General features: G+C 39.8%; 15 protein-coding genes and 1 non-coding gene across 30 annotated transcripts; 10 read left to right on the forward strand and 6 right to left on the reverse strand.

Moving 5' to 3' along the window:
* Positions 1–1044: 1044 nt before the first annotated feature.
* Positions 1045–18869, forward strand: myrf (myelin regulatory factor). Of its 5 annotated transcripts, none has more exons than XM_026312550.1 (27): positions 1045–1424; positions 8485–8575; positions 8712–8993; positions 9497–9558; positions 10237–10459; positions 10582–10682; positions 10852–10966; positions 11791–11986; positions 12085–12161; positions 12504–12614; positions 12707–12812; positions 13456–13656; positions 13937–14045; positions 14250–14359; positions 14441–14601; positions 14726–14798; positions 14897–14979; positions 15085–15153; positions 15247–15330; positions 15532–15599; positions 15763–15837; positions 15912–16139; positions 16267–16360; positions 16747–16809; positions 17039–17144; positions 17287–17361; positions 17504–18869. In XM_026312550.1, the coding sequence occupies exons 1-27, from the start codon at positions 1379–1381 to the stop codon at positions 17579–17581; spliced, it is 3087 nt and encodes a 1028-aa protein (XP_026168335.1). In that variant the 5' UTR covers positions 1045–1378; the 3' UTR covers positions 17582–18869. The 5 variants fall into 5 exon arrangements, with proteins under 5 accessions (XP_026168335.1, XP_026168336.1, XP_026168337.1 ...); XM_026312551.1 differs by having other exon boundaries at positions 12707–12797; XM_026312552.1 differs by having other exon boundaries at positions 10582–10661.
* A 1249-nt stretch (positions 18870–20118) lies between these two features.
* Positions 20119–21982, forward strand: LOC113133448 (transmembrane protein 258). The gene is made up of 4 exons (XM_026312265.1): positions 20119–20208; positions 20970–21079; positions 21606–21734; positions 21821–21982. Exons 1-3 carry the CDS (start codon positions 20206–20208, stop codon positions 21730–21732), a joined length of 240 nt encoding a protein of 79 aa, XP_026168050.1. The 5' UTR covers positions 20119–20205; the 3' UTR covers positions 21733–21734; positions 21821–21982.
* Positions 21983–22649: 667 nt separating this feature from the next.
* Positions 22650–24080, forward strand: LOC113132807 (transmembrane protein 258-like). The gene is made up of 4 exons (XM_026311149.2): positions 22650–22670; positions 23050–23177; positions 23704–23832; positions 23919–24080. Exons 1-3 carry the CDS (start codon positions 22650–22652, stop codon positions 23828–23830), a joined length of 276 nt encoding a protein of 91 aa, XP_026166934.1. The 3' UTR covers positions 23831–23832; positions 23919–24080.
* Positions 24081–24127: 47 nt separating this feature from the next.
* On the reverse strand, positions 24128–27192 carry tmem138 (transmembrane protein 138). Its single transcript, XM_026312264.2, has 5 exons — positions 27091–27192; positions 26110–26573; positions 25434–25605; positions 25195–25270; positions 24128–25109 (listed from the first exon to the last, which is right to left on the reverse strand). The coding sequence occupies exons 2-5, from the start codon at positions 26235–26237 to the stop codon at positions 24997–24999; spliced, it is 489 nt and encodes a 162-aa protein (XP_026168049.1). The 5' UTR covers positions 26238–26573; positions 27091–27192; the 3' UTR covers positions 24128–24996.
* Positions 27193–27814: 622 nt separating this feature from the next.
* On the forward strand, positions 27815–36044 carry cracr2b (calcium release activated channel regulator 2B). Of its 3 annotated transcripts, XM_026310496.1 has the most exons (18): positions 27815–27872; positions 29745–29989; positions 30068–30179; positions 30314–30461; positions 31135–31299; positions 31399–31489; positions 31572–31667; positions 31750–31937; positions 32788–32859; positions 33054–33108; positions 33980–34059; positions 34167–34287; positions 34453–34579; positions 34681–34762; positions 34871–34985; positions 35246–35353; positions 35455–35531; positions 35717–36044. In XM_026310496.1, the coding sequence occupies exons 2-18, from the start codon at positions 29747–29749 to the stop codon at positions 35799–35801; spliced, it is 1965 nt and encodes a 654-aa protein (XP_026166281.1). In that variant the 5' UTR covers positions 27815–27872; positions 29745–29746; the 3' UTR covers positions 35802–36044. The 3 variants fall into 3 exon arrangements, with proteins under 3 accessions (XP_026166281.1, XP_026166280.1, XP_026166282.1); XM_026310495.1 differs by having other exon boundaries at positions 35455–36044; XM_026310497.1 differs by having other exon boundaries at positions 31153–31299; positions 35455–36044.
* Positions 36045–36168: 124 nt separating this feature from the next.
* On the forward strand, positions 36169–40589 carry cd151 (CD151 molecule). 3 transcript variants are annotated; one of them, XM_026310501.1, is made up of 9 exons: positions 36177–36375; positions 37281–37365; positions 37835–38026; positions 38598–38672; positions 39044–39064; positions 39374–39478; positions 39653–39808; positions 39892–39978; positions 40083–40589. In XM_026310501.1, the coding sequence occupies exons 2-9, from the start codon at positions 37282–37284 to the stop codon at positions 40140–40142; spliced, it is 780 nt and encodes a 259-aa protein (XP_026166286.1). In that variant the 5' UTR covers positions 36177–36375; position 37281; the 3' UTR covers positions 40143–40589. The 3 variants fall into 3 exon arrangements, with proteins under 3 accessions (XP_026166288.1, XP_026166286.1, XP_026166287.1); XM_026310502.1 differs by lacking the exon at positions 39044–39064; XM_026310503.1 differs by lacking the exons at positions 38598–38672; positions 39044–39064 and having other exon boundaries at positions 36169–36375.
* A 105-nt stretch (positions 40590–40694) lies between these two features.
* Positions 40695–45954, forward strand: gatd1 (glutamine amidotransferase class 1 domain containing 1). Of its 2 annotated transcripts, XR_003295898.2 has the most exons (8): positions 40695–40833; positions 40952–41028; positions 42886–42991; positions 43088–43195; positions 43285–43376; positions 43463–43556; positions 45594–45709; positions 45806–45954. XR_003295898.2 is itself a non-coding variant. In XM_026310504.1 (7 exons), the coding sequence occupies exons 1-7, from the start codon at positions 40785–40787 to the stop codon at positions 43778–43780; spliced, it is 642 nt and encodes a 213-aa protein (XP_026166289.1). In that variant the 5' UTR covers positions 40695–40784; the 3' UTR covers positions 43781–44116. The 2 variants fall into 2 exon arrangements, 1 of the variants encoding a protein (XP_026166289.1); XM_026310504.1 differs by lacking the exons at positions 45594–45709; positions 45806–45954 and adding an exon at positions 43665–44116.
* Positions 43965–47402, reverse strand: chid1 (chitinase domain containing 1). Its single transcript, XM_026310499.2, has 12 exons — positions 47267–47402; positions 47025–47168; positions 46788–46920; positions 46637–46681; positions 46408–46514; positions 46275–46336; positions 46069–46158; positions 45880–45981; positions 45583–45732; positions 44723–44803; positions 44592–44634; positions 43965–44503 (listed from the first exon to the last, which is right to left on the reverse strand). The coding sequence occupies exons 1-12, from the start codon at positions 47369–47371 to the stop codon at positions 44405–44407; spliced, it is 1161 nt and encodes a 386-aa protein (XP_026166284.1). The 5' UTR covers positions 47372–47402; the 3' UTR covers positions 43965–44404.
* Positions 47403–48178: 776 nt separating this feature from the next.
* ighmbp2 (immunoglobulin mu DNA binding protein 2) lies at positions 48179–54065 on the forward strand. The gene is made up of 16 exons (XM_026310494.1): positions 48179–48315; positions 48890–48972; positions 49291–49460; positions 49551–49746; positions 49843–49940; positions 50116–50279; positions 50387–50587; positions 50674–50809; positions 50899–51073; positions 51389–51571; positions 51673–51791; positions 51879–51973; positions 52151–52274; positions 52404–53237; positions 53332–53531; positions 53796–54065. Exons 2-16 carry the CDS (start codon positions 48896–48898, stop codon positions 53991–53993), a joined length of 2970 nt encoding a protein of 989 aa, XP_026166279.1. The 5' UTR covers positions 48179–48315; positions 48890–48895; the 3' UTR covers positions 53994–54065.
* On the reverse strand, positions 53770–56677 carry LOC113132443 (zinc-binding protein A33-like). The gene is made up of 6 exons (XM_026310498.2): positions 56139–56677; positions 55816–55911; positions 55480–55710; positions 55125–55147; positions 54914–55032; positions 53770–54821 (listed from the first exon to the last, which is right to left on the reverse strand). Exons 1-6 carry the CDS (start codon positions 56532–56534, stop codon positions 54238–54240), a joined length of 1449 nt encoding a protein of 482 aa, XP_026166283.1. The 5' UTR covers positions 56535–56677; the 3' UTR covers positions 53770–54237.
* A 267-nt stretch (positions 56678–56944) lies between these two features.
* On the reverse strand, positions 56945–63851 carry rapsn (receptor-associated protein of the synapse, 43kD). Its single transcript, XM_026310611.1, has 8 exons — positions 62534–63851; positions 61401–61739; positions 60628–60786; positions 59827–59925; positions 59547–59669; positions 59273–59326; positions 58986–59185; positions 56945–58722 (listed from the first exon to the last, which is right to left on the reverse strand). The coding sequence occupies exons 1-8, from the start codon at positions 62756–62758 to the stop codon at positions 58650–58652; spliced, it is 1272 nt and encodes a 423-aa protein (XP_026166396.1). The 5' UTR covers positions 62759–63851; the 3' UTR covers positions 56945–58649.
* A 143-nt stretch (positions 63852–63994) lies between these two features.
* kbtbd4 (kelch repeat and BTB (POZ) domain containing 4) lies at positions 63995–67389 on the reverse strand. Its single transcript, XM_026310607.1, has 5 exons — positions 67294–67389; positions 66209–66683; positions 65974–66115; positions 65538–65644; positions 63995–65419 (listed from the first exon to the last, which is right to left on the reverse strand). Exons 2-5 carry the CDS (start codon positions 66668–66670, stop codon positions 64559–64561), a joined length of 1572 nt encoding a protein of 523 aa, XP_026166392.1. The 5' UTR covers positions 66671–66683; positions 67294–67389; the 3' UTR covers positions 63995–64558.
* A 1577-nt stretch (positions 67390–68966) lies between these two features.
* Positions 68967–70212, forward strand: LOC113132500 (protein FAM180A). 2 transcript variants are annotated; one of them, XM_026310614.1, is made up of 4 exons: positions 68967–69106; positions 69392–69439; positions 69640–69713; positions 69813–70212. In XM_026310614.1, the coding sequence occupies exons 1-4, from the start codon at positions 69085–69087 to the stop codon at positions 70155–70157; spliced, it is 489 nt and encodes a 162-aa protein (XP_026166399.1). In that variant the 5' UTR covers positions 68967–69084; the 3' UTR covers positions 70158–70212. The 2 variants fall into 2 exon arrangements, with proteins under 2 accessions (XP_026166399.1, XP_026166398.1); XM_026310613.2 differs by lacking the exon at positions 68967–69106 and having other exon boundaries at positions 69133–69439.
* On the reverse strand, positions 70189–75404 carry ddb2 (damage-specific DNA binding protein 2). Of its 3 annotated transcripts, none has more exons than XM_026310608.2 (11): positions 75264–75404; positions 75038–75178; positions 74857–74960; positions 73870–74061; positions 73169–73335; positions 72669–72768; positions 72300–72477; positions 71799–71944; positions 70942–71097; positions 70806–70851; positions 70189–70688 (listed from the first exon to the last, which is right to left on the reverse strand). In XM_026310608.2, the coding sequence occupies exons 2-11, from the start codon at positions 75168–75170 to the stop codon at positions 70444–70446; spliced, it is 1467 nt and encodes a 488-aa protein (XP_026166393.1). In that variant the 5' UTR covers positions 75171–75178; positions 75264–75404; the 3' UTR covers positions 70189–70443. The 3 variants fall into 3 exon arrangements, with proteins under 3 accessions (XP_026166393.1, XP_026166395.1, XP_026166394.1); XM_026310610.2 differs by lacking the exon at positions 73169–73335 and adding an exon at positions 73534–73679; XM_026310609.2 differs by having other exon boundaries at positions 75271–75359.
* On the forward strand, positions 75381–86393 carry kif23 (kinesin family member 23). Of its 3 annotated transcripts, XM_033325242.1 has the most exons (25): positions 75381–75438; positions 75864–76078; positions 77029–77095; positions 77288–77416; positions 78027–78132; positions 78363–78499; positions 78581–78693; positions 78776–78946; positions 79125–79169; positions 80566–80678; positions 81135–81256; positions 81344–81446; positions 81533–81612; positions 81695–81814; positions 81899–82058; positions 82260–82421; positions 82516–82682; positions 82770–82943; positions 83119–83376; positions 83559–83945; positions 84212–84445; positions 84975–85063; positions 85149–85227; positions 85812–85882; positions 85982–86393. In XM_033325242.1, the coding sequence occupies exons 2-25, from the start codon at positions 76065–76067 to the stop codon at positions 85995–85997; spliced, it is 3117 nt and encodes a 1038-aa protein (XP_033181133.1). In that variant the 5' UTR covers positions 75381–75438; positions 75864–76064; the 3' UTR covers positions 85998–86393. The 3 variants fall into 3 exon arrangements, with proteins under 3 accessions (XP_033181133.1, XP_026166388.1, XP_026166390.1); XM_026310603.2 differs by lacking the exon at positions 83559–83945 and having other exon boundaries at positions 75387–75438; positions 85982–86390; XM_026310605.2 differs by lacking the exons at positions 79125–79169; positions 83559–83945 and having other exon boundaries at positions 75387–75438; positions 85982–86390.
* LOC113133625 (Z30 small nucleolar RNA) lies at positions 80736–80832 on the forward strand. Its single transcript, XR_003295997.1, has one exon. It is a non-coding gene; the product is annotated as a Z30 small nucleolar RNA (small nucleolar RNA).
* Positions 86394–138216: the final 51823 nt, after the last annotated feature.

Raw genomic sequence — 138216 nt, forward strand, 5'->3', positions numbered from 1 at the left:
AATTCATAAAGGTCTCAGAGAAGACGCAAGACTTTACAAATATTTCTGTAGTTCAGGAGAAAGAAAGTGTTTATTATAGGTATCAGAGGGCTTTACAGTCAGTTAAGTGCTTTATATCCCCAGACCCTCTATCAGACAAAAAGATAAAAAAGCCAATATTTAAGATAATACAGGGGAAAACTGAGGGGGTGCAGTGAGGGGGTCACTGTTCCTACATGTATGTGTCATATAGTTATAACATTACAGTAGGCACAGTCTGTTTAAATGTTGTCCTCAGTGTATTTGAGCTTATATTGTTATTGTGCCAAACCATACGTGTCATAGAAGTAAGGCTACAGCTGAGAATTATTCTAATTACCTGTTGTTGTTTTTTTTCTATTGAGCAGTGAATATTTATGTATGTGAAATATCAAAAGGTTGTGAAAAAAAACCCCATCACCACTTCTCAAGAACCCAAAGTGATATTTTCATATTGCCTGACAGAGCAACAGGTATTTCATTTAGTGTATATGACAAAGAAAAGCACCAGATGCTCATGTTTAAGAAACTGGAGCCAAGTTGATTTTTTTTGTTTGTTTGTTTATTTTTCATGGACTAATTTTTGCAGCTTTTTATATGAAGTGACGCAGACTGTTAAAAGAATCAATATAAGTTTAAACGAACCACACTTACATGCGCTTTGACACTAATTTATTTATTTAGTCCGGGGATATTTTCAGCAGCCTGGCGCACATCCCTCACCTGCCTCCTCTCCTCTCCTCCGACTCTGCACACGTCCTGTTAGGGAGGGAGAGGCCAAAGAGGAAGAGAATCAACTTGAGGGACTCGGGAGTCAAGTTTAAACAACTTTTACGCACTGAGTTCGCACTATTTGTTTTATACAAATCCATATTTTTTCTCGTCGGTTTTTATGGGGTTTTTTTTTGGTTGTTTTTTTTTGTTTTGTTTAGTTTTTTCCTGCGGGAGGTGAAACTTTAGAGAAAGTAAATGACAGTTTATGATGTGGCTTATAGGAGGTGAAGTGAAGGTGCGCCCAATGGGAGTTTTTTTACCGCTGCTGTTTCATGGATATTTGCAGGCACCTTAATTAAAAAAAAAAGAACAAAAAAAAAAACTTTAGTTTTTAAAGTTATAGCCCAAACCGTAGCGTCACTGGAGGCGTTTGGCCATAAGGCAAGTATACCCAGTGCCAAGCCGCTGAATAGGAGAGAGGAGATCTCCGCATGAAGCGCTGGATTTATATGATCTAAAACAAGCAGAAGTCACAACAAACACCATCTGGTTAACGTGATGTTTGTGTGAAAGTTTCCCCGATCCGAATCGCTTTAGTTCGGACGAGGGGAGACTTTGATGGATTTTTTATGCGGGACCCGCTAGGATGGACGTGGTAGATGAAACAGAAGCATTACAGAGATTTTTCGAAGGTAAGAATGTCTGGATGTTACATGTGCTGACAAGGATCACTAGGCTGTTATATGGGAAATTCAAAAAATGGGCTTGTAAAATATGAGATTTGGTTGTTTTTGTTTGTTACACTTTTAAATAACAAGTGGAAGAAAAAAATCTGAATGAAACTTATTAAGTATCGACTCATCTATTACAATTTTAGCTGGTGTATTTCTGTACAGTGTGTAGGCTCTGTGTCCAAGGGCTTTGTTTTAACGGCACTGATGCACCACACATGACAGGTGGTCAACAAAGGACTTTTGGATTTTTTGGGGTGAAAGTTTCCCAAACAGAACCTACACTGCATTGTTTTGTTTTTCACTTTGCCCAAGTTTCCTCCAGAGTGTTCAGCTTATAAACTAGACATGCAAGAAGACAGGGGTTAACGGGTGCAAGGGACAAAAGTGCTGGTGATGGGTAACAGATCAGGTTAAAGTGGGAATCCTAAGGGGAAAAAACACGAGGTGGAGGAGGGTGGGGTTGAGGGTTGGAAGGGTGTAGGAATTCAAGTCAAGATAAATGGTGTGTTTTGCAAGGGTACTGCGGCACAATGTGTGTGTTAGAGTCAGACATGAGCAATGTGATTTCCACCAGTGATGTTGTGTTGATGACCATGAGGGGAATACCAGAAATAGGCCCAAACTCTTTTTTTAACTGAACTGAATGAAATTAGTCAGAATTTGAGAGTAGTCTTGACTTTGTGAGCACTTTTCTGTCCTTCTGTTCGATTTCACATTTCATAGGCCAGACTGTCACGTTTTGTCACATCCGTTTACCACAGAATTCACATCTTACAAAACCTGAATCTTTTTTTTTTTTTCCCCAGAAGTCACATCCACATTTATGAAAAACATACTGTGGCTTATGAACAGTGAGTTATCTGCAGAGAGAGTTAACACTTTATTAGAGTGTACACATAGTGTTGACTTAAATATACACAGCCATTCATGACTGTCAGAGGTTCCTTGCCATTCTGACAAGAATTTAGTATGTTTACATTCTTGCTTTGGGAGTAGGAGATGTTCTTACTTTGGCTTTATTTCAGCCACTCTTGCTTGGATTAAAATGTCGACTTGTTTATGAGAATGAAGCAGTAGGCGCAGCTAAGATGTTTGTTTTCTACTTCAGTTTTTGTGTCTTATGATTATCAAACAGTTGTAGGCAATCAATGTTTATTTTTAATTTAAAAAGGAAAGTAATAGATAGATAGATAGATCGATAGATACTTTATAATATCAATAACCCTTGAATTTTATATATTAGATCATTAGTCCATGTTTATCTTGCCCCCTACCTGAAAGACATCCGCACACACTCAGAAACACACATGACACTATAATGGATTTCATAATAGGATTAGAGAAATATGTATACATTCACACTAATGCACAGTGTACATTCCTGGCATAGCCTCGGTGTCTGTTAAAACACAATGAGGTGAGACTGGTGTTTCTCCTTGGCTATTTGGCCTTCCCCAGGCTTTCGCTCGCTCAGACTCCATTAGGGTGACAATGAGCAGACAGGGTGAGGAGGTGAGATAGCACAGACTTAGGGTGGAGAGAGACTTTGGCCTCTTAAAAGAGAAACCCAGCTAAACCACCAACCCCCTCAAAACTTGACCTTCTCCTCTCTGACTCACTCAGACAACAAACAGCGGCGATAATCCTCCACATACAAAGGATAATCATGTTATTTTCTGTTATGTAGTTATTCCAAGTAATGCCCACTTGATTTAAATGTAACCTGCACTGCCCATGTTGCATTTTCAGCAGGTTGTCAAGACATGATGTGTTGGGACATACAGTACAGTGTTTCAGAGATTATGAGGGAAAACAAAACTCAGACTCAGAGTAAAAGCTTTTGTCACTAAACTGAATGTCTGTACAGCAGAGTTTAGATTTCACATATGGCATATAATAAAACTAAAAGTATAAAGTCATGGCAGAGGTTCTGCCACTAACAGTTATTTTCATTAACAGTGAGTCTGCCAGTAATTGTCTTGGAGTTGTTTGGACTGGAACTAGGGTATTTATGGTCATTTCACAACAAAAGTCAATAATTATTAAAACTAGTGATTGATATGACAATCAATTGATTGTTTCCTGTAACATGCAACATGCTACTAGTGACAATGTTGATGTTTACCAGGTATAGTGTTTACCATCCTCACCATTTTAGTTGATCATGCTAACATGACCATTTAGCACAAAACAAAGTGTTAGCCCTATGAGTATTTGATGATAAACAGGTATTGGAAAAATGTCATTTTGGCCTGCTGGTGGAGCTATATATCAGGGGATCACCAGAGTGACAACACCCTGTCATCCTGAGTGGGACATAAATGTCTTTTTTCTTTACTGAAAACCACAAAAGTTCACCATACACTAGTACCAGAAGAAAGTGAGGGGATCAGCAGTATCAGTAGGACTGAGCGTCTGAGAACCATGAATCGCAGAATCTGTACAAAATGTCATGACAATCCACCAAACAATTGCTGCGATATTTCTCTCCAGTCAATTCAATTTGAAATAAACTTTTGTAAATGGATGGTAGTGCTATTTACTTGACGTCGTAAAGATCTGAGTCTGAAAGTGAATGAATCACTTTCTTAATCCTGTGCCTTTAAAAGATGAATGGCTCATTGGTCATGATACTATATCAAAATTCCTATTATGTCCCACTGCACTCCCACAGTAGCTGTAAATCATGGATGGGTAGGACACTGACCATGTTAAAAAGGGTGTATGAATCAGACCAAATATTTGGATGGTTCTTCTGATTTATGGTGTTAGCAGAGAATTGCAGTTAGAGGAATGTATTGTTTTTGAGCAGTGAGGCTTATGGTGCTTACAGGTAGGTTTTATTTTTCAACCTTGTGCCTCACTCCCATTAGTGCTGACTGCCAAATGAGTAATCCTCAGCCAGTGAGTTGTTTATGTTTGACCTGGACCCTTTACAACTGATCGCTTTTTCTGTTCACATTTGTATATAATGATTTAAAAGGGCCTTTATAAAAAATGTACAGAACCATGTACAGCTTTATGTGGATTTTTACTGAAATCCTCAATACACCGTTATTAGTTATTGCCACAGATGACTTTATATAACCCAAACACAGGCATGACAACTGTGTGTTATCAGAATTGCTCTGAATTTTAATAGTTTAAAATAACAATTCATTATGGTCATCAGGTTTACTCTTGAGTTTTCTATCAAATCTAGATTCTGTTTTTTTTAAATTGATCCTCTATGTGTTGCGCTACATCACACATCTTTTATCCTTCCTTGTAGTCCTCTTTTGCTTCTTCTTCCTCTGTACCTTCCTTTTCTGTTTCTTCCACAGTTTCGTCATCTTCTTGCTTTGTCTCCAGCATTTCTCTTATATTCAGCCTCACTCCATAACCTGAGCTCAGCCTTGTCACTCCTGTAATCTCCTGAGCCAGGTCCACTGGTGCGACCAGTGCTTGTGTGCGACAAGGGCTGTGTGTGGTAGCCTGGTACAGCCCTTTCTCATGACTGGGGAATAATCCTCATTATAACACTCCTTGGGCTTTTCTCACACTCGCACATATACACAATATGCTTTTCCACATAGGTAGACCTATGCACGCGCAGACACACACACCCACACACACACATTTGTTACTCTGATCTGCAACTCTCAGGTCTGCAGAAGAAAGTATTTCGCCTTGTGTAGGGAAACATGTGAAAAATAGAGAGGAATTGTTCTTCTCATCTTCTGTTTCAGGTGCTTTCATCTCAAGGACATCAACATGCTTTGGCTACGCGCAGGTACTCTGCTGCTCTGTCCACTCTGCTTCTTTCTGAATGTGATTTGTCCCTCTCTGATGGGGAATATTTGTGTCAGACAGAAGTGATGCTCTTCACTCTTTGACCAATAACCCTGTCTAGTAAACAAATGGAAAAAGATCTATAACGCTAGGTCTATTTGTCAGAGCTGTCTAACACGTTCCTCTTTAGATTTGACAGATTTCCTTTCACAATTTACCATTTGTGTCTTTCTGTGTCTAAATGTACACTGCAGGCACAATCCCTGTGTTTGTAGACTGTCCAGCAACTTCTAGAACAGCTGTGACATTGTTTGCTGTTGTACATTGATTATACTGACATAACTAAGCTCCATCAAGTTATTCTTTGTTAACTTTTGTGTCAGGGTCAGATATAAATCAGATATAAGTATCGCTAACTTACAAGCAGATTAATGATTTGGAAAATAATCTCCAAAGATCACTTGATTCGAAATATCTTTGAAAGTGTATAGTGGTCGATGTATACTGTACTTCCTAGGCAGAATGTGTGGTGGGTGTGAGGCCAAATTCATTCTGGTCTAACAGTTTGATAATGAGATGGACTTTGTTCCTCCTTATTCTGAAAGTGTTAATTATTAACACACACATGTAAGCGCATACAAATCCAGTTTGGAGGCAAAAAATGTAAAACCTTAAGGGTTAAGAAATCCCAGAAAACTCATCTTTTATGTTCCTTCAGAGGTGTTTTCTTGCCTGTTGGTAGATTTTTGAATATGTCATAAACTTTAAAAGAATACGATTACATTATATATTATTAGATTTTAAAACATGGGGGGAAAAAAAGGAAAAGCTGTGCATTTGATTGAATGATACAAGTCAAACCATGCTTAATGGGCAGTCACACACTGAGCCTCTGTTTGTGTTCATGTAAGATTATTAGTTTGCTGACAACCCAAGCATTCAAATGGTGGCGTGACACACACACACACACACACACACACACACACACACGTGCATGCGTATGCTCACACACACACACAGGCCTTCAAAAGGCCAGTCTGTATCGAAGTTGGACTGACAATCATTTCACTGTTGCTTGTTGAACACAGCTGGACAGAGAGAAACATAGAGGACAAATTTACACATCCCACTTACAGCAGTTTAAACTTAAATGATTAATTTATTTATATTTCCGTTGTTACAAGAATAACATTTGATGACGGCCTTAAATAAAATACATTCTTTTGATAGTTACAAATAAGACATGAAACTATAACTGCAACTGTAGATTGTTAAAAGAGGTGGAGAAATTCCAGAGAGGAGGCAACAAAATCATTTGTTCACGGTAAAGATGCTCATAAACCACAAACAACAAATGTAATATAAGTTTTAACTTTTACTATCTGTTATTTCCTGTCAAGCCAATTTGTTTTTATAGCCCCAAAATTACAAAAGGGCTTTGCCTGATTACAGGCACATCTCTATTTTGAGCTGCATGATTTGTTTCCAGTTATTATCTATACACAAATTATTATTTTTGCTTCAACCTAGTTTTTGAATAGCTATATAATGCCACCAAAAAAATGGATGCAACTTGATCTTGGGAGAGGACTTGATTTTCATTCTAGGCCTTGAACTTCTGCCACGCTTCACTTGACCTCGACTGTATCTCAGGCTAAGACTTTTCTTGGAGACAAAGTTTTGAGCACAGTCCCATTTCATATTTTCTCCTGAGGTTTTTGTGGGTTCTTTCTAAGGTTCCTGTAGGTTCCTCCGTCTATCATTCTATCCTTGGTCATCAAACTTGTATTGCGTCTTTCTTACCTTCGCTCTCTCTACCCTCCCCCCACCTCTCCATCTTTCTATTTTTCGTTATCAGGCCTGCCAGCTTAAATTTACAGCCTTTTTGGGTGGAGTGCACATCTGGATCCTATTTATGGGGCAACCATTCTGCCTTTCTCCCCATGTACTGGCAGGTATTAAGAGACATTAACCATCTGTGTCTCCAGTGAAGAAAGTCAATGTAAACGTGCAATATATGTGTATGATGGCATGGAGTATATAATGTTGAACATTCAAATTTGGATTGTTTGTAATCTGATTGGTTAAACACAGGTGGGCTTATTAGATGAATACTGAAAGATATTGATTATGCTGCTGTATGCTTTCAACTCTGTGGGTTTAAATGAGACAAAACACATACACAGTATTTACAAGATGATAAAAAATTTCAGTAAATCTTTTGTGGTTGAACGGTAGCAATTGGAGAGAGTTAGGAGAATACCATTGTCATTTTATAGTGATATTTCTGATTGTTCTGAGGAGGTAAAAAAGTATTTTTTCTAATGGCAACTGAGAAATTCTTGGCATTCCATACTGAATAGATGCTTAATCTATCAGAAAACGTGTGTGTGTGCGCGCGTCCTCGTGTGCAATAGAGCTAGGGGGAGAAAGACTGGGGTTGCCTGCCCACCCACTATATACCAGATTTCTGCTTTACCCCATCTGTCCTGCTCCCCCCACTCAGTCTGTTTCCATTATCTGCAGTTTGGGCAATCAGTGATCACTTTAAAAAAAATTATTACTTGCAACATTTAATTTGAATGTTTTATGTGTAACAGGAAACATTGGTTTATATACAATGATTTACTTTTTTTCTAAATATATGCAAGTGCTTGTTCTACATGTTGGTCTTTTAAAGCTTAAGTGGGGTCATGTGTTTTGGATTTGTGTGGCTTTGGCAATCAAAGGGTGAAAATGACCCTGGGGTGAGGTAAGGGGAGGATTTGGAAATTATAAAATGACTGATTGATATGCACCATCATCAAAAATATTTTAAATCATGCCAAACACATTTAGCTCACCTTTATGATTGACGTAAATCGCAATGACTTTACATTAACTGTGTTTTTTTTTAAAGGGGAATGGAAAAATTCCAGTCGAATTAGAGGACTATCAGTACGTTATCTGTAATGTTGACTACTAACATACTTAGACTGTTGGTCATCTTTGAAACTGTAACCTTTAAATTGACATTTTCTGATATAAAAATACAACATAAACAAGTTCTTTGTAATATAGAGTAAAAGCAATGAGTAATAAACAAATTGAGCTCAAAAGATATTATTAGATAAGTTCTCCAGGGAATTGTTACAACACAAGCTTGTGTTGAAACTAAAGCTGTGTGGAGTTGCTGAAAGATTCCTGTTACTAATTCCCAGATGCTCTCCATCTCCCTCCTGTGTTCCCAACACTCCCTTCATCACAGGTCATGATATTACCAGTTCTCTGGAGCCAGCCAACATCGACACCAGTATCCTGGAAGAGTACATCACCAAGGAGGACGATAGTGCTGACATGTCAGTAGGGACTCCAGACCAACCTAGCAACGTCAAAACAACATGCACTAACTGAATCAGATCATGTCGTTACAAAGGAATTTGTTTTTTCTGATAACGCTAATCCCCTTTTTCTTCTTCTCATTCTATTCCCCAGCTGTTTCTCAGAGGTCCACAGCACCGCAGGACCAAATTACTCATCTCCCCAGGCAGGAGCGTCCTCCTCTGGGGGTCTGGTGTGTGGTGTGAGCCCCCCCATTCCCCTACGCCAAGGAGCCCCTCCGCCTGGGCCCCCTAACTGTCAGAACGCCTACCCCCCAGGTCCACCCCTGGGCCTCCGACACAACTACCCCTGCCTTGGACAGCAGCAGCAGCACCAACAACACCAGCAGCAACAGGCTCACGTCAAGCCTGAGCACAGGGGCCATTATACTCCAGGGTAAGCACAATAACACAGAGGTAGATGGATGGAGGCACAAGAAGGAAAAAATAGCATGAGGTGGAATGAGGAGTGTTATCCGAGATGCTGCTGGCAACTCACCTTTAAACGTGAAATCAGACATAAGTTGCAGCAGATGATGCAGTCATTTTTTAAAGCATGTACACACCCTTCTATAAGTCCATTCTGCAATCAATACTCAATTAAGTTTCACTTGTACAAATAAAGCATTAGCTAGTCAAGAGGGGGAGGGAGACTGATAACAGGCAGAGAGAGAGAGTCAAATTACATTCTGCAAAAAAAAAAAAAAAAAAATCCTGACGCACAATCTTTTGCAAAGCCAGTCTCCACTAACTATGATCCCAAGGGAGAGTTTCTCATTGAAATATGGAAAATAAAATAACAACTTTCAAGCATGGTACAATTTGAACGATTTTTATAGATTTGAAAGTCTGACGTTGTTGTGTTTGTGAATGTAACATCTGTTTTGTTTTTTTTTTTAGGACATTACCCGAGTCCCCCCCAGACTCCAGCTCAGAGCCATACTCTCCTCAGCAAGTGAATGGTAAGTAACACGTCTTTTTCCTGTAAAAATTCCACAGAGAGGGAGAAAGTACAAAAAAATTGTGCCTTAATCCATAGATTGTACTCAGACAGTGAGTCAGAGGAAATCCCTTGAGTTTTATGTAGGTCACACCAGCTTCTATACTTAAGTCAATATCTATAACCGATCACTTCACCCTATTTGAACAAAGCATAAAGGTGAGGAGACGATGAAGTTAATGGCCAAACAACTCAATATATGAAGACACTAAAAGGCAGATTGTGTCTGTCACTTATTAATCTACAGTTTACAGACCTTGTCAGGAAAGTTCTGTCATTTTTATTTCATTTTCTGTCAGTCTGTATCATTTGAAGTGCGTCCATAAAGCATTAACCAGTGTATGTTTGACTTGTTTCAACATTCAAGTTGAACAGCAACAGTACGCAAAGTCATTATGTATGTCATTGCTGCTCACACACCTGTGTTGGTCTTGCCCATTAGTAAAAAGGTGTGGGATAGTGTTATCTGATGGGCATCCCTCCAGTTGAAAACTGTGGAAAATACCTTGAGACAAGGTTGGAGGAAGGAAGAATAAACTGGCAAGATGAAATGTAAAACAGTTTACGCCAAAAGAGGAAAAGCTCTGTGGTTAAATACGTTTTAAAAAATAGCATGCGTGAACACTGCTGTGTCTTATAGATACTCACATGATCAGAACCATGACACCAGAGAACATGTGTCACATGACTCCAACGCCACCGCTACCACCACACGGACACTATCCCAACATGCATCGAGACATGTACTTGAAGCCTGAGCCCATGATATCACAGTATCCTATGGGACCAGCCACAAGTGGAAATGGAGACATGCAGCAGACACAGATGCTCCATCAGCTACTGCAGCATCCTCAGGGTCAAGAGTAAGTTATGAAGACATAAAGAGGGAGGAAAGAAGGGAGGGAGGGTTATGCTGTACAATTTGGATCGAACAGAAGGAATGATGGGAAGGAGTAGTAATATGTCCAACTTTTTCCTCACACAGCGGCATCCCTGTCCACCAAGCCAAGAAGAGGAAGCACTCTGACTCTCCCAACAGCACCCTCAATTCCCAAATCCTCACAGGTATCATCAAACAAGAACCAGGTAGGCAGGCATCTTTCTTCTCTTCCTCACCTCCTCTACTTTGAGCTCACCAGCTCTTACCTAACCTTTAGCTCTCAAACAGATCAAGGCTTTCAAAGAAGAGTTGTGAACATTCCTAACGTACTTCGGCCTTACCTTAACTGCAGCTATTTCAAACTGTTTGTCACAGGTTTAATGCAGGATGCAGACAACACCTACTTGGACCCAAACTATCAGTGCATTAAATGGCAACCTCATCAGCAGAACAAGTGGACACCACTGTATGATGCAAACTGCAAAGAGCTGTGGGTGGAATTTATTTTGGCATATTTGTACATTTTGAGATCTTTAATCTGGGACAAAAAGAGCTGAAAGCACTGTGCAGAGCCAAAAAAAAAAAAAAAGAAAGAACTTATAATTGCTTAAATGCATAATTCAACCAAGTATACAGTGGGAGTGGCAAAGGAATAGAAAGGTTGCAGAGGTCTACAAATTCCTCAGAGGTGAGCTGTGTGGGGGAGTGAAGAAGTGCAGGGTTTCGGCTTAGAAAGTCAATGTGAGGAGGGAGGTTGGGAGAAATTGGTGTACACCTACTTGTGCTTTTGCAATGCTAAAATAGTAAGTATAGATAGGGAGGAAGGTTAAATTGAACTCACATGGCCTTTCAGATATGTTATCAAAACTGCCTGGTTGGCCATCACAACCTTTACCACACCTACATAAAAAGAAGGTTATTTGTCCTGAACTGGATTGAATTCTTCTTCAGGGCAATAAAGTAATAGTACCAAAACTGAGACCCTAGGGCCCTGAAAGGATCTATGCACAGTTTTTTAAGTGTTGCAAATAATATCAGGTTTATTTAACTATAATGTAACCGATTTAAAGTTAGCAAAGCCAAATAATAATAGAAGAAACATAAACATAACATTTCAAAATGCCTATTTCTTTATTAAACTGCATATATTACATATGCTTTATCCATATTTTGTATGTCTCTGGTGACTTGGATCCTGTAATAAAGCATCTTCTACCAGTGATAAAAATGAAAAACTTTTTTCTTACAACATAAGTTTACATGTGATTCCTTGTCACATTTTTTTATATGTCACAATCCTTTTTTCCTGTGTAGTCCGATGCCAACCTACCGTGTTGATGCTGACAAAGGCTTCAACTTCTCCTTGGCTGATGATGCTTTTGTTTGCCAGAAGAAGAATCATTTCCAGGTCACAGTATACATAGGCATGCTGGGCGACCCTAAGTATATCAAGACAAGTGAAGGCCTGCAGCCCATCGAGTGCTTTTATCTGAAGCTCAACGGAGTAAAGGTGACTGAAGGCAAAATGGTGAACGTGACTTTAGACTCACACATAATTGTTAGTTGTATGGTATGTAGTGTTTATGATATCTGTCTTTTCATTGCTAGGTGGAGGCCATGAACCAGTCCATCAGTGTGGAGCAGTCGCAATCTGACCGCAGCAAAAGACCCTTCAAGCCAGTGCTGTCAGTCTGAACAATTTAAAATCAGCTTTAAAACAATAGCCAGCACTGAAACCGTTTTTGCTTGATATAATCACTATTTTTTTCATACTGACTTTAGAAGATCCATTCATAATGCTTACAATGTAAATGAAAGGGTATAAAATCTACTCCTTACAGTATTTTTGTTTCCCTGGTCTGTGTTTCTTTGTTGAGCTGCAGTGGAAGGACACTTCCAATAGACTCTAAAAATATCTTGATGATTATATGGGCAACTGACCACTGTTTTAAGTCACACTTGCCACATTATAAAGCTGTATCAGGGGATGTTTTTGCCTAATATCCTTGTGGTTTTGTTTCTCCCAGTGTCACCCTGCCTCCAGAACAGGTCACAAAGGTCACAGTGGGGCGGCTTCACTTCAGCGAGACCACAGCAAATAACATGAGGAAGAAGGGCAAACCAAACCCCGACCAGAGGTGAAAGACATCGCATATAAACCCATGATTCAGTTAGGATACATAGCTCCAACAGCCACAATTTTCTCTGACTTTTTTTCTCCCCATTGCAGGTATTTCATGCTGGTGGTGGCACTGCATGCCCAGTCCCACAGTCAGAGTTACACTGTGGCTGCTCACGTGTCTGAGAGGATCATCGTCAGGGTAACGTCTGGCCATGTCTGTCTGCCTCCTACAACAGTCATATCCCTTGTGAATGTGACACCTTTCTCTTAGTCTGCTGTACACATGTATCTGCAGTTCAAAGTCACAGTGTAGATTTTAACATCTTTGGCAGGGATGCCCAAGACACTTACACTTCAAAATACATAGTTTAGGAAAGTTCATACAATGAAACAAAGTGTATTGTCACTGTCTTGTAAAAAACATGTTTCTTCTGAATATCAGTTTTTTTTTATCTTGCTTCATAGCAATGAGATAATTTGTTTTTTTACAATGTTTATTTAATGTAGAATTCAAATAATAAATAATAATAAACAAATAATAATTTAAAAAAGAAATATTTGGTCCTCCAGATTTTTAAATCCCCAAATTTGCAGATATGTTTTTTTCACTCGACAGTGATGGTGCATTACTTACCCCACAAGTGTAAAGCATGGAAGTATAAAGTAATACTAGCTGCATGAGCTTAATAAATATTTAGTATTTAGAATCAGTGTTTAAATCTAAATCTCAGCAATTAAAACTATTCACAAAACTATTCCTAAATTAAAAGTAATTGTAATCATTGATCTTTTTAGAAAATCTTTTAGAAATATCTGAACCACTGTTTCTCTGTGCATCTTCTGTCTCTCTCTGTCAGGCATCCAACCCAGGTCAGTTTGAAAGTGACAATGAGGTGCTGTGGCAGCGTGGCCAACTGCCCGACTCAGTATACCACCACGGGAGAGTCGGCATCAACACTGACCGTCCTGATGAGGCCCTTGTCGTCCACGGCAACGTGAAGGTCATGGGCTCCCTGGTACACCCGTCTGACATCAGGGCTAAAGAAAATGTCCAGGAGGTCAGTATGACACTCAGTGTGTGTATGTGTGGGTGTGTGTTTGTTATGTGTGTATGCTTGTGTTACCAAACTGTCAGTGGGTTTTTGTGTGCCTCATGTGCTTGTCATCATAAATCATGTCATACAAACATCCCTACTCAGCACAGTGCCCTGACTGTGCAGTTTAACTCTGTGTTTTTGTCTTGCCATTATACTTGATCCAAGCATTTGCATCCGCAACATGAACATGGTGTTTTCATACCATCTTCATGGATGTCATTGTCATTTTGCCTATGTGTAGGTCGACACCACAGACAATTTGAAACGGATTTCTCAGATGAGGCTCGTCCATTATCAGTACAAGCCTGAGTTTGCTGCCACCGTGGGCATAGAGAACACTGCAGAGACTGGTAACAACCTCAGACATAACCTGTGTTCAAATTTTAATGTTTAGTTTCATCACCTCATTACTTAGTACGTCATCTTATCATCTTAATGTCCTAATATTTGAACTGTCTTTTGCTATATGTGCATCACTGCATGTGTCGTGTATCTGTGCATGCTGTCACACTTTGGCTTCTCTTTTTCACTTTGGCACTTATGTCTGCCTGCAGGGGTGATCGCTCAAGAGGTTCAGCAAATCCTGCCTGAAGCAGTGAGAGAAGGGGGTGACGTGGTGTGCTCCAATGGAGAAACTATTCCTAACCTGTTAGTTGTCAACAAGGTAATGAACACACAGACATACGTACGTTGCAGCCAGACATTATTTCCATACACACTAACAGCTCTTTCTCTAATTTCAAAGGAACGTATCTTCATGGAGAATGTGGGCGCAGTCAAGGAGCTGTGTAAACTGACAGACAACCTGGAGACTCGAATAGACGAACTGGAGCGCTGGAGCCGCAAACTGGCCAAGCTGCGTCGTCTTGACAGCATGAAGAGCACCGTGAGTGGAGGCACTGTCAGGTGAGAGCAATGACCGTAAATTTAATTTTCAGACTGAGTATTACACGTATTCAAGAGATCATCTTGAATGAGCAGATAATTCATTAACAAATTACCCTTCCTATTCTTGTCATTCTTCATATAGCCAATCAGGGAGTTATTTTAGTCGGACAGGAAGTGGCCCACTCAAGAAGAAGACAGTCAAATCTGGGAGCAAGGTCTGCGGTGATGTCTGGTGTATTTAAAAATATCTAACAAGTTGGTGAACAGCAGATTTAACATTTTTATTGTATGTAAAATGTTTTTTTTATTGCAGAATTCAGCTCCAGATCAGGGCTGTATCAGTCAGAGGTTCATGCAGGGAACCATCTTGGCACTTGTCATTGTCATGGCCTTCAGGTTAGAAAAAATGAAATGTGTTTGTAGGACAGCAAAGGAAACTTGTTACATCTGTGCACACAAATGAGATGATGATCTATTGGGTCTTTATGTGTCTCCCTGCAGTGTCATTTCCATGTCTGTCCTTTATGTGCTGACCCTTCACCACAGAGGAGACGTCACAGAGAAAGATGGGTAAATGCTTTTTATCAAAACAGATACTTTAATTTTTTACTTTTCTTCTTTAATTTCTACCAGTATAATGATGTGTGTCCCTGCTTTCTGTAGCTATGTTCCTCCCTGTGTTCTCTACATTTCTTGGATGCCCATCTTCACTGCCACTGTAACTTTCTGTCCACCTGTCTGCCAATGGTACGCTTTCAACATCTGTCTTTCTTACTTCTTTCCTTTTCTGATCTGCTATTTCAGCCTCATCTTTTATTGATTAGTTGGGTGTTTTTTGTTTTTTCTGAAAGGACATCATGAGTCATGTAGATAAACACCCTAAAAACCATTATTGTTATTTTAACTGCAGCATGCTGTTGACCAGCTGTGCTCTGTCATCTGATCTAGGTCCAGAGCTGCACTGGAATCCTCACGCAAAGCTTCATATGCACCACTGTCCACCACATCTGCACCTGGTGAGTGGTGTTCCCAATAATGTGGCCTGTAGGATCAAACTTTTATGTTGGGCATTTGTGAAAATCAGGGCTATTAACATGTTTGCTCAGAATATAAAAGGAAATGTAAAAATATTCTACAAAGATTTGATCATTTTCTCTTTTTCTCTCACAAATCTTGCAGCATGCTGTTCAACCACACCTATGAACAACCAATCAGCTACAGTTTTAACACTGAGTAATAACCAATCCATCTCAGGTAGGTAAGCAAATATGAGACATTTGACTGTTTTATGTATTTGTTGTTAATGTGAATTGATTATCTTTCTCTAGATTTAGACAGTGTGGTTCCCACACAAGGCACTATTAATAAGAAGGCCAAGTCCAGACCAATGGACAAGGATGGCCACAATAGAAATCGACTGAGTCACACCTCAGCACCTTTGTACTTTGCTAAGTCCAAAAAGTCAGCACCTACAGACCAGGATGGAGTGGGAGCTACCAATCGTCTGCCTGGCAATCAGCCAGTGCCACGTAGACAACGCAGCCTACACGCAAAAGGTAAATCCACAGCACTTGTGCCACACACGTAATATGCAAACACAAGAAAAACCATTTGTTTGGCAACAGCAAATAAAGCTTGTCTACATTACTGAACAAAGGAATGTAGCTTTTCTTACTGTTGCAGGAACAAGGTCCTCTCCTTCTCTAAGTAGGCTACATATTCTGGAGACAAACGAAGAGATCACAGTACAAAGCTGTGCAACACCAGAGATCTGCAGGTACACACCCTTGGTGAAAATTAAAAATGAAATAAGAGAAACTGTCTCAATAACAAAAAGTCATCAGAAAAACTACACTGTACATTGGCTGTAAAGTCTACTTGAGGGTCAAACCCCTATCTTTCACAATAAATTCTCAAATTTTATGTTTTGATGATGATGGTGGAGAAAGCTGTGTGGAATCTCCCATAGGTGTTCAGTTCTGTTGTGATCTGGTCACTGTGAAGGTCATAGCATATGATTCACATCATTTTCATACTCATCAAGCTAGTCACTGCTATGTCATACAGTTTTTCCTCTTACTTTTCTGCACCTTTTGCACAAATATATTTTGAATTTGTGTCTGTGCATGCTGATGATGATGCTTTTATTTTTGTCAACTCTAGCTACACAGTATCACTCCATGGAATAAGAAATTCCTCTATCTCACAAATTACTTTGCACATGATGTAAGTATACAAAGATCACGCTATCTACAAAGCAGCTCATATGCATGGTGACACTTTATTTTGAAGGTGTATAACTTCCTGATAACTCTTGGGAGGTTAGAATAAAATTTACAGTAACAAATGGATGAATTAACTTGTGTTTAAACAGTTATTCCAACTAATTATCAAGACATTTTTAGAAGATTGTTAGGAAATAACATTATCATAAAATGTGACTAACTCATTTCAGGTCCACACACAGTGTGTGGGTACGACAGTGCAAGGCCACCAAGGGACATTTATGCCCCAACCACACTGAAGTAGAGCTCTATGAAGGACAGAGCACATTGACCAAGGTACGTAATGATATAGTTAACCAAAACATATTTCTTTCTTTAGTCATTTTCTTCCACTACTAAGATTTATCAAAGCCTTTAGGTCACTTGCTGTTAATTACTTGTCAGCTGATTCATTATGTTCTTCATTCTTTTCCCTAAGGGGACTCATCATCTGTGGTCAGTGCCCGTGCTGTCGTACCAGGACATCACCTATCATTTCCGTGTCTCCCTGTCTGTGAGTAAACTTGCCCTCAAAAAAAATGAATGAATGTTTTTTGTTTTTTTTTTTGGTTTATTTATTAAAGCACGTCATTTGAGTGAAGCCAGTGGTTGGAACTGATTAATGACTGTTATCTCCACATGTTTTTCACTGACAGAATGAAGTGAGTTGCGCCACAGGAGAAACATCATCATATTCTGACTACCATTTTCTCATTCAAAGCAGCTGTGTGTGAGGAGGAAGACGATGTGTCTCGGTGTCTTTACAATACACCACATTTCTACTTTGTGGTTCTATTTGTACGTTTTTGTGATGGGATAGGGTTTAGTCTCATTCTTGTACATTATTTTTAAAGAGATTTAATACAGAACAAATTATATGCCACTATCCTCACTGTAATCCCCTTCATATGTACATGCATTAAGACATCTCTTTTTACTGTGATCACTGGAGTTTGAAACATTGTTAAAGTTTTGTTTTGTCACTGAAAATGTTGTAGCTCACTGTTACTGATAACTGTGTGTTAACTACTATTGTGAAAGTAACACCCATGCATATAATACTGATCACTTTGTCTTCCCTACTTAAAACAGTATAAGCCATAGTTACTTTTTTTTTTTTTAGCAGAATTCAAGTTATTAAAGGAAATTCAGGCTAAGATACTGTGTATATAACACTGCATACATTTCTATTTAGTTTTGTATTACCTTGTATGTACACTGAAGCCAATGTCAACTAAAAACAATAGTCCTTTCATAAGTTACATACACTGGAGAGCAGATCATTGGTTGCAATTCACATCCAAAATATACCTCAGTAGTGCACACTGGCAAATCCTGGGTCTCTACAGTGGAGCTTTGTGTTTGACACTGCTGCAGCCGACTAGACTGTCCACTGTCTCCCCATGCATCATCTGACTATACACTGTAAAGAACTAGAAATACTGCACAGTACTTCTGCCTCCATTGAAACATCAACTTGTGACATAAGAAATGTAGATATAAGAGGTGTATGTAGGTACAAGACTACATATAAACATTTATTATCATTCCCTAAATTAATGAAATAAGACTGGATAAGTAACAAAATAACTGAAAATTTTACATGTCCAAACACTGACCGCTTGTAAAATCTGATAATGATAATGATCCATGTCCAGCACTGAAAATATTTCAAGAAACACTGGAATAGCTCACACTGTACTATGCTAACTGGACAGAATGCTGGTAAGGCAATAAATGGCATATATTGTTTGAGGTGCATGTCCAATCATTTCTCTAAAATGATACATCTCAGCTCAGAAGAACAAACATAAATGCTGCTTCAGCATTAGAAATTGCATTTTGCAGGAATAAAACTGGATAGTATGCACTGGAGCCTTTCATTGTTTCCTCTAGATGTGTTGAATACCTTGCCTATAAAATTAGAAATATTCCTAATTGTAACAATAACACTTTATATAACTGAAGTGTATGTTTTCCTTCTTTTATCATTTGTTTTAAAGGTGTTCTCCATATACAGTACTCTCTGCCTAACATGTTGTTTTTTATCAAAATTTGTCTTTCAATCCATGTCCCATAAGTGTCTGTATTCAAAAACACAAAAGTGTATCACAAAAGGAAAATAGCTATTAGAGGAATATAGGAAAAACAGCCATCAAACAAAGGTTTATCATAATATATAGACACTTGTATAATGTTTTCTGACTTAAGTGGGTATAGTGTACCATTTTGGCTTATTTATAATGCACCAGCTAGCATAATAAAAACACTGTAGCACTTTTTTTGCACTGTATATATATAAGAACTGCTTTGGCTCTATCTGGATTTGTTTTTAACACTATGGTAGAACTGCATTACATGTAACTGTATAGCTTCATTTTGTTCCAACCACTGCTCATTTTTATTTGATATGTTTTATCATATTGTTTTTATAGCTGGCATTTTGTGGCTGTTAACCTTTATCTGCTTGAGCCAGGAATGATTGATAAGCATTAAAAATAAACGCAAACTCATTTCTAATTTTAGCACTAGCACTGAGTACTATAATATCACTACTTTTTCTTTTTATCCCATTTTATCATTACATTTTCAAAGCATTTTTTCAAGAATATCCTGTAATACTATGAATGCATGCCATAAATAAATCTGTGATTGGCATTTCTGGTGTGTTTGATGGCCAAAGCTGGTGTGTTGAATATCAGTTGTTTATTTTGTCCACTAGATGGCAGACAAAGATTTTGTAATGTTTAAGTAAGATCTAGATTTAGTTCAATAACTATTCAGTAGTCTTCATATTAAATGCATTATAATCCCTGGTTTTGGTCTAACAGGCAAAGAATACTTCACCATCACCAAAGAGCAAGCTTTAATAAGCAAATAATTATAACAAGGGAAACGGGAGTTTGGTCGTGTTACAATAATAATTGTACAGTCTGGGTTTTGATCATCGTCTTAATCATAATTCATGTTGAACATTTTATGTTTCCACTCCGTCTCAAAAGTGATAATAAGCTGTGTTTATTTACAAATATTTTACTAAGTTATAAAGAAGACATTTGAAGGCATCACTTCTGGGTCCGTTTGTACTTCATATATATATATATATATATATATATATATATATATATATATATATATATATATATACTTTGTAGGAAATAATCAGAATCTGCAGATAAATCCATAATGAAAATAGTAAGTACTTACAAACTTACTGAGCCCTGACAGACAATACTGGGGGTATGTTAACCGTCGTTGAACCACGCATGCCCTACGTCACGAAACACCAGGAAGAGATAGTCAGTACGTGGCCTTTTCATCTTGGACCATAGAGGCAGGAGCTTCACATCAGTACAAAATGGTACAATTACTTATTTTTATCTTGTTGTATAACTATAATGTACAGTGCCGTGCAGTTTATGTGTGCACCTTATTTTTAATTTCATTTATATCTGTGTGAAATCGTGCGGATACTCAGACTAGCAGAGGATCGTTAGCTGCTCGTGTCACACTCACTGCTTCAGTCGCTGTGAACTAAATAAACTGTCTCTAGTCATTCTGCAACACTTATCAGCAGCTTTTGACTTGGTACTTTATGGGAGGAGGTCCAACCGAGGGGCGATCTTAGGATCAGACTTTTAGGGGTGCTCAGCCCCCGAGGAGAATGTGCATTTATACGGGCCTTATGCCCAGTGGTCCATCTGGGGAATAAATCCTGCTCCTCTCCCCTTGTCTCTCCCTCTGTCCTCCTCTCTTCCTGTTTGTGCTGTCAACCAAATAGCAAACTTAGCATTCAACCATAGAATCTAGAATCTAATAAGAGGATTAAATTGATCTATATCGATTCATAACATTATTCTAATTTAATATTAGGTTGATATGAGCAATGGTGTCAAGTAATGTCATTTTGACCTCACTTTCTCACCTGAACCTGGTTCTTTTCTTTAAAAAAACAAAAAAAGTGTATACATGCTTTTAATAATAATAGGCCTAATGATGAATTATTAGAATTTTAAAGGGTGCTGAGATTAAATTTAGGTGTGCTTAATCACCTATAAAAGGGTCTAAAATCACCCTTGGTCTAACCAGCTTCTGTCTCTTTTGTCTTTGCTGCTGTGGCAGGAACTTGAGGCCATGACCAGATACACCAGCCCGGTGAACCCGGCTGTGTTCCCCCATCTCACTGTGGTCCTGCTGGCCATCGGCATGTTCTTCACCGCCTGGTTCTTTGTGTATCCTTTCAGTGTTTGCTCACCGCAACATTGCGTGAGATCAACACCAAAGAACTGGCTTTAGCATATACCATTATATTACTGTAAAACAAGAACCTGAAATAAGACTTTACAAAACCAGAACCACAAAGACACTAATGCCTACAGTTCTTTCCATTATAGATCAATGCGTTGATTGTTTTTATTAGTTTATCACTGATCTGTCTGTAAAATACCAGAAAATAGTGGGAAATGTTGCTTACGTTTTCCCACAGTCTACAATGGGGTCAGAGATGTTTTGTCCAACTAACAGATTGAAACCAAAGATATTCAATTAACTAGGATGTAACAGACAAGCAGCATATTGTAGAAGCTGAAATGAAACTGTCATTTTTTGTCTATAATGTTACTTAATGTATAATGTTTGGGTAAACAAATTTTTCATGTTTTTTTTCTTTTCAGTACTGATTTATGAACTGTAAGTGTCATGAAAGAGTACATAGTGACAGTACACTAATATTATAAGACTGCCTTAACTTTTCATCAGCTATGAGGTGACTTCAACAAAATACACCAGGGATGTCTACAAGGAGCTACTGATATCCCTTGTGGCTTCACTTTTCATGGGATTTGGTGTGTTGTTCTTACTACTCTGGGTTGGCATCTATGTTTGAAGGTAAATTTAAAGTTTTTATTTTATTTTTAATCACTGAAAAACATTTGTGGTGATAAACTTTTTTTCCTCTCCTTGGTTTCCTGCAGTTTTGGGTGGCTGATTTAAATGAATATGACACATTCCAGTGGAACGAAGGACATCATACACAACACGAACTGGATTTTGGATTTAATTGGAGTGCACTGACAATATTTTGGGACATATGGACTGTGGTTTTCTTTTCACAAGTAAAGGGGATTTGTACAATTTTTGGTGTCTTTCTTTGATTAGCCAGATAGCTTTGATGGTTGCAATAATCCAGGGACCCCATAGATTTTACAATACATAAAATATTGTTTGTTTTATAGAGACCAGACCTGAAGTACACAGCCACTTAAACTGTTGGGTGACTAGCAATAGGTTATTTTGAGCACTAAAAACTATTTATGGTGTGTTTCACTTGTGGCGCCTAAAACCTCAATCCCTGATTAATCTTTGTGGTAAAAATAGAGCAGTCTGTTTCACCTTGTCTCCAGGATAATACTGGCTACCTTACTGATAAAGGATTAGACTGGGATTAGAGAAGCATTATTTAATAAAAACAGGGAGAACAAAGATCCCCATTCAAACACAGCAGGATGCACATTAAAAATTGGCTTATTAAAACCTGACTCATGTAAACAGCACATATTTACCTCACATAAGGCAAAATATCCAACTTCTTTGAAAGGGAGTTGAACTTTACCAAAAAACTATTAATGAATGTAGCTGTACAAATAATTCTATTAAAATGATAAAGATTCCATTGGAGGCAGTACCTGCAGCTTCCTAAACCTTATTTCATTGTGTTACATTGTGTCTGCAACTCAAATTGATTTACAAAGGCCACACAGATTAAACAGACTCAATCCTGATTAATGCAATGCTACGCATGCCATGGTTGGCTTACCTACCACTGTAAACCATTTGACTGGCTGCCCATTTGGCAGTCAACAAGACTGTGGATGAGACATCTACAAGTCAATGAGTTCCATGAGTGTGTTCAGCATCAGGCCAGTGCTTAATAGTGTTGGGCATTTTAAGTGTTCAATATATTAAAAAAATAGAAAGCAGTCTAAAATTCAATATAGGTCACGTGAAAGCTTCGTTCTTCAGATCCTTCTAATTCGACCTCAAAATTGTCCATCACTGACGACTTCTGGCAAAAACATCTCGCATCCACGCAGAGTCCTCATAAAACCTTGGGTCCCCCATGCACTCTGCTGTGCGTTTGTAGTAGTAGTAATACAACACTGCCGCTGTTAACAGAAAAAATACAATTACCTAGTGACAACAGACTACAGAAAAGTTAGAGAAAAATTTACCTCGGAATTCTCCAAATACCTGTTCTCTGGAAAACAAAAAGTGCTTGAAGACTGTGGTCCTGCTGGCCATCGGCATGTTCTTCACCGCCTGGTTCTTTGTGTATCCTTTCAGTGTTTGCTCACCGCAACATTGCGTGAGATGAACACCAAAGAACTGGCTTTAGCATATACCATTATGTTACTGTAAAACAAGAACCTGAAATAAGACTTTACAAAACCAGAACCACAAAGACACTAATGCCTACAGTTCTTTCCATTATAGATCAATGCGTTGATTGTTTTTATTAGTTTATCACTGATCTGTCTGTAAAATACCAGAAAATAGTGGGAAATGTTGCTTACGTTTTCCCACAGTCTACAATGGGGTCAGAGATGTTTTGTCCAACTAACAGATTGAAACCAAAGATATTCAATTAACTAGGATGTAACAGACAAGCAGCATATTGTAGAAGCTGAAATGAAACTGTCATTTTTTGTCTATAATGTTACTTAATGTATAATGTTTGGGTAAACAAATTTTTCATGTTTTTTTTCTTTTCAGTACTGATTTATGAACTGTAAGTGTCATGAAAGAGTACATAGTGACAGTACACTAATATTATAAGACTGCCTTAACTTTTCATCAGCTATGAGGTGACTTCAACAAAATACACCAGGGATGTCTACAAGGAGCTACTGATATCCCTTGTGGCTTCACTTTTCATGGGATTTGGTGTGTTGTTCTTACTACTCTGGGTTGGCATCTATGTTTGAAGGTAAATTTAAAGTTTTTATTTTATTTTTAATCACTGAAAAACATTTGTGGTGATAAACTTTTTTTCCTCTCCTTGGTTTCCTGCAGTTTTGGGTGGCTGATTTAAATGAATATGACACATTCCAGTGGAACGAAGGACATCATACACAACACGAACTGGATTTTGGATTTAATTGGAGTGCACTGACAATATTTTGGGACATATGGACTGTGGTTTTCTTTTCACAAGTAAAGGGGATTTGTACAATTTTTGGTGTCTTTCTTTGATTAGCCAGATAGCTTTGATGGTTGCAATAATCCAGGGACCCCATAGATTTTACAATACATAAAATATTGTTTGTTTTATAGAGACCAGACCTGAAGTACACAGCCACTTAAACTGTTGGGTGACTAGCAATAGGTTATTTTGAGCACTAAAAACTATTTATGGTGTGTTTCACTTGTGGCGCCTAAAACCTCAATCCCTGATTAATCTTTGTGGTAAAAATAGAGCAGTCTGTTTCACCTTGTCTCCAGGATAATACTGGCTACCTTACTGATAAAGGATTAGACTGGGATTAGAGAAGCATTATTTAATAAAAACAGGGAGAACAAAGATCCCCATTCAAACACAGCAGGATGCACATTAAAAATTGGCTTATTAAAACCTGACTCATGTAAACAGCACATATTTACCTCACATAAGGCAAAATATCCAACTTCTTTGAAAGGGAGTTGAACTTTACCAAAAAACTATTAATGAATGTAGCTGTACAAATAATTCTATTAAAATGATAAAGATTCCATTGGAGGCAGTACCTGCAGCTTCCTAAACCTTATTTCATTGTGTTACATTGTGTCTGCAACTCAAATTGATTTACAAAGGCCACACAGATTAAACAGACTCAATCCTGATTAATGCAATGCTACGCATGCCATGGTTGGCTTACCTACCACTGTAAACCATTTGACTGGCTGCCCATTTGGCAGTCAACAAGACTGTGGATGAGACATCTACAAGTCAATGAGTTCCATGAGTGTGTTCAGCATCAGGCCAGTGCTTAATAGTGTTGGGCATTTTAAGTGTTCAATATATTAAAAAAATAGAAAGCAGTCTAAAATTCAATATAGGTCACGTGAAAGCTTCGTTCTTCAGATCCTTCTAATTCGACCTCAAAATTGTCCATCACTGACGACTTCTGGCAAAAACATCTCGCATCCACGCAGAGTCCTCATAAAACCTTGGGTCCCCCATGCACTCTGCTGTGCGTTTGTAGTAGTAGTAATACAACACTGCCGCTGTTAACAGAAAAAATACAATTACCTAGTGACAACAGACTACAGAAAAGTTAGAGAAAAATTTACCTCTGAATTCTCCAAATACCTGTTCTCTGGAAAACAAAAAGTGCTTGAAGACCATCTGTCCAAACAAAACGGTTTGACTCAAGCCATCTAAGGTTCTAGAGAAAAAGAAATGCTTATTAGGCACAATTTATTTGGATCAAGACTAGGAGCTTGGATGCCACTGATTTAATCAATATTTCACTTAAAAGTACTTGATATTTTTCAGTGTCTTTTTCAGTGTTCATATGCAGGTGCCTGTGATGTTGCAACGTAGCGTACCAAAACCCAGCAGTGGAAGCAGATGCTGAGAATCAGGTAAAGAATGGAAAAGAACAGCAGATCCTTGAATCTGCTCAGCAGCGTAGACACCAGGCCAACCTGGAACATGTAAGTGTTGAACATCATCAGCATGATGATGATGATGCTGAACAAGATGGCAATGTCCTGTATGCTGCAAGAAAAGACAGTTTTGTTATTACTTTGTAAAGGAATGAGCTGTGAATTTCTTACTAACAACATTCAAAGACTTTCTGTAAGTATAGTGACACTGTAAGCATCTAATAATGTAGGTCTCAATCTGGCAACTTCTGAAATGTCTGATTGGCTTCTATTTGACTGAATTAGGAAATTAGTTTATGAAGTCTGCTATTTCAAGCATTATCCTTTAATGGTGATGCTCCTTTAACATATTTATTTATATTGTATCTTAACGTATCTATTGGATTTTAATCAATCTGCTGCTAATATAAATTATAACATATTTAGAAAAAAAATCAAATACAGCAAGTCTGCACATTTTTGAACCAGTGTAGTAACCAATGCAGTATTTTTACTTGATAATAGCTTGAATAAACTTTTTAAATAAAATCCGTCAGCTGGAATCAATTTACTTCCAATTGATGGATTAATAATGGATTGACTGATAATGTTTTCAGCATGTACCTCGTTGACTTACATGAAAAGCACAAGCTGGATGACAGGTGCTCCCCTCAGGAGTTCACTGAAGGAGTTGACAAAGAGGTCATAGGCCAACAGTGTGAGCTGGATCAGCAACACCAGTGAGTAGTTACCAGTCTGCAGCATCTTCAGGTGCTGATCCCACAGACCACCAAGCTTCACGGTTTGTTCTCTTCCCCTCTGCGGGCAACTGAATCAAAACACGGGCACTTGGTGGCGGCACAAGCCTAACAGGTCAACAACAGAACAAGGTGGTGTTTCCAAAAATGTCCTATTGTCTTGTGTATCATTAACTCCAGGCGCTTCCTATATTAAGAAAGATGTTGTTTGCTGTCTTCGGGGATAATGTATCTAGGTGATGACTGCAGGCAGCCCAAACTATCAGATGGAAGGTTTCTGAACTTTTTAAATGCTGCATATCGACATCCTTGGTCTGAAAAGTCTCCTCATTTGCTGCATTACCTGCGAGAAAAAACAGAAGACTTGCTATAATTATTCATTTACACAACACACAACAGTAATTCATAGCCACCTATCTGCAGTGTGGACAGGGGGGATGTAACTTGCCGTGTGTCTCTAAATTAGCAGGTAACACATCTATATAAGGTCAACATGCTCAGGCTGTTATACAGGCAGGCATGGAAAGGTCAAAACTGGGATTACAGATTTAACCCATGTGGACACCACCTCCTCTTGGTCTGTTCTTCTGATGATACACACCCTTTCTTACTTTTTACGCATCTAATCTCTCTATTAATCGTGGCCGCAGATAATCTTGGAGACGGACAACAGATTTAGGTAACCGCTAACCCACAAACGAGATAGCGTTAGTTGTATTTCCACAAAACACTCGGTGCTGGCACTCACACAGCTCAGATTTTAACTTCGAGGAATTCCCTCCAGATACGTTTTCTACGCCACAACGTTATTTCACCGCTTAGCTTTACTGTTAACTAACCAACATTTAACTGTTACTCACCAAAAAAAGTGTAAAGACTGAACAAAAGTCACAGCGAGACGGTAAAAAAACAGCACATTTCTTACACTCGTACTTAGAAACAATGCACCGCTGGTTTTCAACGTATGCGTTTACGTAAATTCCATGGTAACGCTACGTCTTACCGTAATAGCTCGCTTAAACGTTCCCAAAAAAATCCACAAAAATATTGTTGCCTAAAGGGACAAAGATTATGGTAGATACTGTAGATGTTTTGGTTGAACGTTTTTATAGGTATTACTGAGAGTACCTTAAAATAATGAATAAACATATGGCAGAAAATCACAACTGGACAAACTACCCAGATGCCTCCAAAACCCAGTGTTTCCTTCATATCATATGGGTCTACATAATTCGATCAATCCGTTTAAGTGTTTATCTATGTGTATGTCTTTTGATTTTTGAAAATGTACTGCCCTTAGTATACTGAGCGTTCATACCAAGGAGAGTGGAATTGATGTCATTGAACCACCCTGTATAAATAATGAAGACAAAATATTTTTAAAAAATCAAATACCTAAATGAGTCCCAGTTTGTTTTCTTTCAGTCGACTAATTTATAAATCAATTAATCAATCCAATTCTACAGCACTGGTAGGTGTATTTGTATGGGTGTCTGAAAAAATATAGTGGGCTACACTAAATATTACGGTTAAATTTAATCTCGCAGGGGCGTCACTGCCACCCAGCGTCTGAAGTTAGTACCTGTCTGAATTACTGCCAGGTGATCAAGGGTAGTGGATACCTGCGTTCAGCACGCCGTGGGTAAGTATTAAGACTTCATACACTTTCGCTAAGATGACATAAGTTAAAGTAATGTGAGGGTTTTAGATGTATTAAGACAGCGTTTATGTTCACCTTCTCTACCTGTATTAGAGTAACAGTGGCCTGACTGCGGCGTGCGGTTCTGTCCTAAATATACATTACTTCACTTCGCTTTAGATTTGCAAAATATGTACATTACTCCAAAACTGGTCAGATGTAAGTCATTTGTTTTATTTTTTTATTTTGGTAGGTGACGTTGTGTTTGAGTGAAACTTTTGGTATAGCCGCAAACCCTAATCTGCATTTCACAACCACGGTGTCTGTTTAACTTGCTGTTTAATTATTAGAGCTGTCAGTGCTTCAAAGCAGCAGCAGCATATGTTTCCAACTTCACCGACGTTTTCAGACTGAGTATGTTGTTATGTTGACATTTATCACATAAGGTGTAGGCCCTTTACAAGTCTGACAGTTTTGTAGCCTTGCATGTTGTAAACCCTTGTAATACGCTGAAGCTACTTTCCCTGAATAAAACTCCACCTTGCAAAACACACCGAACTTGCTAAAAAGGTGTGTTTGGGTTTAGTTAAACTTTGGCGTGGCTGTTGGAGAATTGGAAGTCTGGTTTGACATACAAAATCCTCAACCTAATTTGTACATGACTCTTATCCTAGAATATCTTTCATGTTATAAAAAAAGCCATTATCAGCACATACTTTTAGATTTTATAACTTCATAGATAGCATTATTGGAGAGATAGGAAGAACTGTGCACCTTAGGCCCCAGAAATATCTTTCCTTCTGCTTTGATTCTGAGAGATATGAAATCTTACTTAAATTAAACCACTTATGTATTTTATCTAACTGGAAGACTGAGTATGTGTGATGCTTGTGTCTGCCTTAAATAAATCAGTGTTTTATAAAATGTCCACGGACATACAGAGACATAGAGTTCTTGAGAGTAGATTTTGCTTTCAATTGTGGTTGTTCTCATAATGCAAATGCAATTTCATTTGCATCTCCTAACCTGTAGCTATCCACCCTTCCCTTCAAGTACACAGTAACTCTTCTCACATGACACCATCCTGCTTTTCACCCTCTACACATCCTGGTACTTAGCAGTGGGTAGGCGTACTACAAGCAGCACCACATTTATTTGAGTTTTCCTCCTCTAAATAAACAATGAGGACAACTGGCTGTGCTGCATGAAGTCAGGTGTTTGTGTCATACCCTGCTTATATGGATACTGACATTTCAGCCTGAAATGTGTAAAATAATTTCCTATGTAACATGCTGTCATATTAGATCCATCAAAGAGTTATAAAGTCAGTAGCTGTAGATAATTACAGTTCAGTTTGTTTGGCACTTTCATGTTTAACAAGGGAGGATCTGTAAAGCCAGCTTCTCACAGTATCTACCAGCTATGAAAGAGAATACCCAAAATGTTTATTCTACTTTACTGAGAAAATAAAATTAAATATCCCTGATTATGCTTCAGACAGGTAGTTCTGAGTGATGAACTAAGTTTAATGCCGTTGAGATACTGAGACGTCTCATTAATATTTTATTATCAAATAATCTGACAATTATATTTTAATTGAATTGTTTATAGGATGAAATAATAATAATAAAAACAGTCCAAAGCACAAATATTTGCAGTTTTCTGTCAGCAAAACCCAAAAATGTAGAAACTGGGATTGGTGGCATTTTGTTTGAAAAATGACTTAATTAAGTAATCAGTTATAAAAAGAAGTAGTAGACTTCTAGTAAGAAGTAGACCAGCATTCTTTAACAATATTTGGTATGAAAGACTGAGCCCACTAATTGACAGCCTCATACGTCACCTCACATCCAATGCCCATGTTCCTCTGTACAGTAATGTCTAAGTGGCTGAATGATGATGAAGTGCTGGTGGGTAAAGGAAGTGGTGGGGCTGTACCGATGAGTCCCAGAATGCGGGGCCCGCAATTTGGGAGCCCCAGGCCAAGCCGGAGCCCACTGGCTTCACCCAGAGAGACAGTGCCAGAAGGCTCACTGACAGAGACCATGGACAAGGCCAAGGAGCTGTTTGTGCTGTGTGACAAAGAGAGGAAAGGGTTCATCACAAAGAGGGATATGCAGGTGAGCAGCTAATGTGGTAGAACAACAGTATTTTCAGCTGATTGTACAATGGTTGAACTTTCCGCCTTCTTTGTTCAGAGGCTACAAGCAGAGCTGCCTCTGTCCCCAGAACAGCTGGAGACAGTGTTTGAGAGTCTGGACCGAAAGAGCAATGGATTTATTACTCCTGCTGAATTCAAGACGGGACTTGGTGAGTGTAGTGTTTTAACTGTTTTCAGACTTCTGTTCATTATGACATCTATGAGGAAGACTACTGCTCGCGCAGAAACCTTTGTCATCCACTGTCAAATAATTCTTCTCTTGTTCTGTCTGTCTCTTGATTAGGTGAGCTTGTGGGATTAGATGACACACCTGAGCTGAGTCAAGAAGAACCAGAAGAGGCTACAAACCAAGTGGACTGGTCCCAGGATGAGGCTTCAGCGAGATTTGTAGATGTACTGATGGAGCTAGGCGCTGACAAACTCTTTAAAGAGTAAGATCACTGTTTTCTCATTACAGCCATTAAAACTGTTAATTATAAACTTTGCATATAGATTACATATTGTATATTTTTAACACACCTACACCTAGTGACTACCTGTAAAAATCAAATGCAGCCTCCTACAACAGCAAGTAACTCTACCTTCGAGCTAGCAAAGATAATAATACTGTTAAGTTTTGATTGGCACTAAAAGGTATTATTGTACCCGTTTGTTTATTATTGAGGTTGTGGTTTGCACCAAGAGATTAATCTAATGATTTGTCCACCCTACTTACAAACATGAGGAGAGCAGAAAATTAGAAACATGTTTCTATATAATATAGTTCTGTACACCTTTACTAAATACAGCTTCAGTAATAACCATAGTTAAATCAACAGCTCTCACAAAGTTTTAAATTAAACAAATAAAGGTTGAAAAGTGACAGAGCCATGTTGGATTTTGTTCCATTTTATTTGTGTAGCCAATGATTATGTGTATGTCTAAGGAATTTATATTCTACTTTTGTAGACAAAAAAAAACTATCAAAATGCTTGAGCAAACAAAAATGCTTAATGCTTTTCATGTACATATTGTATATCCATTCATTTCAGCTCAGAGCCTTTTTGCAATGTTAATGACTGATGTTGTGGGGTTAAAATTAGACATCCTTTTTCATTTGAGCAGTTGTGTGTTGTGTGTCAGTCAGCAGGAGCTCTGCACTCTGTGGTGTGAACTCCAGAGAGACAGACCAGAACTGCTCAGCATCCTGGAGGACGTCCTTATACATGCAGTGTCTCATTTACAGGACTCCATCAAAGAAAGAGACAGCCTGGAGCAAGCCCTGCGCAGGTCCAACTTTAGCATTGAACTAAATATACATGGACTCTGGCCAGTTTAACTGTGAATAGTTCTCTGAATTAATTTATTCTTCAATTTCTTCTGCTTTAGACGAGAGAATGAACATGATCAGGTTGTTCGATCCATATATGAAGAAATGGAAAACCAAATCAAAGAGGAGAGAGAGAAACACCTGGCTCAGGTACAGATGTTTCGCAGCCTTTGTGCTATTAATCAAAAGTGATCTTAATAATAGAATTTAATTTATTTATTTTGAAATTAAGGATCGTATTAAACAAAAGCAGAGAGGGAAACAGCTTCAGGAGGAGTTGAAGCTACGTGAGCAAGAGTTGGAGAATGCAATGTCCAAACAGAAAGATGTAGGTGCCAAAATTATACAAATATTATTTATGACAGGTGCCGTAGTTTGAGTGAATCTAAAGTATATGTGTTTGTCTTAAGCTGGAGACCAAAATCCGGCAGCTGAGCTGTGAGCAGTCGAACATCAAGGAGCAGAACCAGCAGCTGCGACGCCTCAACATCCAGTTACAGGAGCAGGTGGAGAGCACCAGAGAGCAGCTGCAGGCCACTATGGGTCAGCTCAGCCTGCTGCAGCTCAACGACACCCGGGAACAAGTGGCCAGACAGAGGTGAGAGGCTGACAACTCAAGCTGGTGCATGAATGTATAAGTATGGCTGAAATTATTTTCAACCAGCTATCATAATTATCAATACTATTTGAAAAAGAGAAAATGCTTGATTGCTTTTCTATGAAAGACATAACAGTACACACTTTCTGAGGTTCCACTCAAAAGGTTTTTTGACCAAGACCAGAAGAAAGTTACCATAACCAATCGGAGATTAAATAAAAACGTGTTTGCAGCTGTAAAAACAGAACTCTTTCCAGCTGTATTTCCAAGTCTAAAAATATCCAAATGTGAAGAAATTAAGTGTAGCATAAACAATCATTCGAACTCAACAGTTGAATGTAAATATGGGTCTAGATCTCTGGCAGCTGATCTGTTAATATTTCTAGGAATACTAGGGGAGATTATTAAAGGATAAGGCTGGCAATAACAAAATAATCAACAAATATAATGAAAAGACCAGTAATGTGTCAGTTTATCTCTTAAGTAATAAGCTAAAACATCTAGATGGTGTCATTTTCAACAAATGTCATATAAACATAAGTAAATCGTGTTTTTGTTGGGGACTATTTCCTGTCGGGGATTAATACACAGTCAGAACAGTATTATTTGCAGCAGGGTGGTGTATGCTCTGTGTGTGCAATTAACCTAAAATAAATAAAACTGAACATGCTCATTGTTATAAAGGACATGGCTCAGGTAATGACACCCAGTGAAGGTCTGACACAGAGATAAAAGCTACACGGGCAACACCTGTTAGTCGGATAACATCATTGTTTGATGTTTTTATGGGATTTTGTAATACTAATAATGCTGTCATGCTTTAACAATCTTTCTGTTCATTTCACTGTAGAAACGTGATGAAGGTGTCCAGGAACATGCAGAAAGAAAAGGAGAGTCTCTTGAGACAGCTAGAGCTACTGAGGTACGTCTGATTGGCTGCTTGCTCTTTGAAGAATACAAAAAATTTTCATAAGAACAATTTGTAGGTAAGAACTGTACCTGTTAAGCAATCAGTTTAGTTGTGACATTACACTGTGCATATGTTTTCCTACACCTTTTTTTCATGGACCAGCCAAGGTAAGAAAGGTTCTGAATGATTTTCTCTTTTTGTGTCAGGGATATGAACAAGAGGCTGCGAGATGAGAAGGATGCCCAACAGTCTCAGAAGAGGGTTAGTCAAAGACACACTGTCCTTCCTACTCTGCCATTAGCTTATTACCTCAGTGAAGACATTTGTACCCCGTGGACACAACAGGTTTACCCACCCTGAGCTTTGTCCTGGAATGACTTCATGCTTTTTTCCGTCCTCTGGAGAACGCTTACTTCTGTGGGCAGCTGTTATTGTTTTGTTATAATTTAATGGAACTTGTATTACTGCCACCTACATGGTTTGGGGATTTTTGAATGTCAGCAGTGTTGTTTTTTGTAAATATGGTCAGTGAACTGAAGGATTTTGTTGAACTGACAGTTATTCTGTCATGTGTCATGGAAAGAGTGTTATATATGTTTCTTATTGATGTTGTAGATAGCACTATTTATGCAGATGAACTAAAGTGAGACAGTATTTACCAAACTATTTATCACAATTTTCAAATTAATGATCTCTTAGCCAGTCCCTTTCTTCCTAACACTAAACTTACTAGTTTTGGATTCAAGCTCCTATTAGTCTCCCTTAATGAAGTCTGAAGAATGCAAAATATTCATCTAAGACTGTTTTGACTATAAATCACTGGGCACCTTTTGGATATTTCTCTGCCATACAATTTGCAGCAAATATATGTATTGCTCACAAATGCTTATGATGTTAAAAAAAAAACTTTGTAGCAGAATAAATTCAACTATTTGACTGAATCCTTGTTTTTTAAATGTTTAGATACAGTTATCTGTGTGTAGATATTTTTTATAGACAGGACTGTGTTGATTAATGTTCAGTGGAAACCTGCCATAGCATATCTATATATTTGAGATCAAATCTATTTAAAACTGTAGAAATTTTAATCCTGCTCATTTCTTCTGCTCCGCTTTCCACAAAAACTTTTTAGAATCCAAATGTCACAAAGAGTTTGCAGAAGAAAGGGTCAATCATAGGTAACTACTTACTGCAAGAGAAGCCAGTGAAAAGGTTTGTATGACTGTCTGCATCTGATATTACCGTTATGATCTTTGTAGTAATTGCACTGCAGACTACTCAAGGAGGCAACTAATTTTGTGTATTCATTGATTCTGAAGACAGCTGAGTTCATCTGATGAGTTGGAGCAGGACAATGGCAAAGAGGTGACAAATTCATCCAAGAGACACCAACCGTCATGTAGGGTCAGGTGTGAAAATGTTGAGCAGACTGAAACTCAGGTAGGGGAAAAATGCAAAATCTGAGAATATGCCAAATATGTCCTATGGATATGGAGTACAAGGATTCACATATGTTCTGAAGTCAATGACAGAGCTTGCCTAAAAAAAGTTAAGGAAAAACACATTCATATTTAATTAGGTTTGGTCCCTTTACTTGAATTGTAGAACAAAACTGTCTGTCCCCAGCGAATGTTCAAGGTGGTATTCCTGGGTAATTCAGGGGTGGGTAAGAGCTCCTTCATCCAGCACTACTGCTCAGGATGCTTTAACAGTAAAATGAGTGCTACTGTTGGTAAGTCTTTCTGCTTTTATCACTCTTTCGCAATGGTTAAACAACTACTTAATGTGTATATATAAAAAAGAAGGAAGAAACCAGGGGGCTCTTGTTTTTAGGTATAGATTTCCAGATGAAGACTTTACATCTGGGTTCCACCACCATCACCCTGCAGCTTTGGGACACTGCAGGACAGGAAAGGTCAGATATAACAACAAATTCTCATATTTACCTGGAAGGCCTGCTTCTTACAAACTGATAACTTGATTTTGTTACTTTTTTCTTTGTCTTTTACTAATGCCTGTTCAGATTTCGCAGCATCACTGAGCAGTACTACCGTAAAGCAGACGGTATTCTCGCCATGTATGACATAACTGACTCCACCTCCTTCACTGCTGTGAGAGGATGGATGGACTCTGTGAAGGTGAGCAGGTAGTGAGGTCATGGGTGGTTGGATCGAAAAACATGCAAAACAGTTTATGGTCATTTGAATACACAGGCTGTAAGTTATTGACATTACAGTGGAGCAGTAATCTCAGCAGAGACAAGTGATGTCTGAATGACAGGCCTTGAGTTTGACTCTGCTTTGTATCTGTTATGTTATTTTTGTGTAAAGAGTGTAAGAGAACATATTCCTGTTGGTATAAATTACATTAAAGTGTCTGTGACCTACATGTGCCCCAGGAAAAGATGTGTGAAGGTGTAGTATTAATGCTGCTGGGGAACAAGCTGGACCTGGCAGACGGTCATAGCAGAGAAGTGATCACAAGGGAGGGGCAGAGGCTGGCAGAGGTGAGGCATATTTGAATATTTAAACAACTTACTCCAGGGATTTCATCATAAGGTCTCTGCTAAGGAAGGACAATGATCTTTGAAATAAATGGTTCATGCAGCAGCACCAGGCTTTGTTTTACGAGTGCAGTGCCAAGACTGGATTTAACGTGGAGGAACTGATGAGTGATCTGGCTGGGTATGGCATTGTATTTCTTTATATTATTCACATTACCTTTACTTTTGACTGTCTGGCTTGCATGGTATATGCCTGCAGCAGAATATTTGTGTATGTAAACTAATCAAATGTTTCTCATATTTTAATCTACCATTATTGATGTATCGTTTTTATTGCATGTTAATTTATAATTTTTTTATTTTTAGGAGGTTGGTTGTCCAGCATGATCGACAATGTGAAGATGCACTTTTACTGACGGAGGACACGGCTATAAGACGCTGCTGTACATAAACAGGAAAGGAAGGACTTTTGAAAAGACCACACCATGGGTCAGTGGAGTTACATGATTGTTTGTTGGGACAGAGTCAGTGGAAATGCTGAATCCCATGCTGACAATGAAGTCCTAAGGTCACTTATTTCATTTTACAAACACAAACAGTGCCTGTGAACAAGTTTACTGAATAGTATCTGTAATATTTGTATACATTGCATATGTATCATTACAGGATATGCAATAAAATATATTTTTGATGACTCTTGTGCTGTCTTAGCTTTTTATTTATTTACATTTTTTAGGGACTCTTTTTTAAATTACATATTTGTTTTTGTATGACCTTAATATGTGTGAGAAACCAGCTGGGGGCAGACATGCACCCTATATAGCTTGCAGATGGTTGACCTGCCTGTTGTGCCAAAAGAGGACAGACGCTCAGACGCTTGGGTAGGAGGTTTGGATCTGCGTATAAACTGGGAACTTACACTGTTGTAGTTACCTCTGAAAGACACACTGACACTGGGATTTGTGGGAGCTGGAAGACGTTACCCCTATAATCTACATCCTTCAGGACCCACGATCTAAAATCAGGTAGGAGTATTTCAGTCTCAGCGGAAAGGGAGAGCAGTTTTTCCATGACACAATGAGTTAAAAATAACTCTGTATATGACCATGAGGAGATTGTTTTTGCTTGACAATCACACTCATACATGAAGTATTTTGTCTTGTGTCCTATGTTTTTCTATTTTATTGTAGTTAATATTTTATATTCTTTATACTGATCCTAACCTTAACCTGAACTTTTAAATAACCATCTGTCATGATGCTCATTCACAACCTTTCCTAAAATAGAAATAATATAAGCTCAGTTCAGATTGGGATGAAAACAGGCTCACTAATTCACAAATTAAAGAGTTAAACCATGGAGCACTGTAGTGTGAGTAGATCAGATTAGGTTACTTGGATGAAGGACATATATATATCTGTCTGCTGGATGACATGTGACACAAGTTGTTAAGGATGTTTCCACACAGCACATTTGATTTAATCAGTTCAACGCTTTCCATTGCTCTGTTATATTACATTTTTGTACCACACCTCATTTTTGTTGTGCTAACTAATGTCACTCGAAGTTAATCTTACTTTTCACAAGAGGTAACAAGAGTACCTCATAGATACTGAGGTTTTGGTTTAGCTTAATCCAGTAAATCATTTTTTAACACAAAAGGTGGAACTAATGCAGACTGAAAGAGGAAATTCCAGTATGTATACTACAAATAACAGATAGCCAGATATATCACTAAGAGCCTGTGACTTGCTGTCCTGCAAGTACAGAGGACAAAAGCTGTGTGATGCTAATCTCAAGCATAGAATGAGAGCAGGGCTGGACTTAAATTATTTTCTGTTCCTTTTTTTAACATGAATGTTTTCTTTTTACAATGTTTAATTTGGTGATGTTTTCTGCGCATTAACTTAGATCTTATTGTTTATTTCAGAATGGAATCCCAACGTAGAAAAACGTACACATGTGGGACAATTTGTCTGAAATATCTACTTCTTCTCTTTAATATTCTTTTCTGGGTAAGTTCAGGATAAATGAAGATTTTCTTAGAATACAAAAAAACAAATACAACCTTCTGGTAAGGGCCCTGTTGAAAACTGTGATAATTAGAAATGATAGGAATATGTTTGAAGCATTAAATCCATGCTTTGCTTTAGATACCAAAGTTTTTTTTCATTTTTTGATACTAAATCATTCTACTTACTATTTCACACTGAAACCATTTCAAAATAATTGATCACCATTTGACAATTTTTGCATGTTACAAAAGTGAACTTAGAAAAATAAAATATCCCATACAGTCTCAGATATAAAACTGTGTGCAATCATATGTGCAATCAGATAAACGGAAACAAATTTAGCAACACGTCTCTTCAGGGTTGTAAAGTTTTCGTCACTATCATGTTGTAAGAGTAGGAACAACTATAAGGCACATTCTTGATAGGGGCATCTGGTTTGAATTGGGCTGATGACAGTATGTTCTTTCAGCTGGCGGGAGGTGTTGTATTAGGAGTGGGGGTGTGGACTCTGGTGGAAAAGAGCGACTACATCAGTTTACTCAACTCCAGCTTCTATTCAGCCTCAGCTTACATCCTGATAGCTGCTGGGCTCATTGTGATAGTGACTGGGATAATTGGATGCTGTGCCACTCTGAAGGAGCTGAAGAGTCTTTTGATTGTGGTAAGGTCGAGGACTCACACCAAACACCCTAATTCTTTTTTAAACCTTGGTTGTTTTATTTGACCTCACTCCAACAAAGAGTTAACCCCATCTAATTATGTGGAATCAGAAACCAAAGACAGACACTTTAAGTTCCTGTTTATACACACACAACCTCATCTGCATTTATGTGTAGTCAAAGTTAATCCCTGGTGACCTTTTGTCTCGTCTGCCTACATTCAGTGCAGCTCATTATGTCAGACTGGCATGCCTGTCAGATATAACAGACAAAGTCATGTAGAGTGTGTCTTTAAGAGTTTAGATTTAGAGTGCAGCTCATGCCAGAGGAATGAGGGGCATCATAAGAAGTTGGCTGGACTGAAGAGCGTGTGAGAGAGATAGACAGATGAAGTGAGAGGATATAATACAGAAGCAAAACTGCACAGGCTCTGTGACACTATGTTCATGTCCATTTTTCCCACGACCTTTACTTTCTTACAGTTAAATCAGTTATTCCCTAGAGCATAACTTCTATGCTTTAGGGAATAAGTTATTTATAGCTTTGTTCTTATTTTTAATCTCTTTTCTGCAGTATTTGATTTTGTTGCTCTGCATTTTCCTGCTGGAAATCATTGCTGGTGTGCTGGCCTACATAAACTACCAAGAGGTGACTTGTTTTACCTTCTGTTTGTGTGTTTCCATATAGTTAAGCATATTGCATATTGACAGATTTTAGTCATATATAATAATTTTCAATATACAGTATATATGAAGCTAAATGTATGTTTTCACGTTTTGTTTAAATTACTAAACAGATTTTTCTCTCTGCTTGTTTTTATGTAAATTTTTGTCATTTCATGCATTTTTCTTTGTTCTTCATCATTTCTGTTTAAGGTTTTTTACCACCTGTGAAATGTTTTCGACCACTGCAGTCTTTTGTGAAATCTTCTCTGCATGCCTCTCTGTGTATGTTCTTCATTTGTCCTGTTTTTCCACCCTTCTCATACCTCTCTTTCCTCCCCCTTATTTTGTCTCCAGTGTTTCCCTTTCTGCTACCAGGTAATCTGCCTGCACCAGTTTCCATTTTATATCAAACTGTTGATATAACAGACTGATATACGATGGTTCCTTTTCACTCATTTGCACTTTCAGTCAAGCAACAAAACTATATTTATAAATCAATTTAAAGAATGCTCATGTGAAACGGGGTGGTGTCAGAGGATCTGTGCTCATATATATTGAGTTATGTGTGGCCATTGCACAGGTAGACTGGAATGTTACAGGGTTAGAAAGAAACTTGACCACAGGCTATTTTTATTAATGGGAGGAAATGTGCAGGTGATCACTGAAGTTTCTCCTGTCTCACAGCTGGATGAGGAGCTCAGACAGAACTTGAAGCTGACCATGCAGCAGAAATACCAGCAGCCAGAGGAGCAGAGCATCACACAGGCTGTGGACAAACTTCAACAGGAGGTGTGGAAGTGATCTCTTTAAATCACAGCACCACCACTTAGAAGAAAATCTTCCGTTTTAAGTGCCAGTTTGATCAAAATGCTGAATTTGAAATTGCAGCCCCTTTAGCCTGCATATGAAGGATCAGTGTCTTTTTTCTTTCTTCTCCTCCTCCCTTTACTGGCTCTTTTCCAGTTTAAGTGTTGTGGGAGTAATAACTTCTCAGACTGGAGGGAAAGTGTGTGGATCCAGGCTGCAGATAATCAGCGGCTCGTTCCAGATAGCTGCTGTAAGACCCCTGCTGAACTCTGCGGCCGCAGGGACCATCCCTCCAACATCTACAACATAGAGGTAGGTAGGGCTGTACATTTGCCAATGGCTAAATGTTGAATTATAGCAAGATTTAAAATTATTTCCCTTTCTCATGCTCCCAGGGTGGCTGCATTATGAAATTAGAGGACTTCATCCTGAGTCAGTTATACATTCTTGGTGCAGTGGGCATCGGGATTGCATTTCTTCAGGTAAACTCTCAAGCACTAAGCAAGATATATTTTTGATGTGTAAAATGCTGGTAGCTTAACTGTATATAGTGATAGTAACAAGTTCCTCATCTTTTATCTTTCAGCTTGTGGGGATGATGTTTACCTTCTGCCTTTATCACAAATTGAAAGAAGATCCGTATTAAGTTTGGACTTCCCTTAATAATACAATATGTGTTACATCGCCAATTGTAAAATGGTTGGTTAGATGTTTTAAATGCTCCAAATTAGTAACACAGTTCTGAATGCTGTGAGGTTACCAACTCAAATTATGACATGACGATTTTCAAAATACAAACACTAGAAATAGGCCTACTGTAATGCTGCTGGACAGCACTGTTCATTTTTGCAGAATTCCAATAGAGGCTTCAAGTATCTTCGATTTCATGTTAGGATAATGGTGTATGGATGAACAAAATACATTTAAAAGATCAGTGAAACATGAAATTGTCAAAAGTGTTGGACTTGTTTAGTTTGTCTAGTTTTTATGTATCACTGAGTATTTTATCCACCATATAATTTAAAGGCAAACAAAACAAATATTTGTTTGTTGAAATGCAAATAAATGTTTGGCATTTATTATTCACAATGAACCCCACCGACCATATTTTCTTCCTGCCTTTGACGTTGAACTTTTATTCTGAAATCCGTTGAGCGGATGTTGTTGTCAGCTGACAGGACGTCCCCCTCCCGTTTTTCACTAGCACTAATTTACTTCCCATTATCTTCTTATTCGTTTCAAACAAGCTTAAAACATTTCATGCGGGTGTAAAGCAAAGTCCAGTGAGATGTCTGCGAAGCCGACTTGTTTGATAGTGGCGAGTGCGTCTCCTCAGGGTGAGTATTAGCCTGAAAAAGCCGAGCAGGTCTGAGTCTTTTCTTAATGAATTCATGTGTTTACCTCTAGCATGTTTGCGGTGAGCTTTGGGAAACTCGCTGTGTTTTGTCTGTACAGGGGTGTCAGCGAAGTCTTTCCATCAGTCCTTCAGTCTTTGTTCCTCAGTGTTCAACCTGCAGACAGCCACACCTGGGGTAAGACTGTGTTGCTTTAAAAAAAAAAAAGTGCACGAAAGATAAATAAGTGAACTCCCCTTTTGTAATCCCTGCGACCCTGTTTTAGTTACATGGCAGTGTCATAATTAACCATTTATTTTACTTAATCTCCATGAACTAATTAAACATTGAAATGTCCAGATCTCACCTGTGTTTGTAGTCGAGCCAGTGATTTTGCAGGATGAAGTTCTGTGCAATATCATAGATACCAGTGCAATAAATAAGCTCTGAATTAGGTAACTAATTCTGTCAGATGGTAAATATCTAAAGGACTGGACTAACAATAACATGCATGTGGGTGACAAATTGAAGGAAAAGCATTAAATATCCACTCCAGACATGTTCAGGACATATGAAGATATTTTTGAATAATAATTTGACTGCTGTTCTCTTGAAAAAAATCTATCACCTACTTAAAACTCTGAAGTCGATCTACTAAATCTGCCTTATTACAAATCCATAATATATTTACAAAATTTTTCTTTGCAAAAATGTAAGGTCTGAACACGAGATGTTGCCTGCTTACTGTAAAGTGTTTTCTCAGTGTACATAAACTGGAAGACATTTCCACATCACTAGCTCTGCACCAAACCACTCTTTGGCTTATATAATAAAAAATGAGCTATAAACCAAAATAAAAACTTTCACAACGGAGACCCTGGAACTGAGAAATGTGCTGTTTTCTACTTGAAGGATTATGATTAATTAATTACCAAAATAGCTGCAGATTATGTTTCAGTTAAAACTCTGCACAGTGAAATGAAAATCAGACATCCAAAGACTAAACACCACATTTTTGAATGAAGGATTTGAAAAAAAGTGAGCATTTTAACATATTGCATGCAGATGCTAGGGCTGTTTTCCTGGTATGGTTTGCATCTGTTTGGAAGCATCATTTTTATACACAAACAATATAAAATTAATCTGAGTGATCAGCCATATCCAATAGTTATATTTGATCATGATGAGAATAGTCTTTTCCAGGATGACAAGGCTTCCATTCACTGGACATGAGGGATCACTGAATGGTTCAAAGAGTGTGAAAGTAATGCTGAACAGATCTCAGCCCAACTGAACATCTGTACGACATCTTGGATGGTGTTGTTAGACGTCACTATCATAATTTTAACACTACAGTTCCAGAGACTTGTAAAATCTTTGCCAAGGAGCAGGAGTAGTCCCAACACAAGACATTTCATATTGGGCCTCCTATAGTTTATGACCCCTCTGAACAGTAGCTGTAAAGAAAAGTGGGTATTCAGAGCCAGTTGTGATGAGTAGAAAACATTTAATCATAAAAGACTGATGGCAGTTTAAGTGTTCTGGGCCGCCCTGGCCTTGGGTCTCCAGGAGACCTTAGATGTGCTTTGAATAAAACCAGGTCTTCCCTCCTGTAAAGAATTACTAAGCAACCAGTAGAATGGATGTGCTTTAAAAAAATTAAATAAGCGGCCCTCATTGACAGCACACTTGGATGTCTATTTTTATTGTCCTACTTCAGCTACCTCAAAATACTTCTTCCCCACTGCTTGTTTATCCTGACAGCAGCTCAAACTGTCAGAATGTTGGACTTGTTTACCATGTGCACAACTGTCTGATTAAATCTGATATTTTGGGACTGTGGTGAAGAATGTAGAACAGTGTGGCCATGTTTGTAATGCTGTTATTGAAATAGAGTCTGTTTCACCTTTTATCACATTTTATTTGGCTCAACTGAAGACACCTGTTAGACCATGGACATACAAGATTCAGATTGTCATGTCAGTGAACACTTTGTGAACTCAACAAATCATTACTTACTCTGTTCTGAGGTCAGAGTTTTTGTTTGAACTGCAGGGGAAGCCCATAGACTTCATAGGAATAGATGAGACCACTACCAGATGGGTGCAGGACTTCAGTGTGAAACCTTACGCAACACCTGCCAAACTTGAGTCTATAGATGGTGAGAGTAGTCATTTCACAGTTATTTGAACATTTTCATGTCTGCTGTTGTTGCCACTCTTTGGACTCTGCTCAGTTGTCATAATGACCTTTTCAGGTGCCCGATACCAGGTGCTGCTCATCCCAGACTGTCCTGGAGCACTGCATGACCTGGCACACAGCGGCTCTCTGCACCGCATTCTCACACATTTCATCTCTCACCAGAGTGAGTGCAAGGCTTATTTTTAAAGCTACCCGTTGCTCATCCTTTTGTGTCTTGTAGAAACAGATATAAGTTGTTTTTTCTATATGCAGAGCCTATTTGTGCAGTTGGACAAGGAATATCAGCATTGTGTTGTGCTACTGAGGGTCAGAGGTGGATCTTCAATGGTTACAGCTTAACAGGGGTTAGTCTTCTTCATGTAAACATAACGGCAACATGCCCTGTGTGTGTTCAGTGTGAACACTAACAGTAACTCGTTTCTGTTTAAAGCCATCAGTGTTTGAACTGGTTCGGAGGCCTGACTTTGCTAACCTGCCCTTGATTGTGGAAGACTTTGTGAAAGACAGTGGTGGATCATACACAGGTAAGCTGAACTACAGAGCACTGATACTAAATTATGAGCAAAATACTTAATCAGTCTTTTAAAATAACAAAAACAAACCCTCGTCATGTTTACCCCTTTGTTTTCCAGCCAGTCAAGAAGATGCCGTGCATGTCGTCATAGATAGACACCTAATAACCGGTCAGAATATGCAGTCGACCTCACTTGCTGTAAATAATCTAATTTTTCTCTCTAGTACAAAGTAAAAAAAGCAAAGTGCTCAAACTGAAACAGCTTAGTTCTTTCACCTTTATATTCATGTACTTAAATATTAATCTCAGACAAATATTGGAAGATGTTGGGTCAAAACATGTTTGGCAGTACTGTAAATACAACTTCATTACTCGCCAATGATGTTTTACTGTGGCACATGAACTCTGAAGGCCTCTATAAAAGAATACACCCCATCTTATAATTTGTATACATATTTATGATCATGCAGTCTGCTGTTGAATGGAGATGTGGTACTGCACTTTGAACTGTACACATTTTTTTTTTTTCAACAGTATCATCAATGAAAGGGAATAAAACATATTGAATTACCTACTGTCAGCTGTTTGTATATTTTAAATTAACAAATCTTTTTAATTTATAGAGACCAGGATTCTCAACACTTCCATTGACCCTTAAAGCTGTGTATTAATTAAACCTTTAATTGCTCATTTCAAAGCTCACTGCAGTTGCTCAGAAAGAAAAAAACAAATGCTACTTGCATACAGCACCTGAATATTTGGTACACAATGTTTCCGAGGAGGGAAAAAAAAAAAAAAAAAAGCCATGACTGGTGCTGATGATCCAAAGTCCACCATTATCACTAACAAATCCAACTCTCATAGGAGATCATAGAAATAATCCAGTCCTTGTCCCAATTCCCATAAGGATATTCCAGTTCCCAGTTCAGTAGCTAGAGAAACTCTCAGGTAGATTGACTGCAAAATAATCATAATAAAATGAATCTCCCCTTGTTTCTGTAAAACAGAACATTTGGAAACTTACTTAAAATGTGAAGTGCTTTACCTTCAGTGACGGATAGTACACCACATGCCTAACTGCATTGTTCCTGAAAAGAAAGGATAGGGGTAAATCTTGTTAAATTATGCTGTGGGAGTCAAGTATTTGTTCATTTAGAAGTTTTATTCTGTTCTTACCTCTTGTAACTGAAATAATGCTCTGCAGAATATTCATCCCAGAGAAGTTTTGGCCTGTGTTCTCGCAAAATCTCGATGTACCTATAGAAAAAGAAAGTGTTAAGACACTGAAAACCTATTAATTTCTCCCAAGATTTTGCTGTAACACAGTTTTTTGATTTAAGTTAAAAATGTTTGGTTGACACATGGGATTTCTGTATTTGTGCTTTTGTCCTTTTTCACACTGGTTTAAGGGGGTTGGGGATTATTTGGACAAAGGTTGTGTCACATATTTCTGTGCATCAATCAAAGCTTAGCAACATCCATCCATCCATTCATTATCTATACCCGCTTATTCCTTAACCAGGGTCACGGGGACAGGGCTTAGCAACATTCATATAGAAAACTGGTTGGTTGTGGAGCTGCATCTGGGTCACTGTCAATTGAATGGGATCGAACCGCAACCACACAGAGGTAGTTTTTTTTTTCACACATTTGTACAGGTCTTAAAGGGGAAAGAAAAGAAATCCACCAGTTTTACACATCAAATTGTGTTTTTTATGGGTTTGGGGGAGGACTATATCTGAAAATGTTTGTCTGTGTCCTTTCGTGGCTCCAGAGGGGGTTATGTGAAATCTGGTAAATTGAAGACTCAGTTTAAAGTCTTCATATCTGACTAAATCTCCTGGTACTAGCATAACACACCTGAAAAGTCAACTGAACGGTCATGGTCAAGTACTATTATGGGTAATGCAGATGCCAAGTTTTGACTATAAGAATGAATGTATAGAATAAAAAGACTATCTGGTTTTATAGCATCAATTTAAAAATCAATGTAAGGTAAATAAAGCATTCCAATAGTAGTTACAACATTATCTTACTTTCCTCCCAGAACTGGCTCTGCTCCCTGGTTTGCAAAATCGAGGCCATACAAATTGAGTCCAAGCAGAATCTTTTGCCTCCACTGAGTGTTGGGTGCAAGCTGGAGAACACAGTCTCTCACCCAGGGTAAGGGAGAGCTCGGACCTGGTCTAAATGAAAGAAACAAAAACCACACCCACTTTCTGTGTTGACACACTGAATCTTGTTGCTGCTGTTTTTTAGGTAACATCATCTCTTAAAACATCTCCATGTGTACCAGAGTGGATCTATGGATATCACTTGTCTGTCTCTCTCACCTGGCACTGCTTGAGTAGTCGTATGTCATGAGGCTGAATCCATCGACTACCGGGGCTAACTGCTCAAACTCCTCCCTGCCAAACATACCCGGCTGCCCCGTACTGATCATAATGGAGAAAAGTAAAAGAGGGCCGTAAGCACAGATATCATAGATTGCTTTTTTAGCATATACAGTGGCTGATATTCACCTTGTCACAGCTGGTGGGATGACAAGAATGCAGTCTAATTTTTTTGCCTTCAGGGTCTCACATATGTGTTTCACCAAATGCACCAGCTCCCTGTTTGGAAAAGATTATATATAGTATTTGATTTTTGCCATTGGACACTTGGATCATCTTTCACACAGAAATTATGATCTGAGCAACAATGCAGATGTTTCAATAGAATAACTTACTTTCTTTTGTTGCCTCCCAGCTGGCTCCACAGCTCCAAGGTGAAGCCATCAAAACCTTCAGACTGCAAGGCCACAGTGTCATTAAACAAACCAGCACAAACACTCAGCGTTAAAGCTAAACACATTTACTCACCTTTGCTACATCCACCAGCTCGCCTGCCAGCTCTTCTATCTCATCTTCACTCCCCAGCACGCTCATGTAGTCCTGGTAGGACCAGCCATCAAATAATAGCCGAGGCACTAAGGGTAAAGAAAAGTGAACTAAAATAAAGCACTAACGTTTTACCTGAAACCATTGTACACTGGCCCCACAATAACTGATCTGAGTTGACTTGTGGCCAGTGGGGATGATATCTACTCACCCATCCTGACTTTTTTGTTAGACTTGCGTACAGCTTTGACCCACCCTAGAAACACAGGACACGTTAGTCTCTTTTGGTGGAACACTAAGAAGACTAAAAAAAAAAAAAGAAAGCACTTTTTATTTAACTTTCAGTGATAAGTGTGTCGTACCTGGGTCATGATCGTGAAGTCCAGTAACGTCAAAGGTTTCAGGTCCTCGTCGCCGGAGCTGAAGCCACACTGGAGACACTGAAGACAGTTTGGAGCCAAACATCTTAGCAATGTCATATCCATGGGAATTCCACTACAGGGTGAGGAAATGTGATTTATATAGACTGAGTAAAAAAAAAAAACCAAACATTTAGATATATATCAATATATGTTTTGATGACTGGATTTCAGATTTACAGGTGTGACATATCCCAGCACTGGTCCTTGAAATGTTTTCTTAATGTGAGCACAGTGTCTCTTCTCCTCCTTCACTACGTCTTTCCAGTGCAGGTCTGACACAACAAGGCCCCTCTCCAACACAGACAACTCAGCTGGAGAAGTCTTAACAGCGACAGCAAAGAGAAAAGAGCAGATTTCAGTGATCATATACCAACCCACACGTGAGTGTTAGGGCTCCTTCATGACCTGCAGTCACTCACCTCAGCCTCAGCTTTGTGCGACTTCTTTGCATCAGTTTTGGAAAGTGTGGCACTGACCAGGCAGCAGCAGGAGACGGTGTGCAGCAGGACTAAGGTCGCTCTCATTTCAAGAAAATGAAAATGAACTGGGACGTTAAATTTGTTTAAAAAAAATGGGTTAGCTCAGGTCTGCAGGTTTGCAGTGCAAGTGTTTCCTTCCTGACAGAGGATTAAAAACCAGCATATCCTCCCGCGATGAGAAATCACACAGAACAACGAGCCAAACACGACTCCGTTCGTACCGCTGAAGCTTGGAGATGATTTTATGAGAAACAAGCAGGAGCGATCAGCGCCAGTGCAACTGACAACTGGGCTCAATGTGTTTCTGGAGCTGGATAACTTCCGCGTTGCGTGTTTTTCAAAATAAAAGTTGTAAACGTGTCTTGAGCGTTGCCAAATTGGACGGTTTTCTCGCTAACTCGGCTATTTTCGATTGTTGTTATGGTTTGTGCTATGTTTCATATACAAATGTTAGGCTGTATGTCAGCCCCAAAGAAAGAGAGGTGAAAGGGACATTCAGACATAAAAAAGAGAGACGGAAATCATTTTTTTGATAGTAGTTGCACATATTTACATGTATGTGACTAAAGACTTCATGTTTTGTACATTGTAACACAAATTTGTAAGATACAAGTATAATATTTTGTCATTATTGCACTGTAAAACGACAGCCTTAATCAAAATTTACATATATATATATATATATATACATATTTGCAAATTAACAACGAATTTAAAAAAATGTATGTAATTATTGAGATATACGCATTAACCTTTTTGTTTGCAATACGTTTTGAGGGTCAGATTTGGCAACATTGAGTCGCGAAGTCATCTGAGCAGACAGGGGGCAGCGTCGCTAGCATGCTAACAACTTAGCACAACCAAAGAAGACAACGTGACTTAAACACGCCTACTGGTGCAATGCCATGAAGGGAAATAATTAAGAGACTTCAGAATTGTCTCAGGATTAACAAACATTACCCTTTTTGGGTTTATTCAGACCGTGAAGGGTGAGTATGACTCTCGTTTTGTGCGGCTAAGGTTACTAAGTGCTGTGTTTTTAGCAAGCTAACATGTTAGCATTTCTGGAAGTGAGCACGGTTTCTTCATGAAGTTACAACATATTAGCCATTTGAATCACAGCGTTTATAACGTTATAACAAGGGGTGCCATGCAGGTCTAGTTAGGTTTTTTTGTTTTTACTTAGTTAAAGTTAGCCAAATCAGCATATTGGATTAATGTTAACGTTTTATTTCAAGCAAATGAAGTGTGGGGAAAAGACAACATTTGAAATGTAGTACATGTGAAAGTATAAAGTACAAATACTCAAGTACAAGTACCTCAAAACTGCACTCTGGTGTCGTACTTGAATAAAGTATTAGAGCACACCTTTACCCTCATAAATGGGAAAACTTATCAGTCCAATTCAGTTTGCATTACAACAACAAGCTTATTAAAACTTAACAGTAATTAGCCAACAGGAAACCTCCTGCTCCTTATCAGCTCTCAATTGATGAAGTACTGTATTGTATTAATGTTATAACTCTGATGGTCTTTTTGATTTTTTTTTTTTTTTTTTTTTAGAGAGTGATGGCGGTTGAAAAATTTGTGGTAAAGACACTTGAGCTTCTACAGGAGGAGAGAGAGGCTGAAATAGAGGAGACCAGGTAAGTAAAGTAACAGCCAGACTGTGCTGCTTGTCTGTGTACACCTTCAATCCAGCAATTTTGTTCTGCACCATCCATGGAGTTAAGGATCTTGGAAGAGATAGATTTCAAAAGAGTGGATGATTGAGCTCATTTGTGAGTGTCATATTGTTGGGTGTTGTCATTTTTGAGAGACAGTTTGTAGTAAGTCCAGGCTTTGATTTTAACCTCTGATGTTTCCCCACAGCATATCAAAAAACTAAATCTTATTATTGAGAGCTGTCACTATAGAATCAAAGTGAAAAGACAGGTGTGTCACTCTTTTTTTTCTGCCCGCAGAACATGGCAGGAGAACATCTCGCTCAAGGACCTTCAAAATAAAGGAGTCTGCCTGCTGAAGCTGCAGATAGGAAGTCAGTCCACAGGCCTGTACGGCCGCACAGTTGTTGTCCTAGAGCCAAGAAAGCATCTTGGCTTTTCATCTCTTCCAAGCAACAGCTTTGGACCTGGTGAGATGGAAGAATAAAACATTCGATTGTTGTTTTTTGTAACTAAAAGTTCATATTTTGCTTGATGGCTGTTCATGTCTTTTGTTACAGGTGATATAGTTGGCTTGTATGACACTGGTGGATGCACTGCAGCCTCACAAATTGGCACAGGGATAGTGACGAGGGTCAGCCAAGCATCTATAAGTGTGGCATTTGATGACTCAAAGGATGGGCTAAGTTTTGATACAGATGCGCTTTATAATCTATTAAAGTTGGCAAATGATGTCACCTACAAACGAATGAAACAGTAAGTGGCATCTGTCATATAAAATACCACTGAGTGTCCAAGACAGATACAAGTGCGTTCACTGTAACAGCTTGCTCTGTGTTTTTGTGTTTGCAGTGCTTTGAATGCATTAAATGGCTACAACAATGGACCAGCTGCCAATCTGATAAATGTTCTCTTTGGAGACACAGAACCCTCTTCTCAGTCACAGCCAAGTGAGGCACATTTTCCAAATCAGTTATTACTTTAGAAAAACCCTCTAATTGTTTGAAATGGGTTTTTACACATCAGCATATAATTTACACTCATTTGAAAACTCTGCAAATCAACTTGAATCATACAATAGAAAAATAAAAAGATTACATGGCTGTTTATGTTCTGTTTCATCAGATGAAGTTGAATTCTTAAACATGAGCCTGGATGATTCCCAGAGAGAAGCTGTGTCCTTTGCTCTATCTCAGAGAGAACTGGCTGTGATTCATGGACCTCCAGGCACTGGGAAAACCACCACAGTGGTGGAGATCATCCTACAAGTGGTCAAACAAGGCCAGAAGGTATAGGGCAATGCATTTATTAGTGTACATGTGAATGTTTTTATCCCCGTGATTAATTCTATTTCATTTACCTATAATTTTGATATTTGAATTTTGTGTTTGTGCAGGTTCTGTGTTGTGCCCCCTCTAACGTGGCTGTGGATAATTTAGTGGAGAGGTTAGCCCGATCCAAGGCAAAAGTCCTGAGGCTTGGTCACCCTGCCAGACTGCTGGACTCCATACAGAAACATTCACTGGACGCCATCCTCGCTCAGAGTGACAACGCAAACATCATTGCTGACATCCGTAAAGACATCGATAAAGCTTCTGTAAGTATTTTATTCTGTGCTCCTACTAAAATTCATGTTATCTTGAAGGGTTTGTGACGTATAATTTTTTCAATATGGGAATTAAGAAGATGCATGAAAAAGGAGAACGAGTCAACTTCAAGAAAGAAATCGGAGAGCTGAGAAAAGAGTTGAAAACTAGAGAAGCAACAGCAATCACACAGATCCTCAAAAGTGCTGATGTTGTGTTGTCAACCAACACAGGTCAGTAATAGCTTCCAGTGAAGAAAACATCATTCAGTTGTAGCAGTGATGATGAAAGGCAATCAGAGAGCACTTGTCTGCGTGTACAGGTGCTTGTGATAACGGCCCGCTGAAGTTCCTGCCAGCAGAGCATTTTGATTGGGTGGTGATAGATGAGTGCGCTCAGGCCTTGGAGAGCAGCTGCTGGATCGCCCTGCTCAGAGCGCGCAAGTGCATTCTGGCTGGAGACTACAAACAGCTCCCACCTACTATCAAATCACAAACGTAAAGACACGTTTTCCTCTTTTCAAACATTCATATAAAAATGACATTCGGTATTTAATATTTTTCCCATGATTTTTTTTCCTGTGCTAAAATATTTTTTCTTTTTTTAAATCAGGAGCATTTTATATACAACTAAAGAAACTAAATATTTATGACTAAATAAGCAACAATCAGGATTCAGAACCTTTTAAGGGTTTAGCTCTCAAAGAAAATTAATTTGTGTTGTGTGAAATTAGTTTTTTGTCATAGTAAGACATATGCTGTCAGGACCTTTGATAGTGTGACGCATATTATTATTGTATGTCCTCCATACAGCGCTGCAACAAAAGGTTTGTCTCTCAGTCTTATGGAGAGACTTATCCAAATGTATGGGGACTCAGTGGTCCGTATGCTAACAGTCCAGTACCGCATGAACAGTGACATCATGGACTGGGCCTCCAAAGAAATGTACCAAGGAAAACTGACTGCTCACATCTCTGTGGAGAGGCATTTGTTAAAGTGAGTGTGAACTTAATTTGTGTTGATCTCACTGCATTGTGTTTCAGAGAAGAGTGATGTGTTCAAATTATTGATAAATATGTTGTTCTTGATCCAAACAGAGATCTACCAGGAGTCGTTGATGTTGAAGAGACCAGCACACCGCTTCTACTGATAGACACTGCAGGCTGTGGTCTGAGTGAAATGGATGTCACAGATGAACAGTCCAAAGGCAATCAAGGTTGGTAACTTTGTATTGTCAAAAACAGTGTCTTTGTTGTTTGTGTGGTATGGGATCTAAGTGTGTGTGTGTGTACTATTTCCTCAGGTGAGGTAGACATTGTTGAACTGCACATAAAGGCCTTGATTGAAGCTGGGGTTAAAGCTAAGGACATAGCTGTTATTGCGCCATACAATTTACAAGTAAGTTACTAATTTGAGGAATTCTATCTTAAAACTGCTTCTTATAGCACTAATGCAAAAATTCATTTTCTCCATTTTATGAATAGAAGATCCACATATTCACATTAATGAAAATTAGAAATCTGTTGTGTCAGATTGACTCATTAATGTGGTTTTAATGCTTTTATCTCTGTGAAGGTTGATCTTCTACGACAGAAACTTTCTGCGAAGCATCCGGAGCTGGAGATAAAATCAGTAGACGGGTTTCAGGGCAGAGAGAAAGAGGCGGTGGTGTTGTCATTAGTTCGATCCAATAGAAAAGGTTTTTTTTTCACAATCTTTTATTCATTTATTTATTTTTTGCTGTGAAGTCATGTCTGATTCTGTCACATCATTAAAGTAAACAACATAAATTTACATGTATACATATTTGTTCATTCTTTTAATCTAGGTGAAGTTGGTTTTTTGGCAGAGGACAGACGAATAAACGTGGCTGTTACCCGTGCGCGACGCCACATCGCTGTAGTGTGCGACACACAAACTGTTCGAAACCATGCTTTCCTGAAGTCCCTGACTGATCACATGACTGAGCTTGGCGAGGTCAGAACAGCATTTGAGTACATCCAAGACGTTGTGCCACAGAACTACACTCGAGACCACAAAAACATTAAGGCTAATACCTCTGCCAGTAGCTGCACATCCACCAAGCAGAAGGTTAAAGATCAGCTTCCCAGCAAGATGAAGCAAGGACAGAAGAAATCCTCCAGTAGTGATAGCTGCCATAAGGAAAGCATTGCTGGTTCAGAGAAGCACACAAAGTCCTGCATATCAGCACTGACAAAGGAAGAGCAGAACCAAAACAGATACACTGAAATCAGAGAGCAGGTAGAGCGCTTTCTGACGGACCTGAATCAAAGTGAACTACCGTTTCCGTCATCCTTTAACTCTCATGACCGCCTGCTGGTCCACCAGATTGCTGAGGAGCTAGGCCTCGTGCATGAGAGCAGAGGCGAGGGCAAAGACAGGTGCATCACCATCTCCAGGCCTCTGGTGACAACATCTGCCGAGGACACGACGCAAGCAGAACAAAAAGAAGCCAAGGAAGATGAACCAATCACAAATACCCAAAGAGAGACACTGTGCCAGCCTTCATTAGATCTGAAAACGTTACATTTGGAGCGAATGAAAAGGGAGCAGCAGAAAAGAGAAGAAAACACACAACAAAAAAAACAGCAACAGAACAGCATCCCACCAGCTCACACCCAGTCATCGAAGAAGACAAAAGGTTTGCCTTCAAAACCTTTAACTGATTCCTTATACACCTGCCACATAAAACCTTTTGTCTGTATAATGGATCAACTCTGTGATTTGTCTCCCAGGAAAGAACCGAGCAAAGGCAGGCGCCTGTGACATTGCTGCTGCTGCTGCTCCGGACGATGACTTTGATGCACTTATTAACGCTGTCATAAAGGCCGACAGTGTGTGTAGCTTTGTCAAGTGTAAAGCATCTGTGCTAACCCTTGGACAACTTTGCCTATTTTGCAACAGACAGTATTGTCTCAGTCATCATATACCAGAGGTAGGAGAGAAACAAATGACAACACAGCATTTTTTTTTCTTTAGTTTGTGTTTTTATTTTGATATTTAGGTGTGGTGGATCAGATATAATAATGCAGTTGCTCCTGAAAATGCATGGACACAGTATCTTTGAAGTATTATAAACAACTGTGCTAATATCTGGAAATAGTGGCGGCTTTAATATGAGTAAATTGTGCTGTGTGAAGTTTCTCCAAAAAACTAATTTGTCATTTGTAAACTTTTTTTTTTTTTTTTTTTTTTTTAGATTCACGGTTGTGGAGACAAAGCCAAGTCTCACGCTCGGATGAGAATAAGCAAAGAAGGTGTTCTTTATGCTGGTAGCGGAAAGAAAGACAACTCCATGGATCCTAACAAGAAGGCTTATCTGCAGAGAAAACTGGACTCTAGATTGAAAGATATGGCATCTCAAAGGAAACCAAAAAACAAAGAAAAGGACAGCTAATGCCCCCAAGTGAACCCTAACTTAATTGAACTGAAAACTTTTGTTGTGATCAAGAATAAAGAATTGAAATAACTGAAAAAGTTTATCTTGTTTAAATAGTTATATATGCATGCAGCTCTTCTGACCGATACAGAATAGGATTTGCTACAGAATTTGAGGAAAACATGGGTTCATCAATATTTAAACTATGTACCAATGTCCTAACAGTTAAAGAACAATCATCTAATATAAAACAGGTTTCTCATTACCTCCGGAGTGATGTGGTTGCTGTATGAGATTGTTCTACATCTACTCTTATGGTCAGAGGGGAGATTAGCAATGGACTGGAGATTTTCTCCTCCTCACAAATTCCAGGGGAGAAGTAGGGGAAAATCTTTTCTCGGAATTTGTCTTTGAATGTGTGTATTGTTGTTAAATCTGTAGCATTCATAAAGACTACCTTTCCTCTATCACAGTCCAGCTCTACAGTAATCTTCTCAGGTTTCGTCTTCAACAGGAGCTTGGTGGGAGGTGAAGTTTGAGCCCAGAATGAGTCTGCATTGCAAAGGCCAATCACCCAGAAACCCTCTGCGGGATTGAGGAAGACGGCACTCTTCCTGTTGACGGACTCTTGGGCCACTCCGATGTACCACCCTTTTGCCTTGCCGACCTCAACGGTCCAGCTGTGCTTTCCAGTTGTGAAGCCAGTGTCTCCCAGCAGACACACACGGTTGGTGCATCGTTCAGGGTTGTCAGGTAGGAGCTGCTTAGTGCTGTACTGCACAGAGGTCAACTCTTCAGAGAACTTTAAGTTAGACTGGGCTGTGTTTGGATCCATAGTGACGGGAACTGAAAGTTTAGAAAAAGGTTCAGTCTACTGAAAAAAAAAAAACTCATTCTTTTTAATTAAGTTTATAGAAAGCCATTGTTTGTTCACCCACCATATTTGACGATGTCAACCATCTTCTTCCAAATTCCAAACTTAAGCAATCCCAGATGCTTTGCAGAGTTTATCAGGATATCTCTTATGCACTCTGGGTCTTGAATGTTACATTTGAGCCTAAAACATGAAATGATTACAATAACTGATTGTTGTCTAAAGGGAACATGGAATAAGTGGTCATTTTATCAGATAGTGTGGGCTGTGCGTACCTTTTCTTTGTCTGCTTGTAGCCCTTTAGTCAGATAAAGAAAGTGAATTATATCATTAATTGAAAAATAAGTAAGATGGTTACAAAACTATTGGAAATCTATAACACCTGCTCTCTGACTCCAAACCACAAATATATTTAAATTAACCTTTTGATCCCAGTTGGGTCTTTGTCAGGTCAAAATGCTTTAAAACAGTAACCACATCTATATGTGCATAGCGATAGGCTGACAGACCCAACAATGTATAAGGAAGTGCCAGGTAAAATTGGAACATTGAATAAACATGAGACTTGCAGATGTTTCTGTTTTTATTAGACTTAGAGATCTTCCATTAAAAAAATACCAGTGAATGTACCTGTAAAAATGATAGATCCTTTGCTCCCAGGGAGGTCTCAATATCAATGATGGTAGAAGAGAGGTTTTCAATCTGATTTTTAACGCTGTCTATCTTCTCACACATCACCTGGGTCTTTATTTTCTCTTCCTGTTTGAGCGCCTTCAGTCTGGTGTTTTCCTCCTCCTGAAGGAACAGGTGTAACTTCTCAAACTCCTCCCTAATAAGGCTCTCATTTTCATACGCCTGGGTCTGTGGTGTTGAGGAAGCAAGATGTTTATGGCAGGTAGGTATCGCTCTAAACAAGATACAACAAACCAGATGTCATGTTTAAAACCACAGAGAATGTGCTTTTACCTGAATGTAGGATTTTGTCTCCTCCCAGTGCTCTTTTGTCTTTTTCAGCATTCTGAGCTTTTTCCTTAAAGACTCAAGAAATTTAGAAATTTCTCTCTGAAATGTTCACAGAAGAATCACAAGAGACGGGAAATTAATTTGCTATTTTTCCACATTTTTTTTTTTTTAACTTTTTTTTAGACTAAATGACTACTTGATTTAAGAAGTTAATATAAAATGCCCTGCTGCGGCTCCATTTAAAAACTACTACAGCCACAGTGTTTTTTTTTTTTTTTGTGTGTGTGTGTTTTGTGTCACCTTATTTTCCCAATTTCTGTTTTTACCTTTTTCTGCTGTGCTGCCTCCTCTACAGGGCAGCACTCGTGAACTTTGTGCTTTTTCGATTTTTTGCATAAGAAGCAGATGGGCTCCTCATCGTTCTGACAAAAAATCTGGAGCTTCTCATTGTGAAGAAAACAAATTTCTCGATTCCCGTCAGTCCTTTGCACTCGATAGTTGTCCGCAGCTATCTTTAGTGCCAAATTGATAGGAGGCCTCCCAGTGAGAGACACTTTGCCACACACAGGGCATTCTTGGCATCCTTTCAATTCCCAGAATTTCTTTAAACAGACTCTACAGATATTGTGGCCACATTTTAAGAGAACTGGAAAACAGTAAATATCCGAACATTGAGAACAAAGTAAGTCCTCATTAGAGAATGAAGTCGTCGCTGCCATCATTTTAAAGATGTTTCCGCAAAGTGAGGCTACAGTCCTTCCTGCTCTTCAGGTGTAGTCACTGTACGGGGTAGAACCCTGAGTGCTTGGTTGAAAAACTAGTATGACTGGTTATAGACACTGTACATATTGCAAGCGCTGTTGAACACAGACGAAGATCTTTGCTAAGTTATGGTAGCACACTAACATTCACGTTGTTTGCAAAAATAAATAAATAAATCCATATGGCATATAACAAACTCCAGGATCATAAAATAGTTACACTTCCAGTGCACTTTATTTTCATAAAATCTTTTGACACTAATATGGTTTGACTTAATGCATAAATATATGAACAATGCATTTTAGTCAGACTCTAAATCATTTAAATCATGGTTATATCAACATGTCTAGAAAAACATAATTCTATTACATGTATTTAAATGTGTTTTATTGCATTAATCCTCTGAGGAGGAGTCAAAAAACAGAGGTAGTTTAAACTGTGAAAGATGAGCGGCTATACTGTCAAGAAATAAAGAGTGAACAGCAACGATTAACATCTGTTCATTACAAGAGCTTAGTATTGACTGTACAGTAAATTGACATTATTCTGGATGGAGGGACACACTTTCCCATTGAATCAAATGACAATTGTCTGTTTTTTGTTTTTATTTTTTTTGTCCCATTCTCACCATCCATTAGAACCTATCAGTAATTTACAAGTACTAAAAAGAATCTTAAAGCATAAAGCACATTTTATCAGGTTTTTTTGTACCATTATGACTTTTGGCTGACATTTTTTATGCCCAAAGAAAATTTAATTTGTGATAAAAGCCACTGAATATTAAGAAAAAGTATTACAAACAATTGTAAAATAAATAAATACACAGTTCCATCGTTATGATTTGATGTTATCCAACCTTATTGCTCAGCGTTGGCAATAAAACATGCGACATCTGATATGATACCTCACCTTTTTAGGCGTTCTCCATCAAACTTGCCTTGAAATTACAATGCTATTGCAAGTAAATGAGTAAATTTGCTTACTGAGGCTTTGCCAATTAATTCATATTTACATGAAAACACTACATTAAAACATACTGTATATATATCTCCTTTAAATAATTATTTTTAAGTGTGTTATTGGTCGAAGATCCTTTCCCACTCGATTTGTTTCTCAATGATGATTTTCCTTTGCAACAATATAATTTTGGCTGTCAGAGTTAGTAAAACATTTCCAGAAATGGACAGAAAAGTAATTTCTACGATCATTGTGTGTTGATCCTGCCCCTTAATCTTTATAAATATGGAAAAAAAAAAAAACAGCTGCATGTACCTTTTGTAAAGACATACTAGTTTTTGAATGGTTAAGAGAATTTACACTAACAGTCAAAGGCTTGGACACACTTTACCAATGAACTGAATGAGAAGGCGTGTCCAAACGTTTGGCTGGTCGTGTTCAGGTTTTGTACAAAACACCTCAAATAAATCAAAAATATTTAAACAAATTAATATGACAATGCTATATACATGAATACAACAATAAATATACCATGTATGAAATTAGGTAAATTCAGAAGTGACTGTGTTCTGATTTAAAAAAAAAAAAAAACTTGAATAAAGAATAAAATAAAAAAAATTAAAAAAGAGTAATGTGAATGGTGATGTTGACTTTGAACAACACAATGCTGTAAGATTACCGAGATATCGCTGAATTCTTCTTCCAAACATTCTTTCGTTACTGAACACTTCTAATGGATTAAAAAAAAAAAAAGCAAATACGCTAAGTCTGGACGGTAAAACTGGACGGTCCATATTCCCCTCATTTTAAATTCTGCAACAAAGGCCAGTCATCAGACAATGTAGGCTCTTTCTTCTTCAGCTAGTATTGAAATGTAACACTGTCAGTTTTACGTCCTCTGTCTGTTTCAGTCACTGATGTCTGTAAATAAGAAGGATGCCTTTCGCGTCTTCAGAGCCCTACTCCGGGGCACTGGGTTCAGTTCAGCATCCTCTGCTGCAGAGCTGTGAGTTATTACTCCTCAGCACATCCTGAGGCTGCCTGCTTCCCTCAGGTCAGTCAGGAGCCTGCGAGGCGTCACGCTGTGTCTGCAGAGCCAACGTTTTAAGTGTCAACAATCACACAAATCCTGGCTTCATGGATGACTTGAAACATTTAGGACAGCCCTTCGTTCCATTTGTCTGCAGACACCTGAAAGTAAACGTGATAAAATAAAGAAATACACACATTAAGCTATGTCTTTAACATGATTTCTCTCTGAAACCAGATCTGAAAAACCTATACAGAATTTTACCGGTGTAAATAAAGTGCATTGCCCTTGGAGGCAGTTATTAAGTTAGAAGTTATGTATAAAAAGCATCAAAGTAAAAGTAATTCAGTTTGTTTTATTTCTGAAATGTTCTACATGTTAAAAAATAATAAAAGGCAAGACTACACTGTGCTACAATACCCACTTGAGATGGAAAATGTGGGAACAGGGTAACGCCTGCAGCTTTTGGTCCCTGTCCCCGATGGACTCTCCACACATGCCGCAGTAGAGCTCCAGCTCCTCGACACACTGCAGGAACTTTACCACCTGCTCTCGGAGCTGCTCCTGCTTCCCCTGGCTTCGATATATCCCCTCACTCAGGCAGTGAACCTTCAGCGTACACAGCTAAGGTACACACAGGAAAAAGTGATATGTACGGAAACAAACCCAAGCCATCTGTGCTGTAGGTTTTATATAAAGAAAATCAGATACCTTGTTTCCCATTCCATCTGCTAATTCCTGTGCCCGTTGCAAAGAATCAAGCGCCTGGAAGAGTGTGTCAGAATTACTACATGATTGCTATTAAAAATATATATATCAAAACTTAACATTTTGAAGTAGGGTATAAAAATATATATAGTCTTTTCTTCATTCATTTAATTCATTATTGTAAATGTATGTCACCTACTGCACAAATTGAATATTTGGCCAGCAGGGACTGGTCAGGCGCTAGTTGTTTTTTTCTTTGAAATACAATTACAGGTACCTTGTCAAGTTCTTTCTGCAGCAGCCAACACTTAGCAACTCCCAGGTAGACGTGTGCTTGTCCAAGACGATTTCCAATCTCAGTCATTATAGCCAGTGCAGACTCGTAGCGAGGGAATGCTTTCTGGAAGACAAAAACCAAATAAAGTTTATCGTGCACTGCAGCTGTCTTGAGTGAACAGAAAACTGAATTTAAAGTATCAGTTAAAATATGAAACTTTTATTCTTAACTGCAGATTTCGAAAGACCAAGACAAATTTGAACAAATGGCGGTGCCTTACGTCAACGTCGTGCCTGCAGCGGTGTATGTCTGCAAAGTTTAGTAAGCACAGGGCCTGTAGTGGACGGTCACCATGCTGGAGCGCAATCTTCATAGATTCCTGTTGAAGCAATAACAAAAATGACATGTATTTAACTGAGTGAAAAACACTCACACTCATGATTTATGCTAATTAAAGCTGAGATTCATTAGAGCACTGAGGTTTTTAACATAGTATTGTTGTGACAGTAAATTAACATGTATTTCATTTCAATAAACTACAGTTACACATCCCATTCAGTCATTTTAATGTTTTTCAGTATCATTATAGGTTAAAATAAGGCACAGTGAGAGGTGATAGGGAATGTGAGACATTGTTGCTTCACCTTCAGGGTTCCTCTTGTGGTATTCTGAATATGACAAGATGTGTACATTGTTTAGCTAAAACTGTTTGGCAAATGTAATAAATCTGTCTTGTTACTATACTTTTACGCTCCAAGGCAGTGACATCAAGTTATTCTTCACCCTTGGTACATAATTAGAACAGACTAAAGCCACCCTCTTCATTAACACTTTAAACCAGCACCTCTGTGAGCATATTTTTGTCAAGGTCTAAGGCCTCGTACAAGAGAACAACTGGTGCTTGCACCTGTCACCAGTGCAATGTTTACTGTATCTGCGGCCCCAACATCAGAACGACCGTAGGCATCAGGGGGCAGCGAATTGGTGGTGAAACCAAAACTGTGACATTCTCTGTGAGTTACGGCGTTTAGGTTTATCTGTGTGGAGAGAAATCAGGTGTCGGACAGTTAGTGAAGAATACCTCACAGCACTCCATGGCATCTGGCAGGCGCTCCAGTTTCCTGTAGGCTACAGACATGTGGTACTGGCTCATGGCTCGATACTTGAGGCTCCAGCCCTTTCCATAGTCATTGACGAGCTCAGCTGCTTTGCAGGGGAAGAACAGAGCTTTCTCATAGTCCTGATGGGAGACATGCACAATTAAGAAGTCATCTGTAGTTCAATTATTACCCTCAAATGGCACTGTATCATATTTAGGTGCTAAATGACACTGACGTCTTGGTTTCTAATTCCTTTCCTATAATGATTCAACCTTTGAGAGTATCAGAAGAAGAATCTGACCAGAGATGGTGAGTGACCGTTGGCCATTTTGCAACAGCATTTTATATTTTTTGTTTCATTAAATAGCAAGACATGAGTGCATTGTTCAAATGCCACTCCATCACAGTCTCATTGAAACCAATCCTCCCAGGCAAGCCAGGGGATTACGCTCACAAATCTCTGATGTCGTGGGTACTACATAAGCCTCCTGTCAGCCAGCCTACTCACTCTGCCCTTGTTTTACAATGCCCAGCAGTGCACGAGCTAACCATTGATGATGTTTGCGTGGATGCTCTGCAGTGTTATCATTCTTGGCAAATGTTTCTCTGGCAACATCAGCACTGATTGCACAATCGAGTCGTACATGCTAACCAATCAATGACATATTCAAATTAATCATCGAAATCAGCTGTCAGTTAGATTGTGAACAATCAAAATCACTTACTGTTTGAATGAAAGGAGTATATTCAGTACCTTAAGTTGGACATAGATGTTTCCCAGACTGCAGCACACTCTGCACTCCAGCATCTTGTCATCGTTGTTGTGTGCGTAACGCAGGGCCTTCTCATAGCTCTCCAAAGCTTTCTGGAAGACACTGAGGCCCAGGAAGGCGTTACCCATGCTGAGACATACCTGGCCGTTGAGCTGCAGGCTAACGGTGGTGCCCTGCATGTTTAAGCAGGTCTTACAGTAGGACACGGTTTTCTGGAAGTCACACAGCTTCTCATTGCTACGTGCCAAGTTCAGGTATCCCTCTGTCAGGTAGTCAGGATCCTCCATTTCTCTGGCTGTGTCAATTTGATCGAGCGCATACTGCAGAGAGAGTGTTAGCGTAAAGTCATAGAAAAGTTGAAAGCAAACTGCAAATAATCAAACAGATAGACTTAAATTCAAAGACTGTGAATGAAAGTATGTATCTGATAAATTTCAAAGAAATAAGGCCTATACTTCTTAAAGTTCTCATTAAAGTAAGTAGGGAAAAGAGTGGGTGCTGCTTGAGTAAAGATGATTATGTCAACAAGACACCCCACACTGATACTCATGTTGCAGGGCACGTATTTACTCTGCATCGTGTGGAAGCCACAAATTAACCCATGCTTCTCAAGATCACTGTCAATGAAACCAAGAAGGTAACCTTTGACCTCTTGATCAATTAACATTAGGGTATGGTAGAAATGTTAAAAAACTACTAGAGTGGAACTGCTGCTGTCCTGAGCAGACATGATGATACACAAAACTGATCAGATATTGTGGCTTTCACTTATTAGGACTCCTAACTCTCCCCCTCACATACACACACACACACACACACACACACACACACATACTGCTAGTTGCATAACACAAAACATGATCACACAGTATTATGTGTGAAACATCTTAAGTATTATCTAGACCAAGTGAGCACAAAGCTATTCAGAAAATAAAAGTACTTTTCACTGTTTATACAAGCAAGAACTCACATTGCTTAACTACATATTATCCCTCAATTAAACCTTTAAGACATTCTAGAGTATACACAACATTATCCACTGATTATATGTTATCTGTTTAACTAAAGTGCATTAGGTCATTGTATGCAGCACAGTGTTGTTTCAGAGACTTACTTTGAGCATATCTTTATATTTTCCCATCTCTGAGTGAGCTGTGATCAGACACCCCAACACTCGAAACTTTCCCCCAGGATCTGAGGTCTTCTCCAGCACTTTTGTCCACACATGCAGGGCTTTGTCTGTCTGATTGGACTGATACAATCTCAGGCCCTTCTCTATCTGCTGCTTGGTTTGGTCCTGGCCCATCTCTGGTGCAAGGCGCCTCATAAAAATATTCATTCGTTTAGGCCATGCAATTTCAGTGAGGCAGCAAGAAAGTAGATCCTTGCCATGCACAGTACAACTCCAAAGAAGATCCCTTGAAGATGATCCTCTGAGAGGTCGGTGCCAGAAGGCCTACCAGATCCCGCTCTCTCAGCTCCGGCTTTGCTGAGATGGAAAGGAAACTGGATCCACCGAAGTAAAACAGCGACACACCAAGACCATTGTTGCCACTCGCTTCATCGAGAGCTGGAGGGCCAGGAAAATATCTTCCCTGTTTAACCCTGCAATGATCCCCACTCACCATTAAGTGTTCACAAAAATTCTCCTTCAGATTTCTATTTGAAAAACGCCAAAGAAACAACTTTCCTGGCGGAGTGTTAGCAGTGATATCCCAGAATATCTACTCCCTCCACACCCCAGCGAAAGGAATTCTCAGCACCCCTGTGTCCGACCCCCTCCACCTTCCTCCTACTGCTGGCGCTACAGCAGATGGCCTTGTCACTCTAGACCATGTGTCCCTTCAGGAATTCTGTCCTGCCCTCAGCAAACAGTCCCAAGGTCACCACAGCTCCTCGCAATCTACCTTCAGGCTAAATCTCCCTCTGTGACCAAATGCTAGGGTACATTTTCTTACATCACAGCCCTCTGGAGCTTCTGAAACACACCACAAATGGATCTGACCAGACTCTCCCATGTGGGACTAGGAACCAAGGGGGCTATAAACAGCTTTATTTCCTAACATTAAGGGATGCATGTCAGATGGTGCTTGTAGTGGCTGTGAGCTCCTATTGAGAGTTCTCTGGAGGTGCAAATGTGCCCCTCAGAAACCCCCACCCTTCATCTCAGCGTCAGCAACTGATGCTTAGAATAGTTCACAAAGTCTGACATGGTACTGGGCTTGGGTTTCAGCTGTACAGCCTCCTGCAACACATCAATGGGATCAAAGTTTTGGCCTGTCTGTAGTAGCTTTCTCTCCTTCACCTCCCCCTACCCCATCAAGGACACAAACAGGCACCTTTAACCAACTCGCCATTCACAAGATGAATTAACAATCCAAAGATAAATATGGCGAGAGGTTATGCCTTTGTTCAAGCAAAGCTTCTGACAGATACACAGCCATTTCTAAATGCATTACTGTATAATTGCTACACTGAAAGATCCTAAAGCTCTGGTAATAAACATAGTATTAATAGCAAGAGATGGTTAATGCACAAAGGCCATAAATATCAAAACACAGTGACAGCTTGTAGCTATAGTACCGAGTTATATTTGACACTTATTTTAACATCTTAACTTGAACTTGTACACTGTACATCAAAAAATACAACTGTGAAAAATGTAAAAGTTAGAAAACATCCTCTAATTATATTTATGCACACTGACTTAAAATGTGATGTCTGAAGATATTCAGTCTACATGATACAGGCCATGATACACTTATTCACTTGCAATATACTGAAGGATGTTCTATATTCAGCAAAAAATGTTTATACTGTATTTGCTCATGCGTGTCAATAAACAAGCAGTGCACAGGGAACAATGTTGATTAGTTCATCACTGGTTTACAGCATCACCACAGACATTTCAGCTAAGGGATCCACGTGAGACACACTGTTATACAAGCAGGTGACAGACACCACTCAACTGCTTTACTGGTGGGGTGGTGGGGTCTGCATGGAATGAGTAACACACAAACCAGCTGAGTAAATACATTAAGACCAGGTCTCCTCGCTAGATGTCTGAACAGTGAAGTCATGGTAACTTATCCGACAGTCTTCCCTGATTCTCTGTGGCGAGTGTGGACCAGAAGACAGTTCAGGCCAAAACAAACTGCCAGTTTGTGAGGAGGATTTTTATGCCTCTGATAACGGAGACAACAGATGTAGCCGGGTTGAACTTTAGCGTGTTCGCATCACCTTTTTTACATTTGTCCCTGAAGACGTATATGCAGCCGTTACAGCTGGCCACCTTCCACAGTGAAGGAACACAGCTCCACACCTCAGGGAAGCGCAGGCGGGTGAAGCTCTCAAGCAGAGGGTTGTAGCAGACCAGGGAGTCTCCTTCCGCAACGATGAAGATGACGTCCATGTGGACGGCGGCGTGCATGCAGCCCGCGAACGGCAGCATGTAAGGCTTGATCTGGCACTTCTGGGAGGAGGTGTCAAAGCACTGAATGAGACGAGACGGCTTAGTGAAAAAGTCCATGTCGTTCTCCTCTCCTCCCAGCAGGTAGATGGTACCTCCCAGGTTGACACCAGCAGCCCCTGACACTGCAGTGTCCAGCTGACTGGTCTCTGTCCACATGTTGTCCTTCACTGTGTAGTAGATGACAGCGTTAGAGAGTGTGTCCTGCAGGGTTTTACCTCCTAGTGAGTAGATAGCATCCTCACTGGAGACAGAGACCATGGTGTGGTGGAGGCGGTCTCGGGGCAGTGGGGCGCAGCGCTCCCAGTCCATGGTGTGCATGTTGCACTTCCACATGCGGCGAGGGATAGAACCCCCCACCACATACAAGTCAGCTCCATGTTTACATGCTGCGGTGATCTGATGACATAAGCTGTTCTGGCCGCTTACACTGATCGCGTCGTCCTCATCACAGTGAAGAGACACAGCCAGGGAGTGAGTCCTCGTCTCCTCTTTACCGATCAAGTAAATGTGGACATTCTCACCAATTTCCTGCAGTCACAGAGGATAAAGTATATCCGATATCACAACTATAAGAAAGTTCAATTCACCAAAAATGAGAGCACCCTGTCCAAAAAATATTTCAAAGATGTAGATGAAAAACTGTTACCTTGAGATTCTCTTGGAGGATACAGGAAAACTCCTCTCTCTCTACTTTGTTGTGGTTTATCCATGATTCGATTGCCAATGTTGGATTCTGGGAACTCGGAACTCCATCTGAACACAAATACAAAGCACTTTGAAACAAATTCTTACGTGTTTTCACTGCTAAAGGACCTTATCAATGTTTTTGCATTTTTTACATTATACAAACTTTAAAATAGCAAATAAGTTAAATATGCATTTATTAAATGTTTATGGGTTCATGAATTTATCAAAGATTTTGTGGAATATAATAAGAAATATATTCCAACCCATTGAATAAAGCTTTAAATGATGCTTCACAAAGAGGATAATTGTGATCTTAATAGAAGTGGCTTGTAGCAAATGGGCCTAAATGTGGAAAAACTCTGGATGGTCTGGAACATGGCAACATGGTACAGTACCTTTGATGATGTCCAAGAGCAGGCACAGAGGGAGATTGAGAAATTCTTCAGTCTGATGTATCTGTGCCAGGTGAATTTTAGCACAGTGCTTGGCAGCAGTATATAACTCCTGGTCACTGTGTCTGTCTGCAAGCCACATCACCTGGACAAAAAAATAAATCATCACCAAAACTGATCCTATACAATCATGGCCAAGTAGCAGATACTGTTAGGTCTGTGAAAAACAGTGTATCACCTGCAGGCAGTTCTTGACCTCTACTGTCCGTGAGAGGAAGCGGGAGCATTCCTCAAACAGAGCGGTCAGCTGGTACATGTCTGCCATTTCATAAGTGTCCTGCAGCTCCTCCACTCTGAGTTTAATCGTGCCGTGATAGATGTAGTCGATCAGCAGCTGAAAGACAGTGGCGCTGACGTCCTTCAGCTCAATGGCACGGTTGTGGGACTCCTTGAGGTTGGAGGTGAACATGGAACGGAAGAAACTGCTCTGTGCAGAGAGAACCAGCCGATGCAGGTGAAACTCTTTGCTGTCCACGGTGATGGTGACGTCAGCGAACAGCCCGTCCTCCAGGCACAGGTCCATGATGCTTTTCACCACTCGGCTCGAGTGGGAGCGGTCGGTGAAGGTGTATCCCAAGAAGTAGTTCTCCTCTCCCATAGAGCCCCCGACACTAAGCCCCCCCTCCTCGCTGGACTCCATCGTTGCTTCTCACCTGACAGAAATCACAGTGGTAAAGGTGCTGCCAGTTTATTAGGTAAACCTGGGTAAAACTAAAATATGACAGTACTGCATAAATAAACCTGAATATTGTATAACTACAAAAGAATTAGCAGCAGCTTTAGATGGTAAACTGTGTAATCACATTCCTGTTTCTCAAATACAAAGGTTTGTTGACTAGGAAGCAGCTTTAATATGACGTTATGACGTGTAGAAATGAGCCAAAATGAAACACGTGTTTAATAAGATCTCGTCTGTTCATCCACACATCAAAGTAGTGATTGGGATGATTCTGGAGACAGAATCGGGATCGCTGTAGGTTTTGTCCTCTCTAACCTGCAGGCTCTATTTGAACTCTCATAGACAAATGGGAGATAAATTACAGGCGCTAATTCACAATAAAAGTATTTTAATTCTTGTCTGCTACGCTAACGCTAGCTTGCTATGTTAGCTACAAGCTAGCGTTAGCGCCCACAGCAGCTAGCTGGCTAACGACACTTTAGATGTGTAAATTCAATAGTGGTATAGTGAAGGTTTTTATTGAGACTATACTTTAGGGAAACCTCGCAACGCTTTACAGTTTTATAGTAAACAAGTGTTGTTACCTTTATCGCCACTATTTTATCATTCAGTAGTAGCTAGTCGAACTCTTCGCCGGAAGTAAATAAACTTTTTCATCGGTTAACTTTGAAACGACTCACCGGTATCACATGTTATTACTGCCACCACGTGGTGGAATTGTGTTACTACAGATGGCGATTTGAGAACTACTGCTTTTGCTGGTGTTTGGCCAATCCATCCATCCATCCGTCCATCCATCCATCCATCCATCCATCCATCATGTATACCACTGATCACACAGAGGATCACTGGGGAAATGCAGTCGATCTTGGATTTTTAAGCAAAAGGTGAGGTATGTTCGAAACACACACTAAAATAAGCCTTTCTTTAAATGTTAATATATTCTGAATAAACAAAAGGAACCTCATCAATGTGCACAAACTGCTCAGTGTATGAAGAACAAAAAAAACCCTAAAGGCCTTTTTTTTCATGGACTTGTTTGTGTTGACTGTCCAGGATGTTCACTTTTAAATAAAGTATAATAACAAAATCTTGGAGAGTGAGAGGATGCCTCAGGAATGGAGGAGAAGTGTACTGGTGCCCATCTTTAAGAACAAGGGAGACGTGCAGAGTTGTGGAAACTACAGAGGAATAAAGCTGATGAGTCACACAATGTAGTTATGGGAAAGAGGCTAGGCTGAGGTCAGAAGTGAGCATTTGTGAGCAGCTGTATGGTTTCATGCCAAGAAAGAGAACCATGATGCAATATTTGCTTTGATAATGCTGATGGAGAAGTACAGAGAAGGCCGGAAGGAGCTGCGTTGTGTCTTTGTAGATTTGGAAAAAGCGTATGACAGGGTGCCGAGAGAGGAGCTGTGGTTTTGTATGAGGAAGTCTGGAGTGGCAGAGAATTATGTTTGAGTGGTGCAGGACATGTATGAGAGCTGTAAGACAGTGGTGAGGTGTGCTGTAGGGGTGACAGAGGAGTTCAAGGTGGAGGTGGGACTGCACCAAAGATCGGCTTTGAGCCTCTTCTTGTTTGCTGTGGTGATGGACAGGCTGACAGATGAAGTTAGACAGGAATCTCCATGGACCATAATGTTTGCAGATGACATTGTCATCTCTAGTGAGAGCAGGGAGCAGGTGGAGGTTTGATCTGGAAAGGAGAGGAATGAAGCTGAGCCGCAGTAAAACAGAGTACATGTGTGTAAATGAGAGGGACTCAAGTAGAACGGTGAGGTTACAGGGAGTGGAGGTGAAGAAGGTGGAGGATTGTAAGTACCTAGGGTCAAAGGTTCCTAGGTTGGAACGGGTGGAGGAAAGTGTCAGGTGTGATGTGTGACAAAAGAGAGTCAGCAAGAATGAAAGGAAAGGTGGACAAGACAGTGGTGAGACCAGCAATGTTGTCTGGTTTAGAGACAGTGGCACTGAGAAAAAGACAGGAGGCAGAGCTGGAGGTAGCAGAGCTGAAGATGTTGAAGATGTTGAGGATGTTGACGAGGATGGATAGGATCAGGAATGAGGACATCAGAGGGACAGCTCATGTTAAGCCTTTGAAGCCAGATTGAGATGGTTTGGACATGTTCAGAGGAGGGACAGTGAATACATTGGTAAAAGGATGCTGAGGTTAGAGCTGCCAGGAAGGAGGCCTAGAGGAAGACCAGAGAGGAGGTTCTTGGATGTAGTGAAGGAGGACATGAGGATAGTTGGTGTGGGTGTGGAGGATACAGAGGACAGGGTTAAATGGAGGCAGATGATTCGCTGTGGCCTGAAGGGAGCAGCTGAAAGGAAAAGAAGATAATTTCTCGAATGTCTGTGTTTGTTTTACTGGGAAAATGGCACTTTCCACAACAAAGGGTGAGAAGGATTATTTGCTCCTATGAATCTCAAATCATACTCACTCTGAGGTTTGCAGGCTGAGGATAAAAAAACCACTGTTCAAAAGTACTGCTGTCTGTACTGCATCATAGCCAACTGGCTTATGATCATGTTTTCCAAGGTGGAAAAATGCATGGTATTCAGTCTGACTTTTCTCTTTGTTTTGATGCACAAAAGTGGCTGAAGGAAAGTGGTGGTGAGAGGATTGTGTATTGTTTTTCTGTCAACTAATCACAAGAATGACCAAGAAAATACCATTTAAAGTCTGCCTTCAGGTCCTCGTGTGGCTTTGGTTTAAACAAGTGCTGCAGGGTAAGTAGAAACAGCAGGTCTTCTGACAGTTCTGTGGTGAGGACAGCCATTTTTACTGTTGGTACGTAACTTTACTGCATGCATTGTAAAATGGGCATGAAAATAAACAGAGATCTTAAGTGAATGGATGCACTGACGTTTTATCTGCAGTGAGTATTTTCAGTTATGTCACAGTAAAACTGTAGTATTTTCTACATTAGATGTGGCTGCGGGCACAGGTCCAACTCCTTCCAAGACTGACACGTCGGTCTCTGATGCAAATCTGATATTTGAGGTGCTTTTTCATTTTAGACCTAACATAAGTTCACAAGTAGATAATTTAATATCTTGCAGAATAGGTGATCGATAGATCGTTTTTGTCTCCTGTATGCAGTTTTTGCTGGAAGGGGTGGAGATCGACCAGGACAACAACATAGTTCTGCTTGATCAGGAGATGGCATCAATGAGGGCGGGGCAGGTGTTCCTGTCTTATATCAATGACAACATTCCCAGAATTCTGAGCTCCATGGTGGAGATGATGAAAGAGCTTGAGAGCCAGAGGAGACCACTGACTGAGGCCCAGTTTCAGAAAATTGTCCTGAGCATGGTGTACTCTGCCCACCAGGTCCGGCATGACGAGAGAAAAGAGAAGCAGGAGGCCTGGAGTGGTGTGCTCCTCCAACTGGCAAACATTACGGTCCATGAACTACGTGGAAGTTATCTCTTCAGTAATGCTTAACACACCAACTGCCTGTATGAAATAAAGGAGTATGCAATAAATCATTTGCCCTAAATCTTCCAGTCATGTGTACTCAATTTATTCACTAAACAATCAACAATTTGGAAAAAAAACCTCAATTATTTATGAAAAGTGAACATTTTTATTATTATACAGTAGAATACCATCTGTGTGAACATAAAAAAGTATCTGAAACATTTTTTTAATCTTTCAAACAATCCCTGACAACAAACAGTAAACAAAGAAATATATACATGGGACTTTAAGACCCTGGATACTTTACAGCTCACTTCTTTCTCATTTGTCTTTGTTTTGCGCTTCCAGTTTTGGTCTTAGTCTCAAATTCTTCCAGAGAAGCCAGTTTTTTCTTGAGCTTTGGATCAGCAGCTGGACCTCTCCTGTCCCTGCTGGAGTGCTGCTGCCTGGTCCTCTGCCTTCTTAAGCTGTCCCCCAAGGTCGAGGTTTCCTCCTGCAGTTTGTGCAGATCGCTGATGAGCGACTCGTTGCTGTCCCACACTAACACTGTCAAACCTGTGAGTGAACACGTTGCAGCTTTACTGAGACGATGTTCATATTTTCCTCTTGGAACTGATTTAACACAGACCATCAACATAGCACATCTACCAGCAACATGCTGAAAGAACTCACCCATGCCAGAGCCAATCACATCACCCATTGGCCTGAATTTGTTGATCTGTAAATACAGAATTCCAGGTGTCAATAAGTGCAGTTTTAGCATCTTTGCATTTTCCCATGGCATTTTAAAAAAAAAACACACACTCACAGATTTGATTCCTGAGGCAGTGGGATCGTACAGCTGACAGACGAGCTCTGCTGTATTGGAATCAAAGATGTCGATGGTCCTTGCATCGCTGGAACAAATGCGGTCATCAGGGTAGCGGCCCACCACAATTAGGTCATACACAGGGTGCCATGTGGCCTGCAGAACAGGAGTAACGCTACGTTGTCACAAATGGTATCCTACCTCATTAACAAAGCACTCTCAGTACTAATAAGATGCTGCATCCCCTGGTATGTTACTTCAAACACCATCTGGTTCATTGTTGTCTATTAAATTCCATGAATATTTATATTATTTCCACAACAGATTCTTATTCCCATCTGGATACTGACAGCACAGCTGTATACACATCTGGTTGTTCCCCTTAAGCCAGGTTTAGATTGGCACACTCTTAAACTTGTATTACTTGCCAATAAGGTGACATATGTTTAAGTCAAAAGAACAGTTGACTGTCTGACAGTCTGTCTATCATCCGATCTAATGTTCCTGACAGCGGCATTTTATTCAAGCTTATAAATGTGAAAATTTGGTTAGATGGCTATAAAAATATTAAGATGAATTTACTATCAGTTTTCTGTCATGCTTTTCGTCAAACAACAATCCTCTGTGCTTAAAAATAAAATACAATAAATGCACTCAATTCTTGTACCATGTTGGGGTCTGCAACAGCACTGTTAATAGAAAACACTCTCTATAATGCAATCCATGATTAAGTCATGAGCGAAGTCATCCTTAGACATGTGTTAATGCCTGCATCTTGTTTTCATACCATTTGTTGGTTGAAGTCCTGATCCCTCTAGCTTCAAAAGTACTCATACACCGTCTACAGAGAAACTAACCTTAATGGGTGTGAGATGCTGAAACTGTCTATGTGGATGCTGGATGATATGCTGAGGCTTCGACCAATCAGGGGATGAGTAGACACGGATCTGGTCATACTGATCTGTGGTCAGCAGCTTGGAGCAGTCCAGTGGGTTGAAGTAGGCTGAGAGCACATGAGAGTAACAGTTTTATCTAAAATAATCTAGATGACCTGTGGTTTTAGCAACTGCAGCACAAACAAACTGCAGACCTAAACATATTTTAGTTTTGTTGTAGTCTATTAAAAAAAAAAAAAGGGGGGGGGGGGGGGTTCGTATTAATTAAGAAAACTGAAAAATCCAGACAAGTTAGGCTTAATGTATCATTTACTTTCTATAATTTATATTTCTTAAATGTCATAATGTAAACTGTAGAATTTTCTGCAAATAGTAGATAAAGCAAAGAGTGAAAAATGAAGTGGTGAACATATTTATTTCAATGTAAAGTAAGAAAAAGTCTTTTTTCTAACAGAGTGTTACCTGAGTTGACAGCTCTATCGTGAGGCATTTCATGAAGGAAGCTCTTCTTGTCTTTGATGTTTCTCAGGTCCCAAAGCTTCACAGTGTGGTCAACTGAGGCCGTCACCAACAGCCAGTCACAGCGGGAGTTGAACTCTGCATGGGTCACTTTGGCTTTGTGCAACTTGTCGCTGAAAATCTACAATGTCGAAAAGGAAAAAAGCCCAAATACAGTACCAATTATTTTTCTTGTTATTAAAATATGTTGTGATTTCTCTAAGAAATGTAAATTCACGCCAGCAGGTCTCTAGTATTCAATTAAAACATGATGCCACATGATTCAGCTCACTGCAGTTAAATGATCTACATCTTTGAGAATTAAACACTCACCTTTTTTCCATCCAAACCCAGAAGTAAGAGCTGCCCTATATTGTCCCCTGTCGCGAGCATCTGTCGGCTTATGGACACATCAATGCAGCAGTACCAGCAGCTGCATAAAGCAATAAATGAAACATTAAGTTGATGTTTTAACTGTATAGAAAATTTATGTGATTATGAGAAAATGCATTGATCAAAATAATAATAATCTGGATTTTTTTGATAAAATAATTTTTAAAACTAATAACAGACATTCTAAATAATATCCTACAATGTGTAAGTTAAAATACAATCAATGAATACCATATGTAGTGAATAAATGTAATATTTCTTACTGTATATCTTATTGGATGCTCTTGTAAGGGCTCTTTACTAAATATTTTAAAACAATGCAATGAAGAAATGCATTTTGGAGAAACATGGCTTTTAACTAGACAGTGATTTTTTTTTTTATGTTGGCATGAAATTAAAAGGATCACAGCATCGCTCAGTCTCCTAAACAGTCTTCTCACCAAACATCGTGGTGCTCGTGGCCACAGTCTGGAGTTCTAGACAGTATAGTGGGAGTGTGGCCCTCAAAGCTCTGCATGGTCAATGTGCCCTCCCCAGAAGCCACATAGACTTTGGAGAGGTCTGTGGGGCAAAACTTCATCCCTCCAATGCAGTCTCCTGCTCCATTCTGTGAGCAGAACACAAATAAACACAAATACAGGCCTATCACAGGGCTGTTATAAGCTTTACACCACCATGCAAACATCCAGAGTAATATCAATAACGGGCCACCTGATAAGAAGACTGATGCTTGACTGATCGAGGCTAAAACCCTATAACCCTGTTTTGAATTTAGCTTACAGAAAATGAGGGTATTTAGTCTTACTTCAATGTGTCTGTGTTGGCAAACACTGTTAGAGTTGTCCCATTGAAATCTCGAAGTGCTGTCATACCCCCCATAGACGAGGTGAACAGCTGGCTGGGATTTAACTCGTTAAACTTCATGTCTGTAACCGAGTCTCCAGCCCCCATCTAAGTATAGAACCAATAAAAGTTTGACTTCCTATGAATCTAAATTGACAGACTCAAAAAGAAATTATCCTTGGTGTCAAAGTGCTGCATAAGTGAAAAAGCAACATTAAAAAAAAAAATTGTTGAAAACCTAATTTGGTTAGTCATTCAATTATCAGGAAAAACAAACACTAGCATTGTAGTTGCTCACCCCTTGAATAAAAGTCTTCTTTGTGGGCACTTCAAAGTCCCACAGATAAATGTCTCCACCCTTGGATGCTACTGCCAGTGTGGTGGGGTGAGTGGGATGCCACTCCAGACAGGTGACCCTACGATCAAAGGGGCTGGTAGAGCCGTGGAAATGATAGGACGACAGGGAGCGAACAAAAGGCTCCTGGAGACACTGAAGGAGACAGAAGAGATAAGCGAAACAACTTCTAACCGCATGTAGCTACGTAATCATCATATTTGAAAAGATAAAAACAGCTCGTGTTCAGCATTTTTGTTTGTTAAATCACTACAGCAAAAAACTGAAGAACTGTCTGCAATTACTCTTCTGCCCACTGAGTAACTGTTAGAAATTACTCAATATATAAGATCATACTGTGCTTAATAACACAGTCACAAAATCATGGCTACACACATGCATTATGGTTTTACACGTATTTTGCCACATGCCCTCAGTGGCCACATTATTAGTTAATCCAATACAGAAGATCAGTCACAAATCTACCTTTACAAAAATAATTATTCTCAGATTTGATGTTTAATTATATATTTACTATTGTGATTGTAGTTGTTGGCACTTACGTGGATTACAATTACATTGTGGTGTTTCAAATGTGTTGTGCACACGATTTACAAACATTTCTATAAAATGTAAGCCACTACAACACCACCAACTGTGACCTCAATGATAAAAATACGGTTATATTAACACTTATTTCAACAACATCAACAAAAACCCCAACAGTAGAACCTGCAGAAATAAAGAAGGTGTGGCAGATCTGATCTGATCTAAAACTTAAATACTTATAGTCATGAAACTATTATTTCTATATAATACACAATATGTGGTGCAAAATAATCACTTTGTTTTATTCTGTTCTACTGAAGTATATATAACCTGTGATCATTACCACAGTTAGTTGGATTAGACTACACTATGCAGCCTGTGGGTGAATCCCAGCAGCTTTACCTGTCTCATCTGTGCGTGAAGACCCAGAGTGCTCTTGTAAATGTAGTGCAGGATGCTCCTATGCCCCCCTCTTTTCTGCACTCCCGCAGACTTGGGAGGAAGCTCTGCAAGATACACAAACCAGTCAAATTAGTGTTAAGGTAAGTAACCGTGCTGAAGGTGTCCTGTCACGGCTGCACACCTGGTTTGGATGTTTCTCCATCTTTCTTGTCTCGCAGTTTTTTAGAAAGAGTTGGTCCAGAGTTCTCCGCGGATCTTTTCTTCACGTTACCCTTCGATTCAGATGCAACTGATTTCGTGGGTCTGTTTTTCATTTCTCCTCCTAAAACAACGACGAATATTATTGTGCAGTACAACAGGAAACGTTAATCTGGACGCTGTCCGCACTATTTACCGCTGATACTCACTTTTTACCTCTGATGTTCAGTGTTTAGACCCGCAGTTTCGGGGCAGGAAGTCCAGATTTACGTAATCCAGCAGTTCACGTGTTTTCTCACTTGTGTTGGTGTTACAGCTGGCGGGCGGTAGGGTTCAGTGTTTATCTACCGACAGCCCACGGTGGACGCCATATTTGGTGTTCAGGTAGGACTACAAACTGACGTCGGGTCATTAATGCGACAGAGTGATAAAATAAAAAACAAGGCACATATTAGATAAAATAATATAGAAAAATTCATCATTTGGATTCAAGTGAAGAGAAATATATCCCAAACACATTAATAAGAAGGAAAATCTATTTACATCTATCCATCTATGCCACATCTTGGTTTTTTTAATAAGTCGTTTATAATGCTGTTGCCATTCAAAAACAGTATATTATTTCTGGTATAGTAACAACTGAATGATGTTTGCTACATGTAGATACAATAAGCAGAAATAAACCCATACATTAAAAATGCTGTTTAGTGAGTATATCTAAAACAAAAAGACAGGGTGACGTTGTTGACGATACGTGAAAATTCCAGTTCTGCTGGTTACTATTTATTTTTGTTCGCTTGGTTTCTTAGACTACTACAGTCTGGTGGACACACTTCACATTTTTGTTGTTTCACAAAACGACTCGCAAGCGGAGGCGGAAACACGTGTCTGCTGTGCTGAACTCTCATTGGCTGCTGCTGGCTGGTTTTGAAAAGGTCTCCTGATTTGAGGCGGAGGGAAAGTTCAAAATCGCAGGAACAGAAACGGTGAAATACAAAGAAGCAGCGACAATGATGCGACAAGTGTAAGTACAGGTTAATGTTTTCCGTGTGTCTTGTTCAAAGTATTCTGTCTGTAAATACTTGTTTTTGAATGTTTTATTAGTGTTTGTGGTCTTATCATGGTATTCAAAAGAGTCGATTAATGCTAACATTAACTAGCTTTAGCCGTAACGTGACGTTAACTCGATGTTAGCGTTAGCTCCCAAAACCCGAAAGCAGATTGTGGGGAAGTGAAGTCCGTTTCCCCTTAGATAGATGTAAGTTTTTCTTTTCCTTAGTCTGAAGATAACTTTCATCCCTAATAACGCTATAACTAGTTGCAACTTATGCTTAACCGACCACAGCGTTACCCTATCCACCCTTCCTACCTCTGAGCTTTGGGACGTAACGTTTACCGTTTAGCTAGTTTATCGGTTAAAGAGCAGTGTAGCCAGTGGCTCAGTTCACTGAAGGCATTGTCACGTATTCACGTTATTCAGTGTAAGGAAGTGCTAACCTAATCCCAATAAGATTCATTTTTAAAGTTTAGTTTGGTATAAAAATAAAGTGTTTTATTTAATATAATCTAATGCAAATAACAGCACATTCCTCATATTTGGGAATATGAAACCAGCAAATGTTTGAAAACTCACTTAACGCTAACAATTTGTAATTCACAAAAATGTTTAGTTACTTTTAGCTAAATGTTCCCTTTTGTTAGTTGGTTCAGCTATTTTCTGCCACATTGATTTAGGATTTAATTTAGCTAGTGTTATACATTTCTGAGAGGTTGTGCAAACAATGTGAGATAAATTAATCTAGACCATACTGTCTTTATTTTCCCTTGTACTTTTACAGTTGGACTTATTTGATAATGAAACATTTTTATTAAGTTATTAATTGCATTCTATGTTGTGATTGGAAGATCTTAAATTTAAGAGTGAAACCTTGTGTGATCTTGTTAACTGTTAAATGTGAATCTATTGACATTTAGGAAGGGGAAAACCCCCCGCAGACCTCCTCCAAAAAAGCCTCTCAGTAACCAGAAAGACCCGGTTGGGGTGAGTGTCAATGCTGAACTGTTTTTAGTTAACACAAACTTAGCAGAACAATTGTTACTTTTGGGGTGTGATACAGAAATGAAATATTTATCCTATGATTTTTTTTTTTTTTTTAGCTTGTTTCTAAACTATTAACTTGTTGAAAGGAGCAATCTACTAGACAGCACACCTGACTCTAGTATTTTTATTCAGGTGTACTGCCGTGTACGCCCTCTGGATTTTGAGGATGAGGAGTGCTGCATTGAGGTGATCAGCAGCACCACCATCCAGCTGCACGCCCCCGAAGGCTTTAAAACAAACCGTAATGGAGAGTACAAAGAGGTAACCAATGTTGTAAAGTAGGAGTAGTTTCGTTTTGCACCGTTTGTTGCAGTACACAGACAAGAATTAGGATTCCCATATTCTGCATTTTCTAATTGTCAGCAAATCAAATGAAAAGACCAAAACCAAAAAATGAAGTAAGTCAAATAAATAAGTATTGTCTGTGTAACCAAAAAACACATCATCCGCACAGTTGCACTGGATGACCTATTTCTTCATTAGCACAGCACTAAAGGTTACACAAATTGCACTATTTCTCTGCTATGCTGTTTTAGGAAATTACTTAGCTTTTTGTTAAATTCCACCCATTTATTTTTCACCAGTTAGGCCACAGTAACCACTGGCCAAGCAAGGCAACCAGTACTTTATGTTTCTCCCTGGCCAGGTGTGTTATGTAATCTATCTAGCATGAAGTTAGTTTTTGGAGAGCCTGAGGTCAGTGAGAGAAAGATTAATGTATGGTTGGCTTCTGTCTTTTCATGGGATTTTCTGACAGTAAGAAAAATATATGCTGTTGGCTACACCAGGTCATGTCTCCAGTGTTGCTGTCCTTCAATATAATACGGTATATTTCTCCTGACTATTCCAACCTACCTCCTCTATTCCTCAGACTCAGTATTCCTTCAAAAAAGTCTTTGGGGTTTCAGTATCACAGAGGGAGCTGTTTGAGCATGTGGCCAAACCTCTTGTTGATGACCTCATCCATGGAAAAAATGGTAAGAGCATAGGTTAACCACTTAAATTAACCAGACTCATTTTAATGAACACTACCAGTTGAACTATAGCCAATTATCTGATTTTAGCTACTTATTAGAGTTGTCCTGCCATATTTTGTACTTTCACTGAATTTTTCATTTTCTACAATCATTCTAAACATGAAGGCACCAAGAAGGGTTTAAGAGGTTATTACTGACAGTTGATTTCCCCCTCTACTGATGTGTTGCAGGTCTACTTTTTACCTATGGGGTGACAGGGAGTGGGAAGACATTCACTATGACTGGCTCTCCAGGTCAGGGTGGACTTCTACCTCGCTCCCTTGACATGATCTTCAACAGTATAGGCTCCTTCCAGGCCAAAAGATATGTAAGAGAGGTGCACTTGGTGTAAACATTATTTAATAATCTGAACTTTTATATATCTAATTTCACTCTCTTGCTTGTTTAGGTTTTTAAAACAGATGATAAAAATGGCATGGATGTCCAGAGCGAAGTTGATGCTTTATTGGAGCGACAAAGACGAGAAAACAGCTTATCTGCTCCTAAAACATTGTCCTCTAGGTAAATCCGATTCCTGGCTAATGTAAGTGATGTGCTTCAGTGTATGTGATAAGTAAACTATAATCCTCCGGTTTGCTTTCAGGCAAAAACTTGATCCCGAGATTGCTGATATGATTATGCAAGAGGAGGCTTTTAAAGCAGAGGGTGTTGATGAGGACTGCAGCTACAGCATCTTTGTCTCCTACATAGAAATCTACAACAACTACATCTATGATCTTCTGGAGGAAACTCAGGAAGATGCAATAAAACCAAAGTAGGTTCAGGAAATGTAACCTAAAGACAATGTAATTGAAATGTTTGAATATGCAATCTTATCATTTTTTAGCTGTCTGAGTAGTCTGACACTAAAAATATTAAGTGTAGTCATTTTTAGAGGTAATTCTTTTATGTCAGAATAGCTGGAAGACAAAATTGTCTTTTCTTTTTGCCAGGTGGAATGGTGGAGGCACACCTGTGCGCCAGAACACTGAGTTCATGTATGTGACCAGTGGATACACGTACACCAGCGCTGTAGCCTGATTTAGCTGAACTACAGTTTAGATTGTGAACAGTAATCTTGTCAACGCTGGAGACATATTCAAGCTTATGCAAATATTATGAAAGTCCCTTATAATTATAAGTAATGTGAGAAATCTAACCTGAAACCATTATTTAATTTTAATTTAATCTTTCTGCAAAAATGCCAAATATTCTGTAGTTCTAGCGTGTCCTCTTCATAGTAAACTGATTATATTAAAGTTCTCAAATATCAAAATACAAACAGCTGTAAAATAAATGTATACCAAAAAAAATACAGTCAAGATTGGAAAAATTACAGTCTTAGTCAAATGGTCTGGGTAAAGAATAATTAATGGGAAAAAGTACAAATCTGACAGAGCCGCTCATTGTTGGCTACACCAGGTCATGTCTCCAGCGTTGTTTTTTCAGTCCTAAAAATCATTACATTGCCCCTCTGCTGCTTGTAGTCTTTGTTATGGCAAAGCTTGTGAATGTCTTTAAACCTGTTGCTTTGAGTGGCACCAGGAATGTCCCAATCTCAATCCAAGTCATTCAACATTGAGTATCTGCCAATATTAAGTCCCAGTCCCATACTTGTATTTTCCCAGATAATACATGTGCACAGTGCATACTTCAAGTACATTTAAGTTATTAAAAGCAATTGAGTATTTATGCTTCACAGTTGAATAGCTCTGCAGTGCATTAATGGAAATTGCCTGCATCCAAGCTGTTCCTTAATATTTACTTTTGCAAACTAAACGGAACAAATAAAATATTTTATGTGACTTTTATGACAATTCCATTTAGTGCAACATTTTTTTTTTTTTTATAAACAGAAAGGAGTACACAAACTAAAATATGTGTTTATTAGCCCGCTCCCACTTAGTGCAGTATTGTAATAGTAAAACTAAACACTCAGAATGATCAGTGTCATCCAATCCCACTTCAAGGGGGTGTAATAGCTTAAACATACACAGCAGCAACACATACAGTAAAATGAGTGAACTCACTGTATTCTTGTTTGTTTTTTTTTTTTTTAAATTTTGTTTCCCATTGTCATATTACTAATTTAAAATATTTCTACACTGAAGGCAGAGGTTTTAGCTGTGTCATCCTGCAAATTGTACTCTGTTCACAACATCTGTGTGACAGCTGACGTAAAACAAAGGATCAGACTTAGGTTCATACTCAAAGCTGATACTGATCAAGTAAAAGTGCCTCGATTGGATCGGGACATCCCTTGCACTTCTGGACTGTAATCATCTGAATTCTTCCACACCTATAATCAAAGCTACATTAACCCTCTTTCAGCTATTTTGTACTCCACATCTGTTGTTCCATATCTTCACTGTAACTTTTATTTTCTCAATGTAGACCACCTCAGTCTAAAATCCTCAGAGAGGATCAGAATCATAACATGTACGTGGCTGGTTGTATGGAGGTTGAAATCAAATCTGCTGAGGAGGCTTTTCAAGTATTTTGGAGAGGTGAGTTGTAAGATTTGCATTTAGATATGAAAGTGTCAAATATAAAGAAAGGAGAGACTGCGGTGATGATTGTAGATGTGACTGACCTGGTATTGCTGGCCTTCGGGTCTGCTCTGACTGGGAGATGACCTCAGTTAATCTTCTCTCTGAGCAGCCCCAGGGAAGAGTTTTGGTTCCAAAATAGTTTAGTTGAATTGCATGTGTGAATATCAGGTTATCTGCTAGCCTTGAAGTTTCAAAAACATTAATTTTCCTTAAGTTTCCTTATTTAATGCATCTAAGAGTCTTAAAGTAATTTACAAATATTTTCTTTCTAGAATCCCTCAGGCACTGTTTATTATAAAGAGATTTTTTTAATTTTTTCTTTTTATGTGTTTTCAGCAAAACTTTAACTTGGTGAACTCTGCATAAATCTGAATAAATGTCTGAAAAATTGCCTGTACTATATTGCTCCAGGTCAGAAGAAGAGGAAGGTTGCAAACACCCGCCTGAACAGGGAGTCCAGCCGCTCTCACAGTGTGTTCATTATTAAACTGGCTCAGGCTCCTCTTGATGCAGATGGTGACAACGTACTGCAGGTCAGCTGACGATAACAAGGATATCTGGATTCATTTTGAGTACCAGGTTTGATACTGAATCTGTATTTATGTGATCATGTGATTTAGGATAAGAACCAGGTTACTGTTAGCCAGCTGTGCCTTGTGGACTTAGCAGGAAGTGAGCGCACTGGCAGGACGGGGGCAGAAGGCACTCGTATTCGTGAAGCAGGTTTGCTCCCTAAACATTAACATTTGTTTATACCCTTAGCTGAGTACCTAGGTTCATGTGAGGTTTAACAGCATCTTCCTTTGCAGGTAATATCAATCAGTCTTTGCTTAATCTGCGGACGTGCATTGAGATACTTCGAGAGAACCAGATGTGTGGCACAAACAAGGTATGACTTGCCAAACTAAAGCTGAACACTACTATTAGATTCACTGATGAACCATGTAGTTAATGTTAAGTTTTCTCTTTAGATGGTTCCCTACAGAGACTCTAAAATAACCCATCTGTTCAAAAACTACTTTGATGGAGAGGGCAGAGTCAGAATGGTTGTTTGTGTCAATCCCAACGCCGGTGACTACGAGGAAACCTTGGTAGGTTCATCTTATACATTTTCTGTCTCTTTTATAATGAAACTGGATCTCATCTGATACACAAGATGCACTCTGCTTGTGCAGCTTGTGATGCGGTTTGCAGAGATGACCCAGGAGGTGGAGGTAGCTCGGCCCGCGGACAGGCCCATCTGTGGTTTCACTCCAGGCCGCCGCTACAGAAACCAGGCATTTAAAGAGGAACTGTCTCGCAAGTTGGAGGAGCGGGGCGGTCCAATAGACAGAGGTAACAGTTGCACACGGTATAAGCCAAAATCTGTTAAATCAAATTAAGGGCTTTTTTTAAATGACCATGTTGGCCCAAATGTAAGATAAGCCTGACTTTAAACACAGACAGTACAGTGCTTTCTTTACACGGGACAACATTTGTAAATATTTTATCTATGGAATACTTTGTCTTAAGGAGTTGCATTAATTCTTTCTGTAGATGTGCCCTCTGTTATAAACCACCTGGTGCACAGCCTCCCACCCCTACCGTCCTGTGAGCTGACTGACCCTCACGATGACATCACCCTGCCCAGGCTGATTGAAGCTCTGCAGAACAGACACAGGGTCCGACAGATGATGATCGAAGACTACAACAAAGCTGGTGCCTGTTTTTATTTTACCTCTTGGCTCTCATAACTTGGATTACTTCAACATTTTGAATTTTTATCTTGACACACCTCTCCTTCATATTTTAGCCAACATGATGAAGTCTATGCTTCAGGAACTGGACAATAACTTAATTTCCAGAGACAACTTTATTCAAGAGCAAAATGGCAAACTGACAGAGAAATATAAAATCATCCAGAACAACAAGGCTGAGATCGAACGCTTGGAGAAGAAAAACAAGATGCAAGAACACAAGGTGGGACACTAACATTCATACTTTCTTTAGATGCTGGGTCTATAGATAAGATGATTTGTTTAAATATCCCACCTGTGCCTGTTCCAGATTGACATCTTGCAGAAAACCGCTAAAATCTACGAGGACGACAAGCGCTCACTGCAGCAGGAGCTGGAAACCAGGGACCAGAGGCTGCAAAGGGAGCTGTCTGAGAAGAGACGCATGGAGCAGCGCATGCACGGTGTGGTCTCAGATACCCAGCTAAAGTGGGAGAAAGAATGCGTGAGTAACTAATACAGTTGCAAATTTAAAAAAGGTTTTGTTCTTTGTCATAACTTGGTAGCAAATTAACACTGGAATACTTTTTATTTTTAAGTTAAGCAAGTTGGTCTTTCCTCAACTTGCTCAGCGATGATTTTACAGTTGTTTGTGTTACATGTTGTTTCTGGCTGTGCAGGAGAGGCGTGTTAATGCAATGCAGCTGGAGATGCAGAACAAGCTCTGGGTGAAAGATGAGAAGCTGAAGCAGCTCAAGGCCATTGTGACGGAGAGCAAGACTCCAGGTCGCCCTGATCCTCCACTGCGGCAGACAAAGCCTCAGGCAAAGTCTCAGCCTCAGTCTCAGTCTCAGCCTCAGCCTCAGTCTCAGTCTCAGCAGCCCTCCAGAGAGGAGCGCCTTCCCACCAAGAGATCAGCCTCACCCTCTCCGCTCCCTGTACGTTATTTAACATGCACATGTAGAACACCTGCCAATCTCCTGGTATATTGCATTTGAATACAATGACATGACCAGTATAGCTTAACACCATTTTCAGTTAACAGCTAATGTGGTTGTCTGCATAAACGTTTAGATGTATCTGTTACTATATTCAGCAGTCTTGCCACTGTGCTCCCCAGTGCCTTGTCAGGTCTCCCCATGTCAGCCCAATGCCAGGGTCACTGCCATTCAGCGCTCCTAGAGTTGAGGAGATTGAGATGAACCCAAGGCCTGCCTGCCCCACTCCAACACCAACACCAATCCCAATCCCAATACCAATCTCAGTCCCCACCCCTACCACCAGTAGCTCTGTTTCTGTGGCTAACTACATCTCAGCATGGGAGCAGCGGGCGGCTCAGGACAGCAGGCAGAGTTATCATTCCCCTAGTACTCCTGCAAGAACCCAATCCCCAGCAGCCCCCTCAGCTAGCCGAGCCAGGAGGAGAGCTCTGTGTTATGCTAGACAGGAAGATGTGGACTCTCCGTCCCCTACATTTGACCTAAGCCTAACTGAGAGAAGCTACAGGGTCAGTGACTTAGCTACAGGCAGCACCATGAAGTTTTAAAGGGAAAGCTGGTGTTTCTGAACAGGCTGTTAAGTATTTTTCATCTCTATCTCCAGTTTTCTGTAAATTTCTTTTCCTAAAAGTGAAAGTGTCTGTAGCTGTATACCAGATACATGAGAAACCTTTGTCAGGCTTTGGTGTAATCATTTGACCAACGTATTATTTATTTTCCCCTTTTGGACTTCTCCCTCTTTTAAACTGCTTTTCCACTCTGTTGATCTGGGTAGACGACGACCCCCGTGCGGCCGCTACACCGTCGCTCTCGCTCTGCTGGTGGGGAGAAGTGGGTTGACCACAAGCCCACCTCCAGCATGGACTTGGGTACAGTTTTACAACCTGTCATCCCCAATGCCATCCAGGTCTCTGCACCCAGCGAGAAGGCCCTGTCAAAGTGTGACAAATATGTGTTAACGCACCAGGAAATTGCCTCTGATGGTGAGATACAGACCAAACTTATTAAGGTAAGTAGCATTTGATAGAATACGTTTCCTGATTAACTATTAATTTTTTGTTTTCATTGCTCCAAGAAATCTGTCATTATTAAACTTCTATACAATACAATCTGTGTCTTTGACATCCCACTCTTTAGCTGGTCTAATAAATCTGTCCTAGACATTTAGAATATGCAGAATGAAGAATGTCCTTAATTTGTCCATAAATTTTTTTTTTTTTTTGAATAAGTAAAAACATGTCACTTCTGTTTTTGACAAATCTTGTCAGTTTAAAAAAAAAAAAAAAAAATTGTCTATTATTAAAGGACAAGGCCAGTAATTCTTACACAAATTCCATAGAGACTAAAACCAACAATGAATTTATATTATATTTATATATTGTACTCACAATATAATATGAGCTTTTTAAAAAAATTATTATTTTTTTCTTCTGTTCTGCGACGAAGACAGTGTTAACCAAGCAGAGATCATGTACATAACACAGTTGCCTGTAACAACTGATTTGAAAAATTAAGAAATACAAATGATTATTTTTAAGGGTGACGTGATTAAAACCAGAGGAGGAGGACAAGCTGTCCAATTCACTGACATTGAGACACTGAAACAGGAGCTCGCCACAGTGCCAAGGTAGCAGCCTACAGCCAGTTTCTAAGCTACAGGTTAATCGGATATTATTTTTTAACAGTTTATCACTTTACGTTTGTTTCCAAAGCCGCAAGAGGAAATCTTCAGAAGGTGCTCCAGCCAATGGAGATCAAAAAGATGGCGCTTGGACTGATGTGGAGACGAGGGTAAGATAATATTGAACAGTCTTCAATTAACTACAGCTGCAAGTGCACTGGTTTAGAAAGCAGACAGGATATGGAATTAACTTTACACATGTATTGATTTGTTTTAGTCTGGCCACTTCTGTCTTTTAAACACATCTTTGCAGTTAGAAAGTCATGGTTGTTACAATTTGTGATTTAGGTGTTTAATATTAATGGTGGACAAAACATGACAACTGTTTTTATGTACTACCTATTTTCATTTTTTATTTCTCTTTTCATTCCTAGACTAATATTGAACATTTTGGTCTATAAAATGGCTTCAGATTGCTTGTTTTAACTGAATACAGTACAGATATTCAAATTAAATTCTCACAACTGAGAAGCTGAATCAACTGACTTCATGGCTTAAAAATTACCGTAATGAGTAATCAATTATCAGAGCAGTTACTGATCAACTGTATTGACTGTCAGCTCTAGAGATAAGGTAAACCTGATGCATTGCAAGAATAGATGAATATTTAACGCAGAAATGTTTGTGTTGTTTTGGTTTGATACCAATGTAAATGCACCAACTACATGTTAGTCCTAATGTCTTTTCTTTGCAGTGCGCTGTAGCTGTGGAGATGAAGGCTGGATCAAATATGGGTCCTGGTTATGAACATCATGGAATCACCAAGTAAGCTGCCGTCTTTACGCACAGAATCTGAGATTAACATCATGTTTTCCTCTGCTTTTGCAGATTGACTGTTTGGTTTAACTCTGTTCTCTTTTACAGGCGCAGAAAACCCTAAAAGCAGTTGACAGCTGCTCTAGTGAACACTCCCCTCGATCGTCACTTGGCTGTTGTGCAATAGTAATGTTTTTATATATAGCTCTGTTATTTAAACGTTTCTTCATGCTTTTATATATGCAAACTTGTATATACATGGCTCACCAAAGCTACTGTAAAGTATTTTGTCAAATTTGAACCAAAAGAAAAAAGTATTATTTGAAAAGATTCTGCACGTTTGTGTGTAATTTGGTCACATTTGTTACTTGGCAAATGTATTGTGGATCTGATTTTTGTATACATCTTTTTTTTTTTTTTTTTTTTTGGTTCTTGATTGCTGAATTATATTGAGCTTCAAGTTTGAAAAAGCCAGTTTTCTTTATATATAAACGTGACCTCTCCATAGTACACCAAGGAATAAAATTCCTTTCAAGTGTGACTTTTGTGCTTAAGTCAGTGTGGGGAAGCTGTAGCTCAGGAAGTAGAGCAGCCTGAATTCCGAGGGATGCTGGTTCAATCCCTGGCTTCTCCAGTCGTGCGTGCGTGCGTGTGTGTCCACGTCATGCAGTGGTACACATCCTCTTTGAGGGTCCCTGCCCACTGCTTATTATGTGAACCAGGTGGGTTCAGCCAATCAGAAGCTGCAAAACCATTTTGTCCTTCTCCACGTCACCCTCGTTTGAAATGGCTAGAGGTTGAGTCATGGCAACTGGATTTCTAGTGTTTAGGCCAAAATGTTTCAACGTTTGAAAACATTGGACTCATCGTCTACACATCGTAGTGAAACGTTTTGGCCTAAACACTAGAAGTCCACTTGCCATGACTTAACCTCTAGATCAGGGGTCACCAACCCTGGTCCTCGAGGCCCACTGTCCTGCTTGTTTTCCAGATATCCCTGCCCTACACACTGCTGGATCAGGTAATCAGCCCAATCCCAGCCAATCAGAAACTGGAAGGGCAGAGATAGTTGGAAAATCAGCAGGACAGTAGGCCTTAAGGACCAGGGTTGGTGACCCCTGCTCTAGATAAATTCACCTGGACGACTGAGAGTCTTCACAGACTCATTTGAGATGGTATCCTCCAGCTTCTGATTGGCTGAACACACCCGATCCAGGTAATCATCAGTGGGTATGGCAGGTATAGTTGGAAAACAAGCAGGTCAGTGGCCCTCCAGGAACATAGGTTACCTGCCTTTGGTCCAGTGTGTAGTACAAAGCAGCTTCTTGTTAGGAGATATTCTGAACACTAGATGGCAGCAAAAGAGAGCAGTACATTTTAATGAACTGGCACTGAATGCCTGATGCAGCTACAGGCCCACCTACACTTCATATTGTCAACAATATGACAAAATACCATAAAGCATAGATTGGAAGTGTCTGTTTAAAATCTGGAGTCTAAGCAGTTGCAAGGACTAATTCTTTTACTGCTTTAAAGATATTCTCGATGCTTAGAAGCAGGTAGCACTGTTGATAGGTTAACAAGGCAGTCTACCTGTTTGTTTCTTTCAAAAATGATGATGCTTAAAAAGAGATTTAATGTTGAGCTGGAGCTCTGGGCGATCCTGTGCTGAGCAATATTGTCTATCATATAAACAAAGTCTGCTTTCAATTACTTTGCTGAAATTGCTTTCCTGTTCTCATGCCTGATTAGATATTCATTATGTTAAACAAGACACCTAGTATTCAAACCCAAACTAAATGAGTCTGGTTGGGCCCTTCAGGCCAAGTCAGCTGAGTCCAAACATTAAAAAGCTAGTGCATCCTTGACTTGTCTGCTAAATCTTTACAGTTTAGAGCTGTAGCCTCTATGTTATATTACATATTTGCACTGTTTTTAATGATTTATTGTGCAAATGGAATTTTAGTCTTGTAGCTGGTGGAGGTGGAGCTAATTTTATCTAATGGGTAAATAGTTTGGATATTAAAATGACAAATTTGAACTAAAAAAATTAATTTACATTTACAAAAATAAAATGTGGCAATTAAAACCATGAAATGAAAACTAGACAAAAAAATGTTCACCTTAGACATAAGTATAAAATTGAAGTGCTCAAGTAAATTACTTAGGTGACTAAACTATAGAAGTGGAGTAATTAGTTTCCACCACTATTTTGTGTTTTGAATACCTTTGACAATTAAAAAAAAAAAAAAAACTACAAGTACATACTACAAATGTAGTATTCTTATTGCCAATTGCTATGATGCATTGAGCAGACAGGATGGTGCCAAAACACTGTTTTCAACAACATGAGGAAAACTCTGCAAGAGCCTATTCAGGCCCAGTGTGAAGTGAAACCAAATCAGGAGTGTGGGTCTAACAACTCTCTCTCCATTTACATAGTCCACCTAACAAGCATATTGAGGCTAAGGGGTGGAGTGAAACCAATTGGGAGGATAACTGAGTTTTCTACCAGCTGTTCTTTAGGCTGAAGAAACCACTTGGATAGCACCTAACAACCAGAAGTCCAGTTGCCAAGACTCAGCTTCAAGATAACATCACCTGGGCCACTGAGTATCTTCACAGACGTGCAAGTGTCTAGTTTCACTATCTCTATCACCAGCTGAAGTTAGTGGTACAGTCATCCAGGATTTGAGTAGACAGTTGAAATCTCATCTACAACCAGTCTGGCAGGGTTTCAATTGGAAAGCACTGGAGAGTGACTAACATGGAGACTCTTGGAGAGGGTCAAGAGCCCAGAGCAACCAGTGGCCATTAAATTCACTCCTATGAGATACTGAGTGCTTTGCTTTTTGACCAGAGTCTGTTTGATGTGCTGCACTATTATCTCTGGCTCCTCACTGCAAGCCCTCCACAACCAAGTGGTGAGCATTATAAAGATGTTGTTATGAAACTCCTGTTGTGCCCCCTGATCAACATTACCGGCTTCAAAGAGACACTTGAGATAAATAAATGAAAACTGCACACAAAGGCCTGCAATAAGCATAAACCAAGTCTTAAAGACGATGGCGTTCGTACAACTGTATTGTTAAGAACACATCATTCGACATTTCAGCGCTTTAAACTTATGATTATGCTGCTAATCAATGTTATTAAACTTGCTGGAGGGAATTCTGATGTTCTACTTGAATACACACAGTCAATTAGACCATCTCACATTTTAAAAGAGCAAGCCTAATTGCAGTGTTTCATTGACTCTTTGCTTGAATGACTCTGATAAAGAGGTCTTAAGCTGCCTTTTGGCACAGGCGGGATGAAATAGTTTTCACAGCAATCTACGATGCTGATGAGGCCCATTCAAATTTCACTGCTTTGAAATAGCATTGTTCACCATTTCACCTGTCATAATCATTCCCTCAAGTCTTCTCTGCTTAAAATATATTCTTAAAAAAAAAAAAAAAAAAAAATGTAAACCCACAAAACAGTTTTTTGGTTACATGACTGCAAAAAAAATTAATAAATAAAAGAAATGAGCTGTGAACAGAAGAATGCCGCAGTGTCATCCTTTTAAGTTAAAATGGTGAACCTGTCAGACTGCTAACACATCGCGCTGTGTTTGGAGTCACGCTTGTGTCTACCTGATGAATAGTAATCCAACACTCCTCTTGTTTTTCCTTGCTCTCCATCAACGCTAAATGCTCCACTACGTTCAGCAGTCAGTCGCTAGCTGCAACAACAACTCTTAACCTGAGGCTAAAAATGATGCTGACGGGAGAAGTGAGCATCAACTAAAGCAACAAATCTACAGCTCCAACAACCAAAACAATGATCTGACTGTCGTTTTAAAGCTTTGCAGATCTATTGGGGATCCAAGAGTCATCCCTACAAGCAATATTACATATCAAATGACCTGTAATGTTAAAGGGCAACTCGAAACACCACAAGTCCTTCGATCCATCACTAATAGAAAATATTGATCATAGATTTTGCTTTGGTAGTTTGACTTGAAGCAGCAGGTTGATGAGCTCTTCCTGCTTACATAATTAACATGCTGTACTGTAGTCAGGCTGTGAAAAGTGGGCATGAGTTTAAATAGGTGTGATGAAAACGTAACACTATATCACAGAAGTCTATACTTGGCTGTGTGGGGCATCTGAGGCATGATGGTTTCAGTTGCCTCCAAAGCTGTATCATAACAACTCAGTGGTTGTTGATATGAAGGGCATGTTGCAGCAAGTACCTCAATCACAGCCGCAGCTGTCCCTTAAACCAGAACCCATTACGAGGTTTTCTGCCTTGTTTTAGTGCCGAGGATAACAATCCCTGACAATGAAAGTCAATTAGTGGGAAACACAAGTAAATACTGCATGAGAGCAGTACATGCAGTGCAAAACAAAGATCTGAGCAGGGCCTGTACGCTATGTCTTCATATGTCAAGGCTGTGGCTGTGTGCCAGTTAAACATGTCAGGCCAGAAAGATATGCAAGCACAGATGAGCGTTGACAGCCAGTCAATTGTCATTCAGCCCATCTCCCAGCCTCTAGGGACTCATCTGGCTCCCCCCTTCCTCCCAGTGCTGCTCTTCACTGCTTGCTCACCTCATGTTCCCCTGCCTTAATGCATACTAACATGCACAGTGGAGGGTATGAGGCAGCGTGCTCAGTGCTAATAAGAGATAAACGCTCCCACACTCGCTTTACTGCTGGTGAGGCAGTGACGAGCAGATGGGTCAAGGAGTCACAAACTTGCAGAGACTCCCAGAGGTAAAGTTTAATTTTTTCAGCTGTTTAGAAGCACATTAGATGACAATTGCTCTGACCTTTAAGCACATGTGGTTAGTGGTTCAGTACACCTCATCCCATCTGCTGCCTTCTCCTTCTCCTCCTCCTCCTCCTCCTCCTCCTGCTGCTGCTGCTGCTGCTGCTGCTGCTGCTGCTCTGCTTTTAGTCCTACATGTCACTTAACTGCACCACCAGACAGGCTACATCTTGCTGATCTGATTTCCTCCTTTATGCAGTTTAGGACTTTTTTCCAGAGATGACTACAGCAGATGTTAAGTCTGCCACTGTCCATTTTATTTCTTTACGCCCAAGTTATCATTTCGAGTTCACGCTGTAATGAGGACTCCATTTTTCCTCGTGCTTGCTGTTTGTGGTTCGACATCAACCTCTGACAAACACAATTCAAGACATGACTGACTTCTTACTGAAAATATTGGAAGCCATTGTTGTGTAGGCTCATTATAGCCAAATTGAGCTGAATAGTGTTTTTCCCTCCCTGTCTTTGTTCTTGGCAGCCCACTAAGTGCTTGCAGCTGTCAGTTGAGTGTATTCTCCTTGCCCAGTATATGTGGCTTAGCTGCACTTTTAGCTGGCCGTGTCCTTACTCTGGTGACAGTGTGCCATGACTGATTTCCGTTGACTCACTTTCATTGTAACCACAACATGTCCCTCAGAGAAAAATCCAAATGCTTTTTTTTTTTTTTTTTTTTTTTTTAAACAAGTGGTTGATCTTAATGCTCCAGCGTAACTGGGCTTTGCGTGCAGTTGGCTGATTATTTAAAAAGCGCTGCAAGCAGTTTGCTGATGAAATAAATGGAAGGAGAGGAGCTGCCAGAAATGATTGTACTGACAACGGTACAATGCAGCATGATGTATGATGACTAAATGGTATTTGGATGTCGAGTAGATTGACTCAACTTATTCACACCACATGAATCTTCCAGCTTCATTTCTGCAATGAATATTAGAATAAATTAGCTTTTAAAAAAAAAAAACGGCTCTTATTAACCTGCTCAGCTCTTATCCGAGTCCTTGTTTGCTACAGCGAAAAAGAGAACGGTATTTCAAGCCATTGTCCTGCCAGTACCTCCATGCAAATTACTCACATTGGAACCAGCTTATCTGTGAACAATCACAGGTGACATTTTGAAGAGGGTAAAATAGAATCACATGATTTTCATATCTTCATAAAGGTAAGTCAGAGCCCTACACACACACACACACACACACACACACACACACAAAAATTGCACCCAAAAGCCAACACAAAGGCCTCTTTGAATGCACACATCAGCCATTTATCTTGAAATACTGTGCCACATTCCCTACCCTTATCCAGCACCTTGTACGTTGCACTTTGTAAATGGTAGGCAATTACACACGGAGCGTTAAGGAGTTATTTAATTCATTAGATATGGTTGTAAGTTGCAAAGTTCATTCATTCTATAAAAGCAGCAACTTTTATCACACAAGGCCAGGTATGAGTATAAAAGCTGCGATTACAAATTCCATGTGCACAAATAAGATTAGAGCGCTGGCTGTGATTGCTATTGACAAGGTGAACAGGACGGTTGTTCCAAAAAGTAAAAAAAAACAAAAAAAAACAAAAAACACTGGATTGTTGTGGCTTCCCATAATTCACAGAGCATGCTATTTTCCTAACGTGTTTGTCCACATGATTAATGGCTGTTCAGAGTTGCATTTGAACATTACCTGAGGAACACATCTGCACTGGCCTTACAGGATATTAATGATCCAGCACATGCCTAATAAAGTGAAGTGAGAATTCAAATGAGGCTCAACCTGCCTGCGAGGCTAGCTTAAGCAAACACCAGGACAGCTGGCAGAGAAATCATTGTGACTAATGGTCTCAGTGTGAGACAGGAGCAGGGCTGTGGGTGGTTGTTTTACCATGCTAAGAAGAACAGACTTCGTTTGTCTTCCTGTACTATACAGCGTGACCGTGATTGGCTTTGTTTTTGTTTTGCTTTGCTTTGCCTGCCGCTGTACTGTGTTTTTGGTGAACTTGTTTTGCTAACTGAGAAGAAGGTGACCTTATGAACTGAGAACAGATTCATGCTTTTTAGAAGTGGGTGGGCAAGTCTCAGACTGTTTATACTGTCACCTGAAAGTGTGGCGCTCTTTTCTGTCAACTCATGTTTTGACTTTATTTGGATTCTGCTCAGCCTCCTACACTGTGGTAAACATAATGCGCTGTGACCTGTCCTCGGGGCAAATGATCTCATTTGCTCTTCCCCTTGTCTTTTACCCCTAATCGCATCTACCTCGGAGCCAGAAAATGGGTGTGCAGCTGTCATAACTGTAGCGCAGCGCGGCATGATGGGAGTGCATGTTTTTGCTATTATCTATTCTATCTGAGCCAGAACAGAATACTAAACCTCTGCTGCATCCCTCTTTCTCACAGGCCGCCTCATGATCAATACCCACATCAAAGGCTCAGCAGAGATAGCGGGATTCTTTGAAGCATGTTTGTGGAGCTGGATTTGCTGAGCTAACAGGGTCCACGCAGAACCCCCCTTGAATAAGCTTGTTTGGCTTGCATCCTCTCTGTTTGTAGAAGAACTGAGTGGATTCTAATGAAGAACAGACAAGGCCTCTCTCTTGTCTTTTTCCTCCCTTTGAGCAGCTAAATGCATCTGTAGTGCCAGTGCTTTTTGCTCATCTGACATACGCTTCATTGCATGCCAGCTCAAATATTTATCTAATATCCAATTGGCTGTTACATTTTGGAAGCAGTGAAACGCCAGAAAATATTTCTCATCGAGGACACAAAAAATAACTTGCATCAGGTTTCGCAGTGCCAAGTGCAAATACACCGGGTAATTACTGATTGAAATGAGATGGAGTGCAGACAGCAGCAGTGCTGTTATGTGGTTACCTTGTGTTGTAACTTCAACAGGCAGACAAGAATTTCCAACAGTGATTATTCTGCACTCAAAACACGAGCTGTGTCCCTGGAAAGCTATTAACTATTTACAAAAGTGCTTTCCGTCTTCTAAATGGGAAAACAGTGCATTTGGGACTCTGTGTGCTAAGTGGGTATAGAAGAAGAGGGGGTGGAGGTTCAACCACAATAAACAAAAAAAAGCACATAACTCCTGCCAGCCAGTCAAGGAGAGTCAGCAACTCTGTAAATGATGGAGCAGGGACAGTCGAATCCTGTCTCTACGTGCAAATCCAAGACAAGGATGAGAAGCCAATTAATTTAAATTACAGAATAAAACACATTTGTGATGCTTTTGACTTCTTAAATTCACATATTGGTGAATCTTTTACTAAGCAATTGCACTATTTCGTATATGCAATGTGAAGGTTTGACTCTCCAGTCAGCTGTGGCTCATTTGAAATTGAAATGTGGGAAAATGCTGACATCTCTTTCTTTCCTCCCAACACCAGGGCCACCACTGCATTAGCATCCCTGTCTCTCCCTCAGTCTCTCTTTCTTTCTCATTTACATTATGGATGGTTCATTTAGCTTACATGACCGAGTGAATACATAACCCAGGGCAATTCAAAATACCATGAGGGCCTGTAGGGATAAAATGAAACCACATAAGCAGAAAATATTGCCGCACTGCCCTCTGCAGCAGCTTTTTATTCAGCTCTTCCACTTTCATATGGTCGACAAACATGGCCTGCCTCCCACCCAGATGGCTGGGCTCAACAAAATATATCACTTACATATATTATGTGAGCCACAGAAATTTATTGCAGAATTGACTGTTGGTTAAAAAAAAAAAAAAAACCTCCACCATACAGCTACTGTCCAATCACAGCATAGCAAACAGTTGCTGTTAACAACTATCCCAACATGTCGTCTTTCTCCGTGGTGTGAAATCTGGCCCTGAGTACTGTCGGAGTCCAGCTTTAGTAGCTCTGCCCTGCTCTTTTGTTCCCCCCAATATGGAGAAATTTAGGAAACCCAGCCAACACTATCATTCGCTACTGCCTACGTTGCAGACAATCAGTGGTTTACTCTTGTAATAAGCAGTAAATCAAGATTTCAGATTTCGAATAAAAAAATTTTTTGACTCCTTTGTTGAAAAATTTGTGGGAATCATAAATAAAATGTACACACAGCGTAAACATTATGGACCGCGTAGTAATGACGTAGTTATTTCAGACACAGCTTAAGTCTTTGAAATGTGTATGTGGAGAGTCAGAGACAGAAAGAGAGATAAAGTACCTGAGTAGGCCTGCATGTGATAAGTAAGTCGAGTAGGTTTGCTTATCTGCGTGTTTTATGGTTGGATAGAGCTGTTAACATTATAGCTGCAATGTGTAACCAAAGATAAGAATTTGATAACTGCATTCAGATTAAAAACATGCACACAGCAGCTTTTTCATTCCTGCTGCTGCCAACTAGTTTGACGGCATTTTGTTTCCGACGCAGAAACGCAAACAACACAATGGCCCAGGTGACGAGACAGATGTTCAACCACAGGGACCTCAACGAGCCTAATGAAAACCACACAGAACAAAAACATTATGTGTAAATTCGCAAGTGGCTGTTCTTGTATATTGGTGATAAGTGTGAGAAAACACTCATCTAGGGGACCAGATTGCGAGCTCCACCTCTACACCTTCAGCTCGGTCACTGACTATCATCAGTAGCTGTTCTCCTGCTCTGCTTTACATTAGCACCACAGCTCCAGCCTGGACAGGTCCATGGCTGTTATCTCAATGATGTTCTAATTCTAGTCAAACAGTTCTGTGTTTGACTCAATAGAGGCAGTGTTAGTCAGGAGAGTCAATATTAGCAGAGCACACAGAGCAGGGCTGGTGTCAGGAGAGAGACAGAGAGTTATATGTGTGTGTAGTAGTGGGTGTGTGTGTGACAGGATACATGGTTAAGTGTGCTCTGTCAGTGAACCTTGACCGCCCGGTGCAGTAATAATAATAAAGATAGTGTAAAAAAAAAAAAAAAAAGGAAGAAAGACAACTCTTGCTTATTTTTGCCTCAGTGGCTTCCGTGTTTGACATGAGTGACGTTTCTTTTATCGCCTGTCTTTTATGTGGATGTTATTGTTAGATGGCAGAGTTCTTGTGTTCAGCCCCTCTCGTTCCTGACTATTTCGGCCAAGAGCCGTCTGTGCAGTCGAGCCTGGACTTACTGACAGCTCAACCTTTCAGCTGGAGGTTTCGCTCTTGGAGGAGAGTTTGTTTTAGTTTTATTCAAGGCCAAACAGCTGCCAATATTAACAGTCTGATTAGGTTTTCGCTATCAGATGACAAAACGTCTACCATTCTTCCATTCAATAAACTTAGGGTGGATGAATAAATTCAAAGCAAAACTTAGTACTAAAGGCCATTGCATGTAAGGCAGAAAGCATATTCGTGGCTGAATAAAGCTTTAATTGTAGAGGGCAGCTGAACAATGTTTGAGTTTTGCCTCATTTGCAACTGTGAAGTAAAAGGAAATTATAAATCCATCAACTAACAGCACCTTCTGTTTGTTCAGCACAGTCCAATCAACGACTGATTATGGAAAACAAACAAAGAAATATTGCACTTTTGCATGTCAATCTCAGTAAAATGACAAGAATAGAGACACAGATAAGCAATATTTGGTTAGTGATCAGCATGCTGGTGTATTGATTACTCTAACTTATAGATCTGCATCCTGCAAAGTAAATCTGAGGGGTTTAGAAACCATTGTGCCAAGTGATGGAGCCCCACATGGACAAGAGGTTTATAGCAATGGATCAAATTACTGTAATGTAGAAGGAGTCACTCATACTGATGAACTCTGGGAAGAGTCTCTTGGGTGAATCAGCAATACAAAAGATCAACAACTGCATTACAAAAAAAGAAAAAAAAAATCTAGTCTTGGTTAATGGTAGAAGGCATAAACTATGTGTTTGCTTCGCTGGTACTGAATGCAAAAAATTACCCACAATTCCCAAAGTGCATTTCAGTGAAACATCACTGAGCTAAAGATTTTGGTGTTGGGAAATTTGTTTTTCCTTCTGCACCTTGGAATCAGTTCATGTTTAGTTTTGGTTCAGCTCTGGTTGCATTTAACTGTAGGTGCTTTCAGACAGTTCTAGGGAATCAGTTCTACCTCACTGAGGAATGGACCTGAGAACTACAGACCTTAAGGGACCTTTTTAAGTTTGCATTCATGGTTGCTATAGCGATGTCATTTCTGCACGACATTCAACATCACTAGCAAAAATCTTCACATTTTACTTTGATCTATCATGATTTCTGAATTTTCTCCATCTTGCAGGTAGCCCGGACTTTAGCGTCAGTACATTTTACATTTAACTTCCTCCAAAGGTTGAGAACTATAAAAATGTTGTTCTGGTCTGACAACTGCAACAACAAAGCATTTTGATCTCCCTATCACCCTGATTTGTGCCTCTGACTAAAATAACAGCTGAACCTGAAGGATATGGTAGTATTTAAAGCTGCCAGAGCACCAAGACAGCAGGTAAACATGCTTTCTCAAAAACAACATTATAATAAAAGCCCTAACATAAACCTGTCACAGGATCATTCCATCACCTGGGAGAATCCTGTTTCTGTATAAAGCGACATTGATGATATAGATTAGTTGAATGAAATTACTGAAATGAAAAATGATTATCACCCAACACTGTGATTCCCCTAAGCCCAGTATAGCTTTATGACTTCTTTCAATTCACTGTTTGGGTTTTCCACCTTGCAGCTTCACTGTTTTCGTTTTTGTTCACACTCTCACTTCTCTCACCAGCTTCGTTTCCAGCTAAAGCAGAAGTTTTCAAAAAAACTAAATAAAACAAAACAAAACAAAAAAAAACTGAAATCCAACTGTATGATACCTTCCCAGCAAAATTAGCAGCTAGATAGATGAAAGTAGATCGCCACAACACAGATATTATTGGAAGTTTAAGACTAATTAAATCTGAGAGGTGAACCAAATGATTCAGAGCTCAAGCATCAGGCTGAAGTCAACCCAGAAAGTTGCATTTCCTCCAAAACCTGTCAAGAAAGTCTGTAAAGCAGCAACAGGAAAACAGTGGGACGTCTGTCATACATGCACCAAAGCTCCAGCAGCAGCTGTGATGGTAGAAACCAGGCAGTCATGTCTGACTGAGCCTGTGGCCTTGTTAGCAGTAATAACTAGTGTAAACAAACAGCAGCACTGTATTTTAAGGTCATCACAAACATCAACTAAAACCTCCCAGTCAGCACAAAGCAGTGGCTCTGATGTGGCAGCGCACTTCTCCTATTTAAATCTGCTGACATTAGAAAAAGCAACATTAGCTAATGCACTACTTAAAGACCATAATCGCTCTTTCCCCTACTGTTAATGAATGCTAATTAGAAGTCTGGAGCAGTTTCTGGCGTGTGCTGGCTGCTCCTCTAATGTGCCGTATTGTTCCTCTCCTCGCTCCAGCTCAGCACTAATGCTGCTGTGCCAGCTATTAAAGTCAGATAAGCTATCCATCTTTAGCATTGCCAGCCAAAAAGCCACTAATAGCTTAGCCACAAAATTGTTAATTTCCATGGTTTCCTTTCCTTGTTTGAGTGATTCTCTCTCTGAGTGTAGAGAATAGGCTGATATTCCTCTTTGTCACTTTGCTTTGCTGCACATTTTCCACATGTTCCATTTTCTCACCCACACTCAACAGTCCCATCAGCCCAAAACACTTTTTCCATTTGTGGGTGCCTTTTTACAAACCTCGTTTTAACGTGACTCTCCCTCATGGACACTGTCATGAAAGTCAACAGGCAGTACACACTGCTCACTTCATGATAAAAAGACCAGTTTATCCTTAAAAGAATAGAGCAGTACTTTTTAGGAAACCATCTTAAAATACGGGCTGTAATAATGTGATCTAAACCATGAGACGACTTAGTTTGCAATAAAGTTAATCACAACCACACTTTTAATGTGGATTAGGAGACATATTAGCTGCCACATTCCAGATTCCTGTTAATTTTACAGCTGATTTTAAGACCTGGTAGTTATCCATTAGCCAATTTAGGCTATAAAGTTTGGAGTGGGCAAAATATAATACACAGTCTTGTGCGTACAAGCTTCTGTGGTGCAGAGTTGAAATATTTTTATCCATCCATCCATTTTCTATCTCCACTTATTCCTTAACCAGGGTCACAGGGACCTGCTGGAGCCTATCCCAGCTCTCTTTGGGTGAAAGGCAGAGGTACACCCTGGACAGGTCACCAGTCCATCACAGGGCCACATAGAGACACACAAAGAGAAACAGCCACACACACTCACACTCACTCCTATGGGCAATTTAGAGTCACCAATCAACATAACATACATGTTTTTGGACTGTGGGAGGAAACTGGAGTACCTGGAGCAAACCCACGCAAGGACGGGGAGACCATGGAAGCTCTACATGACCTTCTTGCTGTGAGGCAACAGTGCTAACCACTCAGCCACCAAGCTGCGCTGTGAAATATTTTTATATATTTATCAAAATAATTTTGTTTTATCATTTTAAACTTCTTATGAGCTTAAAAACAGATCCAGTCTTAAAACTAAAGGTAACAGAACAAAGCAGACACAGCCGGATAACTTAAAATCCTTCCTTATATCCTTGTCGATTTGCTCTAGTTGTATTTTACTTTATATTTATTTTATTCTTTTTTAATTCTGGCTCTGGCTAAAATTTAATACCTTAATTTAGTTTTCGGGTTTTTATGTTTGTCATATGATCTTCATGATGTATTATACCCAGTTGTTATGGAATTATAAATACATTATAATAATTATAAATATTAAAGTCGCTTAAACGAGGAACATCTAGAGAGGTGGAGGTTTGCTCTGGAAAGGAGAGGAATGAAGCTGAGCTGCAGTAAAACAGAGTACATGTGTGTAAATGAGAGGGACTCAAGTAGAACGGTGAGGTTACAGGGAGTAGAGGTGAAGAAGGTGGAGGATTGTAAGTAACTAGGGTCAACAGTCCAGAGCAACGGAGAGTGTGGAAAAGAAGTGAAGAGACGTGTGCAAGCAGGTTGGAACGGGTGGAGGAAAGTGTCAGGTGTGATGTGTGACTAAAGAGTGTCAGCAAGAATGAAAGGAAAGGTGGACAAGACAGTGGTGAGACCAGCAATGTTGTCTGTTTTAGAGACAGTGGCACTGAGAAAAAGACAGGAGGCAGAGCTGGAGGTAGCAGAGCTGAAGATGTTGAGGTTCTCTCTGGGAGTGACGAGGATGGATAGGATCAGGAATGAGGACATCAGAGGGACAGCTCATGGTAGATGTTTTGGAGAAAAAGCCAGGGAAGCCAGATTGAGATGGTTTGGACATGTTCAGAGGAGGGACAGTGAATACATTGGTAAAAGGATGCTGAGGTTAGAGCTGCCAGGAAGGAGGCCTAGAGGAAGACCAAAGAGGAGGTTCTTGGATGTAGTGAAGGAGGACATGAGGATAGTTGGTGTGGGTGAGGAGGATACAGAGGATAGGGTTGCATGGAGGCAGATGATTCGCTGTAGCGACCCCTGAAGGGAGCAGCCGAAAGGAAAAGAAGAAAAAGAAGCTTAAATGTCCATTCTTTTGTATGCTGACATAAAAACTGAGGTGACGATATGATCATAAGGTGAAATTTTGTATGAGTTGTTTCCAAATGTTTTTATAGTCAGATGACACACTGACATGACTATCATTTAGTGTACGCCTTCTGACAAGCCTGACGTGACCAATGTGATGTGGAGTGTTTGAACAAGCCAGACTGTTGCTGAGTCAATCAATGACCAACATTTTTACTTTGGTGAATAAATGACAAGAGTCTGTCTATGTTGGTGAGACATCAAAATCACAGTGACACATTGCTGTGTTCCTAGGAAAATGCCTGGAAGGTCAAACACAACCACTTCAATAAATAATGTTGCCAGTTGAAACATGCTCATGAGGCCTGGGTACAATTTATGCCATGCTCATCCAAAGTGATCCAAAAATAAATTATTTAAATGTGAATGTATGAAAGTGCGAAGTCCACTGAGGACTGAAGTAGTTATTACTTAGACTGGTCTTTTTTTGAGAAAGTACCTTTTAACTGCCGCTTTTTCTCTAGAAACCTGAACTAAAACAACTTTTCAGTTACCCATATGTTCAATTTGTACACAGCAGAACAGTAACTCTGTGACTCTAACAGCTCCCTTATGTTTCTTTCTTTTTTTTTTTTTTTTTGCCCACTATTAACCTGATACATAAGTGTAAATTTAACAACCCCAGATTGTTCATCTGCACACAGATGAAACACTCTCGCCCGAGAGTGAGGAAACCCAGCGAGCATGAATCATGGTCTCGTGGTTCTGGAGACGCAACGTGGGAAAAGTGAACTGATAATACAGTGAGACTTTGACTATTCATCACGATTTGTTTGACATGTACAAAAGTGAGGTTTACCATTTCCCCTGACAGTACTGGTGTTACACTCACAAAGGCTGATGGATTTAACACATTCCAGCATCAGTTATATTAATACTGTGAGACGCAAAGAAATACCCCTGCTTTCTACATTACACATGGAAGAGATTTATGGTATACATTATGAAAGAATGCAGAAGCTAATTTCAGCCATAATTAGAAAAACAGATTTGGACCATTCCTGTTGCCAGTCAGAATATCGTCATTACTGACTAATCTCCAGATTGTTTTAATGATTAATAAGTTAATTGTTTGTTAACATTAATAATTTCCTAAGGACCAACATGTTTCAAATTTCTTGTCTAAATCCTAAAGCTATTGAGTTGACTGTTACAGTACACATGAAACTAAAACCAGGAATTTTTTCCCCCCACAGTGTCTGCTGATCGGTTTTCTGTTGAACAGTTAATTAATTAAGGGACTAACTGTTTCAAATCACAACTATTAATCACCACTGATAACCTATTAGAGGGGAACAAAACTAGATCTAATGGCTGAGAATTGGATTTCAAAGTTAACACTAGGAAAATAGATGGCTAATTTATACTGTTTGATTTGATTTACAGAGGAAAAAAATGCATACTAATGCATCCATTTGACGTTAGAAAAAAAATTGGGACTGATGAACATAATTAGTACAAATGACTAGGGCTAATTTGACACGTTTCTGTTTGGCTTTCCTCCCTCACGTACAAACACGGCATATTCAAACATGGTAATCTGGGGCTGAAGTTGTACCTTAAAAATAAATGTCTTACTGTCAGTATCACGTATGTTGAGGTGGAATGAATTTAGTTAATTTTAATTAATTCGGATTAAATTATTACAATCAGAGACTTTTGTGTGAACAGTCTTTAGTATTGGCAGTTTTCATTTTAGAACACTGATATATTTTTAATGACTGAAGCACAGAGAAAACCAGGAACTTTATTTTTATAAATCCCTCCCTGAGGATGAATCCTGATAACTGTGGTGATCCTGACTTTCCCCTCTTGCACCACTTTGACGGTGACATTTTGATTTTGTGAGAAGCATGTCTATAATTATTAAATGGACTGTCCTGAAACTTTGGTGCAGATTTTCATTTTCCCCATGGGATGAGTGGTGGTTCCGTAACATTTCATCTAGCGCCAACCTCTTAGCTAAAATTTTGATGTTCAGTACTTTGGTTCAGCTTTACTTTTCCTTTAGTTAATCAGCAAATGTTAGCATGCGAACATACTGAACATAAATATGTGCTAAACCTCAGGCTGTTAGCACTGTGTCATTGTTTCGAGACTAGTTGTTACCTCAAAGCACCACTGTGCCTAAGTATAGCCTGTAGCGTGGGTGTAGACTTGATCCTTCTTATCAACATGCCAATTCAGCTATCACTGGGTAAACACTGGATGTTTATGATGTTATGAAATAAGGGAGTGATGTTAACTATGTCTGGTTCAACATACGCTAGAGGAAAAATCAATGCGCAGACACGTAAACAAACAAAGGGAAAAGTTCATATTTGTGGAGGTGGTGTTACAGTGAAGCGTCACATCTGATCCCCCACCCCCACCCCCCACAAAAGCTTGGCCTCAGGCTCTGTGACCTTCTGTCACATTGCTCTCTCCTTTCATCTCTTCACACATGCGATCATGTTACAGGTTTGACTGTGATTACACCACAAACAAGAAGGAAGAAGCCAACTACCAAACCTATAACACTGCTAGTTAGATATTTGCTATTAGTCAAGTTGACTGGCATCAGATGACAACTATGCACCAGCTGAAGTGATATGTGAAACTTGGACCTGATGTTGTCCTCTAACATGTGGCTGAGTTGTGCTTTCAGGCTCCTGCAACCTTTCTTCTGCTCATTCTGGCTTGATTGCCTTGTGCGAACATGTAATAAACTATGGCTGTTGCAATATTTTCTTAAAGAAAATGTTTCAAAATTCAGCCTGAGTTTTTCTGCCAGTAGCTTCTTGCCCTGTCACTCTGCGGCCAGGGGTGGGGGTGATGACTCCACAGAGGAGCATCAGTCTGACGTAACGGCACATAAATTATAAACCTGACACGCTGGGTCAAATACCGCAGGATACTTGATCTGTTTGCTCCTCCTCTTAGAGAAATAGTATCTGTATCCTGCAATTGTCAGCCGCTTCCCAGTGATCAGCCTACAGGGCAGGGTGGCAACTGTGTGTGGACTGACAGGTGGTTGAGCAGTTAGTTGTACAGCTCTTTCTAATCCCCTCATCAGTAGAGCTGTTGATTCGCACACATATCCCTTTCTCCACCCTCCAATGCACCGACACAGCCACTAACAAACAAGTTAGCACGCTGTGGAATGTGGCTCCACATTAAATTAGAAGGAGAACAGGTCTTAATGAACCACAAACAGCCACAGGGCTCCAGGGTGCCAGCACCTCAAACACTACCTATTATTTTTATTATCATCATTCCTTCTTTTGCTCTATCATTTCTCAGGTTGTCTGGCTGTTGCCAAGACAACAGCTTGTTATCTGAGGAGTGATCAGCATGTGCAAGCAGAAGCTTTGCACGGCTGAATTCTCACAACAGGCTTCACATTCGGGTCAAGTGCTACAGGTGTGAGCATTCCTTCACAGACAGGAGGGATGGACACATTGTTCTGTGAATGAAGGTAGGAAACAGCTGCACCATGGAGGCTCAAGATTCCCGAGATAAGGATTACCTGTGAACCAGAGGTCAGACAAACAAAAATCCCCAACATCTACCCCCCATCTACCTTATCCGTCTATAGCAACTCACAAACAGCAGACATGCTGTTGTTTTAATATGACCTCTGACAAGGATAATCCAGGACCTTGTTACACCTCTTTAAGACTTAATTGCTACCTGTCACAGGACAGGAATCTCTCCTCTTTTACAAGGCTCATAATAGCCATGAGCATCAATCTTCTTTGTGGTGTAACTCATCAACTTAAAAGGGTGGATAAGTAATCTGGCAGATGAAAGAGGTAAATGTGTGAGTCAGTGCAACCAGATAGAGAAGCAGCATGTAGTAAAATTCTTTGTGTGTCTGTGGGTGGTGCCGCACCACACCGTTTTGCCTTGAGCACAAAAGGAAGCAGTGGCACAAAGAGCTTAAGTGGCAAAGAACCTGACAGGAGGCGTCCAGTGGTGTTCTCTGCTGATTGCCTGCCAGCCAGATGTGAGGCAGTGTCACGTCCCGGGTGTCGGTCGCAACCACGCCCTGAATTGCTCCCGTGTTCACCCGCGGAGTGACGGTAAGGGTAGAGAGCTCAACATAGCATTTCAAAAGGTGAATGATTTATGTGGCAGCTGTTCCCCCAGTTTGCCATGCTGAATGCCCGTGCCCCATGTTTAACAGCTGACCAACACATGCTTTTCCCGTTGCGGTCACATTTAGGGTCTCACACACTTCTATTAAAGTAACCACAACCATACAAGGATATCAGGAATTTTTTTTTAGGATGCAGCTAACCTGGCCAAACAAGCACGGTAACTACTTAAGCTATGCAAACACTGACACAACAACAAAGACATGAGCATTTTAACAATGACCTAAGGGGTGAAGCATTTCAACAGACAAACTGTTCAAGGACAAACACGTTTATTCACTTTTTCATTGTTGTTTACATTTAACAATCACAAGACTCTCTCTTTATTAAATGCTAGAGCTCCTTATAATAGGACAAGTCTCAGAAGTAGTTTCTAAAGTTGTTTGATATTTGAAACCCCTCCGTTAACCCACAGCAGCACTCTGGGAGAGTATAACCCTATTTCACGCTGGCTCTCAAATAGTGCTGAGAATTTGTGAGGCAGTTAGTGGCCATCATTAATAACGGCCTAGGCTGGGTTGACAGCTGCTGATTGGAATGAAGAGCTGTACTACGGCAGACAGCAACAAATTTCCCTGACAGCCAGGTCTCCATTACCAGGCGTCAGCTGCCAAAACAGCAGTAACCAGAGAAGAACAGAGAGAACATGCTTTCTCGCCACAGACACGTACATGCAAATCCAACTTATTCTATTATTGTACCACATGTACGACTCAAACAACTGCGGAACATCTGACCTTTTTGTCCGTTTCTGGACACCTTTATTGAAAAACTATACTTGTAATTTTGATTCATTGCCTCAATTGGTGGTATTCAGGAAAACCTCAAGAGATATCATTTCTGTACTATTTAGCTATAAATCATGAAACAGCAAACCGCTTTCTAGAAAAATGGTTTAGATACTAATTTATATCAACAAATACAGGATATTTCAATCGCAGCATAAACACTGTTGTATTTACGTTTTTCAATGACAAAATGTGGAACTTTAAGAAGGCACCTTGTGGAGCAGTGTTGTTATAAGTCGGGCTTGTTTTGTTGATTCTTGTGTACGTGTGTTCTCACACTTCTGCCAGTGTTCCACTGATCTACTGGGGCCACTAACACGACAAGAAACACAACAGTGTGCTAGCAAGGGCAGAGAAGAAGAAGACTAGTAAGCACAGATGTCCGTTCATCTATTAGCTGAACCGCTCACGCAGGGGTCTTAATGACATTGACTCACCCCCGAGGACACTGGGCGAGAGGGGTGGACAGCCTGGACAGATCGCCTGTCTATCACAGGGCTGACACCAATTAGCCTAACCCCAAACTGCATGTGTTTGGACTATGGGTGGAAAAACATGTAAACTCCAGACAAAGAAACCAGATTAACCAGCAAGTTCAAATCCAAAACCTTCTTGCTGTTGGGAGCACTAACCACCTTCCCTTTATGCCACTGAAATATGAATGTAGTGCAGACATTGAACGTATCTGCAAAACACTCACTGACATCGTAGTATTTCCTTTGTTTGCCCTGCGATATCTGCTTGTAGCAACTACGCAGCAATACACCATGACAAATGGTGTATGGTTATGTTTAGGCACTCACTTGGTTGAGGTTAGGAAAAAACTTGTGGTCTGTGGTTAAATATAGATAAAAAAATAAATAAATCAATGCTGAGCTGAAACATGAGACATGCCATGTATAATTTTACAACATTGAAACAAACCCAAAACTTTTAGGAGCTGAAAAATAACTACACGTGGTTCTAAAGACAAGATGTGAAGCCGAGTTTCCAGTGTCTCCTCGCCATCTCTTCTGTGCAGTCAGTAATTATGTTTCCTTCAAAACATATTTAGTATACAAATCTTAAGTATATAAATGTTATTTACATGAGACACAATTGGAAAATGATCAAGCATTTGCTCTTTAGAAGACATCTAAAGGATTTACATTGTTCCCTTGTGTTTTTATTGAGGTCCAATGAGAGTAGACCAGAGACGTTTTGGCCAAAGGCGATGCAGCCAAGGAGAAATATTCATTTCTTGGAAGCATAAAAGTAGAAAAGATTTAATATCTATGTGCAAAACTACAACGGCTGTCGCAGAGTAATACAGTGGTTTAATCAAAAATAAGCATTTGCATAATTTTCAAAAGGGCAAAATTATAGATGCTGAGAAACTTTCAGCCCCACAGAGTGTTTTCCACATGAACGGCAGTCACTCTGAGTTCTACAGAAGTGCACACTTATCCACATTATTTGCTTAAAACAGGGTCCAACTAAAATTAAGATGACAAGCCAAAGTTACACTGGACCTGTAAACTGTACTGGAGTGTATACGTGATTAGGGCAGGTCAGCAGGAGGAGTACAAGTGAAAGTCTGTGGCCTTGAACAGTTTGATCTCTATAATGACAGAGGGCTTTGGTATGGGTCAACCTGTCAGCACTCCACTTCCACTGATCCCTGCTGCTCCCCACAGCAAGGCATGTGAACATAGTCATCCACATGCTGTCTCTCACACTCACACACACACGCCCACGCACGCACACACACACACACACACACGTATGCACGCATGCACAGGGTTTGGAAAAATACTTCTGGGTGTGTGCTACTGTCCACCAGGGAAGATGTATCTAGCGATCTAGATGTTTGGACCATTTGAGATATGAAAAGGGTGAAAAGCGCAGACACTTCATTGATATGCAGCACTGCTCAAATGTTGTTTTATGGATGGGACCATTAGCTCATTGTGGGTTCTGCAAAAAATATTAGGCAACACTTGATTTTAGCCAAACCTCTGTCAGCCCACAAAAACAGATGCAGCAGAACATTAAAATGAATCATTTCTCAAACTTCCTACTGATGCAGTTCTACACATAAACGTCTGTGTGCACTCTGTGGTTGCAGTACAGGACCGATTAGGCACCAGAGCCACATAGATTATAGTGACACGTGAGTAATCACTGATGCCTTATTTATTCTACTCCTTTCCTCATCTTATGCCAAATGAACAAACAAACAAGCTCACAATGCACATGAATCCCCTGCATGCCCATACAGTTACACATGAACATGCATACAGACTGCAGATCTTTCACAGGAGGTGGCAGACGACCAAGAATGAAAGGCTTCATTTTATAGCTGCCTCCTCCTTGTCAGCTTTACTCCTGGCAGCAATAAAACACTCCATAATAAAAGGTACTATCCCAGAGAAGCAGCAGGACTGCAGCTATAGATAATCCACTCAGCTCACACAGCGTTTGCATTTCTTGCCCAAGAATTCCTTTTGTAGGTTTACTTCAGGGTGCTATGGTTTTAAGCATAATGGAAAGCATAGAGCTTTGGCTTAGCTGCTGGATCAGTGTTAACAAAGCAATATTGTGACCTTAGCTACAAGTAGGACAGCAACCTGGTTAATTAGCACCTATTACATTATCTAAACAAGACCTTTAGAGAAATGATATAATTAAACCTCCAGATAAAAAAAAACTAATAAGGGAGAAAAGCTGTCAGGTAGCAAATTAATATGTGCATTTTTTGTTTCATGTAGACATTAAATATACCAGTTACACTGTAAGATAAAAACTTGTGTCTACTTCTATACACTGCAGTTATATAGCAAAAACTGGCCACAAAAAAGAAATAAAAAATAATATATCACTCGCAGAGAATAGTTCTATATAGTGTCCATGTATTTCGCTGAATACTCCAACTGCCTCTAAATTATTCATCACATTTTATGCCTGTACTTGTAAAGTCATGGTCAAGGTTACTTGGAAGCTTAGCAGAAACATAGCAGAAACAGGCATGTGCCATTATAGCTCATACAATTCACACAATATTGATGACACAGGATGTCCCATCTGGAGCTGCTTCCTGTCTGCGGGCCCCCCCGAGGACAGGCTGCCTGGAGCTAATAGCACGTCTCTGGGACATCTGCTCTTCTCCTCTGGGTGTAACACGTTCGTCCACAGCAGAGGAGCTTCAGCTCAGACAAATGATTAGTCAATTAATCCATTACTCCATCAGCAGAAAAATAATCAGCAACTGTTGTGTTAATCACTTATTTGTCAAGTCTGTTTTTTAGTTTCCTTAGGTCAAGCTTCCCAGCTGTGTGAATTTGTTGTTTTTCTTTGTATTCAGCTTTTTGAGTCTTGGTTGGGGAAATAACCAGTTTATGGGTTGTTGGAAATTTTGGACAATTTCTCAAAAGTCAGAAATATTCAACTTTAAAAATGAAAAACACAAAATAAGCACCAGATATTCACATTTAAAAAGCTAGCACCAGTTATTGTTTGGTACTGAACTGACTACCAAAACTACTGCCAAATATTTTTCTTTCATTCAGCTAACAGACAACTCAAGTAAGATTAAAAAAATATGACAATAACGTATGTATTAGTACTTATAAGTACTGAATTGAAAATATTTTTTATTCAGATTTAATCTGCTCAAATCGAGTTTTAATATTTAGTCAACAGAATGTCAGAAACTAGTGAAAATGTTTTCAACATTTTATCAAAAATCCAAATTGATGTCTTCAAAATTCTTAATTTGTCCAGGAAGCCAGCCCAAAATCCCAAAGCTCTTCAGTTTACTATCACTGAATACAAACAAAACCTGTAAGTATTCACTTTTGAGAGGCTGGAATCAGTTTGCAATTTTGCATTAAAAAATATTTAGTTCAATCAATGTTTGTAATATATGATTACTTTTCTGTTGATCAATTAACTAATTATTTCAGCTCTTTTATACTTTCAGTACACTGGATACTCAAGCAGTGCACAGGGTTCAAAGTGGAAGAATTGGCAGGTGTCATTCTGGATCACTACAGTCAAACATCAAGGGACAGTGGATTATCTGTACCGCTGTTAGGGCGTCTCTAGATAACAATGTCAGTAAAAAATATCTGTGCATTTGTCACATGATAATCACCTTTTTATATTCTAATTCGTGGAATTTGGAGGCCTCTGTGTCACCCCAAAATTAGATGGTAAAGGTAGGTGTGGCCTGAGGGAGCAGACTCTAACAAGGCAGCAGCTCTGATTTAACACAGCGTGAAACTGCTGTTAGTCATAGATTGCCATGACAGCAGCTCTCATTATCACTACCTGGATATGCATGGCATGGTTGTCAGAGCGACGCAGGCACAAGGGACGGCCAAACACGATCGCCACAAATTAGCTGAGAAATAAGATGTCTGATCATTCTCACCAAATCTGATAGAAGTACACAAATTGAACTCTGGGTATTTGACTCTATTGATGCTGCAAATGAAAATGCAGATGCCTTATTAAGATGCAAATTATAATACAAAACTGTTAAATCGAGTTTACTTTTCTGTTTCTGATCTAAAGAATAAAGGTGACATAATCCCTGAATTTCAACATGAGTGTTAAAAACAGGAAGCATTTGATGGATAAGGCCCTTAGCTTTGCCACCTTCCAGCCACTCAAATCAGACCATCCTCTCATTCCTGTCTCCTTCTGTCAAGTGTTGCTGGGTTGCCAGTTCCTCTCTATCCCCCACTGCTTTGTGTACTGAAGGCTCCAGGACTGCAGGTGCACAGCCTGTCTGCCCACTACAGGTGGGCCCAAGAGAGGGAGAGCTCACATCTTGTCCTCCTCTTGGCTCATTAAAACCTTCAGCTGCTCCTCTTCCTCCTTCAGCCTCCTATGGCTGCTCACACCATGCTGATCACACCAATCAAGCTTTGATTTACAGTATTTACACCATCCTCCTGTCCCCATTGTGGCTAAAGGGAATCCGAGGAATGCCCCTCCCCTCACCATCCTTAGTGCAGCCGGCATCCTGCTTAATGTGAGCCAATCAGTGGTGGTGGGTGGAGTGCCAAGCCACAGAGCACTTCTTCCCGTTGGCAGCCTTCCCTGTGGTGGCTCTGATCACAGCACAGTGTTAACAACACGTGACCTGGCCCTGCAGCCCACAGTAATTGAGGTTACATCCCAGGCAATACCTTGATGAATAATTAAAAGGCCAGAAACAGAACTCAAAGTGACTTAGCCAGCGCCCTGGGGTCTAATAACGTGCTTGGACTGTATTAGGTAATCTATCCACTGGTGCCAGTTAGTGTTGTACACACACACACACACACACACACACACACACACACACACACACACACACACACACACATACACACACTTATGCACAAGCACACAACTGGGCCCAGAAAAAGGCAACACAACACTATCACTATTATTCGCAGAGTGCTGGTTATGGCTCTGCAGGAACAACAAGAGGAATCATTTCCAGGTGAGTGGTGGGCACTTATCTTGCCAGTGGCATGGAGCAAAAACGCTTTCTGGTATTATGTGATACACAAAGAAATGAACAGTGCAATTATGAGGTGTTTTAAATTAGATTACAGACAAATAAAACTAATCTACTCAACACTTTATTATTTACTAATGTTTTCTCTCTGTGTGTATGTGCGTGAGTTTTTGTCTCTGTAACAGGAACTAGTCTGTGACCTTGACCACATTGAAACTTGAGTGTGGAAACACTAGCCCCATTTATAAGTGGTCATTAAGCCTACGTAGGTGGTAAAGATGTACGTCCATACCAGTACCGGCCGTTAAGGCCACTAACGTCATTCGCATGGTAACGGAGGTCATTCACACTATGCAAAATATGACTTGTTTTATAGACTGCAACCCCAGGCGTAAGATTATAAACTGCATATCAAACCAAATTATTTCAGGACAGAGATCTCTTAAATAAAAACTCTTGCAAGAGCTACAAGGAAATAGGTATAATCATAAATAATGTTTTGGGTATAAATATAAAAAGAGGGGATGAATAATATGCAACTACAAAATCAGCTAACAATTGGAGTCATTGAGTCAAAGCACAATATGATTAAAGGATTAATGGCATTAGGCTACAAAAAAAAGTGTGTTCAAGTACACAAGGACATATTTGTATTTAAGAGACAAATTTACACAGAGATCACTGTGTATATCCACTGAAGCAAACTGCTGTTTACATGTTCTGCGGGTGCAGTATGTAAGAGAGAACCTTCCTCTGACAGGCCCCTGTTTGTCCCAGCTTCAGCACTGAGCAGAGGGGAGCTGCCAGTGCAGAATAATTAAGACCTCGGTGGATGTGACAGGGTCAATAGGAGGTATGCAGCAAAGCAAAGCTCCTCTCCTCAGCTGCTTCCTCTGTGAGCTGTCACGGCTGCTGCGTATTTATAGCAGCATGGCGCAGCACTCTCCTCTCCTCTCCTCTCCTCTCCTCTCCTCTCCTCTCCCCTCTACCTCCCAGACAGATGTCACCTTCAAGCCACCATCTCTGAGGCTAAACACAATGCTTTCAGCAGCCTAACAAGTCACACACAGGCAATCAGCGGCACAACAGGAGTCTGAGGACAATGTCAACGTCTTTTCATTTGTGCTGCCTTTACGAGGCAGGCAGGCAGCAGTTTGCCTTTCCCTTTGGACCAGCCTTCTTTACATAACAGCATAAGCCAGAGCTAGTCAGTTACTATTAGTCTGCAGAATGAGGGCCTGAGGCTGGTGACACAGTAACACATTCAGTAAGGGAGGAAACTTACAATGTCTGCCACTCCAGAACAACACTTCAGCAAGCACACAACACCAAAAACTTATTTTTAATAATTTAATTAAATTCTTGTGCTTTTGGGTACAACTATGAGACTTTTAATTTGATTCCATCAATAAATAATATCTTTCAGAGCTCTCTAATCTTTGCGCATTGTAAACAAACAAACACATCCTCACGGCAGACAAAAGAAAGATTTTCAAACTCATCAAAATTTCAACTCAAAAACATATTTAGAGAATAAACATAGGGAACAGTGGAATATCTTAAGTGTGTTTGTGTTTGTATGTGTGTGTGTAATGTAGCTGCCTGTATGTCTGTGCCAGATAAGAGACGACTGGGGGCCTCTGTAATGCAAGCCTGGCTGACTGAATGTGTTGACATAGCTTTAATTCAGCTTGATACCACACACCAGTAGTCTGTCTGAGCCTCTGAGCACAGGGGGTGTTAACCTCACAGAGATTCTCAAAATACACAAACACCAAGCACGGCCGGTCAGGAGGGATTAAAATAACTTTTATTAGTGCCAACCTCATATGCTGTTGTTTCCACACTTGCCTTCGGTCAGCAATATAACTTATTCAAACATGTCAAAGCACCAGTTTAATGACGAGTAAACCTTTTGCTTTAATGATCTGTTAGACATGTTTTTGTAGATATGATTAGAATCGCATTTAGGCCGGTACAATCGTTCTGCTCCGTGCACCAAAGAGGCAATAAAGTTCAATTACAGCGTACAAACACATTAAATATCTTGTACGGGAAACAGATGCAATTTATGACCATGGCTATGATTTGATCTTTTAACCTTAAGCAGATTGCTAATGTGTCAGACTATCTGCCCAGTAGTGTGTTCTCAAGGCTAGGGCAACGCAGCCTGAGCTTTGGATGAAGTGTTGGTTACTCAATATGAGCATGTCTTGCAGGTCATAAGCCTGTCACTGCCAAAGTGGGTTTCTTTTTACTGCCACAGTGGCGATAATCAGCTGATACTGGCTGTCAGTTGATGGGGCTACGGGACAGACAGGGGACAGACTCAGAGGATACACGATCGCCCTGCTGACAAGTATTCCCAACCCCAGCTGCTCCGGCGGCTCCTCTGTCATGTGGGAGGAGAGGGGGGTGGCAACAGGGCCCCGCTGAGAAGGGGAGAGGGAAAGAGTCTTATGAGAGCACAAATTTCAGCACCCCTACATTGCTGTGCACTGCACCCCTCACAGCAGACACTTCCCCTTTCCTTTCCCTACAGGCACCGGCTGGACCACAGGCCCCACGATAAGCCAACAATCAGGTGCTACATTGTTTAAGAGCATTAGTTCAGTTTAGACTGCTATTGTGAAATGTTGCAGCATCCTTCCACATCCACGTGTTTTATAAACATACATGTGTGTATATATATATATATATACACTTAAAGCTAAAGAAATTTCAGGGGGGTCAGCAAAGATAGGCTGCACGAATGCGCAACAGACTTACAACATACAACAAATAACACAAGATAGATACTGATCAATATTTTCTGTTTTTTACACAAATGCTTACCAAAACAAATATTTTGAATACCAGGATCTGTATCTATTTGGACATTTTCCAGTTTAAAAAAAACAAAAAAAAAAACAAACAAAAAAAAAAAAACCTTGCTCTTTGATGCACAAATTATGTAACGGTGATACACATAAATTGTAAACATGTCCTTGGCATTTCTGCAATCCTCAACAAGTCAACTACCATATGTTGATATTTGGTCAGCATATAAAATGTAAAGCATTGTTAGAAATTAAAGTACACAAAAGTACTTAAGACAGCATAAATTTAATTTCACATGATAATAATGATTAGACTGCAAAGAACTGTTCTGCAGTATATTCTGTTGATGTTACTGCACTTGTACTTCAGTAAAATGTTGTCTCCACACTCAGGTGGTAGTTTTCATTTTGATTCAGCAAAACGAGGTGTTGGATAACGTTCCCAGCTGTAAATAACCCTGCTGCATCTACGATTTAAATATAGAATTGGGTCCTGCTGCTTGGAAAGCTATGCATTACCTTGAAAAGTTCAGCCCCATAAAATAGTGTAAACTTAACTGTCCCTGCCCCTTATAGACCTGGTTCTCACTGTGTGCTGGCCTGCACATTGGCATGCTCAAATCTTCTTATATCAACACAAATGTGACAGGGTTCATGCAGATTCCCACAGCGCACAATGAGCCAAGGCCATGAGAGGGAGCTATCCCCAGTGGGGTTGACCCCTTCGGTTTTGATTGGCAAGTTAATGGCTCAACCAGAATCTTCTTTCCAAGTAATGTGCTCATGTCTGTCAGAGCAAAGAGCAGCTGGCAGGAGTAAAGACAGAAGATCAAGTCAGCTTTAAGGGTTAGAATAAGATCCTCACAGCTCTCCCTGCCATTTAACAGCACACCAGACTGTCTCACTTGAGCCGCTCATTAGCAAACCAAAGACTTGTTACTGCCATACAGAGAAAATGCCTGCTCATGAACAAGACCTACTTCATTCAGCATGGCCTAATGCTGTGATTACACTGATCAACCTGCTGCTTAAAGAGCTTCTTATTGACACACAATGACGCATGAAACACATTTTCATAAACACAAGTAATTGCGATCTTGATTTCTCTACTCTTAAATCAGCTATCATTCATATAGTAAAGGACTGAAATGTTATTCTGATGGCTCCTTATGTGGATTCAATGGCAATGTTCTGCTGAGCTGCAGAAAGACACATAGACACACACACTAACACATACACATTCCACCAGACCCTGCCAATTACAAGTGCTGAGGTGTTGAGTGTTGATGTATGCATATCCTCTCATATACAGTAGTGAAATTACCAGTGAAGAGGACTGAAGAGCACTGCTCTCAGACTCTCGCTGCCTCACTTTCCTATTAGAATGAATTAACACTCACATCAGCTGTGATTAAAAGAAAATCATTCAAAGAAGGGTTAGCATCATTTCTTCATGAACTCAAAAAGGTCACACCCTGTATTAACACCTCTATATAACTACCTGCAGTATCATTCCCACTTTACCAAGAAAGAGACGTAGCTCTAGTGCTTTCTGTGGTCTGTGACCTTTATCTGTCTGTCCACGGCACTGACACAGCTCACCAAGTCAAACTATCACATTACTAACGATGACTGAATAGAATTTGTCTCGGCAGTGAATAACTACATTCATTGCATCAAAGGATCTTGAAACTCTAGGCTAATTGCAGCCTTTCGGTCAGATGATCATTAGCTGCAGTGCCAGACAAACCCTGAAGAAAGCCTTTTATCGCCAAATCCCCAAACTTTTCTTTAACCCTAATCTATCACCTCAGTTATCCTGCATGATTAATCAGTGGCCTTAAATAACCGAGACAGGCTTGATTAATCGAAAGAGTTGAGGTGTTGAGATCTGGCCCTACAGTGAATGTGCAGAGCAAGCAAACGCCTTGTACTTCTGTGACCACTGCCATCTGTCTCCCAGTGGGACTTGCTCCTCCACCCCCTTACCACTATGCAACTACTTTACTACCACATTTCTGACACATATAACACAGATGTCCTTCTGCTACAGGAAATCCTGCATTCTAGAGACTCAGCAGTCTTAGAATAAAATAACATCATGTGTCACAGGCAACAGATTTTCTCAGATCGTCAAAATGTCGTTACATTTAAATTTATTCTTAACTGCATAATGTGTTCTAACCGAAAAAGAAAAGCACATGACATGTAATATTACCTGAGCCAGCATGTTAACTGTCCGGCCCAGTGAGAGGTGAGACAGTGGCAGAGAGGTCTACAAATGGCTCCTCTTGGGCAACAGCCGTGGTGGCAGACAGGTGGTACACATTTGGGCTGTGGTAAATCTCTGTCCTTTGGCACTGGGCACGCTTCTCTCCAAGCTGCAGTAAATGTGAACTAATGCTGTACGCCTTTCACTCTGAAGGTGAAACGAGAAATCGCTCCCCGGAGGAGCTGAGAGGGGACTGGTTCAAAAGAGGTTCACATCTGTGCTGTGTGTCTGCCTGAGTCTATGTGCAGATGTGCACTCAGTTGGCAGTTTATTAGGTACACCTAGCTGAAACTAATGTAGTCTAATGCAACAGTCCTGCAATAAATCCTCCTTTCTTGAAAGGACATTTTGTAAAATGTAGTTTGCAGTGCAGTTGAATTGAATTGTGTTATACTGTCAGATGTTGCTCCATGCTGGGGTTGTGGCTTTGTGTGGACAGTGGGCCTAGGACATAAAATTCATTATATTAAAGTGACTGTTTATTACAGTGCCCCTAAAATTGTGTCATTTATGATCACAATCAGAAAAGTTCGCACAACAGTGACCCTTGTTCTTTCAAAGTACCTCCTCTGTCATTTTTTCCACATTTGGAGGTCATATGAGCCATAAAATAGGAGATATGGACATCTAATCACTGCACTCAAAGCTGTTGTGGCTTTAATGTTGTATCCATATCTAATATCTATAACTGGCTAACCAGAGTAGACAAGGGAGCAAAGCCTACAGCATGGTGCTGATGTACTTACATAAGCCAAGAAACAGCATCCCAGTTTAATTAATATCACAGAAAAAAAACAACCAAGAATAGCTGGTCATGGGTATAATGAATTTCACGTAATAATTATGGCTTGTTCCACACTAAACCTCTCTGTATTAGTTTAGTGCTACATTTTACACCCATCTGATAATGACACCACATACATAATGATGTGATATAATAAACACTGCAATTTTTAATGCGGCTATTAACATATATATATATATATATATATTAAAAAAAAACATCTTCAGTCTGTCTTATTAATCACACACATAAAATCTGAGAGCCACTCCTGGGCTGGACATCAACACATTATTACCACTGCCTTTCATACTGGACTCTTATTCTGCTCATCTTTTGAGTAGCTTATATACAATATGCTGAAGAAAGGTTGTTTTTTTTTTCCCTCAAAGACTCAGAGTTGGGCTTGAGATGTATACCACAAAGAGCTCAATTACTGCCAGAAAAGCCAACATGAACTTTATGATAAGTCCTACAGCAGTGATTGTGATAATACTTTCACTAACGTGCTGCTTCTGTTGATGAAAGGTATAAATATATTATGTAGTATCTGAGCTGTAATTTTTATTATGATTCAAACATAGCAGGATCATGCTTATAACATTTTAAGTACTATGACGACAAATATATAAGATTATAATGGTATATTCTTGCACAGATAAAATAAAATAAATATTCCCAATGCTATTATCTTATTATTACATTGATAAAGAGTGCTACAGCCTTACACAGTTGTAATGGTCAGTGTCTTATTTCCCACTGCAGGGGGAAGGGAGAAAATGAGAGGAACATTCTGTTAATTGGACATCGAGCGAGGCTAACAATAAGCTATGCATAGTGAGATCTGCCTTGGAGAGCTGGGGTAAGGATTTGGAAAAAGAGGAGTTATAATTGGCCGTAAGATGAGGAGCTCAAGCCAGCTGTACACGTTCAAACTGTGACAGTGGACTCTTATTCCCCTCTTCTCCGTGAAAATGAGCTCAAGATTTGAAGCCTCAGGAGACATAATACATGTCACAGCCTACAATAATGGTTAATTTGAAATCATGTAGCACCCCTCTCTCTTGCCGTCTCCCTCTTTCTATTTCGCTTCTTCTCTGTCTCTTTTGCTCTCCCTGAAATAACCCATTCATCCTAAAAATGGTTTTCAGCATTTTTTTTCCCCCTCCACCCTCAGCCCACCCCTGTATGCCATTAGTCCCATCCCTCCATGCTCTAACGACCAAATGCATTTCCTAGATTTTCTCTATAGCAACCCTTATTATCCTGGAGCTAATGTTTTAAATTCAATTGCAACAATCCATATCCAGGCCAATTTACTGTCTCCTTTTTAAAGGCAGCCCTCCCAACACAAGCTTTACAGAACACAACTGTGGAGTGAAGATAAAAGCCGCTGGCTCACCATATATACAAGCATCCAATCCCAAAGCAACACTGTGTTTGTTGGTAATATATTCACACAGAATGTCTCGACAATGCACAACCACCTCCTCCACATTTATAAACCACTAAAGCAAATAGGCTCAAAACATGCATGCACGTCCTGGTGCGCATACATTCATGAATGTGCTTACTCACCTACACACATTCACACACACTCACATGACCTGCACTGCTCTCTTTCCAGCTGTAGGCAAACTGCAGCAGTGGCTATTAATGTTTCACAACATAGTGTAGTGTGTGTCTGAGCTTCTTTTTTTTTTTTTTTTTTTTTTCAAGGGCACACTGCTGGAGGGAAAGCGTAGGAGGGGTCTGGTGAGGGGTTGGGTGTTCCGACACTGACAATATTTCCCCCATCTCTCGTGCCTCAATGCTTCACTGCTTGCCAGACTCAATCACATGTGCGGTGTGCTTTCATGAATTAATAACAGGCACTTTGGAGGCCTGGCAGGAACATGGTGACCACACGCTGATGGAAGTTTAATGAGCAGCACGGGGACCGTGCTGCCATGGCACCGGTGGGTCTCTCAGCGCACTAGGCCATGTCCACTGCCCTCCCCGCAGAGCCACAGTGTTTGGGCTCTCATTACCTAGATAAATATATCTGCTCTCTGGATCAGCTCACAGGCCATGCTTCCTCCTCCTCCTCCCCAAGAGATGCTATCACAGCCCTGATTACACTGCCCTGCCCTTGGGACAATGGCTGAGCTGGAATCACAAGAACACAAACATCAGTCTTAATTCACTCCTCTGCTAAACATCAGTTCTTAGCAGGGGCTTGGCCACAGCATAACATAGGTTGAGGATTGTCCAGGCAGAGATCACAGAGAGCTGCCACTGGAGTAAGATTCAGTGGTGTTTCCAATAGGCAATTATCTCAATTGGATCGTGTTTGGATTCAGGCAGTAGCACAAGGTAATTACGGAGGTCAGTAGCTAAGAGTTTATCCCCTTTCCCTCCTCCTCTTTCCCAATGTCTCCTGTTCTCTGCCCTCCTTTCCTTCTTCCTTGCTATCCAGGCTCTCAAGGGACTGTCCACTGATGAGTCTCTGAGATGCAACACGCTCATTGATTTAAGACCCGCCACAGACATTGATTTGAAACGGCTGAGGTACCAGGGTGCAGAGTACCCTGCCCGTCCTAATGACTAGATCAAATGCATCACACCTTCTCAACCGGCTGGTCCAATACGGACTACATTCCAGACCAAATACAATCACACAACTAATTCCCTCCTAGACTCTCAAATTTATTCTTTGCGCCTTCTTTAATCTTTAATCTATTCTATAGGAAACGATTAGATCTTTGATAAGTTACCATGAATGAAAGGTAGTCGAGACGGCTGCAAGAAAACAAGTCAAAACCACTGACAGAGGGGCACCCCCAGGATGCCCACCATGCAGGGGACCTGTGATGCATGCCTCTCTCTCTCTGTCTCTCTCTTTACTATCTGTCTGCAATAATGACACAAAAGGGAATAAAGAATACAATTAAAGTGGTGTTCAGAGGTACTTCCAACCTTACCCTGTTGTTTCAATTTTCTGATAATTTTATGCAATTTCAAAAGGGAAACCTGCAACTCCACTACAATTATTCAAGACCTATTGTTAATAGTTGTAAAGTAAACTTCCTTGTACATTCATTATTATAAACTGCACAAAAATGTATCATATAAAATATCAAATAAAATATAATGCATTATACCAGATTAAATTGCCAAACCTGTGTTTTCATTAAAAAATTAGCTCCACCTCAAGCATTAAAAAGCTACTTATACTAAATCAATAATAATTTAAAAACTGTCAGAGTCCTTGTAATACTTGTACTGTATTTAGTAATTTTTTTGGGGCAGGAAATTTACTTGTGTGTTTTTACACTGTGGTATTGATACTTTGCTGTTATGTAAATCATTTGTCTCCTACCACTGCTCAAAACAAGACTCACTCAATGTACATTAATATATCATAGCGGTCTGTTGGTACAATTTGTATTCAAAGAGTAAGTGATGGCTTTGGAGGCAGATGTAATATGCACTTGTAATGAAATGGAAGAGCCTTCTTAAATTCCCCGGTGTGGAGCGGTCTCTTCGTTTTCTTGCCTCTTGCACCTCTTGCTCTCATGTTTATATAACAGTATAGTCTCAATCATTCTCTCCAGCTGGTTGAAGGTTACCAGGGGCAAGAGGGGTAACAAATGGGCTCTGCGCACCATCTGAGAGCTAGCAGGCTGAAGGCTGGATAATGGCCTGTCATAATGGACAATATAGGCAGAACCCTCCTGAGACCAGGAAACCAAAGAACAAGTAGGCTGAATTATTCATGGTTACCATGGCGGCCCGCACAGATGCATTACATTAGGCTCTTCATTAGTCGTGCCATATTCTACAAAAAACTTGAAACTAAAATATGACCAATATTTCCCATTGAGAGGAGACATTATCATAAGCTCTCAAGGGGGTTTACTCCTGCTTAAATGTGCCTGAGTGCTGACCTTCCTCACCACAGTAATAATGTGGTGGGGATTAAAATGTGATTCCATCTACGACAAGAGCTTCTTATGCTTATTCTAATGATGGCAGCACTGTGACAGCTTGGGCTTGTCTGACACTGCAGTCATTTCCCACTAATAAGACACTTAACTCAGGGCCTCTTGCTCCTCTCCTCTTCTCTCTCTGAATACTGCGATGAGGTAGACACAAGTAGCTGAGGGGAAATTACACTCAGGGTTATATTTGCTTTTTACCTATATGCACAAATCCATCTGTCAATTCAGATTATTAGAACACGGAAAGAGGTGTAACACTTTCTAAGTTGTACGCTTTCTGTATACAGACATCATTTTTAGAAGGAATGAATTAAAGAAAAAAAAAAAAAGCAAGTGAGATGAGTATTTTCAAATCTATGCAGAACTGATGCCAAACTTCAGTTCATACCGTAGGTGTAAAAACTTTAGAGGTTTCTTAGCCAAATGCATGAACCCAGATTCGCTGCCATCACATTAAAATCTGAAGTCCCTATATGAATTTAGCTTTGCTGTTGCTGTAAGTGCCAGTACCAACCCTCAAATCTGAGACAATAGTGTTTGTGACAGGTGGGCAGCTCTTGGAGATAGCTAACAGAGAAGCACTACCAGTGTACCTCATTCAAAAATAAAATGAACCACCACACGCCTGAGACACAAGCTCTCCTCCTACAGTGGTGAAGAAACCAGTATGAGGCATTTATGTGGTTCACCAATTCAGGATATAAAAATTTCTCTCCATTGGTCCATCAGGCTTGTGCGCTTACCCATGGCCAAGCAACAGATTAGCCACAAATAACTCATAGGCATAAATAGGTAAAAACTAACAAGTGAACCCCTTATCTGGAAGGTCCTGAATCAAAAGGGAATGATGGTACTGGCCCTAATCCACAACTTCATACTACACGCTGCTTTAAACCAGCTCGAAGGCAAACCAGCTGGTGATGTTACATTACATTGTTGCAAAATCTTGTGTCATTAGACTATCCACCTAAAGAGTAGAGACTGAAAAATAACTAAAATACTTATGATGGATAATTTTAAAAAATACCTGAATGCTACATAATTAAGATCAAACTCAAAGCTATGGACTAAGAAACAAGACTAAGAACCTACAGTCACAATAGCAGCTATGTGAGACTATTCTAAGGCTACTCTGATGTAAACATATAAATGCATGTACAAAATTCTGTGCCAATCCATTTTAAAGATGTTGATATAGTTCAAAAAAGTCACTCGGGTTCATCCCCTGGCCACCAAGAAAATCCTGTACACAGTTTTGTACCATTCGTTGTGGAGATGTATCAGTCTGAGCTAAAATGGTGAACTGACAGAACAAATGGACATTCCCATTCCTTGAGCAATGCCTCTAGCATTGGTAAAAATAAAAATGTAATAAAAAAAAAACAAACAAAAGCAGAAAATGTTACCTTAGCCTTTAAATATACACTTATACCTTTATACAGTATGTATTGCTTTTAGAAAACAACCCACAAATGACCCTGTTTGAATGTGCAGCACCAGCACCTCCCAACTGTTGAAACAAGAGAGAGATGGATGTAGTAACATGTCAGCAGTGCATTCCAGTCATTGATCGTTTCTCACACACACACACACGCACAAAATCTTATATTCATTGAGGGCAGTCTGTCAAAACAGGAACAGAATGTCACATGTTGGCCTCTATATGTCCAAACCTGGATTGGTAAACAGGTGGGCAGACAGTTTAAACAGTCATATGACCTAAACAGTCAAAATGACCTGTCAGGTGACTCATAACCAGAAGTGTCTCAGTTTAGAGATACAAAAAAAAAAAAAAACTGTTATAAGCAGCTGGTGAGATATTTGACAGGAAAAACTGTTGCAATTACCGTTTAGTAATTAGCTGCGTCATGTTTGAATTAATTTTCTAAATGGGACCCAGACACAGGCTGACACACACATACATACATACATACTTGTCCATTCATCCTCATGCAGATGCAAAAGCACATCACACACATATGATACATACAGCCAGTTATGCATGCATGATCTTCCATATATAAACAAATACACACACATATCCAGAAACCCATCTACCCATTCAATCACACACATTAAACCACACACACAAACACACACACAAGCAGTTAAGGATCCATTTTCAGGGGGAAGCAAAATGATTAGCACTGCTGAAACATGAGCAGTTATTAAAAAGTCAATACATTGTCATTGTAAGTGAAGACTGCTCCCTCAGAGTGAAGTTATTGATCCATTCATGTGCTTACTAGTCATTGACCCAACGAGTAATTTGCTCCCACACAGATTTGAGATATGAGATTTCCATGATGGTTGGTATGTCTGTTTCACTCACGGAGCTGTGGCTTCAACACTAAAATGGTTTCAGTGGTTCAATGTTATTTAAATATGTTCCAGGTCATGATCCCTCAACTCATCTATTAGCCTTTTTGAGATTTTGATCTTACCACCTAATCTTCATCAGCAGGTGTAGTTTGTGATGGCGAATTGTAGATGGAAAATCTATAATTTGTCAATTTCCTTAACTTATCACAAATATGATTTATTTACAGTTCTCAAGTTTGCTTTTGATTGACCTTTTTTTCTGTTGAAACTGCTAAATGTTGTCAGTAGCCAGGATTGAAAAAGAAGTAGGAAATTATATTGTTTAGTCAATGAATGAATCATCACAACCAATACACTACGATATCATCCAACAATAAAATGACATGTCTGTCATGGAAAAGGTCTACACATCAAAGTCAAAATCCAATGGAGTTTCTGTCAATATTTAATGTTTTCCAAGCACAGTACTATCTAACATATTTCTCTTCTACTTCAGTAATACAGACAGAGAAACAGCTTGTTACAATTAACAGCTCACTCATAGGTGATGAGTGACAGGAGAAAAGTGAAAAGTTTACTGGTTGAGAAAGCAAGGCTTCTGTTCCAGTTTTATGACTCAGCAAAAAGCTCCCCAACACTCAAATGAAGACTCAAACCGAAACAAACACATTATCTGTGGACTTCCACCTCCTGAGCTTTCAATCAGCCTCTGTCATAGGCCTAAAACAATGCATTATTTAATTGGATATTATTTAGAGGAAATTCAAATGCAGACCAAGTCATAAGAGAAACCTTTAAGATTTATGTTTGCTTAATCCTTTGAATTTGTGTATGCTATGTGATTAAGCAATGCACACTGAAGCAAAACCCAATCATTTGAAAAGAAAAAAATGCCCTCTTTAATATTTATAATCCCTTTTGAACTGTAAACTCCATCTGTAGTTTAAAGTGATGACTCATTCAAAGCATAATCTTAATCCTTTTTTACGCAGCTTAGTTTTGAAACCAAAGGGAACTGTGGGAAATTGAAAGCTGCCATCAATGCAATAAACCAGATCCAAGTACAACCAGAAGGGCACAATCTAATTCTCATACAAGGGCACTAATGCTGTTCCTCTGTGACCCTCACTGCAAAGCAATGTGCCCTTACACAAGATGAGAAGACACATCCGGGGGTATCTACATTAGAAAACTAGATTGTGTTCAATTGTAAATAATCTAAACCAACAGTAGTTAGATGCAGAGTGTAGATGGATGGACGTGCAGTACACCTTTAACTACGACCAACAGACTTGAGTTTCCCTGCACTCACATAAACTGTAACCACAAACTTTCCCTAATCTTACCAGACAGCTCTTTATGCAGCCAACTGTAACTGTAATGTTTTATCTGCCATGGATGGTTGTTATGCCTTTTGATTATTTTGAGAAGAGTTTATCTCTTGTGGTTATAGGACGTAAAAGTTCACAGGTGAACACACGCACGCGCGCGCGCACACACACACACACACACACACACGCTGTCCATGTAAATGCAAAGGACCAGAACAAGCTGTAAAAATAAACATAAGAATGAAGTATAGAATCTGACCCATTGCAGAGCTACAGTCTTATGTCCAGTCTTATGGTGGACTGAAGTTCACATAGACTGTGTCCGTCTCCTAAACATATTAAGACTCACAGTGCCTTAACAGAGCCACTGGATCCCTTCACTGGAGGGGTCAAGCATTCTGTTTTTTCTTTTAACTTGTCACCCGTCTATCGCTTTAAAATGGTAACCACACTATACAGTCAGTTGTGATTACTGCCTTACCAATCAGCATAGGCAATAAGCAAGTCTAAACAATTTGTTGTCCTTATCTGTATTTCTTTTTACTTTGCTTTATGTGGTAATGAATGGTGCGCTGGGAGTTATGGATGGGTTAATTAGCAGTGAGAGCTCATGGCATTAGACAGTGAATGCCATCAGTGCTGACTCCATAACATCCTGTCAGAACTCTGATGATACATTTCTCCAAAGACCTGCTTCAGCAGCTCTCAACCTTTATTGGTTTGTTTATAAGCAGTGGCCACCTCATCATTATGTCCCTCTCTCTATATGACACTACAATAAACTTAGAAAATGACTGGATGCGTGACTTCATTGCAATGATTAAAGACTTTTTTTTACTTCAGCACTGATAAGTTTCTAAGTTTAATTCATTCTTTACTTCAAACCTATCCCAAAGGCTTTCAAGAAATAATCAAAATGCTAAGGTTTTATTATTTATCTGATCTGATATAGTTTTCCCATAATTACCAAAAAAGAATTATTGATTACCGGTTATATTATTTTCTTCAACTAAAGCCAATACAACAAAAAAAAAAAGTCCTACCGTTCTCTCTGCCCTACAGACTGCTGATTACCTGCGTCAGGTAAGTTCAGTCAATCAGAAGCTGGAAGATACCATCTCAGATGAGGGTGGAGTGGGGGACAACAAAGTTAATTGATAAACTTCTGTGTTTTTTTAAACCCCTAAAAGTTTTCATACTGTACATTATTGAAATTTTTTTTTAAAAAAGGTAGTATTGTATTAAAAAAAAAAGAAAAGCGGTTCACACACTGCTAGATTTCACTGGATCTATCAAAAAATTGTTTTCACAGAGAATTTAAAAAAAAAGTATAGTTTTTCCACAATCTCAGCGAGTCTAATGACCACATGTATTTTTGTCACAACCTTCTGTTCTTTATGACTGATCTTATGGCCACAAATATATGCCTGAACAAATGGTTTGATATCAATGTCTCCAATTTAGAATCTAATTAGGTCTGATCTAAGTGAGTCATGGAGCAGGTGTGAATCCCTCGCCTACACTGTCTGCTTATCTCCGATGTGGGAAGCAGTCCAGCACCAAGCCACAGTCACATTTTCATTGCATCTTGCTAACCATTTACACAGCTTAATATTTAATGATTCTGGCAATTGGCATTCTATTCCTAATTTTTAGTCAGGAAAAACCACAGGAGTGTCCGCTCTACTGGTCAAATAAAGATCATTTTACAAATCAGCCCCCAAAGCAGGCTTAATGTCTCGTGCATATTCATAGCTTTTTCACATTTCCAATCAAAGTGGCTGGCAGGTCTCTGGTGTGAGCTGTGCCTCTCACTCCTCTATGAATCATTCATGCTGTTTAGCTCACAGTTGTTTGGGTGCATCTGGCTCGGGGAGGTATGGGGGTTGGCCAAATGGAGAGGCCACATGGCAGCTCCAGATGTTTTGCTTTTGTATATGCACAGCTCATCAAAAACAACAAGCAGTGCCACCCTAGAGCCTCTGCCATCTGGGGGACACCAGACAACAGTTTCTCAAGTATTTCAGAGATCCTTTGAAAAGATATGGGTTCTTTTCAGGCAAGCCCTTAATGTCCTATTCAGCAACTATGAATACAGGATAACATCTTCTACTTGTTAATTTGAATTTAATATGGATCTGAAGTGTATAAAACAGAGTAAAGCAAACACACTTTTCTCTTAAGGGATCAATACAAAAGAAAATTTGTAACAATCCTGTTCCAACACCATCTTATCTTTTAGTTTTTACTGAACTGCATCACAACATAAAATCAAAGTCATGACAGAAATGTTTGAGAGCTGAAGTTCACTTTTTGCACAAAGTTTCAGAATATCTGTCAGGTCACATTATTCTGAGTGCTGTGTGCTCTGTTCTCTGCAGGCTCTTTGTGTCCAGCCCCCTGTGCACATCCCACCCACCCCCAGATCCCTGCCACTCTCAGTAAAATTATTATTTAGTCCTTTTGTAAGCAAGCAGTGTCCCAGATCACAAATTAATCTTTCATATGTTTCCAAGATCTAGCCTTCTGTAATCCCATCTGTATGAGACACAACAAAGCACAGCGAGAGAGCGTCTATGAATTATTCATTCATTTCTCATGAAAGGCTTTCGTTATGTCTGTCATGTTTCACTCTTGCAAGGAAAATCCATTGATCCTTGCCTTTACACTGAATACAAGAACGAACAAACGACATCACATGGCTCTACATTTTCTCACACTGCCAAACAGATCTGAGAAAAATGCATTGACGATAAGGCAATGTACATTAGGCATACGTGCAATATGTAACCACATGTTACAAATTCTCACTCAAATATACCTCACATACACTGCATGCACCACATTAAAAATATTTTCAGAACTTTTAACTACTAGCTGCAAGTACAACCTCAGGGAAAATGTCTGAACTAGAACACAGTGAGGCACAGTGGATTAAGTCACAAGTGCCTTGCCAGTAATCATTTATCTCCAGTAGTGTTATAATCTAATGGGAAGGTCTTCTTTCTGACAAGCTGCCTTCATAATTCAGTGCAACAGAATAGATAAAACAGCATTGTTAACAAGAAAAGGCTTTAAATCACAAGCACGGAGTACATTTCCTGTGAAATATTAATGTGCAAAGTGTGTTTGTGTACAAGGAACAAAGGGCAGAGTGTTGTACATCAATAAGCTGACAGTGCTGCAGGCTCCACAGACTGCTCTGCTTGCTCCAGCTATGACACACTGTGTATGTATAGGGGGTTGGTTCATGGGGGAAAGAGAGAGGGTCATTTATAATGTATAGGCCTGCTGGAGCATGAGGTGTTGGGTCTGCTTAGGTTAGTGTACACAGCTCTGTGTGGCTGGTCTTCACCTTGCTCTGAGCACTTGCCTTGTTTACTTTAAAAGCTTTCCTCTGGAGCCCCGTTTGGAAACTTGGGAGGCTGGATGCAAAGAGCAGCTCCAGTTCGCTAATACCTCAATTTTTACTATGATGAGCCTATCTCCTTACAAGAGTGGGACTATAGCCACAACTCTCCCTTTGAAAGTCACACAGCCTTGTAAGTTCAAATTAGTGTCTTGTTACCTGCAATGTAATGATGTTAGCCAGGCAGTTGTCTGCAGGGTGCTCCAGTAATGCTCTTGGCTCTCAGGTCGGAGGAATCTGACTGGATCCTGTTAAGAACAACACAGCAGGTTTATCTCAATCCACAGCCATGAAAGACAGACATATTTAAAAACAGTGTACATTTACTATACAATTACCATTCACCCTACTGCACCTGTGACTTGTTCTACTATTGTCACACATACTTCTGTCATATTCATACACTGAAGCACTGATAGGACAAGTTGCTTGTGATGATTGTGTGTACTTGACTATGCAGATTATACAGCAGCTTGCAGGATAAGAGGGCTGTTGTTGGCCCAGGCTGCCTCCTCCCTGCCTGTCAGCGCCAAGCAGAGATGAGCTTGTGGCCCGTTCTGTCTGCTGTTAATCCTGCCTGTTCTGCTTTGTCAAAGCTGCTGTTTGAACAATGGAGCTGTCTTCTTGTCTGCTAATTTAGGAACAAACATTTGCCTGCGTAGCAAACAAGCTCTCCCAGGAAGTGCTATTAATAGGATAATTAAGCAGACGGTAATGAGCAGGATTACTGCTAATTATGACAAGATTTGTTTTGGCATTTGCCTGAGAGGCAGTGGAGTGTTAAAGTCTGCACAGGAGTTCATCACTGCACCGAACAAACAGACACCTGAGTAAACACAGTGGGGCTCACTGGGGGTATGGGTGTGCTGCATGCACATGTGCACGTATGTGTGCATTTGTGGGTGGGATGGATGGTGGGGGTGCTGGGATAAACAGAGGGGAGATAATAGCAAAAGCACAACAATGCCAGAGGTACTGCAGCATCAGGCTACCACTCTGTCACAAGGTCAATCCAACCTGTCTCTATATGACTTCATGGCTATGAAGGGCTGCCAGCTAACCCTGTACACAGTATCCCCACCCTGAAGCTAGTGAAAAATGTCCACCACAATTTCCCAGTGAACAAAGTAAATGTTTAGTTTCATCTGACTGACAGTCTAAGACCCAACAATATTGCACTTACAAAAAAAAAAGCATTAAGGTTCTCACCAGTAAATTTTATTCAACTAAAAAAAAAAAAAAAAAAATTCACCAGGTAACAAAATACTTAACTAACTAATCAATTAGCCAAATAATTCTCTCAGCATGACTCCCCATACTGAAAAATATGATTTACCATATTGAAAAACACTAGTAAACTGACACGAGTACTAACATATTCTCTAGATTGACAATGAATTACATGTAACTCTAAATATGACTGGGGGAAAAACAGTAGCATATAATGACAAATAATATTTCACATACAGCAAAATAAAAGAGACAACACAGACAAACTCATTAGAAACAGCTGTGAAACATCTGGTTCAGTTTTTCCTGTTGGTCAGAACAACATCTGCCTGTAAGGGATGCTTCTAGCCAAGATGGCTGCCATTCATTAAAATGATCTTTATCATGTACTTTTTAGGTGTGTTTATGTTTTTATCTAAATCACATTATCAGTCTCCCTAAAGCCACTATGGGGGTCGGGATTAAGGTTCTAATTCATCGTGATCATGTCAAGACTACTTCTTGGACAGGAATAATATTTGAACTGTATTTGCATATTTTATTTTTGAGCTCTGTGTATTTTGATTTTGTGTGTACTACAATAATAACAAGCTCTCATTGCCTTGTGAAAAACCATAATGTTTTTTCTATTTCTAGGTAGATAGGTGATATGATATCAGGTGATGGCTATTTTAACATATTGCATTTTTTGTGGCTCATTATAAAAAGTCTCAACTGTATGTCAAGGAAAAAATGCAAGTTAAGAAATAAAAGCCTTTTCTACAAAATATTAGACTGCGCAGTACCGTTTTCAAACAGCTTTGGTAACCTGTTTTTGTAATGCTATTTTGTGATGTTTTGTTTGAAGTAGTATTTCACGTGTATAAAATGTGTGATGATTTCTTAGTACTTAAGGTTTTGCTCTTTTGCAGCCAACACAGAGGACAAAAAGACAAATCATTTGTTTTCCACTAGATTAAAAGTTTGATTATTTTCGATGTATTATTAGTTTCAGAAGTGCTGCCATTCTCTCATGTGAAAAGAGATCGTTCCTTCCTGAAAACATAGCAGTCAGAAGAATTAAACTACGGGGTGACTTTAAGGGAGATGAAACCTTAATTCACAAGATTCAATCAAAAACTGACAACAAACAAGCCTAGCTGAGGTGAAGGGGAATCTTAATGCGATTGTAGCTAAAGCTCAGACAGTGAGCCGCCTCCATTAAAGCATGCCACACGGCCCAGCAGCTCCAGATAAGACAGCTGAGGCTGGGATTTAGAGCTTTGGCTTATCGTCATCTTCACACCACTGTCTCACCAAGAGCAAAGAACATGGCCCCTAAATCCTCTTCAACTAGGAACCAAGTTTGTCTGTGCTCTGTAGCTGCAGTCCAAGTCAGGCACAGGTACATTAATAGGCTCTAACTCTCAATTAGTACCTTGATCTTTTAGCTTCCTCAAATGACAGAGCAGCCCTGGCATGCCAGCCAAGCCTTTTCATTCTGTAGCAGAAGCTGGGATAAGATTATAGAAAAAGAGAGCTATGTGGAGTACTGTTTCAGAAATAAAATTGCTTTTATTCCACCCAACATGTGTTCAGTGAGATTAAGGCATAATCTTACAACATTTAATAAGAGCCCGTTTGTGGCCTTCCGGCTGAGGCAGAAAAAGTAGACCATGCCTGCTTTACTTTAAATCCTGTTTATTGAATTATAAAGAACCTTAAAAGATCAGGAATGTGACTCATACATACAAATATTTTATGGTATTTTCATGTCATCGTCAAATAAAGTATGCACTGCGGTGTTTAGAAAACTTTTTCTATCCAGAAATCCAGTATCCAAATCCAAATATTTTAGGGTACAGAAAATTACTTAAGTAAATTTGTGCAAAAGATAAAATATCAATTACCAAAGGAGATGAACAAAACACGAGTAATGACACTTTCATTTAAAATTCAACATTAAAGACACAACAATGATAAAATGCAGAAGATTTTCCAACACAAACTATCCTGCTCTGTTCTCAAACATAAGGCCATATTGGAAATCCCTAACCTCAATTTATGTAATCCAAAGCACTTGCATGAACTTCTGCTTGAGCTCTGGCTTTCAAGAGGTATTTGGAAGTTAAAGTCTCAGATCAGATTTGGACAGATTAGAATTAAGAGTTGGAAGTCTGGGAGGGGTGGATATGAGGATTTGCACTGCTCCACGAGACGGCCTTGTCAGTGATAAGTTATACTGAGCCACGGGTAAGAGGATTGCCCAGACTAATCCGAATCAAAAGACATACCATGTGAATTACATCCCGAAACAGGTTCGCTTACAGAGATTAGGAGCCGGCATGTAAATCCTGTCATACTCTACTGAAAGATGAGCCTGAAAGAACAAACACAAACATGTGCTTTGTACCAGGCTGCAACTGCTGGCTCCAGATTGACATCAATAGGTTTTTTCCTTGATTAAGTTTTGTTTTGTTTTTTTTAAACCATTCTCCATTAAAGAGACTATCTAGGTCAGGTACACTAATTATTCATACCACATCTAGGAAAGTGCTTATGCTAAAGGTTGAGAATAACCTGCCCCTACTGAACTGACACCCACAGATACCCATATAGCAGCATGCTCACTCCTCCCTCTCTCTCCCTTGCCATTCCTTCCCACCATCAGCTAAACTCTAGTTCAATGAAGCATTTATTTCTCTTCCTGTTTGACATGGGTGATTCTATCAAGGCATCTGGCAGCAAGTGCTGTAATACAAGGCTTTCAGTTGAGACGTCAAAGAATGTTACTCTCTGCTGTAGTGAACGAGAAAAAAAATACCTTACATTTTTCTTTTTTCTCTCTCTCTCTCTTTCTCTCTCTCTCTTTCTCCAGAAGTACTGAACAAACAAGACTTGTATCCCTGGCCCAGAAATGCTTCAAAGAGCACATGTCTGCTGGGACTGGCTGTGAAATGTAGAGCAGTGCTGGCTGCTTAGCTCTGCATTTCAGCCAGAGCAAGCTCATAAGAGCACTGCAGAAATCTGGGCAGATCTGTAAACCAGGGAGAACAGAGTATGAGGCATAACCTCGCTCACTGCAAAATCCTCAGACAGTGAAAATGTATTAAAAAAAAAAAAACCCAAAAACTGCAGTTTCATAAATTATCCACCACTCATATATTTTATATTCTCTGAACTGCACGCACATTGCTGTGGGTAATAAGACACAGTGATCCCAGAAGCCTTTGAGTTACACAGGGCAATAGGTACATGCTTTTGATAAAAACTGATGAAAAACACCACAGCTTAAAAATGGAATGAATCTATTGGGCCTCATGTTTACAAGGGAGATATACTATGGTAATTACTCTACACATCAAGCCTTGTGAAAAATGCAGCAAAGCAAAGCTATTTTGTTGTAGATTGAATGGATGTAAATGCTTTAGGGCACAGTGTAAATGGAAAGCACTGAGACGAAAGCAGTAGGAGCTGGCATAAGAAAAACCATCAAGCGATGGTGCAAAACTCTCTGCAGCGCTATGAAGCATGCCGAATAGAGGTCTCTCGCTGCAGTATAACGGCTCATAAAGCCGCAAATGGTATTTCCACTTCATTCAGTCTCAGGGCCAGGTTCCAAGCAGCTCCTCAACGATGGAATTGAACCCATTAGCAATCGATTAAAGAACCAGCAGGCAGTCATCACTCTGCCTGTGGGGATGACGGGGTGTGGTGGGGGTGGGGGCCTGTTGGCCAGCAGAGGCTTTGGGGGATTGAGGTTGAAATCTTTGTTTATGTAGAAAGAGTGGCGAGCACTTTAACCTTGGATCCCGCCCCTGTGGAGCAGATTAAGACAGTCAGACTGCGAGCGGGAAGTACTCAGAAATGCATAGCGTGGCAGCTTTTGACTGACTGACACATCACATCGCTGATGCAGAAGGTACAACTCTTCTCTGAGATTACACAGCCCCCACAGGACACCTGCTACTTCTCAAAAGATGGTGGGTTACCAATTTGATGAGCATATTCATAAGTCTTATTTAATGTTTGAGCTGTGGGTGTTTACCTAGACAATGAGATATGAATGATGAACAATGTGTGACCTTTGGAACCAGATTAGAATTTCAATCAAGTGACCACAAACCAATCTATAAGACCATATGAAAACAGAGAATAACGTCAAGTAATTATCTCAGGTTTAAAACATTTTAAAATGCTCTCTATGGTTTTACTAATCCATTTGGCACATAGTGAGCATACATTGAATAAGATTTTAAAAAAAGTTTTATAAGTTTATAAATCAGAATTTATCCTACTTATGATTCTGCTCTCCTCCATCCCTACACTATATATGCTCCATACATAACAGCCTGTCAGCTTTTATTCTTGGGGCTGACCTTTGTCTGCATGGGCCTCATAACTGACATTTTCAATTACACTGCAAACAACTTATCAATATGCATGGATTTCCCAGCCAATATCAGAGCAAACAGAGTCGTTTGGAGAGCTGAGTATGTCAGGGGAGAGAAATAGGGCAGACATGTCAAGGTCAGGATTTTGTTAATGAGGGACGGGCGGCTGAATAATTGAATGGGCTGAGCGGTATCGACTGTTGAAGCAGAAGCGTTTAAAGCGTTGGCGATCGTTAAGGAAAATCCTCCCAGCACTTTATGTTCCATGGCAGTAATTTATGCACGGGCATCCAAGCGGGTGCCGTATGGTTCACAGCACTGAATGCACTAAGCAATGAGTGGATTAGCCAAGTGCACTTTAGAAACAGCAGCCAAGCGTGCAAGTCATTCCTATGGATGAAGTGATGGCCCTGGCAGTGCAATTATTCAGCTGTGCATTTTAAATACAAAGACAAATAGGAGCGAGAGAGCTGTCGAGTATCTGCTCTGCGTACCTAGCAGAAATATGGTAAAATAGCCAAACGTGAACATAATGTCAAGACTGATCAATCTCAAATTATATACCATAGAACGCACACTAAAGCTACAGAACTGCACCAGTGACAGAGGGGGGATGCAGAGTAAGAGAAATGTAATGTGATTTTATGCTGTGTACTCTGTAAACTGGTTCCTAGAGGGAAATAAAAGATCTGATGGACAACAAAACTGATGACATCAGTTGGTGCTTTTGGATTTGCTGGCAGATACAACTGTGATATTTGGCCACAGAAAACAAACTCTTGGTAATTGTGGGATCAAAAGCAGCAGATGTAAATGCTTGTAAACAAACTAAGTAATACTACTTTAGCCAAATGCCTTCTTTGTTTTGAGCACAATCTCAGCCATTTTTAATCTGCAAGAACTGCTCAAGCTGTCGTTGCTGCAGCAACATACTGGAGCCACGCTCAAGCCTTTACCCTTCTCTCCTCTCTGTAGGGTTTGGAGCTTTGGGGGGGCTTCTAATCCCTCTATGTAATTACTGCACCCTGCAATGGCTGGACCATCTCTGTGTAAATCAGATTAGCTGACCTAAATCGCTCTCGTTTCTCTCTACCCCATCAAACAATTCCTTATCTACACTCAGAGAGCTAAACAACACCCAGACACCACTCCTCCAGCCTCCCACCCTCCAAAGACATGGCCTGTTTATTTGATCAGCACAGGAAAGCAAACAGTTTCTCCATGATACACAAACAGGCTGGGCTGGGCCGGCCCTGCTGGGTGGCCAGAGAGCAATGGTAGGGCTGAAGACATGCAGATAACCACCTCCAGCACGTCTGCAACTTCCATACCGGGCCATTAAAAGAGGAGGAAGCAAGGCAGACACATAACAGCAGCGCTGCTCAATGTGGTAAATAAAGGTCAGCGAACATGATAGAGATGTATTACTCCTTTCCGTGCTGCCTCCTCGCCTGCTTCCCATCCAATTTATACCTCAGGTCATACATTTACAACTTTGAGGAGGGGGATTGGGAGGGGGGGGGGGGGGTATAGAGAGGAAATGCTGCTCTTCAGTGGGAATAGAGACAGGCTAAAGTAAAGAGGGGGAACAAATGAGGTCTGTGATCCTGTCTGTCCCCTCCCCTCCATTCCTCCCTCCCCCCCAAAGCCCCAATCAGGCTGAACCACTGCTCTCAGCACGACAGCCAGGCCTTTGTTGCTGTCTGAATGGAGGTTAAATATCCCTCGAAATCAGAGCTCTTTGGCTTTCTGGGTGCATAGTCAGAGACCCAGTGCTTTTCACATGCTAATACCCATGTTTTTTATTTCCTTTGTAACCATGGTTGGACAGCGGTATCATGCTAAAGGGCGATGAATAAAGCGGGTGAATTTGTTTTTTTCTCAGCTTTTTTCCCTCTCTTTCTCTCTATCCTGTTTCTCCCATCCCTCCCCCTTTTCTCTCTCTCTCTCTTTCCCTCCTTTATCACCATCTCCTCAAGCCAGCCCACATTCCATCCCCCTCCTGCAGGGGTTTAAAAAAGCACAGATGGTCTCTCCTGACCTGCTATTCATCATTGTGTCAAAAGCTTTGTCAGAAAAATGCTCCTCAACAACAAGCTGAAGGATTTTATTTGTTTCTATTGATGAGCCCCGTTAATTTCACAGACGTCTCATTAGGCTTAAACCACCAATTAATTTCTTTTGTACTCATTAAACGGCTAATTCTAAACATGAACCGCACTGACAATGAGTGCCGCTCAGAGCCAGAGCCAGACAACGCTACTCCCGCCACGGAGCTACTGGAGCATGAAGCAGGCAGGTAGAGGGAGAAAATTGAAGAGCAGGAGGGAGCGTGAGTTGGGGGTAGGAGAGGGAGAGAGGGAGAGGGAGAGAAAGAGAGAAAGTGGTGGCAGGAGCAGGAATGAGTGAGGGAGCAAAGGAGAGCCCTGACAAAAGCCTCTGTTAATTTGTAGACGCCCTTAACACTAGACAGGGATGGCAACTCATTAACTGCTTGCAGATTCTTTTTTCCCGTCGAGGAGTAAGTGGCCCTCAGGAGTAAAGGTTGCAATCATCTGTTGGTGGCAGCAGCCAGCACTCAGCTCTGAATAAAAACGAAAATAAAAATGATAGAAAAATAAATCAAAATACAAATGGGAACAAAGGAAAAAATGAAAAGCGCAGACTGGGAACCAAGGTAGTAATTTTTCTATTGGAAGTGTGCTCACAAAAGCTATCTTGTGCCTGCACTCCATTATAGCTGTGCAAGCTGTCATTATGGCCAAGGATATATGGAAGCCTCATAATATCCAGAGATTGGTAGTTTGTTAGACAGCACTGTACAATTTGCTGCAGCCTTGAAGGATCCTTGAGCCTCTCTTGACAATTTTCCGAGGGAATTGCCGGAGCGTTGCCTTTTGTCTGCTGGAGACACAGGGGCAATTATCCAGCCTCCTGTAATGTTTCCCTGACTTTAATCTCCTGGCTGAGAGCGTAAAGCAGAATGGGTAAGGTTTCAGAGTGCCTCTGGGTTCTATTAACACACAACTGCTGTTTCTGTTCAGGCCAGGCAGCCAAGAGAGGACTGCAATCTGACAGACAGGTCTCCCCTGGGCTTTTAGGGAGAAAACATGATTATGTCATAATATATTTTCGAAAAGAGATCCATTTGAAAGATTGCCCCTCTGTCTTTTCAATCTAACATGGCTCTGCTTTTGTCAGGCACAGTGGGAGCACTGGGAATGACAGATGCTTCAATGAACCAAACAGGGATAGAAATAAAGTGTTTTACCAGGAGGGGGGAGAAAGAGAAAAAAAAAAAAAAAAAAAAAACATCACCAGAGACCAGAAACAGGAGCAAGAAAATCCAGTTTCACTAACAATGTCATCAAACAAATCTCATTAGGCTGGTGTCAAAATCTGCCTAGGTTTACTCAAATGTATTTTTTAAAGTAAACACCTTATAGTGTTGTTTTGTTTGTAAAAACATTCCTGTAATTTTCCTCATAACTTTTAACAGATTAGTTGATTAACACACTAACAAAAAAAAAAGACAACTACTTTCACAATTATTTAATATTTTTTATTTTTCTAGCAAAAGCTTTAAAAAGGTTTGATGTTTTCCTGGTCTCACAGTAAAATCAATGAAATAGGACATCTGAATATCTCCATGGGCTGTAGGAAATCATGATGGGCATTTTCCAACACTTTATAGACCAGGCACGTAATTGATTAAACAAGAAAATAATCAGCAAATTAAATCTATGTTGATTTGATGCATATTCCACAATGAAACTTGTCATCGTCACACATGGGACTTGTCCATTCCACTAAATGACAGTGACAACACATCACTTTGAAGCTGAGAGTAACACTTGAGATTCACAACAGAGTACTAGGACAGAATTGAGCTTTCCAGCATAGAGATCAAGAGGTTTTCTGAAAAGCCATGAGACGAGGATGGATGCAGGTAAAACTGTCAAAAAGTATGGTGTAAGATAAACATTTCACTTATTAATTTCATGTTTTAATACTAATGTCTGGTGTATAGAAACACGCTGGGATGTCAGATTAGAAAGAATATAATACAAAAGAACAAACAATAAATCCTTAGAATAATTATAATTATAATCTATTATTATAAATATTTATATATATTATAAATTATTATAATCCCTTGTTGTTACAAGAGATCATTTTGGAAGCTGTAGTTTGTGATGCTGATGAATTGTAAGGCATCATGCACTGAGAGGTGTTTCTGGTATTTAGCCCAGCCTCACATATATAAACGCAGTGGACAAAGCAATACACCTGCTTGTATAATATTGACAGTATAATAAGTCTACACTTTACTATTTACATGTCCTTGTACTTCAGAAACTCAAACCTGAATATGGTGATACTATGATGTGAAGATCAGTTTAAACCAATGTAGGTCGTTTTATATATATATATATATATATGTAAATAAAAACTGATCCACTTCATTTTGCAGTACTAAAGTCAAAACTAATTTATTCTGAGTGATTTAGCTACAGGATGAAGATCAATACTTGCCAATATCTACCTTAACGTTAGATAAATAAACAAAAAAATAAAAAACCCTGAAAATCTCTTTTAAATTAAAAGGAGCCATGAGGCTTCACTTCCACAGTCAAACCCAGCTGACTCTGGTAAACTTTTAGTTTAGAGTTAGTTTAGTTTGGTTGTTATTAAACACAACTTTTGCGTTTCAACTCTTCAAAGTTGGCTTCAAGTGTAAAACAAACAAACAAGCAAACAAAAACCAGCCATATTGTCAAAACTCACCCTGTGTAGTCTTCAGAGCTGACGGGTCAGTTAGCTGGTGGCTCATCAGAGCTTCCCCGTGGTAACTAACAACTTTTCAAGGCGGAAAAAAGGGCATCAAGACGTCCACAGAAATCAATCGGATCTTTCCTGCAGCACAATCCACATTTCACCTGTTCGCCTGTATGATCAGCATGTTGGCGTCAGAAACTATTCGGCCAAAATGCGGCTAAATTAACTACTTCGGTTGTCGTCCATAAGGAGAG

Source organism: Mastacembelus armatus, chromosome 6 (genome assembly GCF_900324485.2).
Source record: "Mastacembelus armatus chromosome 6, fMasArm1.2, whole genome shotgun sequence".
Lineage (NCBI taxonomy): Eukaryota > Metazoa > Chordata > Actinopteri > Synbranchiformes > Mastacembelidae > Mastacembelus > Mastacembelus armatus.

Bases quoted from the DNA above. Each gene is read 5' to 3' on its own strand.
- myrf (XM_026312550.1), top strand. From the start codon at position 1,379: ATGGACGTGGTAGATGAAACAGAAGCATTACAGAGATTTTTCGAAG. The intron at 12,813-13,455 runs GTCTGTCTGCCT...TCTCTCTGTCAG, and splicing joins TCAGGGTAACGTCTGGCCAT to GCATCCAACCCAGGTCAGTT. The intron at 14,360-14,440 runs GTAATGAACACA...CTAATTTCAAAG, and splicing joins ACCTGTTAGTTGTCAACAAG to GAACGTATCTTCATGGAGAA.
- LOC113133448 (XM_026312265.1), top strand. The intron at 21,080-21,605 runs GTATCCTTTCAG...ACTTTTCATCAG, and splicing joins TTCACCGCCTGGTTCTTTGT to CTATGAGGTGACTTCAACAA.
- LOC113132807 (XM_026311149.2), top strand. From the start codon at position 22,650: ATGGTTGGCTTACCTACCACT. The intron at 22,671-23,049 runs GTAAACCATTTG...TAGTGACAACAG, and splicing joins TGGTTGGCTTACCTACCACT to ACTACAGAAAAGTTAGAGAA. The intron at 23,178-23,703 runs GTATCCTTTCAG...ACTTTTCATCAG, and splicing joins TTCACCGCCTGGTTCTTTGT to CTATGAGGTGACTTCAACAA.
- tmem138 (XM_026312264.2), bottom strand. From the start codon at position 26,237: ATGCTGCAGACTGGTAACTACTCACTGGTGTTGCTGATCCAGCTCACA. The intron at 25,606-26,109 runs GTAAGTCAACGA...CTTTTCTTGCAG, and splicing joins ATCCAGCTTGTGCTTTTCAT to CATACAGGACATTGCCATCT. The intron at 25,271-25,433 runs GTACGCTACGTT...CTTTTTCTCTAG, and splicing joins GCTTCCACTGCTGGGTTTTG to AACCTTAGATGGCTTGAGTC.
- cracr2b (XM_026310495.1), top strand. From the start codon at position 29,747: ATGTCTAAGTGGCTGAATGATGATGAAGTGCTGGTGGGTAAAGGAAGT. The intron at 29,990-30,067 runs GTGAGCAGCTAA...TTCTTTGTTCAG, and splicing joins TCACAAAGAGGGATATGCAG to AGGCTACAAGCAGAGCTGCC. The intron at 31,938-32,787 runs GTGAGAGGCTGA...ATTTCACTGTAG, and splicing joins GAACAAGTGGCCAGACAGAG to AAACGTGATGAAGGTGTCCA.
- cd151 (XM_026310501.1), top strand. From the start codon at position 37,282: ATGGAATCCCAACGTAGAAAAACGTACACATGTGGGACAATTTGTCTG. The intron at 38,027-38,597 runs GTAAGGTCGAGG...TCTTTTCTGCAG, and splicing joins TGAAGAGTCTTTTGATTGTG to TATTTGATTTTGTTGCTCTG. The intron at 39,479-39,652 runs GTGTGGAAGTGA...GCTCTTTTCCAG, and splicing joins TGGACAAACTTCAACAGGAG to TTTAAGTGTTGTGGGAGTAA.
- gatd1 (XM_026310504.1), top strand. From the start codon at position 40,785: ATGTCTGCGAAGCCGACTTGTTTGATAGTGGCGAGTGCGTCTCCTCAG. The intron at 41,029-42,885 runs GTAAGACTGTGT...TTTGAACTGCAG, and splicing joins TGCAGACAGCCACACCTGGG to GGGAAGCCCATAGACTTCAT. The intron at 43,196-43,284 runs GTGAGTGCAAGG...TTCTATATGCAG, and splicing joins ACATTTCATCTCTCACCAGA to AGCCTATTTGTGCAGTTGGA.
- chid1 (XM_026310499.2), bottom strand. From the start codon at position 47,371: ATGAGAGCGACCTTAGTCCTGCTGCACACCGTCTCCTGCTGCTGCCTG. The intron at 45,733-45,879 runs GTGAGAGAGACA...TCTTTCATTTAG, and splicing joins GACTACTCAAGCAGTGCCAG to ACCAGGTCCGAGCTCTCCCT. The intron at 44,635-44,722 runs GTAAGAACAGAA...CTTTCTTTTCAG, and splicing joins CATTATTTCAGTTACAAGAG to GAACAATGCAGTTAGGCATG.
- ighmbp2 (XM_026310494.1), top strand. From the start codon at position 48,896: ATGGCGGTTGAAAAATTTGTGGTAAAGACACTTGAGCTTCTACAGGAG. The intron at 49,461-49,550 runs GTGAGATGGAAG...CTTTTGTTACAG, and splicing joins AAGCAACAGCTTTGGACCTG to GTGATATAGTTGGCTTGTAT. The intron at 52,275-52,403 runs GTTTTTTTTTCA...CTTTTAATCTAG, and splicing joins AGTTCGATCCAATAGAAAAG to GTGAAGTTGGTTTTTTGGCA.
- LOC113132443 (XM_026310498.2), bottom strand. From the start codon at position 56,534: ATGATGGCAGCGACGACTTCATTCTCTAATGAGGACTTACTTTGTTCT. The intron at 55,711-55,815 runs GTAAAAGCACAT...TCAACACCACAG, and splicing joins AGACAAAATCCTACATTCAG to ACCCAGGCGTATGAAAATGA. The intron at 55,148-55,479 runs GTACATTCACTG...ATCTGACTAAAG, and splicing joins AGGATCTATCATTTTTACAG to GGCTACAAGCAGACAAAGAA.
- rapsn (XM_026310611.1), bottom strand. From the start codon at position 62,758: ATGAATATTTTTATGAGGCGCCTTGCACCAGAGATGGGCCAGGACCAA. The intron at 59,670-59,826 runs GTAAGGCACCGC...TTTGTCTTCCAG, and splicing joins GCTGCAGGCACGACGTTGAC to AAAGCATTCCCTCGCTACGA. The intron at 59,186-59,272 runs GTATCTGATTTT...TGTGTACCTTAG, and splicing joins CAGATGGAATGGGAAACAAG to CTGTGTACGCTGAAGGTTCA.
- kbtbd4 (XM_026310607.1), bottom strand. From the start codon at position 66,670: ATGGAGTCCAGCGAGGAGGGGGGGCTTAGTGTCGGGGGCTCTATGGGA. The intron at 66,116-66,208 runs GTGATACACTGT...TTTTTTGTCCAG, and splicing joins AGGTCAAGAACTGCCTGCAG to GTGATGTGGCTTGCAGACAG. The intron at 65,645-65,973 runs GTACTGTACCAT...ATTTGTGTTCAG, and splicing joins GCTCTTGGACATCATCAAAG to ATGGAGTTCCGAGTTCCCAG.
- LOC113132500 (XM_026310613.2), top strand. From the start codon at position 69,367: ATGACCAAGAAAATACCATTTAAAGTCTGCCTTCAGGTCCTCGTGTGG. The intron at 69,440-69,639 runs GTAAGTAGAAAC...TTTCTACATTAG, and splicing joins GTTTAAACAAGTGCTGCAGG to ATGTGGCTGCGGGCACAGGT. The intron at 69,714-69,812 runs GTGCTTTTTCAT...TCCTGTATGCAG, and splicing joins ATGCAAATCTGATATTTGAG to TTTTTGCTGGAAGGGGTGGA.
- ddb2 (XM_026310608.2), bottom strand. From the start codon at position 75,170: ATGAAAAACAGACCCACGAAATCAGTTGCATCTGAATCGAAGGGTAAC. The intron at 72,769-73,168 runs GTGAGAAGACTG...TGCTTTATGCAG, and splicing joins CACGAGCACCACGATGTTTG to CTGCTGGTACTGCTGCATTG. The intron at 72,478-72,668 runs GTGAGTGTTTAA...TCGACATTGTAG, and splicing joins TGGGTTTGGATGGAAAAAAG to ATTTTCAGCGACAAGTTGCA.
- kif23 (XM_033325242.1), top strand. The intron at 82,944-83,118 runs GTGAGTAACTAA...CTGGCTGTGCAG, and splicing joins TAAAGTGGGAGAAAGAATGC to GAGAGGCGTGTTAATGCAAT. The intron at 83,377-83,558 runs GTACGTTATTTA...TGTGCTCCCCAG, and splicing joins CCTCACCCTCTCCGCTCCCT to TGCCTTGTCAGGTCTCCCCA.